The 144,179-nt window shown below is 38.4% G+C and overlaps 1 protein-coding gene across 1 annotated transcript; it reads right to left on the minus strand.

Annotated features, from left to right (window-relative positions):
- Positions 1 to 30,649: 30,649 nt before the first annotated feature.
- Positions 30,650 to 86,580, minus strand: ACTR3 (actin related protein 3). The gene is made up of 12 exons (XM_023622805.2): positions 86,157 to 86,580; positions 63,710 to 63,765; positions 59,982 to 60,106; positions 53,572 to 53,682; positions 50,466 to 50,561; positions 48,986 to 49,093; positions 43,793 to 43,936; positions 41,867 to 42,040; positions 36,601 to 36,693; positions 36,271 to 36,396; positions 33,006 to 33,089; positions 30,650 to 31,879 (listed from the first exon to the last, which is right to left on the minus strand). Exons 1-12 carry the CDS (start codon positions 86,198 to 86,200, stop codon positions 31,784 to 31,786), a joined length of 1,257 nt encoding a protein of 418 aa, XP_023478573.1. The 5' UTR covers positions 86,201 to 86,580; the 3' UTR covers positions 30,650 to 31,783.
- Between the last annotated feature and the right edge of the window lie 57,599 nt (positions 86,581 to 144,179).

The following is a 144,179-nucleotide window of genomic DNA, read 5'->3' on the forward strand; positions in this document are numbered from 1 at the left end:
GGTTTGTGAAATCGAAAGTCAGAGATCCGTTAGTGTAGAAATTCAGAATCAGACAGGGTCCATGACAGAAAAGCGGAGCAGATGCACTTCACCCTCGGGTCCCCTAGGCCTTTTTTCCCACCACCCACTGCTCCCCCTTTCTTCTCTCCCCTGTCCTGGCCAATAGCCCAGCTCACTGAAAATGTAAGTCTCTCCTTTTCCCTCCCAGGAAAACTTGCCTTCCACCTTATCACTGATTCCAGAATGCAGGTGTGTGGGGCCAGTTCAAGGGATTTCAGGATCAGCAGACAGAGAAAGAGAGGAGAGCGAAAGGCAGTAGAAAGGTGTTGAAATCCGCCCGCCTGAGGGCCTCATAGATCCCCCTCCTCCTTATTAGGGAAGCGGGAAGAGCCACACCCGGCACAGGCAGACCAGGTCCTCAGACAGACAGGCTCCAAATGTTTATTCTTCCTTCACGTTTCTGCAAGGTGACAGGTCACACCCATAAGCGCCTATGATATTCTGGTCCTGATGACAGAGACCCTTCTGTCCATTGGACCAGTGCAGCCAGGGCAGGAGACAATGCCCCAGATCATGAAGGGCCTGCTTTAGTCACAAGCTAGGAGGTGCTGTCCACAGGACATTGTGGAATACAGCAGCATTTTTAGCAATGACTACACCAAATAAATCAACAGGCCTGCCCTGAGACCTGCCACGGGAGGGGGGCGCCATGCTAACGTAGTGGGGGACACAAAGAAGTACAAGACGCAGCGGCTGCCCACAAAGATCCTCCAAAACAACTGCTAGAGTTGGAAAGGAGATGCCAACTGGTTTGGGAGACTTGAAGACGCTTCCTGAGCTGGGCCTGTGATAACAGGTGGCATTTTGACAGGAAACAAGAGAGGAAAGACCTGTTCCACAAAGATCCAGCCTAGTCCGAGGGCTCAAGCAGAAAGGATGGGGTTTCGTTTAGGGTGTAGGGCCCAATTCAGTTTGGCCAAAATATCAGGCACACAGCAGGAAAAAATGGAAGTGATAATGAAAGGCAGGGGGCTTGGCAAGCAGGCAGAGGTGGGCCTGAACCCCACCACCGCAAGGGACACTCGGTGCCCTACATTGACTCCCTAAGCCTTAGCTCCTTGACCATCAAATGTGGATAATGGTCCTTACTCTTCAGAGAATTAAATAAGACAATGGGTGTGTAATTGGTATCAATTTTAATCCACAAACCCAAGCAGTAAAAACATGTTTAAAAGTAATTTTTACTTTTTTTCTTACTCAATTTCTGTTTCAAGCCTCATTCTTCCTGATGTTGGAAATGTCATCTCATATAGTTCAGGACTCTGACTGCAGACATTCTGTGCCAAGGTGCACCCTTCCAGTGCTCAGTGGTCCTCTCTCCATGCTGGCATCTTCAGAGATTCTTCTCTCCCCACCTGCCCCTCAGGTGTGACCCACACTAACTCCTTCTCCATCATCCTCATTCCTGTCTGAATTCGTTTGCGAGGGCTGCAGAAACAAAGAACCACAAACTGGATAGCTTAAGATAACAGAAACGTATCCTCCCACAGTTCTAGAGGCTGGAAGTCTGAAATCAAGGTGTCAGCAGAGCCATGCTCCTTCCAGAAGCTCTAGAGAAAAATCCTTCCTTGCCTCTTCCCAGCTTCTGGTGTTGCCGGCAATTTGTGGAGCTCCTTGGCTTGTGGCTGCATCACTCCAGTCTCTGCCTCCATCCTCACATGACCACCTTCCCTCTGTGTGTGTGGCTCTCTCTCCAAATTTCCCTTTTCTTACAAGGACACTAAGTCACTGGATTAGGGCCCACCTCGTCCAATAAGACCTCATCATAACTTGATTACATCTGCAAAGACCCTATTTCCAAAGCAGGTCACATTGTGAGATTCCAGGTGGACATGAATCTGGAAGGGACACTGTGCAACCCAGCGTACTATCTGAGCCCACAGGTTTCCCCTGCTGCTTCTGAGCCTCTCGAAGTCGCCTGGATCTCTCTGGTCCTCTGCTCTGGGGCAAAGATACAGCCCTCTCCTCTATGAGATCACAGCCTTCCCATGCTTTCCCCAGCAAAGGGGGCTCTGGCCCTCACCCCACGATCCTACAAACCCATCCCTCCCCAGGGAGCTCGGCTAAAGGTGGATGAGAGCAAAGGCCCCTGCTCAGAGGGCCACCGGCACCCAATTTCTCACCCCCCAACCACTCTCTTCGTCTCCCCAACCTGAGAAAGTTGTGTTATTCACCACATTCTCCCAAATCTATTGGCTAAGGCCAGAACTTCTGAAACTCAAAAGCCAAGAAAAGACCCCTTTTCTCCGGAACTTTGCCTTTCCTGACATACATCTCGCTGGCTAAATGGGACAAGGAGGTCTGGTAAGCAAATGCTGGCAATAAAATGACTCACAATTTGAAAATGTTGTCCCACTCCCCCGTATCACCCAGCTCACTGAGTGTCCGTGAAGGTCTAGCATTGTCCCTGGTGTGTACATTCCAGTCAACCAGGATGACCAGCCACGCAGGTTTGCTTTGCTTTCCTGCTCAAAGCAGGAAAGTACCAGGCAAACTAGGGCAGGATAGTCTCCCCAGGTAAACACGAGTTACCTTCCCTAGTCCGGGGATACTAATCAACCTGGGGAGAAGATGGCTCAGGCCTTTGAATCCAAATTGTTGAACAAATGAGGAAGTCTCTCCAACAAAGGCTTCCTTTTATAGAGCAACTGGGTACAACTTCAGAGCACTCCAGCAGCGCTGTGCAGGCTCAAAAAGTGTTTGGCAACTAGTGAAACAACACAAAGGTGTCATTGAGGACTGTCTAACCTGGCTCTCTCAGGAGCTAACCTCACTGTCCTTCCCTCACAGGTGGCTTTCTCCATGACTCTATTCCACACACCCACAAGTGGCTCCCGCCACCACAAAAAGGACACTTCGAGTTCTGTTCCACATTCTCAAAAATAAAAATATTGCAGGCTCCCCCATCTCCCACCCAACCCGAGATTCATTCTTACCAGTTTTCTTTCCTTTGACTGTAGCCAGGGCAGACATCTGATTCTATGGCTTGTCTGTGGGGTGGAAAAGCAATTTGGATTTCCACAACCTGAAACCTAATTTCTGGTAGAAAGGTACCATCTGGTGGATATTTGGGAAACTGCTCACGTCATGTGTTTGAAAATGAGCATCTGAGGGCAGCTTGCCTAGCAGCAGGCCAATGGAAATATTACTGCAAAACAGAATGAGAGCTCAGCTTTCAAACATGGGCTGATTCCCTTAAATATTTGACTCCACTGACACACAGTTATTCTTAGAAATAATCAGAAGCACCGAGAAGAGTCTTCTCTGTTTTCTGGCCTCCTCTGTCCAGTTTACAATTAATTCAAAGAGCTACTCATTGTCTGTTCTCTTCCTCCCAAAGTATAATTCTTGCTTCTCTTTATCATGGACATTTATCTTGAGAGTTGTATATCGCGGAATCTAGTCATACCTCATTCAAAAGCCTTCTTCTCGTTGAGCCCCCCACTTCATGGACACATTCACACAATATTGTTGATCACTTATGGGGGTCCTCTCCCAGGTTCAACACAGCCCCTTCCTCTGAGACTGTATGCCTAATGGGGGTGGAGGTTTCTGCCATGTTTGTGCGACAAGTCTCCTGCCACAGTTGCTTGAACAGGGATGGCCATCTCACTCAAGCTGGACAGTCAGACTCTTACTCCGCAGGGTCTGAGACTTAGCACCAATATTCGGAAACCACAAACTAGTGCAGCTAGATCTGCGGTGAGGTGGATCCTGGTGCCAAGGGGCAGCTGCTGCTGCCACATACCCGGGAAAGGAACCCAGGCTGGCCTGCCGCCGAGAGCAGACAGCAGCTCCGAGCAGAGCGAGCTGCAGAGGTCCTTCTGCCTGTGCTCAAGAGCATCCCACGTCCCAGGCTGCATGCGGACCCTTGGACTTCACTAGTCGCACTGTTTCTAAACGTGAATTCCCCTTTCCAACTGAAGCGGGCTCTGGTGGTTACTTACGATTAGACACGGTCTGTACCTCCAGTGGCCTGAGGACTTCACAGAAACGAAAAATCCCTTCTAATCAGAATCATTCCAAGGGACTCCATACTCTATATGGTATCTGTGGTCAATGTTGAGACAAACCAACCTACTGGGACCCATTTGAAGGTTCTAGCAAGGGAAGCGGCCACATCTCTGCCCCGACTGAAGAGCAGGTTTGCTCCCAACATCTTCTGTGATGCAAATAGCTTAGGGGAGGAAGCGCCTGGTGATGGAGGAAGGAGACACTCACTCCCCATCAGAACAGTGGGTTGATGGATGAGGCAGCCAGAGAGTTTCCGTGATTGTTCCTGGATTCCCCAGGAAGCTGATTCTGAACAGTTTGGTGGGCAGGATGTGGGAGGAGAAAGATTCAGGAGTGGGTAGAGGGAGAATCGGGATGTGATGCAGCCCAAGAACAGCCTTGCCCCCCCCCCCCCCCACATGGAAGTGTAAAAGGCCTGCCAGGGCTTCCCACATGGGCCAAGAAGGCCTGGCCCTCATACCCTGACATCAGTCAGTCTTTGGCTGTGGGTGGCCTGTCAAAGGCCAGGACCTTGGACAAGGAGGGTCTCTACAGCTGAAGGCTGTCTGCTGACAGGCCTCCAGCAGCAGGGTGACAAGTCCTTCCCTGAGGGAGTTCCTGATCTGTGAAAACCAGCTGGGCTCCTGATGTCATCTTTACCCCCATGTTAAGGTCCCAGTAAGAGATGGCATCTTCTTGTTCTCTTCTTTCTCTCCCTGATTCAATGAGAAATTGACGTTGGCATTTACTCAAAGTAAATTAAGCCATCCCCAAAAGACCGGGACCTATGTAAAGAATATTGGGAAGTCATCATTACTTGTTCCACTTCTACTTTGTTCCTTTGCCCCTTCCCTTTACTATACTGTTCCTCCTCCTTTTTTTTGTTTTCTACCCTTTCTCCATTCTCTCCTTCTACAGTCAGAGTTTTTGTTTTCTAGGAGGAAAGCAACAGGACAGACTGATTCATACTGTGGAGTGAACGACTGCTAACAAATCATTCCTGGCCAATGCATCTTCTCTATTCCTGCTGTGGTCCAGATGTTCATCACAACTGTATTTAGATCATCTTTAACCTGTTCTCCCTTCTCCATTTCTCTCTAGTCCACCTTGACCACGGAAACCACACCTGTCATCTTTAAATATCACTTTTGTCACGTCACTCCCTTGTTCAGTGTCTCCTCAGCCCCTGAGATGCCCAGACTAAGGACAAGGAGCACTGGACCAGGAGTCAGAGACCTGAGGGGCCATGTAGCTCAGAAATTAACAAAACATACTCTGGAGCCCAACTGGCTGGTGTGAATCTCACCACTTAATGGCTCTGTGACTTTGGACAAGGTCCTTGGACTCTTCTGCCTCAGTTTTCCCATCTGTGGAGTGGAGGTGAAAATAGCATAACCTGCTGTGAGGATTAGATTAGTTAATATGCCTAAAGTCCTTAGAATAGTGGCTGGCACAGAGTAAGTGCTCTATAATCTTAGCTGTTAGTAGCACTGTTAGTACTCTTAGCAGTGGTATTATTAGTACTATTATTATTACTGTCATTCATTAGTACTAGTTGTACTGTTAGTACTAGTAGTAGTAGCACTATTAATCACTGAGTACCAAATAACTAAGGGACCTTGACCTTGAACAAACCACTTCATCTTGCTGAGGAGGGGCTTCAGTTTCCTCCTCTTTAAATTGGGGGGGGGCCTAGTGTCCGTTCCAGCCCCAGAATTTTGTTTCTCTCCTCCTCTTCATGTCATCGAGACCTGCCCATCAGCATACATTACCACGTGATTGTACGGTGGCTGTAATTTTCAGCTCACCCTTACAGGAGCCTTTGTTCCCCCTTCGGCCCAGTCTAGAATCGCCCATGCGCCCCTCCGTGTGTTGAGAGTCTTACTAGATATAGGGCAAAATGTCGATCTTTCAGGTCTCTATGGAGTCTAGAATAGCCTCTTCTACCCAGGTGTGCCGGAAGTGTTTACTGGCCAAACTGACGCCGAGCACCAAACGTTTTTCGCCACTCTCCAGCTATTTGTCTTCCCTGCCTCTCCCTTCTGGAATCACTCTAGCAGAGGGCCTGGAAATGCCCTGGCTTTTTCAATTGCCAGTTTAATTTGCCACCATCTGTCAGAGAGTATGGGTTCTCAGAGGCCTGGAGCTCATCTTCCAGGGGCTCAGCGCTGTGGCCCGTCCAACTCCAGGCAGAGGAGTTTACGTAGAATGAAAGACCAGGATCGTGACGGGAGAGGAGATGGAAGACAGAAGCTGGAAGGAGGCACACTGTCACAGCCTCCAGTTTCAGAACTATCCCCACCGAGAGTGCATTGGTAGAATTTTAGGAAATGATTTCTAAACATTTAGAAAAATTAGTGTCCTCTATTACAGGAATCTTCCAGAAAGATAGCCTCCTAGATATATTGCTTATTCTTTTGTATGTTAACCTATAGTACCCACCACAAGTAGTTTGAGGTTAGGTCACGGTAAGAGAAGGAACTAACAAAAAGTATTAAGATCCACAGGTATGGGAAAGGGAGCTGGGAGGCGCCATTTCTTTTTCTTTTTTTGGAGGTATCAATGACTAAATTTGTAACTTCCACCACAATGAGAATGAGTGGAGCTGCCTTGGACCAGTGTCCTCTGCCTACAACGTCAACAAATACATTTACATATGTTTGCATTCGTGTTTATTTGGGCCTGTTACACTGGCAATACTGAGAACACTTGCTAGAGTTTTCAAGAACTGCAACATCCCTTTTAAAAGGTAGCCAGATTTCTAGCAACTTCAACTCTCCAGAACACAACCAGGATCCTGGAGGTCAGGTAAAAACATCACAGCATCACTGCCTCCCTGAACCACCAACTGTTGTGCACTCAAGGAGGACAGAATCATTGTAGCCTGAGCAAACCATATGCTCACAGCATTGCATCAATTTTTGAAGCCCATTCAATCTTCTGAGAGGCCCTTTTGTGCTGCAGATAGAATCCCGAAAAGCGATGCAAACAAGAAGTGCTTTTGAGTTCAGAGTCGGGCATTTCCCAGTTTCGCCTTGCCAATCTTCCCAGCCAATGCTAATCTCAATTGCAGTTCTGTCCCAGATTAATATGATCAAAGGACTTGTGCCCAGTGTCTCTTGTTAACACATCATCATTTGGTTCCTAACCTAGGGCTTGCTGCCGTCTGCCACAAATCTGATAGAGTGGTTATAGGTTGACTCTTGGGAGGGCGATCTCAACCATCCAGCATTGAGCAGTTGGGAAAGTCCTCCTTTATAATGTTGCTTTGGAAACCAACCTCCTAAACCCTAAAGGAGACATTTCATAAATTTCACGTATTCAGAGCAAATAGAACAAAAAATCTCTTAAAGAACCATGTCATGCTGAGGACAAGTGACTAGAGCTGGAACTGCTCCATCCTCACCCGGGAATGTCTCCTCCGTCCTCTCCTCCTCTACTGCTTTCCTAGAAAAGGACCCACCCATCACTCTTTTCTGGAGCTAACCCGCCCCTCTCTCACTTTCCATCCCATCGTCTTTTACCTCTTCTGGGAATTTGAGTCAGAAACCACTCTTTCACCCCATTTCCTTCTCCCAGCCCGTGCGCATGCTCAATGCTGCCCAGGAATTAATCCTATGCAATCTATGCTCCAGCCTTTCCTTCCACCCTCTGGCTATCACTGAGCCCTTTTTTTTTTTAAAAAAAAAAAAAAAAACTGCTTCAAGTTTACATTTCTTGAAAACAGCTAATTATAATTATTGGGTCTGTCTCAGCACCCTCTCTTACTCCACAGCTCCTTGCAACCTGCTTCAATTCCCATTTCTCTTCTGAAGTTGATTCCTCAAAGGCCACCAGTGATCTTCCAGTTGGGAAATTTAATATCCTTTTATTCAGTCTTTATCTTTTTCTACTCTCTGCAGCTTTTGGCATTTCTGCCAGCTATTTCCTTAACATCCTTTGCTCTCCTGTTCCCCAGGTACTCCACTCTCCGGGATTCTCATCCTGATACTGTCACCACCCCTGCTTCCTCCTTTGATTCCTCCTCCTGCTTGAGCTCTCTGAATGCATTCTGCAAAGCCCTGTGCTTGGCTCGTTTCTCTCCTTTAACTGTCTTTCTTTTCTCAAGATTTCAGCATCCACCTCTTTGTGTATAACTCTTGGTCTTCACCTCAGTGCTGATGATGCTGTTGAGCTAGCAATCTCCATTTCCACCCGTCCAGAGGACATTTCCATGATTACCTCCCATACACCCCTCAAAATCAAAGATACCAAACTGAACTCATCGTTTTCCATCCTAAACTTGTTCTACTCCTATCTCTGCTGTTGACACCAACATCCATCCTCACCCCAATTCAGTCATCTCAGTCACCACCCAGGCTAAACTACTCAGCATCGTCCATCCTCCGCCTCTGCCCTGGTCTAATTATGTGCTGAACTCCATCATCACCACCTCTGCACTCGCTTTCTCATAACTGCTCCCTCTGCCCTGGCCTCATGCTCCACTCTAATTCAAGCACTCATTGTCTCTTCTCTGAATGGCTATGTGGCATGCTAATTTATTGAGACGTTAATTTGTGTGTTTTCGCCTTGCCTTCTCCCTCTTCTGTTCCATGAAGACAGCTGAACACTTTGTGCATCCTTGTCTCCAGTAAAGATTTTCTGGCTTTTATTGATGAAAGCACACTTACTACCTTTGAGGGAAATAAGGGGAGAGAAGGGATGCTTTTAAGGAAAGAGGAGGAAAGACAGGGAAAAACTTAAAAGAGAAAAGAAGTGACATACTATTCAACAACGACAAAGTAATACTAAGCAACAAAAAATAAATGAATATTGATATACCCAACTATATGGGTGAGTCTCACAGATACAATGTTGAGTGAAAGAAGCTGAGGATTCTATTTATAGGAAATTCTAGAACAGCCACAGTAATCTATGGGGATAGAACTCAGAAGAGTGATTGTCTTGGGATGGGGGTGATTTACTAGAAGGGGGCACAGAGAACTTTCTGGAGTTCTATATCTTGATTGGGATGTGGTTATATGGGTATTCTGTTTTTCCAGACACATCCAACTCTACACATAAGGTCTACAAATTTCACTGAATGCAAAGTTTAAAAAGAGGGCAGAGATTGGGAGAGGGGGATGGGAGCGATTACCTGAGCAATACTGATGGCAGGACCTTGAAGAGGAAACTCCTCAGACAAGATGGCTGTGTGGTCCAACCTGGACCTTGGGCTCCACGGGCCCTAGACTTAGTAAAGCTTCCCATATCCTAAGTCACAGGAGGCCACCAGGCTTTACAGCTGTCAATGGAACTATGAGGAAGTGAAGGTTAGAGGTCCTTCCCAAGCCTCCCTGGCACCTGGTAATCTTTCCAGATTCAAGAGCATCGTTAGGAAGGCAGGAGTGCCAAATAACGATTGAGGTTGAATTTCTTATCAGCCCACAGAATAAAACTGGAGACCCAACCTGAAGAAAATAAAAAATGAGCATTTTTTACATACCAGACTTGGTGGACTTCAAGAGTCATAACTCCTACAAATGTGAAGACCTCTGATTTTTCTCTCAATAAATTCTTATCATCCACTCTGATAAATTAATCTTCCTAAATCACAGTTGGGGTCACCTCTTTCTCTGGCTAAAATCTTCAATGACTTCATACTCCTTAAAGAAAACTATAGTCTATACCTCTTAGCCTGAAATTCAAGGGCCTCCTCAATCTGTCTACCCTCCCAGACTCATTAGCCACCACTCCTCAGTAAGGAGAGAGTGAGAGGGACACTACATAAGAAAAGACTATTAACATCAGTCAGAGGAACTAAGTTTTAAATGCTTGTTGTCCTGTTGCTAAGAAGTCACACTCTTCAAGATTGTAATTGCTCCACACACCATGTGGCCAATGTTCAGAGAAAGTGAAGAAATTTTAATATTTATCTAATCCAAATATAATTACAAGTGCAAATCTCTCAAAAATTTGGATTTGTTCCAGTCATGTTTTTCATAATAGCCACACACAGTAAAACCTCATACTCACATGAGTTTGGGGAATAAGTGAGCCAACCCCAGCCTTTGGGATGAGACAGACTGGGTTTGAATCCCTGCCCTGCTCTGAGCATAGCAGACATTGTTGGTTGTGGATCCAAGAATCCAACATGTGCACACACACCCCCTCCAAACAGCCAGTTTTGTTTCAGGGGGCCACCCTCTTCCACTTGGTCTCTCACTAAGCCAATAGAGTCATTGGAATCCATTCAACTTAGGATAGACACGTGTTGCAAATCTGACCATTGAGACATAAGGAGAACTATTCTGGGAGGCTTGTAGGACATTTTCCTTTCCCTTCAAAAGACCACCCAGAAAGAGATGTCTCTGCTGCTGCTGGATTTGATTATGTCTGGATATGAGGCCTGAAACAGCAACTGTTGTCTGTCACCCATGGAAGGAGAGAGCCTGAGGACAGCCTCCAGGCTGAGAATGGTACAGCCTAAAGATGGGAAAAATGGGGTCCCTGATGATGCCAGTGGATGGCTAAATTAATCAGTCCTGGGGCTACCTGCCTATAGACTGCTTCCGCTTCCGTATAGGATGACATTCTTATTCATTTAATTAACCCATTTGAATTGGATTTTTCTGTTACTAACATTCAAAAGAATGTTACCTTGGTCAAGTGCTTCACCTTTGCTAAGCTCCAATTTTCTCTTCTGTAAATGGATGCCCAATTCATGAGTTGGTTGTTGGTATTCAATGGGAAGTATCTAAAACACTGCCTGGTTCTAGCCTATTGGGTGTTCAATAGATAGTAACTATGTTTGTACTCAGCAGCCTCGTCTTCCAGGTAGCAAAAAATATACTTGTTTAAGTATTTTCTTTTATTAACCATTTTTAAGAAATTCTATTTGTTGAACAGAATTTAGTCTCTCTGAGAAAAATTACCAAAACCAGGACTTACGATCATGACTGGGAATCTCAGTTATTTTTTATTTAAGATGGCACATTCAGGCCTTACTGACATGCACAGATCCCTCCTGTCAAATATCAGAAGAGGAGCTCAAGACACAGGTTAGAACATCTCTGGCAACACATCTGGTCCCAAAAATTAGACCCACTCCTGCAGTGGACTGGGGACAGGCAGGACTTGGCACTAAGTATAGAAAGCGATCCACCCAGGAAGAACGCCATCCTGGCGACAGTCAGTTCAGCATGAGGAAATTCCATCAGGAGCCACATAAGATGGTGATCTATAAAGCAGTGATTTATAACGTCATTTAACAATAGGGGTACATTCTAAGAAAGGCATCAGGCAATTTTGTCATTGTGTGAACATCACAGATTGTACTTACACAAACCTAGATGGTACAGCCTACTACACACTTAGGCTATATGGTATAGCAGCCTATTGCTCTTAGGCTGCAAACCTGTACAGCATGTTATCGTACTGAATACTGTAGGCAATTTTAACTCAGTGGTAAGTATTCGTGTATCTAAGCATAGAAAAGGTACAATAAAAATACAGTATAAAAGATAAAAAATGGTACACTCCTAGAGGGCACTTACCACGAATGGAGCTTGTAGGACTGGAAGTGGTTCTGGGTGAGTGAGTGGTGAGTGAGTGTGAAGCCTAGGACATCCCCGTACACTGCTGTAGACTTTGTAAACACCGTACACCTAGGCTACACTAAATTTATAAAAAAATTTTCTTTCTTCAATAATAAATTAACTTTAGTTTACTGTAAACTTTTTACTTTATAAACTTTTTAATTTTTTAACTTTTTGACTCTTTTGTAAAACACAGCTTAAAACACAAACACATTGTACAGCTGTCTAATAATATTTCCTTTCTTTATATACTCATTCTATAAGCTTTTTTCTATTTTTACAATTTTTTATTGTTTTTTACTTTTTAAACTTTTTTGTTAAAAACTAAGACACAAACACACATTAGCCTAGGCCTATACAGGGTCAGGATCATCAATATCACTGTCTTCCACCTCCACATCTTCAATAACACCACGAACACAGGAATAATGCATCATGCTAGGGCATTACAACTTACAGCTATGACGTCAGTAGGCAATAGGAATCTTTCAACTCCCTATAAACTTTTTGGACCATTGTGGTATGCGCAGCCCGTCATTGACCAAAATGTCATTACCCGGTGCATGACTGTATAAAGACAGCTGGAGGGAGAGAGAGTTACTACCTCACACAATTTTTTCCTCGAGAATGTTGTTTATCTCTCTCATTCCCATGGAGAAAGGGGAATGTTCAAATTGTTCCCAAATTCTTACTCAGGTTGGGGGACTCCAAGAGACTTTTCCCCTGATGTTTGGAGATGTCTGCATCTTATCTGCCAGTTGGATGTCTGGCGAGTCTCATTGTTGGGTTCATGAAAGGTACATGAGGTGGGGGTCCGCAGCTCACCTGGGCTGCCCCTGCAGGAGTGCATCTCATGTGCCATGAGCACCTCAGAGAACTGTGGGCACGCCTCCAGGCAGAAGAGGTGGTGGACTCTCCCCAGAGCCTCACGTCAGTGGAGCCCAGGCTGGCCGCATTGTCGATGAGGCCTAACATCCCCCATCTGGCCTAATGAATCTGTAGGATTAGAAACCAGATTGACAGCAACAACTTGAAGAGGACAGCAAATTCCCCAATCTCTCACCCCTCATGGAGCAAGTACAGGGAAAGAGGACAAGGGCAGAGGTCAGTCTGTGGACCTCTCAGGCCCCAGTTGCTGGAGCAGCCCCACCCAAGTTGAGCTATCAGAATGGACAGGAGTTTTGAAATGACTTGAGACTGAAATTTTAATAAGCCAATTAGATCACAAAATCATGGATCACAATGAATTTAATAGAGCTGACTGGGATTCACTCCCTGCTGCTTCCTTCACATGTGTTAGTTGGGGAAAAATAAAACTGTTCCATGTGTGCACATCACTGAAGTGAGCTTGCTCCTCAAACCAGTTAGGGAGCCAAGGGGAGTGTGGGGACAGGCACACAGGTAAGTCCCTTGTCACCAGCTCAAAACTGAATACACTGACAATCATTTGGTACCAAATACCAGACACCAGAGCGTTCAGAACTACATGCAAGCAAGTGTGAACTGAGGGGCACCTGTGAGAAAAGAGCACAGCTAATTTGGAATGTGGACTTTTTATTAAACTCTTTCTGGTTACTCAAAAGTCTGTCTCAGGAGTGACGTCAGCATCATGATGGAGGGAGCTTCCCCAGTAATCTCTCCTCTCCAACATACAATGGACATGATATTCATACTCCAACAGAAGACATCCAAACACAACACAAAGTGTCAGAGAGATCCACACAGCCATACAATGGAGAGCAGAGAGGCTGGAGCCCCCCTCAGAGGACGTAGAATGAGGTGAGAGAAAACTTTGCTCCCTCCCCTGAAGACTGAGATCTGGGACCGTGGGAGGCCTCTGAGAGGGAAGGAACAGGAGAGGGGACATTTGTTCCCAGGAACATCAAGCATCCCTGGTGGGCCCTTGCAGCCTAGAGGGAAGCCCTTGACCGGGCCAAAAGCTTTTGTGGGGGGTGACCTTATCAGGCTAACACCCCAGGAGAGCAATAGCAAGAGCAGAGAGAGAAAACTCCAAGAGCATGCAGGAGAAAGCACCCCACCCAGCCCCACTCCACTGCCTGGGATCTCGTGGAAGGTAGAGGGCTTAGAATACATGGCTCTTGACACCCACCCAGTGTCAATAGGTGGTAACTGTGACCCAATAACACCAGGATGTGAAAAAATGGAGCCACTCTCTCTAGGATTATGAAACATCATATTCGATCTCCAGACCAGAGAGAAAATGACAAGTACCCAGAAATTAGTTCTGAGGACACAGAAATATGTAATATAAATGACAAAGAATTCAAAATAGCTGTCATCAAAAAAACTCAACAAGTTAAAAGAGAATGTAGAGAAACAATTCAACAAGTTCAGGAGCTACTTCACAAAAGAGATCGAAACTGTCAAGAATCAATCAGAAATATTAGAGATGGAAGACACAATGGAAGAAATAAAACAAAATATGGATTCCCTGAATGCTCAAGCAAACATCATAGAGGAACATATCAGCATAATCAAAGATAGACATGTTGAAATACTCCAGATGGAGGAGGAGAGAGAACTGAGAGCAAAAAGAAATAAAGATAGTCTCCAAGAAATAGCTGACTCAATTAGGAAATGCAACATAAGAATTACAGATATTCACGAAGGAGAATGAAACAGAAAGCTTGTTCAAAGAAATAGTAGCAGAGAACTTCCCAAACCTAGGGAAGGAGATGGAAATCCATGTGGAAGAGCTTATCAGATCTCCTAAATATGTCAATGTAAACAAGACCTACTGCAAGGCATATAATAGTGAGACTGGCAAAAGTGAATGACATAGAAAGAATACCAAGGGCAGCAAGGCAGAAGAAAATAGCCTACAAAGGAACCCCCATCAAGCTTTCAGCAGATTTCTCTGCAGAAACCTTATAGGCTTGGAGAGACTGGAATGACATATTCAAATCTTTGAAGTACAAAAAGTTTCAGCCAAGAATACTCTATCCAGCAAAAATATCCTTCAGATATGACGGAGAAATAAAAACTGTCCCAGACAAACATAAGCTAAGGGAGTTCGTAGCCATGAGACTCCCCCTACAAGAAATCCTCAAGAAGGCACTCATACCTAAAAAAAAGGGGGAGAAAAGGGTTAAAAAGCACAGAGTAAGGAGATAAATAAGTAGACAGAATCAGAGCAGGACAGAAAATACTCAAGGATAGAATTAAAGACAAAGGGAAGGAAAACACCAAAAACAAGATAATCTTGTCATTTTAACCACAAACTCATAACACGAGATGGAATAAGATGTGAGAAAAACAACTTAGGAGGGGAAGAGGAAAGGGATTGAATTGGTTTGGTCTAAGGAAATAAGAGGCCATCAGAAAACGGACTATCTTATTCACAAGATTTTGAATACAAACCTCATGGTAACCACTAAATAAAAAAGCAGAACAGAGACACAAATAATAAATAAGGATAAAAGAAAGAAACACAACATAAAAAACTATATAACTAGACTAGTAGACCAAAATACACAGGACGAGAAACAAAGGAAATGCAGGAGAACTAGTAAATGAGTGATCAAATGGCAGCATTAAGCCCTTATATATCGATAATCACCCTAATTGTAAATGGATTGAATTCTCCAATAAAAAGACACAGAGTGGTGAGATGGATTAAAGAACAAGACCCAACAATATGCTGCCTCCAGGAAACACATCTCAGCTCCAATGACAAACACAGGCTCAGAGTAAAGGGATGGAAGATGATACTGCAAGATAATCGTAAACAAAAGAAAGCAGGTGTTGCCAGACTTATATGAGACAAAGTAGACTTCAAGACAAGCCAGGTAAAAAGAGACAAAGAAGGGCAGTGTATAATGATCAAAGGGACAGTTCATCAAGAAGAAATAACACTTGTAAATATCTATGCACCCAACACAGGAGCACCAAAGTACATAAAGTAATTATCAACAAACCTAAAAGATATTAATAATAACACAATAATAATAGGGGACTTCAACACTCCACTCACATCAATGGATAGATCATCCAAACAGAAAATCAACAAGGAAACAGTGGAATTAAATGAAAAGCTAGATCATTTGGACTTAATAGATGTATATAGAACACGCCATCCCAAAACAGCAGAATATACATTCTTCTCAAGTGCGCATGGAACATTCTCAAGGATAGACCATATGCTGGGAAACAGGACAAGCCTCAATAAATTTAAGAAGATTGAAATGATAACAAGCATCTTTTCTGATCACAATGCTATAAAGCTAGAAATTAATTACGAGAAAAAATCTGAGAAAGGGACAACGATGTGGAGACTAAACAACAGGCTATCGAACAAGCAATGGATCATGGAAGAAATTAAAGGAGAAATCAAAAAATATCTGGAGACAAATGAAAATGAAAACATACCATACCAACTCATATGGGATGCAACAAAAGCCATATTAAGAGGGAAATTCATCACAATACAGGCTCACCTTAACAAACAAGAAAAATCCCAAATAAGAAATCTCAAACTACACCTAGTTGAATTAGAAAAAGAAGAACAGACGAAACCCAAAGTCAGCAGAAGGAGAGAAATAATAAAAATCAGAGCAGAAATAAATGCTATTGAAACAAAAAAAGGCAATAGAAAGGATCAATGAAACAAAGAGCTGGTTCTTTGAGAAGATAAATTAAATTGACAAACCGGTAGCCAGACTTACAGAGAAAAAAAGAGAGAAAGCTCAAATAAATAAAATTAGAAATGAAAGAGGAGAAATAACTGGATACCACAGAAATGCAACGGGTTATAAGAGAATACTACGAAAATATATATGACAACAAAATGGACAATCTAGAGGAAACGGATAAATTCTTAGACTCTTACAAGCTCCCAAAGCTGAATCAAGAAGAAATAGAGAATCTAAATAGACTAATCACAGGTAAAGAGATTAAAACAGTCATCAAAAGCATCCCAAAGAATAAAAGCCCAGGAACAGACGGCTTCCCTGGGGAATTCTACCAAACTTTCAGAGAGGATTTAACACCTATCCTTCTCAAGCTATTCCAAAAAAACAGGGAAGATGGAATGCTTCCTAACACATTCTACGAGGCCAACATCATGCTGATACCAAAGCCTGACAAGGACAACACAAAAAAGGAAAATTGCAGGCCAACATCACTGATGAATATAGATGCAAAAATCCTCAACAAAATACTGGCAACCCTAATACAGCAATATATCAAAAAGATCATACACCATGATCAAGTGGGATTTATACCAGGGACATAGGGATGGTTCAACATCCACAAATCAATCAATGTGATACACCACATTAACAAAATGAGTAATAAAAACCACATGATCATCTCAATAAATGCAGAGAAAGCATTTGACAAGATCCAACAGCCATTTATGATTAAAAAACCTCAACAAAATGGGGATAGAAGGAAATTACCTCAACATAATAAAGGCCATATATGACAAACCCACAGTCAACATCATACTCAATGGGGAAAAACTGAACGCCATCCCTCTGAGAACAGGAACAAGACAAGGACGCCACTCTGACCACTCTTATTCAACATAGTACTGGGGCTTTTGGCCAGAGCAATTAGGCAAGAGAAAGAAATAAAAGGAAGCCAAATAGGGAGTGAAGACATGAAACTCTCACTGTTTGCAGATGACATGATCTTATATATATAAAACCCTAAAGAATCCATCGGAAAACTATTAGAAATAATTAACAACTACAGTAAAGTTGCAAGGTACAAAATCAACTTACAAAAATTGGTTGCATTTCTGTACTCTAATAACGAACTTACAGAAAGCAAACTCAAGAACACAATTCCATTTACAATCGCAACAAAAATAATAAAATACCTAGGAATAAATTTAACTAAGGAGGTGAAGGACTTATACAATGAAAACTATAAGACATTATTGAAAGAAATAAATAATGACATAAAGAGATGGAAAGAGATTCCATGCATATAGATTAGAAGAATAAACAGAGTTAAAATGTTCATACTACCCAAAGCAATCTACAGATTCAATGCAATCCCAATCACAATCCCAATGACATTCTTCATGGAAATAGAACAAAGAATACTAAAATTCATATAGGGCAACCAAAGACCCTGAATTGCTAAAGCAATTCTGAGAAAAAAACACAAAGCTGGAGGCATCACAATGCCTGACTTCAAAATGTACTACAAAGCCATATTGATCAAAACAGCATGGTACTGGTACAAAAACAGACACACAGATCAATAGAACAGAACTGAAAGCCCAGAAATAAAACTGCACATATATGGACAGCTAATCTTCGACAAAGGTGCCAAGAAAATACAATGGAGAAAAGACAGTCTCTTCAATAAATGGTGTTGGGAAAACTGGACAGCCACATGCAAAAGAATGAATGTAGACCATTGTCACTCCATACACAAAAATAAACTCAAAATGGATCAAAGACTTGAAGATAAGTCCTGAAACCATAAAACTCCTGGAAGATAATATAGCTAGTACACTCTTTGACATCGAAGTAAAGGATCTTTTCAAATACCATGTCTTCTCAGACAAGGGAAACAAAGGAAAAAATAAACAAGTAGGAATTCATCAGACTAAAGAGCTTCTGCAAGGCAAAAGAAACTAGAATCAAAACAAAAAGACAATCCACCAATTGGGAGAAAATATGTGACAATTAAGTATCCGATAAGGGGTTAATCTCCATAGTATATAAGGAACTCACACAACTGAACGACAATAAAACAAATAGCCCCATAAAAACACGGGCAGAGGATATGAGGAGACATTTTTCCAAAGATATACAGATGGCCAATAAACACATGAAAAGAAATTCAACATCATTAATCATCAGGGAAATGCAAATCAAAACTACACTAAGATACCACCTTATGCCTGTTAAAATGGCTATAATAACTAAGACTAAAAGTAACAAATGTTGAAGAGGGTGTGGAGAAAAGGGAACCCTCATACACTGCTGGTGGGAATGCAAACTGGTGCAGCCACTATGGAAAACAGTATGGAGATTCCTCAAAAAACTAAAAATAGAAATACCACATGACCCAGCTATCTCACTCCTGGGTATCTACCCAAACAACTTGAAATCAACAATCCAAAGTAACATATGCACCCCATGTTCATTGCAGCACTATTCACAATAGCCAAGACATGGAAACAATCCAAGTGCCCATCGACTGATGATTAGATAAAGAAGATGTGGTATATATACACAATGGAATACTACTCAGCCAGAAAAAAGACAAATTCATCCCATTTGCAACAACATGGATGGACCTGGAGGGAATTATGCTTAGTGAAATAAACCAGACTGAGAAAGACAATCACCATATGATTTCACCCATATGTGGAATATAAACAAACACATAGACAAAGAAAACAGTTCAGTGGTTACCAGGGGAAGGTGGGTGAGGGGTGAACACAGGGGGTTAAAGGGAGCACTCATGTGGTGACAGACAAGAAATCAGGTACAACTGAAATTTCACAATGATGTAAACTATTATGAACTCAAGTAAAAAAATAAAAAGTCTGTCTCTATTTCTTCCTACTTCTGTTGGTTTCATGAATACTTGCATACCTAAGTCTCCAGGGAGGAAGAGTGTCACTGTAGGTATTGGTAGATCAAGACACAGATCCCTTTCTAGCCACTGAGAGCCGGAGATTTCCGTGTCTCCACCAATCCTCTACAGAGCAGGCAAAGCCCACCCTGAAGGCACTTTAGTAAACTGAGACTGCCTGTTTTTTTTCCCCCGCTTTTTCTCCCCAAATCCCCCAGTACATAGCTGTATATTTTAGTTGTGAGTCCTTCTAGTTGTGGCATGTGGGACGCCACCTCAACATGGCCTGATGAATTGTGCCATGTCCGCACTTGGGATCCCAACTGGCGAAACCCTGGGCCGCTGAAGTGGAGCGCACAAACTTCAACCTCTTGGCCACGGGGCGCCCAAGACTAAGGCCTTTTTGATATTGCTATCTCCAGATCTACTAATGTCTTCAGTGGTTTCCCTGAGCTATTGTTAATTAATGGTTTACCTCAGGTTTATTTCACTGTGACTCGACCAAAATTGTGGATGAACAAAAGAAAATACGCAGATGTTTGAAAAACAAATCGGGTTGGGGTAAAGAACTGTGCATTTACTTCTGCACATTTTCAACTGCCTATGACACTGTATTTCCTTAGGGTGGAATCTAACAGCTTATCACCTGAGTTCCTGTGTTTCTCTTTTGTCTCTAATGATACTGCTAACGGGGGGCTTATTTGCACTTACTGCACATTATGGCAAACACATCTCTCCATTGACATTTAGGTGACTGCAGACAAATGGAGCTGTAAAAAGCTTCAATTGCACAGCACCTCATTGCTAAGGGTAATTTGTACTTTATTAGGCAGAGATGGAACTGTGATGAAGAGGATACCACAAGCTGTTAGGTTTCAAACTTGGGGAAAGTCTCAAGTAAACAGCTAAGTCATAAAGCTTCTTTGAGTCAGTGTAAAAGGTATTTATTGAAGATCTACTGTATGTACAACACTAGTCAAAACCTTGAAAAAGATCAGGTGGAATTTTCAGCACAGACTCCACCCTTCAGGAAGAGATATTTGTGAACGAAAAGCATCCACACAAAACCATCAACTGTGAAGAAACAGGTTACAGGGATATATGTTTCAGGTATATATTATGTAAATATGTTACACACACACACACACATATATTTAGCGCTAAGTTGAGAATTGTCAAAATGAAAAAAAATCAATTCAGTTTACTTGCTCTCATATCTGTAATATCAAATAAACTGTTAAAAATTGACATCTAATAAATAATTATTGCAGCTGCCTTCCTGAATTGTTCCGAATGCTCAGTTAAAATCAGTTTTTCTATCCCTTTGTGCTTTACACTTGGGATGCACTTCTGTCCTAGCCCAATCAGCCTAAGACTTCCAGGAGTAAACCAAGAGTCTGACAAAGTTAAGTTTATTGACCCACTACTATGAAGGAGATGGCACATGGAGGAAATGTGAAAATTACACGATTTGGGGGAAGGGTGAAATCTAAATCAGTATCACGATAGGCTCAGAGCACAGCAGGGTGTGTGTGACGGGCTGAACATCAAGTCTGGACTGGAAAGTGGACCTAGAGGCCTGTATCCTTGGAAACTACAGAGTTAAGATAGATGTGGAATGTTGCGTCCCCAAATCCTTTATCTGAAGCTCTGCACCTTGTTTGGAAATCGAGGCTACTTCTCTGTGTCAAAGTAAATTCTGTAAAAGTGGGATGTTTCGTTCTTGGTGCTATAATTCTTAAACAGCAAAATTTCTGAGAGTCTATGACTTTAGAGAACAAAGTTTCTCACTGACTAAGAAAGCAGTAGTCACTAGAAGGGAGTTGTTATGACATGTTACAGCTGCAGCATGTCCTTGGGAGAAATATTGTTTCCTGTTAACTCTGCAGCTGCCTTTATCTGTGTCTGATGGGGGGGAAGGCAGATTTATATTTTCTCAGTCTGAGCTAATTTTACTTTCTCACCTCCTTTACAACTAATATACACACTTCCCTGGGTTCTGGTTAGTCAGTTCAGGGCTGTCTCCAAGCCAGGCTATAAATAGTGTTCTGTATCCTCACCAAGGTCTGGTACAGTGTGTCCTATGTGGTGGGTGCTCAAAAATATTTTTTGGACTGAATTTTATTACCAAAAAAAAAAGTAATATTTCAAGTTCATCAAAGAGGGAACCTCAAATCCAAGCAGAGTAAGATTAGGCGGAGTAAGTGGCAAGTTAGGCAGCTCTCCCACAACAAAAAGACACCCCCCACACTTGCAAAACTGGAGGCAGGCCATTCTTCCTCAGCTGGAAGCAGCATTACTTTAACAGGATTTCAACAGGAATCCATTCAGCAAAGTTGCGCCTACAAAGGGAACTTTCAAAGGAAATACACAGCTCTGAACACAGGTTAGCCTTCTGTGTAAATCCTGCTTACATGAACAATATGATACCTTCAAACCTGCATCTTCCGATTTTGCTCTTTATGAATGGTCATGGTAATCAGTCTTTCTGTCTTATCCTGCCCTAGGCATACAGTAACTGCTTAAAAAGGCATAGCCTATCAGGTTTTTATTGCTCAAATAATGTATGTTCAATTATCCCAGCTCAAATATGTCATCATTAAACAATCACGCCCATTATAGAGAACATAATGAAACCATTTGGAGTGGAAAACTGTTCTTAACCTCACAGTACCCCTTAAGTAAAGGGCTTTTGTGTCATAGGAACACTTTCCACTTCATCTCACCATGAGATTTTAACAGACTGCAAGGAGTTGTTTGTAAATTGGTCTGGTGGGTGTAAACCAGAGAATAGACAGTACAAAAAGCCGTTGTTCACAAGAGCTAAAGACATGACTCTAGAATGTCTCTACGCATTTAATAATTCTAGGGTAAACTTACTAGATTTGGTGAACACAAGACTTCCCATATGACATAGCAGTTCGGCCTTGCACCAAATTGCAAGCAAGAGTTCATCAGTCAACATTGAGATTACTAAATAAAAACTAAATTTAACTACTAAATGAAATCCATTCTTAAAGAACATTCCTTACTGACTGTTCTACCACAGCCTATTTATCAGCCACATCTGGGGGAACTGGCCCTCATCTCAGGGCAAACACAGAAGATGCACGTTCAGAGGCAGCAGTCATGACCGATGGACAAACAATTACATTGTTTTCATTCAATGTGTGGACCCCCTCTTGAGACCAGGAGCAACACGATACATGTACTACTGCATCTGTGTCTTAGAGCCAGGGGGCTCCTGCCTGGTGTAATCTGAAAGCTCCCTCACTCCAAAGTATCTCAAGGCTCCCTAAAATACTTATGTACTGTCAAAACAAGACTCCATCTTTCAGAACATTCGTATTTAACCTCAGGCAGCTTTGATCTCAATCTGAAGTGCCATCCCCTAAACTCACAACAGCCTTGGAGAATGGGGCGGGGGGAGACGTTAAGAGTTAGGCTTGTGCTATCCAGTCCATTTTGCAGGTTTTATGAGGGTGCTCTAGGAAAATATAACAGCACACAGACAGAAAAATGCTTGCTTGTTTGATAAAGTATAACTTTAGTTTATTTCTTTGCTTCTTAAGCTAAAATGGTCCGCGTCCACTTAGACAAGGAACTTTAATCACGTCCTCTTGCTATTGTTGATCATTTTGGAGACTCCAATGCGCCCAAGCAGGAAAGCTGCTTGGGAATAGGAAATGATCTAGCCAAGAAAGCAGGTGACCCAGAGCACACAATGCTTGGGGCTCAGAACACCATAAATTCTCAGTTCTTGTTATAAATTTATGACTTTGATCACTTAAAAAAAAGTTACTGAGATTTTCTGTGGGAAATAACTAACCAATTTAAATTACTAGAAAACAGAACAGAGGAGGGTACATCCTGAGTAAATATAGTCTGAAATATAAAGCCAAAATCACAATCCCCTCATACACTAAAGCTCAAATATTTTGGGATCAGGATGCCTACGGTTAGATCTAAAATAGTAGGAGCAACTGGCTAAACCAATCACCTAAGGCTCAGTTTGATACACATAAAACACACCACTCATGGAGTTCTAGATCACATGTTGCAAAATGGAAATCGTTTTTGAACTTTTTTCTGGGTAAAAAACCTTCATTACACTATATATATATATATAAACAACAGGAAAATGTGGGACATGAGTTTACGGGAGCCTCAAATCTGCTGATGAATTAAAGGCAATTATCATCTCTGTAAATTAAGGGAAGGAAATCGGTCTTAAACATTTCTTTGTTGACTTTGCAATTAACTTTGCATCTTTTCAATGATCTATGTCACCAAAGAGAAATCATACAAACTCTAACCTTAAAGCAACATAGAGAACACTAGAAAGTACTGTAAAACTAAACTTCAAGGATGACAAGAAGCTTAGAACGTTACCCAACCCCTTACCTTTTCTGGCTTTCCTTAACACAATATAAAGGATTTGGGTTCTGATATTGAAATTTTAATATATTTTGCTGTGGCTTGAACACCTTTTTAAAGTTCCGGGAGTCAATAACCACATCTGTTTTGCTCACTATTTTACTGAGCACCTTGAACAGTGTTTATAGTATATAGAATATTCCACACCAATAGTGCTGAAAAAATAAATTCCACTATGAATTACTGCCACAGTCTAAGATATTCTTTGATTTTACTTAAGTCATGGGTATATTGCTGAAAATGATACCCCTTAATTAAAGGGGAAAATGAAATGTGTTATTTCCATAACCAAGACCCAATTTGTTTTAGATAAAGCAAATCTAATTAAAATATATTCATTTATGGATAAGGGGAGAGAAGAGAGACATCTAGTGGGTGGATTGAAGGACTAAACTCAAAAGCCATATGTGCCACTCCTTCCACCTCTTGCTAAATGTCTTTGAAAAAGTCATTTGTCTTTTTTGAGAAATAGGTCAAAAGCAAGTAGCTACTTCCATTTCCAGAATAACTAGAATGCTAATGATTGAATGAGAAGTTGTCTACTTGGGGTTTAAGAAGTCATTCTTCCCTCCTTGGGGGCGGGGGGGGGCGGGGGCGGGAAGAGTACTTAAAACCATTTAATTCACGCTTCCAGTGTCCTAAGGAATAATGCCACAGAGTTGCAACTTTCCATTTTATAAAGGTGAAGAAAGAGAAATAGGTAGGAAGACAGTACTGCTCAGATCAAATAACCATATTCCTTTTGAGATATATCAGTGGCAGGTGAATCCACAGAAATACAACTCAAACGTAATCCGAATGTGAGATCATTAGCAAATCCTGATCTTGTTATTAAAAGACACACATTTAGGGCTGAACCACTTTTTCGCTGGACAATCTTGAAAGGGATGACTCTTTAAAGACAGCTATAAATGGATGTGTGAACAACATTTTTTAATTTGTGCCTAGTATGTGACCTATTTTAAAAATAGACATCACCCTGCATGTATTGCAAGTATTCTTTTTAATTACTGGATCAAAACAGTGATAGGATCAGAAATACCACTTCCACAAGTCCTTTTTGATCCAGATAACTTTATTCAACAAATAATTGTGCAATTGCCACATGCCAAGAATTGTGTTTCATAACATTTTCACAAACTTCACTTTCTTTTGTAGCCTGAAAATGCTTTCCCAGTCTTTAAAACCAGTTGAGGTCCTTTCTAATTCACGTAAATCCAGTTATGGCACTGGCAAGTTTAACCTTGAATATTAGTGAGATCCCAAATAAGGTACACAAATTTAGCACCAATTTGGAGATATATGACCAAAATGTGCAGGGGCTCAAATACGTTGCTTGGCTTAGATCAGGACGGTTTCAAGTTCCACTGTTTCTTCTGTATACACAGTGCCCTTTTTGTTTCTTTCTTAAGAAATCATCGCCTCATAAAGTCCAATTTAGTCTCAAATAGACTCACTGAGTTTTAGGCTCTCAACTGTGGGTATCATGTATGATTTGGTAGACTTATTTAGGTAATTTGATACCTCCCTCTGGTCAAGCAGCATTAGCACAATGGTATCAGCTCTCCCAAAAGAATGGGTCAGGGGGGCTAAGCAACGCTGCCAAAGAAATTTTGAAAAAAATATCTAATAAAACCATATGCTTTTCAGTATAAATAAAACGTAAAAAGAATCATTACCAGTAAGTTCCTATTCTGCCACTATTTATGTTGCCTTTGCCAAGTCACTTAAAATACCTGAGTGTGTTCCCTCATCTGTAAAATGTAGTTGGACTAGACCAAACTCTGCAAACTGCATGTCACTATCAGTTGTGTACGTGTATGATTTCAACCTTAACTGCGTCAATTTTAAGTTTTTCAGTCAATGTTTGAAGGTGGCAGATAGCCTCTAATCTTATCCCCCTCCTCTAACTTGCTCACAATTACAACATGCTCTGTCCACCCCCCACGCCATTACCAATTGTTACTCCTGCTGTTTTTTCCATACCTAAAACATCTTCCCCACCTACTCTCCATCTACCAAAATCTTATTCATCTTTCAAGGTCTTGGGAAAGAGAAATTAGTCTATTCCAGTAGAAACTGCCCTGTAAAGTACTTTAGTCATCTCATAAATGTACATGATATCCCAACAAAGCATTATGGCACCAAAACACAAATCTCAGATTTTCTTACTGCCAACCCTCTGAACAACAGATTCTTAAGAATTTGTTTGGGGAAGATACCATGTACTCCCAATAAGAGAAAGGATGTATAGTTCCAATTCTAATATCAACTTTCTAGTAAACCTGCAAATAAGATTAATAATCTAGTGAACTATTGAATCCTATTTATTGAAAATGGAGGAAATTTTGAATTAAGTCATCATCCCTAAATTAATTAGTTTAAAGTGGGAATTTGGACAAGAGACAATCAAAACTCACCCCTAAAAACCAGAGCTAGAAATCAGGAGTGTTTCTACTGTTGATGCTGAATGTTAACAAAACATTTCCCGGCATTTCAGTTAGCACTGTGCAATGCTCTGCTTTGGAGCACACAATCATTTACACTACAGAGATTTCACAATGATCAAAGATCTAACTAAAGAACTACTGAAGACCTACTTCAGAAAATTTATGATCACTTAATAATCCCCCACTGTTTTAGGTAGAATGTCACTTTTATTTTTAAGGCAAAAACCAGTGGAATAGAAAAATGTAATAATTCAGTCTTTTTTTGATAAATATGGCTATGTTTAAAGGAACAAAAGTTGTATACTCAAGTAATTCAAAGTTTTAATTTCAAAATGAAAAATGGATTTTATTCACTCATTTATTCATCCTTCAACACATTTACTGAACCACTACTATGTGCCAGGCAATATGTAAGGCACTAGAAATACCAAATGAATAAGACAGATCCTACTGTGGAATTACTTTCTTCAACTATTGTTGGATATAACACTTATCACGATTTTAAGTAAGAATTTCAAGTGCACAAAAGACTAATTTTAAACCATACCCATGCTTTATTTCATAACTTTCACCTTACCTAGCTGAGTTTGTTTCCTCAAAACAACCACCACCACTACTGGTTTTTTTTAGGAAGATTAGCCCTGAGCTAACACCTGCCGCCAATCCTCCTCTTGTTGCCGAGGAAGACTGGCCCTGAGCTAACATCTGTGCCCATCTTCCTCTACTTTATACATGGGATGCCTGCCACAGCATGGCTTGACAAGCAGTGCCACGTCCGCACCCCGGATCCGAACCGGTGAATCCCGGGCCGCCAAAGCGGAACGTGCGGACTTAACCGCTACGCCTCCGGGCCAGCCGCCACCACTACCTTTATGAAGAGAAATTCTAAGATTTGTAAGACATCTCTCACTCTCTGGGCAAAATATTCCTTGCTCCTCTGAGAATGTCTTTACTATTACTCTGGCATGTAAGCTCAAGACAGAATGTTTTACTCATCTTTACGCAGAGCTTGAACCACAATATGAAGTCACGAGATGCCTCTGGGATTGGAGGCCCAAACTTGATGCAGTACATAGGCAGTGTAGACGAGATGCAGTGTTTGAACAAAAGTGAAACTACTTTGACTCAGCATCTTAGTTTTAATGTAATGTATAAAAGTCACCGAAAGTGATGGAAAACTGAAACACAGTAAAGAGTAATCATTTGGTAAATTAAAATAACAGAACAATATTTTTCTTCTTTCTAATTTTTAATTGTCTTCTTTCAAGTTATTTTTAAGTTGCCATTTTTTCTAAATCATCCATTTCTATTTTTGTTCCTTTTTTATTGCTTCTATGACCACTAGAGCAGTGTTAATACAATTCTGAATTCAAATAGGTATTATTTCATTTCACCTCTCAAGTTCCAAATGCATCAGTTAAACTGGGTTATGGCCTGGAGAGTACCAAAGACAACCACAGATTTTAATTTATTTCTGTTAAGATTCTATCAAGACTAAGCAAGTTATAATTAAAAGTCTGCTACGCTGAAAAAAAATCGTGTGGAAGACGGATGAGCATTTATACACCACTTAAGAGTTATCAACAATGAATAGCAGAAATCCTTTTTCACTGAAGTATAAAAACTTTCAAGACCCTTCAGCAGATCTAAAAATTACTGCTTAAGTTTAACTCAGGTATGGTATGGACCTAATTACAAAAACAAAGTACCTATTCTCAGGATTTGCTGTGAAAGTTCCCCCTAGCTTCCCGAGAACAAGTCTCCCTTTGGCCAACTATATAGACTTAAGTGCTATTACCCTGAAATGTTCTAAGACACAAGATTCCAATCTGAGTGGGAGAATGCTTCACTCCCAGAGTTTGCACATATTTTGGTTTGTGTATATTTTAGCTAATATATTTAGTGCCCATTAACCTAAGTTGGCAATCTGGGTGCTAACAGTTAAAGAAGAGACTACAGAGGGCTATCTGAGGTACTCATGCCTAGTGATTGCACACTACAAAAGATCAGGGAGTAGGGGATCACAGGCGTCAAAGCTGGGCTGGTACAGAAACACACTGGACTTTATTATTAACAGATTAGTTCAGTACTTAGAGGAACAACAACACTCCTTACAATGGTACAAACAGACGTTTACACTACAAATAATTTCCTCAATAATGTTACAAGCATTCTTGTACTATTTTTTATGAGAGAAGAAAGTTCTTTTTTTTTTTTTTTGGAAGACTAGCCCTGAGCTAACTACTGCCAATCCTCCTCTTTTGCTGAGGAAGACTGGCCCTGAGCTAACATCCATGCCCATCTTCCCCTACCTTATATGTGGGATGCCCACCACAGCATGGCTTTTGCCAAGTGGTGCTATGTCTGCACCCGGGATCCGAACTGGTGAACCCCGGGCCGGAACGTGGGAACTTAACTGCTGTGCCACTGGGCTGGCCCCAAAGTTCCTATTTTTATAGCTAGATTCTCTAGGACTTCTCTGTAGAAATTAAGAATAAAGAACATAATAGCCTATCATCCCTATAGTTCAGATTATTATTTCTGAAGATATTTCTAGAAATGACTGCAAGAACAATTATTTCAATCTGTTAAAGTAGCTTTGAAAACAAACCAAAAAATTATATTGGGAGATCTGTATAGATAACTGCCTTCTCTCATCTCAGAAGACAGATCAGAAGAGGGTGATTACTTGCAGTGTATATCACTTAACGCCGTTTAACCCTTAAACAAGGTTTAAACTGTGAAAACTTGCTTACTAAAGAGTAGACGTCAAGTTTGATAACCTTCATCTATTTTATTTCTGCCCATTAATATTTCCCAGTTGATCAAAGCCCTGCCTATTAAAAGGGAGACATTAGATAAAATCTTTACTACCACCAATCAATCAACTGTCAAAGCTAGGTTATATTCTCACAATTTACAAAAAGTGCACTGTGTGTTAATCCAGGTAACACTCTTACCTTATATATAAGTTTAATTATATATAAGGTCCAGAAAGTTCAAAGAATTTGTCCAAGATTATACAAATATATTCTCTACGTTTTAACAAAAATCACAGTGGAATGAGTCATATTACCAATTTGTAGAACCAGAATAAAAATTTCAATCACTGGCCTCAATTTGGTGATTTTTCAATACACTATGCTCACACTGTAGCCTGACATCAAATCAGTGGTAAAGATTTTGATTCCTTTGGCCATCCTCTACACAAATACAACTAAAAGTGCTATAAACTGAAGAAATGATATACAATGACAAGAAAGATGTACACAAATAAGAGGACTGTTTCTATCATATTATAGCTCACTCCCATAAAAAGCAGAGCAAAAGAGGTATCAGAAAACCTACAGAAAAGGTTGGAGTCTTCTTGCTTCCCCAAATGAACATGAGCTTAAAAGAGAATCCTTGACCTTCACACTTTCATATCAAACAGTTAAGAATATCTTCATATAGGGGCTGGCCCCATGGCCGAGTGGTTAAGTTCGCGCGCTCCACTGCAGGCGGCCCAGTGTTTTGTTAGTTCGAATCCTGGGCGCAGAACATGGCACTGCTCATCAAACCACGCTGAGGCAGCGTCCCACATGCCACAACTAGAAGGACCCACAACGAAGAATATACAACTATGTACTGGGGGGCTTTGGGGAGAAAAAGGAAAAAAAATAAAATCTTCCAAAAAAAGAAGATCTTCATATAAGTACATATGAGATTGTAATCTGCAGCTTTGTAAACACGTCTTTTGAGCTTGTTTACTATTCAACCATCCTAGATGGAACAGATGTATTTACAACAATGCTAATAACACTTTATTGGGCCTGGAGGATGAAATCTTTAAACGTTTATCAATTTAGCTCTATATCAAAAGATCTTTGAAAAAGCAAAGTGCAAAAGAGTATATAGAGTAATCTCTTACTTGTGTAAAATAAGGAGGTATAGTCATTTCCATATTCAGAGATAATTACAAGGACACAAAAGACACTTCTAACAGTGTAATGAAGAGAAAATGAGACAGGCTAGGTTGAGAAAGAAACCTAGTTTCACCATCTATTCTTTGGTACTGTTTGAATAGTTTCTTTACAATGTTCATGAAATACTTTTTCAAGTAAAAAAACATCTTTGATACTGATACTACTACCACCACAGGGCATATAGTTTGTTCTTTATTCCCGCAAAGAATTAAGATTCACATAAATGATTCATATAATTTTCAATATCCAGATGCACTCTAAATAAAAACTAAAGTTTAGTCCCCAATTCTATCTTTACATTAAAAACAAACAACAAAAACACTTTAATTGTTCTTTAACTTTTAGATAGAGGTATACTACTCCTATGTGTTATTTTCATGGATAAGGAAGTTCAAGTGTTCACTGGTATTACTGTTTAAGTTCTGAAAAGCCCAAATTATTCCCCATTTTAGTCTTCTATAAACTGGTAACATTTCCAGTTCACAAGAAATTTTCTACCATACACATTATACAGATTCCAATGAATCCTTCTTTTCCAATAGAAACAGAAATCATATAAAATACATAAACACATGACACTGCTTCCAAAAAAAAAAACATTAGAAAAGGTAATTCAGTTTTAATTTATTTTCATCACGTTTTCTTCATGATCCAGATATTTTAAAATGCAAAGAAAATTAACTTTCCATGATATGTCAGGGACTGGCACTAAAAAAATTTCCAGACTGCAAATGAGTTATACAAATGAAAATATCAATTGGAGATCCAGTTATCAAAATGAAAGCACTCAACATATTAAAAGTTCACAATTATTTGTTTAGAGCACATAAAAAAGTCAGCTTGCTAACCAACTGTTGTGATTTTAAAGAACTATTGCAGAAGTTTGAAGAAAATAGATTTATTAGTTAACTTATAAAGAGATTAAAGAGCTTGAAACAAGTCTTAAAAAGAAATTTGTGCCTTTATTAGAATGGTGTTAGGCTTTAAACATACCAATTTTGGTAATCAAATTATTCGTTTTTAATAAGAAATGACACTACAGAACTGCAATACTGATCCAACAGTCTTGTCTTTACTTTTCCTTTAAAGCAAGAAACAGAATGCGAGTAATCAGAAAGCACTAAGCAGGCATCAGTTAATCCAAGATACTAGCTTCTTAGTTCCAAAAGCACTTGCAAAGAAAATCATTGTGGGGGTACGGGGGATAAAAGCAACTCGTAATAACTGGAATCCCATGAGTGTGTGTGTATGCCAAGTCTCATGAGGCTATTTTTTTAATTTATCCTTTACTTGGTCACTTTTTTCCCTCAAATACTAGTTTTTCTTTGACTTTTTTTCCTCAAAGTATAAAAAGTATGAAATATAAACAAGCTCTTGCATTGCCCACTTAGAAGTGTACAATTCAAGCATTATAGAGCTATCTACATACCGATAAATCCCATCAAATCTTGGATAATTCAATAATATACAAAATATCAGGGCACAGAAAGAACTAAAACCCACTTCTTTTTGTTACACATAAGATTCAAATATTTAATCTAAAAAAAAAAACAATCATTTTGGCTCTCCTCTACATTCCCATGTTGATATATTTATTAAAATATTCCTGTATAATTACGTTTGGTCTTCTTATTTCAAGTCAGGCTTAAAACTTCAAAACCAGCCATCCAGACAAAACAGGTAATCAGAAAGATTATTTCTTTCCCGCCTCCCTAACCCCCGTAACTATGAGTCAATTTTACGACATGACTCCAAACACTGGATTGTGACGACAAATGCTAGGTCCAATTTCTTCATAATCCTTTTTGGTGTGGCATACTTGGTAGAACTCAGGCTGAAAATAAAAAACATGTATTTTTATAAAGGTCAAAAATCGAGCACTTTTTGATATGCTTTAAAATAAATTTGTTAAACCTAAAATGTTTTTTATTAGTCCATCCAGGGTACTTAAATGAAGTTTGAGATTCTAGCAACCATGACTTAAAGTCAGCTAAAAATCTGTATCAGAACTGAAAAAGAGCATTTAACTCACGCCCCTTCATCCCCCTCCTCAACATGTTTCTCCTAGGATTTTGAAATTTTGAGGAGTGGAAGATTGATTCTCAAATGCCCAGACTATTCTGCTGAGGCTTTCCCACATCATATATCAAATCAATCATCTTTAAGAAGCAGCATTAATCTAATGTAAAGATAAACTACACTTAGTCATGCTACAGAAACTTCTAGATCAACTTGCTTTCCTCACTCAAGTTCTGGGATAGACAGACTATTTCATGCCCTCTCTTCTCATTTCTCAAAGGGCAAAGTTACAAACTCAACTAAGTTATATGGCACAACGGAAGACGACTAAAATTAAGGAAGAAAGTAACTTCTAGCTCTTATTTTTAAATGGTTTTAAATCCAGGTTTGTATAGTTTTCAATAATTCAGATAAAAGTTCCTTCATTTTATTCAATATTCTGTGGACTACAGGATGAAGCAGCAACATTCACTAGGCTAATGACATTATGCTATCTTTTAAAGGGGCTTTAAGATGTTTTGGTTTGGGAAGAGGGCTTAGAACAACTCCCTTTACTCAGTTTACAACATTATACTTCCTGTGCAATGAAACATAACTATTACCTTAATGCTTTTAAATATTTACACAAAAAACCAATGACCTTCTGATATCTGCATTACCACAGGGTTAAAACAATTTTCCCTACAGGTAAATTTGAAAGCTCTAAATGCTCACTCTAAAACAATGTCTAGCAAGCAAAGAAAAATACGAACATTAAATCCAAATGACTTCCACTTTTTAAAATACTATGTACATATGTATCTAATTTTAAAATTTTCCCATGCAATATTTAAATAAAATTTAAAGAAATTCCCCTTGTTCTTCTAAACTGTATAAGTACTGATAGATTCTTCTATCTAAAAAAAACCCCAAATTTTAAAAGTAAGCTTCATCTGACTCACCGTGGAAGCCAGCATCGATCCTCCAAACCAAACTGCATATCGCTGCATGTGGTGGGTAATGACTTGTACATCAATAGGTTTTGGCTAAAAAGACATGGTAAGATCAGTTCAACAGTAAATTCAAATAACAGTTTCTGTATCTTTTAATCTTAAATGTACACACATAAATATGTAATATTTCACATACTCAAACATAAATAAATAAAAATTTAATTTAAAAGATGCAAGAGGTGCATAGGACAAAACAGAATACAACAGAAACAAATTAAGCTAATTTTATTTTTTTTAAAAAGTATAACCACACTGAAGCAGGGGAAGGGAGTAAGCCAAGTAACCTGTGAACACAGCATTATGACTATGCCCTCAGGCTTAAGACAAAAACTAAGCAAATACTGAACTGTACTTCATAGGTTTATTTCTCACAGTGTATGGATTAACAATCCTGAAACTACTATATCCATATTCCAGGATTGAGCAAACACAATTGCAGATAACGGAAGCCAGGTTTCTCATTGTCAGAGGTTTCTCACTGTCATTATAAATATGGAAAGGTACAAGGCTAGAATAAACCTTCTGGAACTGGCAGTGTCAGTATGAATTCATGGTTTTTAATTTATATTGAGAACTAGACATAGATGTGTGTGTGTGCGTGCACCAAGAAGGCCTAGAAGCAGTGACTACCCAGTAGCAAGGAATATACCTAGTGTCTAAACTTAATAGAATTCTCCACTAAAAGCAACAAGGTGCCATGAAAGACAAATTGCTGATTCCAAGACTGGAGAAGAGAAAGTGCAAGATGAGCCTAGAACATCTTGCTGTGCCAGAAAGTAAGGAAGTGCTTCAAAAATAATGGGGCCACATCAAAAGGACATAAAAACCACCATGAATGGCTCCCACTGGCCAAATCTGAGACAATCTGGGCATCAAAATTAACGAAATTAATAGTATTAATGATAAACTGATACCATACTGCAATGATATTAATGATATAGCCTATAGAATAAATGAGAAATCTGGAGTTCATACAGATATTACTGAATGAATGAAAGAATAGAGAAGGGAAAATTCTTATAGTAAATTGAAAAGAAAAAACGTAGACGAAATGATGGGATTTGCAAAATACCATTTGGCAACTACCACAGTAATAACTATTTTAGGAAAGAAAAATGGATATTAAAACCAGTGGTTGAAAGTTTGATGAGAAACAGGATAGTTAGGTAGTCTGAAAGTATCTCCCCATATGAATTTTATTAAATATAAAGGAAAAAAGAACTTTTACAGTAGAGAAACCTGGCAGACACAACTTTAACCAAATAATCAGAGTTAACATATGGGACAAATCATGTCATCTGTCTAGTGATACAACGTACTAAAAAGGAGATACAACATCACTTTTGTCCTATTACTGCCAAAAGTGCGTAATCTGAACCTAATCACGAGGAAACACCAGACAACCACAAATTGAGAAACATTCTGCAAAATAAATGGACTGTAATCTTCAAAAACTGTTAAGGTTATAAAAGACAAAAAAGACTGATTACTTGATCCAGACTGAAGGGACATGATAACTAATTTAAACATGTCATCTTGGATTGGATCCTAGACCAGAAACAATACGTATTTTCTTTCCTTTTGCTATAAGGGACAATAATGGGAGAACTGGTGACATTTGAATCAGGTCTATAACTAGATAATATACTGTATCAAGGTTAATTTTGTGATTTTGATTATTTTAATGTCCTGTTTTCAGGAAAGACACAATAAAACTTTCAGGGGTAATGGGCCATCACATTTGCAACTCACTCTTAAATAGTTCAGAAAAAAACAGTTTTTGCACGTGTAGGTATGTGTGTACATTTGTGTATATACATATATTTATAGAAACAGAATAATAAAGCAAATATGATACAATGCTAATATTTGGGGAATCTAGGAATTATGAACGATATACAGGAATTCCTTCTATGAGGTTTTCCAACCTTTCTGTGAGTATGAAATTATTTCAAAACAAAAAGTTTAAAACTTGCATGTCATAAAAAGATATGGCTTTTTTTGTTGTTAGAAAAAGCTATTTGGTTGCAATTAAAAATTACAAATTGAAAGAGAATAAAGCCAGATTTAGATACAGATATATTAAGATGTTACAAAGATTTATAAAAACGACTTATCAAATAAAATAAAAGGGAAGGAAGCAGAGCCCTCTAGCATACAGGGTTTTTTGTATATAGTTAGTTATGTCAGTACAATGCTGACATCACTGGGGAAAAAAACCCCTCATTTCTTATTTAGAAATGTACAAGAAGCTTAAAAGTATGTTAAACATTTTTACTTTATTGAAACACTATACTCAAAAACAGCATTTCTTTTTTCATTTCATGAATCTGTAATGAGTCATTACAAACTAAACAACTACTTAAACATATTTTTTACTGTACTCTATGGGATAGGTTTAAGACAATCAAAATTTAAGAGCTGAAAACAGTCAGCTGTCATGTAATATTTCAACAAGCAGCAAATCCTAGAGTGTTGTATTTTACTTTTAAGTAATTTTGAATGACTGTGGTAGTCTCTGATGGAGCCCTCATTCTTGGTAATTTTCCAAGTTGAATAAAATGTGTTTTATTTAGCAATATATCCTCTGGATGAATGTTTTGTTTCAATATTCTACATTTAACAAGGATAAAACATAAAATTTATTGAAAATTTGCCTCATAAAAATAAAGCAGACATCTGAGAATTTAAAATTAATTTTGATTTTTTGATAGCAAGCCCAAAAGTCCAGGACATAACAGAAAGGTTATTTTGCTGAACCACCAATTTGATTGCAACTATGAGGCTGCTACATGGGAAGCTAGTCAGTCTGCGAAGGCAGGCTTGACCACCCAACATCAGCATCTCTCACTCAACTCTACTTTATTGTCCCTTCTACAGTATTTAAAATTTTATGGATCCATAAGGAATATTATCCCTGGAATATGAAAGGAATCTACTATATATAAGTTATCTGTATAGAGAAATACCAAAAAAATCTTTCTCACAGCTATAACTAAGGATATTTTCCAGAAATAGAGGTAATATCCAAGAGGAATCAAATGATCAAGAATATCGTGGACATAAATTTATAACATTAACCACTTTCCATGAGCATATCTAATAGGTTCCTCTTTTCTTCCTAAACAAGAGCAAAAGTTGGCAGACATTTCCCATCTCTATTACAATAATCAAGGCACCCTCAACCTTCCCACCAATAATTGAGAAAACCAACCTTTAATCTACCACCACTCAATTCCTCACTTAATTTCAGCCTGGCATCTACAGTTCTTTTCAAATCTCTTTGCAAGCGACGTCCAAAGTCCCTGAACATGGTTGAACCTCCAGACAGGACAATATTCTATATTAGAGGAGAAAAACAAATAAATAATCATATTTATTTAAAGAGAAAGAAGAAAAATTCTAAAGATACAGGAAACGGTACTAAAATTCTATTATATCCTTTTGAAGAGAGGTGTTTTTAAATTTAATATTTAACGATAGGAAGAAAATAAAGTTTTTTTAAAGTATGACCTTGAATAACAATTTTGCTGTAAAAACTGACCTTGTAGAGAGGACGCCTGACGTCAATAGGACAATTCTGAATTACTTCATCTACAACTTCTGAGATAGGTTGAGTAAAGTCCGGATTAGCAAACTGAAAAGTAAAGTTGGATATATGACAGAGATTAGATCACTACTGAGTTAAAATCACAATAAAAAATTGAAAAAGTTTTCAATTCAAAAACAAAGGACTTTTAGAAACCATAAATTCTGGTCTCTGATTCAAACTGAAGACGTTGAAATCAGTGATTTCAGAAGAAATTAAAATGATGATATATACCATTTTATAACCATCAGAATAGCAAAAATGTAAGGCCACATATACCATGAGCTGGCAAAAATCTGGGTAAATTGCAATTCTTCATACTGCTGATAAGAAGATACACTGCTGTAACCATTTTGGAGAACAACTTGGCAACATCTAATAAAATCTAAAATGTACACACTATTAACTCCACTTCTTAGAACCCCAAAGGAACTCCCATATACGTGTGCTGTTACATAAAAACTTTGTTTATAGGAGCAAAAACAACCCATAAGTCCATCAATAGAGTACAAAATAGATAAAATGTTGTACAGTCAATTCTCCTTATTCACGGATTTGGTATTTGCAAATTTGCCTACTCGCTAAAATTTTTTTGTAAGCCCAAACTCAACACTAGTAGTGTTTTCAGTCATTCATGGGTATGTGCATGTGCAGAGCTGCGAAAGTTTGAGTTGACTGACTTGCACATTCACAGCCAAGGTCAAACAAGGCAACGCTCTGCCTTCTCGTTTCAGATTTCACACTATATATGTCCTTGTGACAATTTATTTAGTGCCAGTTTTCATTTTGTGGGTGATTTTGCTGCTTTAAATGCACCCAAGCTGAAGTGTTGTCTACTGTTCCTAAACACAAGACAGCTGTGATGTGCCTGACAGAGAAAATGTATGTGTTATAAGCTTCATTCAGGCATGAGTTATAGTGCTGTTGGCCACAAGTCCAATGCTAATCAATCGACAATATAAATCAAATAACGTGTCTTTAAACAGAAACACACACAAAACAAGGTTATCTATCCAAAGGTTGACAAAAATGTTGTTACCCAAGGCTGACAGGAACCTAACCCTGTATTTCCCCTAGGAAAAATGGGTCAGTAGTTGCTAACTCAGTGTTCAAAGTAACTTTATAGAACATCTACTGCGAATAACAAAAATGAGCTGAATACTCATTCCATAGTCAAAATAAACTGTTTCCAAATAAGGTGACACTCAAAACACAAAATCCATATAATGTTTCAGGGTTTTTAAAACAGTCAAGGCATTAGGTAAGGACATCTGTAAAGAATATTCTACTTGGGGCCGGCCCTGTGGTCAAGTGGTTAAGTTCATGCCCTCTGCTTCAGTGGCCCATGGTTTTGGCAGTTCAGATGCTAGGCGCCAACATGGCACTGCTCATCAGGCCATGCTGAGGAGGTCCCACATGCCACAACTACGACCCACAACTAAAATATACAACTATGTACTGGGGAGCTTTGGGGAGAAAAAAGCAGGGGAAAAAAAAAAAAAGACTGGCAACAGTTGTTAGCTCAGGTGCCAATCTTAAAAAAAAGGAATATTCTACTCATGCTTCCTCCTTTAAAATCCAAGATATCTCCTATCTTCCATACTATTATCTATCTTGTGGTAATGATCCTATTCATCTAGGATTTGGGTTCAGGATCTTCTATAATACCTTAATTCCTGTCCTTAACTTGGGGTTTTAACATCTCTAACATTTCAACTTCAAAACAACTGATGGTTCCTTAACTTGAGTGACCTTTAATCCACTTCTACTTAAGCCACTCACATATACATGGCCCCATAAGAAAATCTGCCCTGACTTCTAGCTACATGAGGTTGCTTCTCTCTCTCTCCATCCTCTTGAATACCCACTGAAATGACAGAGGAAAGTAAAAGGAAAGGTAAATGCCAAAGGACAAAAAGAGGCGGCAAGGAAATAATGAATAAAATATTTCAATGCTGTTTGCAGGACAAAAAAGGAATGTTACATCTTAAGTACTTCCAGAGGGGCATACTGGTAAGTGAATTCACCCTGTAGAACCTTCAAAACTCCAAGAAACTGAACATAAAAGAAACCACACAAAGAAAGGCAAAACAAGACTTTAAAAAAAGAAATCATTAAAATTCTCTACATGGAATAAGTGAGACCCCCAGGTTCCCTTCCATACCTTGTATAACCAGGCAATTAATTAAAACCCCCATGAATAAATGAAAGGAAGAATAAATGAACAAAATGACACAAATGAAGAAACAAAACAAAAATATAGGAAAAAGATAAGTTTTTAGAGAAAAACTAATCACATTACACTACTGCATCAAAAGTGAACAACATTCACAGGTATAATGCTATAAATACTATATAATACTATTGATTTAGCCAGTAAGTATAACATAACATATGGACAGGCTGAGGGAAAAGAAGGTCTGGAAAAACAATCAACTACCCTAAAAGGAGGTTAGTAGACAAACTATGTACATTGATATATCAAGCAGCAGCAGAACAAGCACAGTATTTGGAAATCTGGAGGCAATCACGAAGAGTAATGGCTAAGTAAGAGCTAGTGATTGCTCTGCAGAACACAAAAGGGTGAGGGAGTGGGAGCAGGAGGTGAGGAGCTGCGGTTTTTGTTTTAAGCCTATTAGTGTTATCTGACTTCCAAAACTATGTGCATATATCCTTTTAATTAAGTTTTATTTTAAAAATTGCAAAGAAAATGTGCTGTCTAAAATCTTAAAATCTCCCATACACTTACCTGCACAATGCTTTATCCTTCTGGTGCATATTCCCAATTTATGACCATATGCCAATTCACCATGATCGCCAATACCTGCCTGCATCCCCCGCTATCTCTAAGTAACTCAGCCTTCCGGATTCCCTCTCTTCTCTATTCTGCAACACTTTAACCTCTGCCTTGTCAAAATCCTTTGCTCCTTTCCCAGAACTACCTGGGGGAAAATATAATATTGTATGACTAAAAGTTTTGGCTATCTACTTCAGTGGTGCCCCACTACTATTAATATGCATTCCCTAGTCACCCATTCAATTCTACTCTCCAGGGATTATAAAAGTCACTATTCTCTCCCAGCCCTCAACCTTACATCCAATCCCTTCCCCCAACACAACAGCTTGATGCTACTTCATGAAAAAATTAAAACTATGAACTATGATGATGAATTTCCTGAACTACCTGGCTGCCACTCTGCCGTTCCCAGCTTTTTCCCACATTTTCCTGTACCCGTACTTAACTCCTTACCTCTGTCACTGGAGTAACCTCTCTTAAAAATAAAACCTACCTCAGCATTATTCTTGCAGTTGACTTCTTACCAGTTTCCAGTAGCCACTATGTTTTTCTTTCAGAGCCACCTCACAGGATGTCCACACTGTCAATTCCCAAACCTTCACTGATTCAACAAACTGCCTCTATCACACCATTCCATTGAAATGCTCCCCTAGGACCACCAATACTCTGCATGCTAAAAACCCATGAGTACCTCTCGAGTTTCCTCTATTACCTCACTGCAGCACCTGGCACTATTTAACCTCTCCCTGAAACATTCGCTTTTCTCAACGTTAAGACCACAGTCCCCTGGCTTGCCTTCTCCCTTTCCGTGTTCAGTATTCTTTGCAGGTTTCTCTTACTCTTCATGTCCATAAAACGCACTGTTCACTGGGGCTCCATTCTTCCCCTTCTTCCCACTCCACCTCCTCTCCCTAGCCAATCTCTTCCTTTGCCCCATATATGCGGACGACTTCACATTTATTCTCACTCCAGGATACACACCTCAGTTCACAACCCTTTGAACCCAAGTGTTCATTTCTGAACCTTTTTAAAGATGCATAATCAACTCATCTCTTGTTTCTATCCCATCTATTCTTCCCCTTCAGTATTAATTTCAGTGGATGGCACATCTAGCTACTCAAGCTACAAACCTGGAAATCATTACAGATTCTTCATATTCTTACTCCCCTCACATCTAAGCAATCAGTAAGTCATGTTGATTTTAGTCTTTTTCTCTCAGCTCCTTTCTCATTCTCATTGACCTACTGACATTATTTATCCTTCCTCTGGAAAACTGCAATAAACTCACTTGTTTCCAACACAATTCACACCTCTGTTCCATTCTATCCAACTTAGTGCAGCCACAGTGGCCTTTCTAATACCATACATAAATCTATGCCACTTCCATGCTGAAGATTTCTGCCCAAGTACAGAATCCAGCAAACTCCTCTGCACAGCATATTAGTCCCTCATGATCCAGCCCACGAACACCCCCACCTGGGGATCCATCTAACTACCACTCCCTTTCTTTATACTTTTATTATCTAGCTCTTTCATATCACAGACCTCTACCAAGCTTATCTCCTCTGCCAGATATATATATTCCCCTAACATAACAGCCTGAGGAAAACACATTCATCCTTTAAGTCTCAGTTCAACTGTTATATCTTCTAAGGAGTCTCCCTGGTTCTCCTAAGCAGACTTAGACGCTCCTTGTTGTTATGCCCTCACCAAATACATGCATTCATTAGAGCAACTCTACCTGTTTACATACTCATCTCTTATTGTTTGAGCTCGATAAGAGCAAACTAATATAATTTTTCACCTTGAATAGTCAATGCTTAAACTGAGACAATGAAAACTATATTCACTATTTGCAGAGTAAAAACACAATATTAAAAAATAATTGCTCTTGATGCTAAATAGCATACGCATTTAATAAGTTCATTAAGTCAAATTTCTTATACTAAGTTACTAGAAGAATTTTTCATTATTAAAAGCACATATTTCATTAATTTAATACAGCCTGTATATTGTTAACATTTCATGGAGACAGAAGGCTATTTTGCTAATAGTTTAATATTTTGTTATGACAGTAGTCAACTGAAGGTTCTTTGCATAATCATCATTTTACACAAGGCGGGGGGAGGATGACTTTCTAGAACCTTTCCCAAAATATTTTATTTAAATGATCATAAATTTTAAAAGCTCCTCTCTTTCCATGATCCTATGTAAGCCACAAACAGGCAAAAGTCTCATTTTCTAAATTTATGAAAAATATTAACTGTTTAGCCTGTTTTAACAGTGGCATTCTTTTTCTTGAAAAATATGACTCACTACAGTATAAAACAGAAAGTTCCTGAGATTCATTCTCTTTGAATATTTTATAGCTGACTGTTATTTTCTGCTGAATATTTCAAAACAATTTCATCTAAAAATACTTACCTCTGGATGAAAAAAGATTTCAGGTCCCAAAAATCTCTCATAACCAACATCAATGGAAAATTCTTTCTTTGAGATAGCATTGATTCCAGTATACTGTTTAATCCACTTTGTTCCATCTGTATCATACTTGTTAAATTCTTTTACTAAATCAGGGCAGACATAACTATAGCGCTCCTAGAAAAAAAAGAAAAGTCACTTTCCCCTCCTGTTTTAGGAAAAGTAAAAAAGGATGGCATATTTTCAGTAAATTAGAATCAAATGAAAATACATCTTCAGAAAATAAAATTAGGAAATTAAGCTGCAAAAAATTTTATGTTAGGATATTATCATATGTGCATTACAAATAAACAGACCATCTCCTACACATAACTTCTGGCTTCATATATCACTAGAGCAAGATTTGATGAAGAGAGTTTTCTATTATTTTAATGTTATTTCATGAAAACATTCATTAATGTCATCCAACATTTTACACTGTTTCAGTAATTAATGAAGCTTGTATTCTAGAGAGGAGAGAGCATAACATATACACAGAACTGGAGAATAAATAGTTGATACAACCACACAAAATACTATAGATCTTTAATGACCTTTTTAGAACAAAAGTGATTATGGTCTAAGTAAATGAACAAATGAAAAAAGGCTGAAGATATAAAATATTAATTTTCACTATACCACCTACAAGGCTGAACTGTTGCATATTTGATTATATGCCCTAAGTAAAAGTTTCCATGAAAAATGCAGTTTAAAATGCTATGGGTTACAACATTCTACGTGCAATTTATGGACTCCTGATGGCCAGTCTCATATTGCTTTTTAAAGAAAAACATACACTTCACATATTTTTATACAATAAGGATTATATCCCAGAGACATGCAATTATAACTGATAAAAGACAAAGTGAAAGAATAGTGGAAAACAAAGGACAATCTGATTATGCTGTATTAGGTCTTCTTTATGCAAACTTTGGAAGATGGAAATGTTGATCCTTAAAAGACATTTAGACTCAGTATCAGTATTCTCAAGAACAGATTTAAATCCTTGGAGTTTCTGCTACGTTTTAAAACTCTACAGATTTCCCAAAGATGTTGAAACAATAGTGTTCATATTAATTTTTTACGTATTTAATTTTGATGCCACAAACTTGGGGTGACTCTGGCAGCCATTTATTAATTCCTTTACTTTCTAGGAAGCAATAGATTCATTTTCATTCCTAACCTTTGAAGAGCCAGGGAAAATCTATAATCATGCAAAGATAGGCAAATAAATGAAGTTACTTTTGCCAGGGCAATCTAGCTTTTACTTATTCAAAACATACGTGAGAAACCCATTGAAATTTTTTAGGTATGTTGGCAAATGATAAATTTCAAAAGCAATGCTAAGTGTTTTGATAGTTTGTAGGAATCATAATAAAGACTTATAAAGCAGACAAATTATTAAACTACCTTACACAGCCTTCACATTTTTCGTCTATTTGCCATAAGAGTTGAGCCAACCGTCATCTCTAATAGCCAAATGAATCAACTACATCAAAAAAATTTTTGTGAAAGAAAACTGTTAGTATTAAAATAAAGAATTCAGTGAAGAAATTGAGATGTGAGGACTCTCAAGTGAACTAATTATTTATTTTCACTAAAATTCGAGAATAATGACAAAAATGTATGTTAAAGTCAGTTGACATAAATGTTACCTGTTAGTTCTCTCAAATAAATGTGACATGTGGAGAGAACAGGCAAAGGATTGTTAATCTCCAATAATTTCCTTACAAGTAATATAGAGAAAACACAAATATAATTGAGTAATGTTTCATAACAGGTTACCAAGTTTTTTTTTAAGTACTGTTCTTCACTTAAGAATTTTTCACGTTAATATTATAAATTTGATTTCAATTTCTAAATGAACTACATTCTCATCATTACTTTTACCTTTACTGCCTTAGCAGTTTCCAAGGATTGCTCTGGAGGGATTCCTACTTCTCGATCTCTCAGCAACTGCTGAATAAAGTACGTTATATCTCGTCCTGCGATTGGAATGTGCTTAATACAGCTACCAATCACATACCCTTCAGCCTAGATGGAAAAAAGAAGTGTCAAATTTACTTTCAATGCTTTGAAAATTAATACAAGCTAAATAATTAACAATTAAGAAAGATCAATTTCTCAGTTTAGTGTTTTGCATTCTCTAGTATTGCTTTTTCTCAGGAGTATTCTTCTAGTCTTTATTCCTCAACTGTATTCCTCGCAGTTTACTTATCAGAAAATTCATAATACTGTACTGATATTATAAACCAGAACGACCACATACTTAGATTTATTCTACCACTCACAAGAGTATATAACCAAGACTGAAATGACTCAACAACATAGAAATAATAGATTTCAGAAATCTTAAATGTTTTAGATAGGAGACTTCAGATATTATTTTTAAATATTTTATAATTTCACTAAAAAATTTAGACTGTATTGTAGGAAATTTGATCATTAATGCACAAACTAGCTATCATTTTACCTAATAAAGTAGGTATCTATTTCACAAGCCAAAGGCATTCCAAGCACCATCATAATGCCAAATAATTAAATTCTAAAGAAAGAATTCATAAATTTACTGATATGAGTAAAGTAATGTAGCACAATTAAATTTCATTAACAAAAAATATTAGGGATAGTCTCATCAGGTCATGAGACAATATTAAGGATTGGATTTATCCTCTCACCTCAAAGAGAGAACAGGACAAATTATATGAAATAAAGGTTTTCAGACAGTAGACAACAGGCTGAGTAGGACAGTGATCCCAAAGAGAAGGGAACAAGTAAGGTGAGTGCTACAAACATCCCATCTCACTACCAGGCAGCAATAATCGGAGGGAGAACCCAAACAGAATCTGGTGGTCTCACTAAGTTGAGGCTACAGGATTTAGATTTCAGGACGGTCAAGGTGGCTACAGTTTGCAACTAAGACTACTAAAGTGGAAGGAGTTGCACAGACAGAGAGCTCTGGAGATCTGAAGAGAGTAACACCTTAGCTGTCTAGTAATCATGACATTCATGTGAGGAAAACATCAAGAACAGAGAAAGAACCTCTGGAAAAGAGTAGGCAGAACCAGCTCCAAAGCTCACACATAACTGGGAACACCTTACATTCCCATTAGCCAGAGTTGTAAGACCTCAAACACATGACATCGAGTCCTCAGAAGAGTACTGCCTCAACAGTGGGAACAAAGTCGGCTTAGAGAAAAGGTTGTTCTGGACTTGCTTAGTAATGCTTAAAAGGAGCCCCTGAAAGGATCAAACTGATTCCTAGTCACTTAACTATGTCCCAGAAAAAAGCTTAAAATATTTAAAGGAGTCCAAAAATCCAGGACATTACAACGTGAACATATAGTACCCAGTCAAAAATTATAAGCATGCAAGGGAGCAGAAAAATACAACACTTGCCCAGGAGAAAAGTCAATCAATAGAGAAAGAAACATATGCCAAAGATGATAGAATTTGCAGACAAGGACATTGAAATAGCTACTATATACTCCATATGATCAAGAAGATCAATGGAAATATGAGGAAGAGAGAAATGGAAGATATAAAAAGACCCAAACAGAACTTCTAAGAAGAAAAATATCTGAAATAAAAAATACATTAAATGCGACTACAGTAGATTAGACAATAAAGAAAAAATTGTAAACTTGAAGACAAAGAAATAAAAACTATCCAAATTGATAGAGAAAAAAGATTAAGAAAAAATGAACACAGCATCAGTGAACTATGAGACAACTTCAAGCAGCCTAATATACATGTAACTGGATTCCCCAAAGATGAAGAGGGAAAGGAGAGAGAGAAAAGTTGTGTGAATAATGGACAAAAACTTTTTAGATATGATGAAAACTACAAATCCAGAGATATAAGAAACTCCATAAACCCCAAAGAGAAGAAATAAAGAAAACCACATTTAGATACATCACAATCAAACTGCTGAAAACTAATGAACCAGGAATATATAGAGAAAATCCTGAAGACAGCCAGATAAATAGGAAATATTATATTCAAAGGAACAAACACAGGAATGACAGCAGACATTTTCAGAAACAAGGTAAGCCAGAAGACGGTAGAGTAACATCTTTAAAATACTGAAAGAAAAAATATTTTATACTTGGTATAAAATTCTATACCAAGCAAAAATATCTTTAAAAAATGAAGACAAAATAAAGGCTTTTTCAAAAGATCTACGTAAGTTGAAAGAATTCACCAGCTGACCAGCACTCTAATAAATGTTAAAAGGCGTAATTTAGGAGAAAAAAAAATGCCAGATAGAAATCTGGACCTATACAAAGGAATAAAGAGCACTGGAAATGGTATGTGAGTAACTATAAAAGAACTTTATCTCTTTTTCAAAATCTCTTTTAAAGATGACTACATGTTATGGGCTGAGTTGTGCCCCTCCCCTCTCAAAATTCCTACGTTGATGTCCTAACCCCCAATACCTCAGAATGTAACTGTATTTGGAAATAAGGTCTTTAAAGGGGTCACTAAGTTAAAATGAGGTGATCAGAGTGGGCCCTAATCCAATATGACTAATGTAAAAGAGGAGATTAGGACATAAGACACAGGGGGAAGACCATGTGAAGACACAGGGAGAATAATGAGCCATCTACAAGCCAAAGAAAGGGGCCTCAGAAAAAACCAACCCTGCCAACACCTAGATCTCAGATTAGCCTCCTTATCTGTGAAAAAATTAATTTTCTATTGTTTATGCCACTCAGTCTGTGGTACTTCGTTACAGCTGCCCTAGCAAAACTAATATATTACTGGGCCAGCCCCATGGCCAAGTGGTTAAGTTTGCGCGCTCTGCTTTGGCGGCCCAGGGTTTCACCGGTTTGGATCCTGGGCACGGACATGACACCGCTCATCAAGCCATGCTGAGGTGGCATCCCACATGCCACAACTAGAAGGACCCACAACTAAAATATACAACTATGTACTGGGGGGATTTGGGAAGAAAAAGCAGGAAAAAAAAAAAGTTTGGAAACAGTTGTCAGCTTACATGCCAATCTTTAAAAAAAAAACTATCACAACAAAACAAATTAGTAATGTACTATTGAGTTTCTAACATAGAGAAGTAAAATGAGTGACAATGATAGTACAGACTAGAGGGGAAATATACTGTTGTACAGTCCTTATTTATGAAATAGTAAAATGTTATTTGTAGACTGTGATACATTAAAGATGTTTACTATAAACCTTAGAACCACCATCAACAAAAAACAAACAAATGATAACAACAAAGTACAGTACAGCTAATAGGTCAAGAAAGAAGAGAAAATGGAATTACAAAAATATTCCATTGATTCCCTAAAAGGAAGCAGGCAAAGAAAAAAAGGAACAGGAATACCCAATTCTTAATATCCTTACTAAAATTCATTTTTTCTTTTTTATGTTAATTTCTATTTGCAAATTATCTATGCTAATATTAATTCTCAAGATACTGAAATTACTGCTTAGTTGTGTAGACGTTAAGAAAAGGTTGACATCAGAGAGAACCAGTTCAAATTCTAGCCCCACAACCTATTATTTGGTGATCTTAGGCAACTCACTTATTTGCATTTTATAACGAGTAAACTGAGGTCCTCAAAGGATAATAGAATCTACATCATAAATTTTGAGGTTTGAAAGAGAATTTTAAATGAAAATTTTAAGAATCTTTATGTACCACTAAGAAAAATATGCTGACAACTAAACTATAAAAAGCCATCAAACGCTGGATACATCTTAATTGCTAAGATATTAAAATATCCTCCAATGGCTAAATAAAATGTGTTATATCCATACAATGAAATATTATTTGGCAATAATAGGAAATGAAGTACAATACATCCTATATGGATGTACCTTGAAAATGACAGGCTAAGTAAAACATGCTAGCCACAAAAGACTACATAGTGCATGATTACAGTTATATGAAATATCCAGAACAGGCAAATTCATACAGATGGAAAGTAGATTAATGGTTGCCATGGGCTAAAGTTATTAGGGGGAGAGTGACTGCTAACGGATACAGGGTTTCTTTTCAGAATGATAAAAATGTTCTAAAATTAACTGTGGTAATGGATGTACTCTGAATATACAAAAAAAAATCACTGAACTGTACACTCTAAATAGATGAATAGTATGGCGTATAAATTATATCTCAAGAAAGCTGTTATGTAAAAAAAGGCAATTATTACTAAAACTATTATGACATCAGGAGGGTGGACTATGACATCTAATCCAAACATAGTCACTCCGAGGATGTAATCCTCAACAGAGGTTGCTTGACGCAGTAAAACTAGGCATGAGAATAATGAAGAAATAAAAGTTGAAAATAATTTAATTCCTTACATGATATTCAGTATAATATAAAAATTATTTTACAAAATAAATCTTTCTATATATACCCGTCTAATAATGATTAGTATGAATTTGAGTAGTCATTTTGAATCTACTAGGCATAATCAAAAACCTAATTTATCATTAAGAATTGGAAACACATAGGCCTTGGCAGAAAAATGCTATCTCTGACAACAATCCAATCTGATGCATTTTTCTTAACATGCTTTCACTAAATAAACTATAAAGCGCAATCATAACTGGAGTTTTTTATTCAAAAAAATAATTCCCCAAAAGTCATTAACAGACGTGCTTAAAACTAACTGCTATTTAGTTAACCTATGTACCAGTCTGAAATCTGTTAAATAAGGATAAGAGAGACTATCAACTGGCTAACACAGACACATCCAAACTGCAAAACAGAATTCCATGCTTAAGAAAAGAAAGGAATAATACAATCCCATTTCAGATACTGAAATTCATGATTTCCTCATTATGAATTAGAAACTATTTCAAATAATTTTCTAATTATCTTGTAACTGCAGTGCAAACCTATAGCAGACGAAACATTTTGGAATATATTTATAATATTTTAATAATAATTTGAACAAAATACACCTATAGCTAAACCAATGGCCAAATTACAGCAAACTTTTACAGTGTTATCTCTAAAATTCTTAAAAAGTGTTATTAATTCATAAAACTTAACTTTGCCAGATGTGTTATCTGATGCCCTGTTCAGTAATTTTAAAATATCCTTACCACAGGAATGACATGAGTGACACCGTCTCCACTGTCTATTACCGTACCAGTCAACGTTCGTTCTCCTACTTGTCTTGAGGTCCAGGATGCAGCTAAGGCAAGAACGGCCTTGAACAAAAAGAAATAAGATAGGCAAAAAATAAAAACAAAGACATAGAAAAAAAAATTATTGGAGTACTTTATTCAATTTTATATGTAATATCTTTGGAAAGAAAATACACAAAATTAATTTATATTATTCAATATTAAATTGTTCACATCCTACATTTTATTAAGACAAACTTACAGGCTTATATTTGCTTTTATGGGCATAATCATAAATTTTCCATGTTTTAATGAGGGGCATTTTTCTCCTAAAGCCAAAAAGATGTAGAAGACAAAATACTACAGTACTAAGATTGCCAGGACTTAAACTATGTTTATATGGGCAAGCTTCTTACAAACAACAAAGTCAGGTGAAAGTAAGGTAGAGAAGTACACAAACCACCCAAATTATTCAATACATAGACGGTTATAAACAAGTATCACTCATAAGATCAGCTCCAAATTTTTTAAGTGCAGTCTGCATTTAGGAATATGTAACAAGTGATTTAACCACAGAAAAAGCCAATGCACACTTCCAAATACTATGATTTAATTAGGAAACAAAGATAACATTTTTCTATGAAAAAGAATTTTTTTTAAAGGTTGAAAATTAAGAAATTAACACAACTAGTTCTTCTGTAAAAAACTAAATTTCATACAATCCAAGCCTCAAACAAGATGTATGATTAATAATTAAAAACAGAGCTAAACTGGCTTTATTTTACCTACTTACAATATAATGGCAGAAAGGGACCTAGAAAGATATCTAGGCCATCTTCCTTTTTAACGCAGTATCACACTATACTCATTGCAGGCTAACAGAACTTACAATAGTTTATATACTTACTAAGCATTTGTGATATGCCAGATATCACATTTGCTATGGGGTTAAAAAATAAGAAAGAGGTGAGCTCTGATCCAAGGGGTGGGAGAGAAGCTGTTCCATACAGATATATATATACAAATTAAGTACAATAAAATATTACAAGGATTTATGATACATGGGATACAGAGGGGCACAAAGGAAAGGGTGGTCAAAAATACCTAAAGGTAAGTCAATCAAAACAGACTATGAAAAATGGACACAATGAATATTACCAGGATAAAAGAATATGTATACAAAGTTCCTGACATGAAGTAAACACTCAATATTAGTTCCCTTATTTCTGTCTATGAAAGGCCTTGAAATATCCAAAGACCATTAACTTACTTTCTTTAACATTTCTCTTTCACTGTGTAAACAGTTTCATTTACTACAATATGATTTCTAAATTATCGATTCAGGAAAGAACTATGATATGCTTTGAGGTTATGAATAAAAAATATATTTTAGGAGTGAATTAAACTAGATGAAAATTTAAGAGTCAAGCTTACCTTGACTTATTAACTTGCTTACCTGCACAGCAATGTACAAGCCTGGAACATTGAAGGACTCAAACATTATTTCAGCAGTATATTCCCTGTTTTCTGGAGTATTCAGTGGAGGTTCAGTCTATTAAATCGAACAACATTTTAAATGTACAATATCAGATTATTTTTAAGTGAGAAATAATTCATTTCAAACAATGTACTTAAAAGTCATTAAAGTTAGAGGTACAAAGATAGACACACAGACCACAAAGAAAAACTACAGAACTCAAAGAGATCTATACACACATGAAAACAATATGGTTACTCACATGAAAAAAAAAAAGAAACAACTCCTGTCACACCACTTAGAAGGATTCAGCATTGAGAAAGGGAAGGAAGGAGGGAGAAAGGGAGAAGACCCAGTTACATGACCTTGTAAAGAAACCATGATAATGACAGGCCTCCAGGCAAACATACCAATGATATTTTCTAGTGGAAAAATCCTCATCTACGTAATGCTTTTAGCAGGATGTACCTGATTTGTCTACAATTACAGAAAATATGCCAAGATTCTACAAATTTATGGCACAGCTTCCTGGAAAATGTTATAGAAGTTATATAACTGGTAAGAGTATAAAATGGAGATGTTTACATAGTTCTCTTCAGTTTAAGTTATGTGACTGCATACATCACGAAACCTATGGGTTATGTCTGGGCCAGAACAAATCCTAGACAGGATCTAGGGAACAGCACTCACAATCATGGACTTCATGTTTTGACTGTGTCTCATGATCACCTGAATTGTTTAAATTATTACAGTTTGAAACTGGGTAAGACTTCTGGTTCTTATGATCCTTTGTGTTATTTCAAATATTTAAACACGAACGGCAAAATTTTTAAACTTAAAAAATACAGAAGAATTATTGTTTTGACCTTGAGGTAAAGAATGATTCCTTAAATTTAAAGAGCACAAATTACTAAGGGAAAGACTGATAAAACTTGAATTCATTACAAATTACATGATTTTTTAAATTCAAAAGACACTATAAAGTAAAAAAAAAACCACTAGGAGCAGACTTTTTCCATATGTAAAACCTTTAATACTTTAACTACTATTTAAATGTGTTTAAACTTATTTAGCAGAGTTTGGAACTATGTTCAAGAACTAGTGATAGGTATATACAAAATTAAGCAAACTAAAAAACCAAGGCAATTAAATTATAAACTCCAAGAAAAACAGAAGTTTTATATACAATAATCAGAGGACTTCACAAAGGAAAATATATAAGCAGCTAATAACCACATGAAAAAGTGCTCAACATCATTAGTCATCAGGAAAATGCAAATTAAAACCAAAATGAGAAATCTTATACACCCACCAGAATGGCTAAAATTAAAAAGACTGGCACACCAAATGCTGGATAGAATGTAGAGCAATTAGATCACTGACACATTCTTGGTGGGTGTGTAAAAAGGTACAACCCCTTGGAAAAAGTTCTGAAAGTTTCCTATAAAATCAATCATGCACCTACCCTATGACACAGCAATTCCATATCTAAGTATTTACACAAGAGAAATGAAAACCTGTCCACACCAAGGCCTGTATAAAAGGTTCTCAATATCCAAAATACTCATATAATAGTCAAAAACTGGAAACAGCCCAGGTGATCATCAAGAGGAAAATGAATAGTTAGGCAAATCTATACAGTGAAATACCTGTGCTGGAAAAAATCAGAACAGTGGTTGCCTCTATGACATGGGGGTAGGGACTAACTAGGAAAGGGTGTGAGAAAACTTTCCAGGCTGCCTGTAATACTCTATATCTTGATAAAGGTTTAGGTTACACAGATGTATGCATCTGTCTAAACCAGGGGATGGGCAAACTACATCATGCATCCTGTAGAGCAAATCCGGCCCACCCCTTGTTTTTGTAAATACAGTTACTGGAAAACAGCCAAACCCATTCATTTAAGTATTGTCTATGGCTGCTTTCCTGCCACATCAGCAGAGCTGAGTAGCTACAACCGAGACCATATGGCCCACAAAGCCAAAAATATTTAGAGAAGTTATGCCAACACCTGGTCAAAACCCATGGAATGGTAGGGTGAATATTTGTGTATTTTACAGAATGCAAATTTCATATAAAAGAAAAAAACTATAAACAAATAATGAACTCTAGCTGATGGTATGCATGCTAAAGTATCAAGAGGTGAGAAGACTCCATTGGCAACTCATTTTGAAGTGATTAAAAAGATAAAATGGAGTGATGGATGGATCACCAGATGGACAGATGTCATAAAGCAATTACAGTAAAATTAATTGTTGAGTCTAGGTTGTTCATTGTAAAGTTCTTTCAACTTTATGTTTATGGTCCAGCCATAAATAATATTCACAAATCACCATAATATAGAATATTGATTTAACCAAAAATTATGATATAACTCTATTGCAGGGAAGAGGAAAAGGTAGGAATTTTGTGTTAAGGGAGGGGGGATAAAAGGAAAAGAACAGAATTCTCATCTTTCCTACCAGGAAGTTAGTAGATAGTGTCTAATATTTAAAACAACAAACAACAAATAGGATAAACATGCTTACATTTATGAGATTATTATCAGGAAAAACTCTTTAAAAATTTAAAGTATTTGCCTCTAGAGAATACAAATCAAGGGTTGGGAGAGGAGAAGAAGGAGAGTGCTATATGTTTGTTTTACATCTCAAAGCATTTAATTTATTTAAGTTATGAATATGCATTGCTTTGCTAAAAGAAAAAAGTTTAAAAATTATATTACATTGTATTTTTGTTACCAAGCATTATAATGAAATATGAATAAGACTAGCTATTAAAAAAAAGTAAAGTGCCACATTTCCAACTCTCTTCTTAACCTTACTTACTGTTCCTGTCATAAAGATTACATATCAATTATGAAAAGAACTTCTTAAGTGCCTAAACTTTGGTGCTTGAACATATGACTACTCTATTGGAACCCAGTACTATATGGTCTTAAAGATGATGCAGCTTTCTAACAAAGTCTTTTAGACACACGACAATTTAAAAAACAATAAAGTATGCCTTAGTGAGTAAAGATGTGATGAAAACTTTCTCATTAAGTTTCTTCAAACATTTCCTCAGTGAAATTATAATTTATACTTACCAAAAGAAAATAATGGTCTTCAGGTTCTGCCCTTAAATATTTAAAAATCACTTGCTCCATAAATCTTTCCATCAAGTCCCAATCTTCAACTATACCATGGCGAATTGGCCACTATTAAAAGAAAAAACAAAACGCAAATTAAATCTTATTAATATCAAAAATAAATAAAACTACTAAAAAGAAAAACCCAAGGAGATCATCAGTGGATAGTAGATGAGGAAAGCATTTCTTAGGTATGATAGTAATACTGTAGATCATTCTTAGCAGCTAAATACTCATCTATGTAGAGATAAATAAAATTATTTCTACAATATATTTTCAGATGGTTCAATTAAAAAACATAATGCAAATATGCCAAAATGTTAAAAACTGTTAAATCTAGATGGCAGGTCACTGTACCAGTCTATCTGGATTTCTGAAAATTTTCTAATAATGAGAAAACTTAACCCATTAAAAGTAAGCCTATGAAAATTATAGTGTATTACAATTTCCTTGATTTTTAATTTATTAGCTCTTTCACAAATATTTGTGTTCCTAATGCATAAAACACAATTGGTAGGTATATAACGAGAATAATCATAAATGAAGTATGTAAAATTTTGTAAGAAAAGTTGTATATATTTGGAAACATGCTTCCAAAACTGAGCCCCAGGGTAATGCAGCAAATTCGCAAAGATACCGCAAAGTATTTTAAATTTTCCAGGGAAATACAGTGATACTCGAAATCAGTTCGAAACTGCACACCTCCTAGTTTAAGATAGTTCAGTTTCAATGTTAGATCATACTATCTTATTCTTTCAATAACATCACTGTTTGAGAAGCTGGGTTGCCAGCAGTTGCTAAGATAAAAGCTAAGTACCTCCCCCCAAAAACCCATGTGAAATAAGAAATGAGAGTGGTGGTGTGTAACCTGATTCCAAGTGTGAGAAACTGTGAAGTGCCTAAGAGGCACGTGCATCCTAATAGTAACTGTGATTATTTAACAATTAAACAACAATATTCTCCTTTCAAGCAAGTGTCTTATTTTTTTCAGATGGCTACTAAGTTGCTTACACCCAGTTACTTAATAAACAGAACTGTCAGATATCTCTTTTCTTCTAGGTGGCACTGTAAAAAATCTTACTGTGGGGCTGGCCCAGTGATGTAGTGGTTAAGTTCATGCGTTTCGTTTCAGTGGCCCAGGGTTCACAGGTTCGGATCACAGGCATGGACCTACACACCACTCATCAGGCCATGCTGAGGCAGTGTCCCACACATAAAATAGAGGAAGACTGGCATGCATGTCAGCTCAAGGACAATCTTCCTCAGGCAAAAAGAGGAAGATTGGCAACAGGTGCTAGCTAAGGGCCAACCTTCCTTACCAAAAAAAAATCTTACTGAGACACTAAAGGCAGTGAAAAAGTCAGTGAATCTCTGCAATCAAATATAGTTCCACAACACATACGACTAACAAAAGATTAGTATTCTGAATATAGGAAGAATTCCTTAAACAAGCAACTTAAAAATTTAGGCAAAAAACCTAAAACGTATAACAGAAAACAAACATAGTTCCACGCACAGAGTACACAGTCAATCCCTGAGGCTGAACGGATTAATGAATGAGTAAACATCCTACAGTCATTTACTCAATCATTAAACATCCTATCTATTAATCCCCCAAATCTACATTTCATCCCAGCCTTCTAGAAATCTTTTAAGGCATTATGCTTATAAATTGATTTCTACTCCTCAGTTCACTTTAGGCAAGGAAAAAATGTACTTTACTACATCATTCATTTTATAACATTACTACGAGTTTGCATATTTCAACATGCTAAGTGTCATTTATTCCTTTATTCATAAATTATTATTGTGCACTACTGTGAACTACTGGCACAAATGCTAAGGACATGAACATCCTGCCCACAAGAAGCTCAGTCTAGTGAAAGACTATTACATTATAGAAATATTACATTATAACTTTTTTAAGAAATAAAGCATGTAGGACAAGATGACCAGCTTGGCTTCTGAGGGAAAACAGGAAGACTCCTATTCCTATCTGACTGAGGAGGTCATATCTAACCTGAGTCTTAAAGGAGCAACCTTGTCAATTTTGTTTTCTTGGCAGGAGGAAGGAAGAATATGTAGAGAATAGAAAAAGATATATACAAAGACAAAAATTGCACAATACACAAACACTGCATTTACCAATAAGAAATATGTGTGTCAAAACGGTTAGGGGAAAGGGTGTAGAGAGATGGATCAGTTCTAGGTGAAGGGGACCAGCTGCTCAAAAACTATGTTTGCCTTGTATCTGGGTTTTATTCTATAAGAAAAAGGGCAATTGTAAAATTTTGAATGGGGAATGACGAGAACAGCTTTGATTTTTAGGAAGATTATTATAGCAGTTTTGGGAAAGCTGAAATGAATCTCAATTTGAGACTAAATAAGAAGTTTGGTTTGAAAAGGAGAGGAAAATAAAACAAGAGCTAAAAGGCTGAGGAAAGAGGGTAGGAATAAGGACTGAAACAAATTTTGTTGCTTAGGTTTGTCTGTAACATTTGGAAGACTTGAAAATGTGTTTAACAGAACAGAATCAGCACAGCGGAACACTGGGCTCTCAGCTCAGTGACTGCACCACCTTCAAAGATTTCTTTTCCATTCTGACCAGTTTACATCACTATCATCTCTAAATCCCTGAAATGCAAGTACATCCCTCTCTGATCACAACCTCCTATCCTTCTTGCATACTCTAGCATCTCACTATATCTCTTTTGATCACAATTAGACTTGCAGTCCACTAGCTGTTATAATTATTTCCTAGCCATCAAATCTCTCCCTCCCGCCCCCCTCCCCGGCAGTACAGACATAGACATACACACACACACACACACACACACACACACACACACACACACGGTTTAGATTTTATGCCCCATCACTTTGACTATTCCTAGTTCCCTGTGGCATTCCACCTAACAAAATCCAACACAGCATGATCCTACCCTAAACTTACCTATACCCAGAATGCTGATTATACTGAAGAAACATATATAACTGGGTTGATAAAACTAAGAATTCATAATTGCTGTTCTCAAATGGACCTAACTTTGTCTAGTATGCCTTTATTTCCCTAATGTTTTCATCTTTACTCTCCAAAACGATGATTTTAAATGTTCTCCCTATCACACAGATTTCACCTTCTCCCCTATTCCCTGGGCAGCAGAGATGATGTCACCACATATTTCACAGAGAAAGTAAAAGCCAACAGTCAGGAATCCAACTCCCCTTCACCAAATCCATAAAACTGATTCTATACTCATCCTTTTTTCTCTTTCACTTTTTTATAATGTAAGAGATCCTCCATGTATCGATTAGATCACCTGTGCTCTGGATCCCATTCCTCTAGCTTTCTCAAAGACCTGGATTATACTCCTTCTTTCCTGTTATTTTAATCTCTCTTTCTAATGGCTCTTTCATAGCATTTAAATATCTCTTTCATCTTAACTCCATTACTTGTCTTTTCATCTACCTCTTCCTCCCAATGACAGCCAAACCTGGCTGAATATTATTGTCATTTTTTCCTGGCCTACCATTCACCATTCATCCTACTTTAATCCAGCCTAACTACTCTTCTAAAACTATTTCTATTAATGTTACAAATGATATCCTTGTAGCTAAAGAGAGCAAATAATGTATAGGCTCTAGCTTACCTGTTATTTATCACTCCTTCCTATTTACCCCTCTTTCTCTAACTATGCCCACTCAGTCTCCTTTACAGGCTTTTCCTCTTCTATCCAAACCTAAATGGTGCATTGATCAGGCTCTGTCCTAGGCCTCTTCCCCACTATTCACTCCCCTAGGTAATCTCATCCGTTCTAGAAGTAACTGATACCTTCCAAATACTTGTCTCCAGTTCTGTCTTGTTTCTGAGCTCCAAGAGCCAAATATTTGTCTAACAATATATCAAATGCCTCACAGGTACCTCAAACACGTGTTCAAAACTAAAATTACTCTCTCCTCCTTACACCAACCACCCCAGTCAAATGTTTCTCCTTAAATGTTCTCAATCTCAAGAGATAAGGGGCAAGGAGACTATCCAGGAGCTGGGAATTATCCTCAATAACTATGTCCAGTTCGTCACCAATATCTTGTTAATCCTTCTGTTACTCCTTAAATATCTACTTTTGATTCTTGGCAAAAAAAAAAATCTTCCATACCTCAATCTGACTTCTAGATTTAACTACCATTTACAAAAAAGTAAATATAGAAAGTAGACAATCACGTTAGATGGCACAAGAAGGATGCAATTATCAGAATCCAGAATATGGCATATTTAACAAGACAAACAACCAAACTTTTTTTATAAATAAAGGTAAGGGGAAAAAACCACACACACACACATACACAGAAAAGAATCTATACAGAGTCTTAAGAGACTTATCAACCAAATTCATTGAGCAGACTTTATTTGAACGTTGATTCAAACAGATTAACCAATAGAGGAAATAATCAGGGAAATGTGAGCAATCACTAGATTTTAGATAATATTTCAAGAAGTTGAGTACTGTATTTAGGTGTGATATTTATATTTTGAAAAGTCTTTATTTTTTAAGAGATAAGTACTGGTAGGTAAAATAATACCTGGGATTTACTTTAAAATAATCCAGTGAACAGGGAGGGAGTACAGATAAAACAAGGTTGGTCATACGCTGACAACTGCCGAACCTCTATGATGGGCACGTGGGGGCTCATTACATTCCTTTCTCTCCTTTTGTATATGAAGTTTTCCATGATAAAAGTTAAATGTTTGCGTGTGTTTGTGTGTGTGAGAGAGATACACAAATGATTCCCATTTCTATCGGCACTGCCATCACAGTTGTCCAAGTCACTAATATTCCTTGCCTTAGCTTTTACAACAGTCTAGACTTCCAAGAATCATTCTATGCCCACAAATAATAAAAACAATCAATATATACTGAGAATTCATTATGTTCAAAGCACCATAATAATTGCTTTATATGCATTATCTCATTAAACTCCCCCATAATCCTGAAGTATTAATAATACCTCCATTTTTACAGATGAAGAAACTGAAACTCAGAAAGGTTAAGTCACTGAATGATATCACAAAGCTAGAAAGTGGCATAGCCAGAATTCTAGCCCAAGCAGACAGACTTCAATATTTGTGCTTTTAATCACTAATATTATTCCTTTAGTTAAACCCATTAATGTTACCTATAGGACAGAGTTCAAATTCTTTAACATGGCCTAACAACACTTTCAACCATCTTGTCCTGGTCTATCTGTCCACCCTCCTCACTTCTTTCCACCTCATTCTCTATGCTTCAGGCAAATAGGTCATTCAGTTCCAGGCTGCCTCATACCTTAAAGTCTTCCTGAATATTGGAGCCTTTGCTAAAACAAACTTGCCTACACAATTCACCCAGCTAACTCATATTTTATTCTTCAAGTTTCAGCTTGAAAGATTTACTCCTCAAAGACTTTCCTGAATTCACAAACTAGGTTAGCTACTCCTAATATATATTCCCAGAGCATCCTGTACTTTCCTTTTTCTAACTCCCATAACACTTGTAATTATTTCTTCAATGTCTCCCTTTCCACCACATTATAATAACCTTGAAGTCAAGAAAGTCATTTTTCTTATTTACCATTGTATTCTCAGCACTCAAGCTTTTTACACACGGTAGTTGTTCATTAATGAATAAATTATGAAAAGGAAAGAAAAGAGGTACAAAAGAGGAAATCTGCAATTTAGGCAAAGTCAATGTCTAAAATTAAGATTAAAAAGGTCACAACACTGTTTACCTTTTGGTTTGGGTAGAAGTAGTAACTGTGGGAGTAGGCACAGGAAATCATCTGGGTTACTAGATTTGCTCTATATCCTGAACTTTTATGATTATAGTCACAAAAATTTTTAAACTGTATAATTAAGACTTACCTATTTTGCCATATATAAATATACCTCAGCTAAAAGGGAGAGGGAGGAAGAAGGGTACAGAATGAGAAAGGAAAAAGAGAAAAATGGGAAAAGAGAGCAGCAATTCCAGATGACATAAGCTTCAAAAAAGAGAGAAATGGTATTGGTCTGAATAAAGATGAGAGGGAGATGTCTCAAAGGGGGTCAATGTGGAGGTAAGAGAAAGCCAACCACTTTGACCGTTCTCAGGTCTAGCAGGTACGGAAAAGCAAATACTGTTCATTTTATTGGGCTAAAATTTTACTCTTGGGCAAAAAAAAAAACAGCGTTACAGCAAGATTAGGAGGGACCACAGGGAAGAAAGAATTTCTACTGTGAGGAGATTGAAGGTATTAGGCCTGTAATTGAGTGAAATACTAGATGGCACAGTCATTGAACAAACTAACTTTTTGAAAGAAAATGTTATCTATAACAAATCATAAAAATATACCTTTGTTGCATATGTAGGTTTTTCTATTGCTTCATCACCAATGAAGAAGTCTAGGTCATCAACACCTTTCATCACCCTCCTTTGAGCTTGATCACCCACTTTTGCTGACTCCTTAATAGCAATACCTTTAAAATAAAAGTTATTTATACATGTCAAAAAATTTTTTTCAAGTGAGACAAATTTTAAACTTATACTTCTTCCATTATAAAGTGTTATTAACAAACCATGATCTAGTATATTTAAATTATCAAACTAAAGCACAAAAGTCATTAAAACCAATGACAAAATTCATTTAACACAATGAAAGCTCAACTTCCACCCAGAGACAAGTCTTCAAATGCAAAAAGCCAAAAAAAGAAGTACTACTATGGGAATGTTTCAGTTATATTTTTAAAAACTATGTAAGATCTATTTTGATTTGAGTAAAATTTTTTTTTCCTTGCATGCTTCTTGTTGAGGAAGATTGGCCCTGAGCTAACATCTGTTGCCAATCTTCATTTTTTTTTCCTCCCCAAAGCCCTAATAATACATAGTTGTATATCCTAGTTGTAGGTCATTCTAGTTTTTCTATGTAGGATGCTGCCACAGAATGGCTTGATGAGCGGTGCTAGGTTCACCCCCAGGATCCGAACCAGCAAACCCCAGGCTGCCAAAGTGGCGTGTACAAATTTAACCACTACACCACTGGGCTGGCACCCTAATATAAGTAAAATTTTAATCCCACCAAGTCAACATATGTTTGATGGACAATCAGAAAGAAAAAATTTAAAAACACTAACAAACAAAAATAGGAAAATTTCAAGGGGAATTTTTTTAAAAAAGCTTTCTCCATATTTTTACCCTATTTGCACTAACTATTATGGGCTAGTAATTTAAGTATAACAATGGCATAGGGATCTGTTAAACCTTGATCACATTCACAAAAGGCAATTTCAAACTATTTAGGTAAAATCCACAACAATACCCTTACATAATTCCAAAAATGCAGCATATAGTTCTAGATCTAAAACTTATTATATATTTCTTAATTAAATTGTAAGTTTCTGAATCCTTCCAATTATTCAGTCCTTCATTCAAAATAATGATCTAAATGCTCTTAAGTTGATCTGGCATTTCAACTGTTACACTTTCATTTAATGACAATTATATCTTTAATAAGGCAGGTAGAAAATACTAAAAGAGATTCCAATCCAGTCTACTCCTTCTATATGTTAGACAGCTGCTCTAGCAATTTATTTATAATGTACATAGACATCCAGATGGCTCATAAATTTCCTAGAAAACAAAGATATATGAAAATAACTTTGAACCATATCTACAGGCTTTCCAGGTCAAATATCCATGCTAATTAGTGGCAATGACTGTATCTGCTGATTATAAACACTGCACTTGCAGCACTAAAACAGGCTGAGTGAAAAAAACTCCAAAATCAAAACTCTTCTTTAGTAGGCAAATGAATTTTTAACATGATCCAACTTCTCATAAGACTGACAACAGAAACTAAAACTGCATATTTTGGCAAAGAGATGAAATAGAGAAGGGGTACAATGGTGATGAGATCTTAAGGTTCAAAAGATCAAGATTACATGGGTCTCCAACAAAAACACAGCTACTTAAGAAGATAAGCAAAATCAAATTTTGCAAAACTGAGAGTTAACGCATCAGTAACCTCCTAAAATAAACATTTTATCACAGCATTATGCCTTATAAATGATTACAAATTAAGAGATTACAAAATCAGCCTTTTATGGCTTGGATTGTGCCCCTCCAAAAGATACACTGAAGTCTTAACCCTTAGTACCTCAGAATACGACCCTATTTGGAAATAGGGTCTTCCAAGTTAAAATGAGGTTATTGGTGTGGGTCCTAACCCAGTAAAACTCGTGTACTATAAAAAGCAGAAATATGGACATAGACAGCCATGCACAGAAGGAAGACAATGTGAAAACACATAGGCAGAAGACAGCCACGTGACTGGAGTGATGCATATAAAAGCCAAGGAGAGCCAAGGATTGTCAGCAAACACCGGAAGCTGGAAGACACAAGGAAGGTTTCTCCCCTAGAGCTGTCAGCAAAATCATGGCCCTGCCGACACCTTGATTTTGGACCTAGCCTCCATCAGAACTGTAAGTTTCTGTTCTTTTAAGGCATCCAGTTTTTGGTACTTTGTTTCAGCAACCTTAGGAAACTAATACAAGCATACACAATCATCTAACACTAAACTCAAATACAACTGAAGTCAAGTACCAGTCCACAAAAGTACTTCTATGTTAGCAACAGAGCCAATACTTGTCATCAAATACTTAAACTTAACAAACTATCAATATACTAATACATAAGGGTGGGGAAAAAGTAAAGAAAAGCAAACCTGTCCTTTAGCATAGACAACAAACATGCATGAATAAAACTTAAAGAAAAAGACAATACTACCACCAAACTAAGACTACTATACTCACATGAATGAGCTATTTCATCAGTGTCACCTAAAACCCATTTTAGGTATTAAAGAATCAGATTTATGTGGTAGCCTATGTTCTTATATAATCAATTCCTTAAAAAGTATACCAAAAATATATCAGAAGTGCAAAAATCAAAAAATGGAAAAAATATATAAAAGCTTCCCTTTTAAGTACAATTTTGACAATGTTATTTCTCATATCTCACACATTTAATTTTGTTCTTGCTTACAAATGACAAAACAAGTGACCTGTTCATGTCCAATGAGTGCCCAACTGAGACTAAAGATCTACAGTTTTTGGCGAGCCTAATAATTTCTACCTTGTTCTCAACTTCACTAATTTTGAGTCCTAAGCTGCTTTCACTACTCTCTGCGTGTTTATTTTTCCATTTCCTTATATTCATAAATCAATAAGAAGATAATACACAAAAATATTCAAACAATAGCGTAACTACTGCTGTGCAAAACTAATGACACTCCCAAAAATTAAACCGTCTAGGAGTTAGACCACCAAGCAACAGCTCAAAAGGCTTGTCATCTGATATGCTAAAGTCTTATCTTGGAATTAATACAAGTAGGTCAGAGGTGTTACTGTATAACGTACAAATGGTGAACTGTTTGAAAGTCAAAAGTACAAAAGTATGTCCATTAAGGACCAGATACATAACCCATGCTAACAAACAAGAAAACTAACAAACCAAGAGTGAGAGTATTTTTTAAAAACTCATGAAAAACAAACTACTGAAAGTTGATGGTCAGCAAAAGCGAAGTTAACAAAAATAGAACAAAAACACTGTAAGCATGGTTATAAGATCTTAGAAAACAGCTGAAGTCAACATCTCCTAAGATGAGATGCTGTCCTTATTTTGAAACATGGGCTCTCATCAGGGATGTCAACAAGGACAGGCCCTGTCAACAATAATCACATCCACAAACCAAAAGATAGTATTCATAGGTGTGTGATGGGGGTGCACTACTTAATAGTTACACCCACAGATCGTTAACAGCAATATCCTCAAAGCAGAAAATTGTTTAATTATCAGCTCATTCATTTTTGTCCTTAAAAAGAGATATCTGGTAGATTTGGTAAATGAAGAACTAAACAGAAAGCTGAAATGAACATTCAGAGGCGTGAAAATGACGCCACACTAGGCAAACTGTTTTTCAAGGACTAAATCTTACAGAGTGTGAGAAATGACTCTCTTTTACTTTAATTATTAAGCAAAAGATCCTTAAATCAGCTTATTTGTGGCTTAAAAGAAATACTTACAGGAAGGGATGATAAACTGTGGTTCTGTATTTCCAGCATATCCTAGTTTTGTATACCTGCAATACAAAAAGAATTATATAAGGATTTTACTAATATCTTAAAATTATAAATTTAATTCTTAGCTTTCCATTTGTTATGAAGTGAGAGTCCATTGTGGGTAAATAATATACAAAATTCTGTAGCTTCAATTCATTTAAACATCTCTACTTTCAAAGTTATATCAAAATTATAAATACCCACAGCTTTTAACAAGAAATTCCACCTGTAGAAAGTGATCCTACAAGGATATCCATACATGTATGAAATAACATATAATGAGGCCATTTGCTACAGTCTTGCTTATAAGAGCAAAAGGCTGGAAATAACCTAAATAACCATCTAATGAGAAACTAGTCAAATATGTAAATTTATACTATGGAATATTATGCAGTTATTAAGAGAGACTGAAGAAGCTCTTTATGTACTGATACGAGACAATCCTCAAAATGTATTGTTAACTGAACAAAGCAAGGGGTAAAAACATATAAAATATATTTGATTATATAGGTTAACAGAATATCTCTGGAAGAGTATAAAGAAATCAGTAATTTTGATTGTCTCCAGGGAAGGGAACTGGGTGGGTGATGGGCAGGGGTAAGAAGGAGTTTTTTTTTAATTGCATATCATTTCATACCATTTTAATGCATTACTATTCAAAAATAACTATAATTTTTTAAATGTTTTGCCACAGTGGATTCAGCCTATACCGTCACAATAACAAAGTAACAACAATGATGATAAGAAACTGTAAAAGCTGAGCTTTGATAAGCAGCATATTGGGGGCTATATAGCTGGATACCTTTTGGCTATGTGGGAAAACCTACATTATTATTAACTATGAGCAGGCTTTAAAGAGAAAGTAACAATATTTTACATTATTCCATATTCAAACCCACTAAATAGCAGGCAGGTAAAATGCTGTCACCTTCTTGGATTCTAACAATATCAGCAGAAATTTTTTTTTAATATAAAAGGGTTTAAATCTCTCTTTGCGGGATATTTTAGCCCCCAAACCAAGTTCAAGAACTGAGAGTGCCAAATAGACTAAATCATTAAAAATAAGGGGAAAACATAAATGGTTCAAAATGTGATAATGCTCTTCTGACTAAATCCCCCTTCAAAGATTCTCCAAAGTCCATGTTTAAAAAATAAATAAACAAAACTTCTTTGCAAGGCATACAAAAGAGCCCTTTTAGTATTCGGCTCCTGACAACCTCTCCCAGTGACCCGAATACCACACCAGACGCCCCAGCCACAAAAACTGCTGACAGTCTCTGAACAGACCAACTCATTTCGTGCCACGGAGCCACTATTAACACTGTGCCAACTACAAGAGATGCTCTCCTTTCAACGCTGGATGCAACTGCTAAACTCTTACTCATCCTGCAAAATTCAGGTTAAGTATGACTGCCTCTATATGAAAACTCTCATAACCTCCCAGAAAGCTAATTATTTCTGCCCTTGTGAGTACAAGTATTATTTAATAATAATTCCTAAGTCTTGATTCCCTCATCTGTAAAACAAGGAGAAGTAACTCAAGATTGTTCAGAGTATTAAATAAGAGAACACGATAAAGCATTAAGCACAGCACCTGGCACAGAATACACACTCAATACATGTCAATTCTAATTACTCTTTTCATTCATTCTCTCCAAATTTTCCATTCCTCCAATAATCAGCTAAAGGTCATGAAGATACCTGAACTTTGAAACGCTTATAGTAATGATACAAATTATCCCTTTATCCAGGAACCAAAGTCAGTCTGTAGAAGATTTTCAGATTATGGCTTATATCTGAGATACTTTTATCACCTTTCCACTGCCAAATTTTTTTTATTCTTCCAAATCCAAGTCTCTTATTAATGCAAAACTTTTAAGTCTGGTAGAACAGAACTCCTGGAACAGATGGAGGTCAGCATGATTGAATAGCTCACACTCCCCTGGTCTGGGGACAGAAAAATCAGAACTAATTACTCAAATGCACAAAAACCACCATCAACTGATATGAATAATCTATTCCTATTGAATTCATTGAAACTAACTGTAACCTAGTTGAAACAAGAGTGCAGAATCATTTAAAACAGCACCTGAAAAAGGAGAGGCTATAGTGGCACTGAGAGGAAGAAGGCCCAGTATACTTCACTGCATCCCACAGTGGACAAATGGAACTGAATATGTCTTACCAAAACACTTATTTAAAACAAGGCAGTCTAAATCTGTCTGAGTCGCAATACCCTAAAAGTCTACCGTCTGACCAACACTTAGTGTAAGGACTAATACCTAGTTATTCCTTCTCTAGTCCTCCACTTTTATTCTCATTTGTCACCACAGCAGTTCAAGGCATTATACACGACAATACCCTAACAGAATGCCTGGCTTCTAATTCTATGACTCCTACAGGGGAGAACAGAATAATCTCCCTAAAAATTACTGTCTAATTCAAAAACAAGCCTTCAAGTGAGGCTCTGTTGCCTATATGATTAAGTACAAACTTGTTTCCATTTCTATAAAATGATTCGTTGTAAATAGTTCCTAAAGTCCCTTTCAGATAAAAAAAATTATGATTCTGATTCCTTCCGCTGAATATTAAGGTTCTCTATAATAAGCCCCAATTTAACTTTGTAAGTGTCTCCCATTGTTTGCTTCCATAACCCCAGCTCTAAGCACACTGTGCTTGCTACTCACTTTTGCCTACATGACTTGCACACTTCCCCTTCACATATTATCTGTGCTTACACTGCATCCTCTCAAAAAGCTCTCACCATAACTTAAGACTCCTCCATGAAATCTTTCCTGAAATTTTAACTATCAGTCACTCCTTCCTTCAATAAGCTCTTTACCTCAACCACTCCTGAACATGCATACAAGCCTACATTGTTACTTTTGTGTGTGTAAATACTATCTCCCAAATACAATAGTAAGATATTTAAAGTAGAAACTACATTACAGTGGAAACTCTCTTAAGAAACCTTCATTTAATAAGTTCACCAGATTAATCAATACTGCATTCCTGGTCAAAATCAAATTCCCTAAGTTGAGCATATTCAGCAATAAATTACCTTCAAAACAAACACCAGAAGGAGGCTGTAATGAACTTAACACAAAATAGTCAATACATAATCAAAACAATGATGCTCCTCCCCCAAACACAAAAATAACTACATACAGAATATCAACTGTATGAATAAATCATAACATTTAATCATTTCTACTATATTTAAAATACCATAGGAAAATAATTTGCTAAATTTTGGGGGTCAACAGCCAAATATATTACTATGCTCTACCGCCTTGGATTTAAAACTTAAATAATATCCCAAAAGAACAAAACCATGTAAAGTCTAGACATACTGGATATAGACCACTAAATTATAGTATTTGACAATTAATCACAGAGGACAATATTTTCATCAATTTTTAAGAAACACGAGGGGAAATAGTTTACTTAACTTTAAAAGTTGTTTAGCCTTAATTTGGTTCTCAGCTTAAAGAAAAATGTTCGCGGTATAGAACACAATCTAAAAATGTTATATCCTAAAATCTGGAAAAGACTTTCTAAGTTAGGCTAAATCCTCAAAAAGTCACATTTTCTCTTATAGAGAGAGAGCAAAGTACTAGATGACATTAAGAATCTGACTCTTTCAAATCACTCTTTATGCCATTAGCAAACAAAAAGTTGTTTTTGAAAATACTCAAAAAAATTCACAAGAGTCAAAGTTCAGAAAGTATATAAAAAAATGTTGCAAGAAAAAAAATCAGAATAGGACTGTAGAACTCTGACTTAAAAAAGACATTTTAACACTCATATAAAAAACATTTTAATGCTCATATAAGAGCAGAGAAAAAAGCATTTAAGTAGGAAGAGAAGGAGAGATGAGAGGAAAATCGAGTCTAGGAAGGAGATCTGAAGGAACTGTGGAGCTGAGTCTAAAAGGATGAGCTGGAACAGTAATACATTTCCAACCCTTTACATATCAATGCACACAAAATATGGTAATATTTGAAGAACATATTCAAATAAACTGGAGGGGATTTGGGTATAGCTATAAGAGGTTTGCTTGAAAACTTCACTTAAATTTTCTTTCTATAAGAAAAAGAAACTATAAATTATTAGGAAAGATATTAAATACTAAATTTGTTTAAAACTTCCAAATAAAAACTTCTCAAACATAAACTAGCTGCCATTAATCTAACTTAATTCTATCAGGTTTTACACATAAAATGGCTAATTTGATTAAGACATTTTTACAATGAACTTCTCAAATTCTTTTCTTTCTTTTTTTCTTTTTTTGCTGAGGAAGACTCGCCCTGAGCTAACATCTGTGCCCAATCTTCCTCTATTTTGTATCTGAGCTGCCACCAAGGCATGGCCATTGACAGTGGTGTAGGTCCACACTTGGGAACCAAACCCGGGCTGCTGAAGCAAAGCGTGCTGAACTTAACCACTAGGCCACCTGGGCTGGCCTCCAAATTCTTGATAGTCATCATAGAGAAGAAACTGTACAAGTAGACAGCAGAAGAGTTTCTCTCACTTTCTCTCTGACTAAAAGAAACTCCTTTCTCACAGTTAATTGGCATTTGATAACTTGAACTCTTTAAATTGTAACTTAAGGATGTGATCACTTCATTTAAACTAAAAGCTCGTGGTTTTCACTGACACATGCAAAGTTCAAATTTTTTGTAATAATGAAAATAGATTTCAAATCAACCAAGCTTTTTCATATTAAGAATTTCTCTAAGCACACATACATGTTCCTCTCCTACTTATAACAACGTTCTTTAGAATTAAAACTAATATACTGACCAAAGCGCACAGTGAACCATTTTTATCCTACTTTTCCAAAGTGAATTTTTGTTTTGAATTAATAAATTCTGTCAGTACATTTTAATTTATTTTTCCACAACCCTTGCAATTTCTATTAAGCTCTTTTGGGTGTTCAAAGTCATTTATATAATTAAGCAACTTCAGAATACAATAGTTAATCAGATTATACAACAAACCTGCCAAGAAGCATTCACACACCCTAAAATCTTTCCAAGTTGCCTTCAGCACAAACTCTTCCTTCAGAAAGCTCAGCAGATACTTTGATAACATTTCCTCCCATTAAGCTTTAAACACAAAACTAAATGGCTTAGATTTTTCTTATATTTGCCACTTTGATAACACCATTTAGTGTAGGATCCAGACTTGGAACAAATTTTCACATTTGCAAGATATTTACCCAAATCGATCTAGAGATTCATGTAATTCCTATCAAAATTCCAATAAATGCGTTTTGCAGAAACAGAAAAATCTACCCTAAAATTCATACGGAATCTCAAGGGACCATAAATAGCCAAAACAATCTTGAAAAACAACAAAGTTGGAAGTCTCACACTTCCTAATTTCAAAACTTACGACAAAGCTGCAGTAACTGAAACAGTGTGGCACTGACATGTAGACAGACATATAGACTAGTGGGAGAGAAGAGAGGCCGGAAACAGACTCTCCTATACAAATAAAATCAAAAAATGATTTTTGACAAGGGTGCCATAACCATTCAAAATGGGGAAAGGGTAGGCTTTTCAACAAATGGTGATGGGAAAATTGGATATCCACGTGCAAATGAATTAAGTTGGACCTTTAGCTTATACCACATACAAAATTTAACTCAAAATGGATCAAAGACCTACAATAGGAGCTAAAACTACAAAACTCAAAAGGAAATATAGGAAAAAAGCTTTATGACTGGATTTAGCAATGATTTCCTGGAAGTAACACTAAAAGCACAGCTAACAACAAAAAAAAATAAAGTGGACACCATGAAAATCAGTAACTTTTGTGCACCAAAGGAAACTATCAGTAGAGTGTAAAGGCAACCCACAGAATGGGAGAAAATACTTGCAAATCAGAAGAGGTTAACATCCAGAATATATAAAGAACTCCTAAAACTCAACAACAAAACAAACAACCCAATTAAAAAACAGGCAAAGCACCAGAGTAAACATTTCTCCAATGAGATACCACTTCACAACCATTAGGATGGCCATTGGCAAAAAAAAAAAAAAAAAAACCCAGAAAATAACAAATGTAGGTGAGGATGTGGAGAAATTGGAACCCTTGCACATTACTGGTAGGAATGTTAAATAGTGCAGCTGCTGTGGAAGACAATATGGCAATTCCTCAAAAAATTAAACGGAATTACCACATGATCCAGCAGCAATACTATTTTGGGTATATACCAAAAAGAATTGAAAGCAGGGACTTGAACAGATATTTGTCTACCAATGTTCACAGCAACATTATGCATAACAGCCAAAAGGTGGAAGAAACTCAAGTGTCCATTGACAGATGAATGGATAAACAAATGTGATACATATATACAATCGAATACTATCCTTAAAAAGGAAGGAAATTCTAATACACGCTACAACATGGTGGAACCTTGACGACATAATGCTAAGTGAAATAAGCTCATCACAAAAGGTCACACATTATTATGATTCCACTTACATAAGGTACCTAGAATAGTTAAATTCTAGAGCTAGAAAGTAGGATGGTGGTTACCAGAGATGGGGGTGTGGTGGAGGTTACTGTTTGATGAGTACAGAGTTTCAGTTTGGTGGTGATAGTTGCATTAACAATGTGAACGTAACGAATGCCACTACACTGTACACTTAAAAAAGTTAAAATAGTCAATTTTATGTTGTGTGTATTTCACCACAATAAAAAAACAACCTATTTAAACTTGGGAGCCAAAAGAAAAATGACCAACAGAGCAAAATTTTTACACCAAAAATTACCTAGAAGGTGATGACAACAAGGGAAGGAAATAAAAAGGAAAGAAGTGAGGAAAGGAAGAAGGAAAGGCAAAAGACATTAACCATTCAAAGAAAAAGAGAAAGAAATGGCTATAAATAAAAAGATGCTCTACTTCATGGGATTAAAAAAACGAAAATTAAAAGTACACTAAGGCAACTTTCACACATTCCTAGTTGGAACACAAAATGATACAGCCACTTTGGAAACCACCTAAACATTCACTTTCCATATGATCCAGCAATTCTACTTCTAGGTATACACCCAAGAAAAATAAAAACGTGTTCACACAACAGCACTGTTCATAATGGCCCCAAAGTGGATGTAAAACAAATGTTCATCAACAACAGACTAAATAAACAAGAGTGGTATATTCATACAAACCAAAATTATTCCACATATGAAGAATCAGGAAAATGTAACCCATTCTCCAAGGAAAAGACATTCAACAGAAGAGAAAATGACCCAAATGATGGAATTATCAGATAAAGACTTGAAAGCAACTGCCACTATCTCAATGAAGAAAAATACACTGGTAATGACTAATAACATAGCAAGTATCACCAAAAACTCTAAAACTATAAAGAGAACAAATAGAAATTCTAGAACTGAAAAATGCAATAACATATAAAAAAATCACTGGATGAGGTAAACAGCAGAATAGAGGTGACAGAGGAAATAATCAGTGAACTTGAAGGCAGCTCAGTAGAAACTATCCAATCTGAAAAGAGAGAGGAAAAAACTTTAAAAAGAGACACAAAGAGAAAAGAATAGAGCTTCAGAGACTTGGGAGACAATATGAAAAAGGTGACATATTGAAGTCCCAGAAGAAGAGAGGGTAGTAAAAATCTTTTCTGAAGGAATAATGACCGAAAACTTTCCCAATTTAGTGAAAGACAGAAATTTATGGATTAAAGAGGCCAAGAAAACCCAATGAGAATAAATACGAAGAAAACCATACCTAAGCACCTTATAATCAAACTACTGAAAATCAAAGATAAAGAAAAAAATCTTGAAAGAAGCCAGAGAAAAATGGCTCATTAACAGGAAACAGAAATTCAAATTACTACCACCTTCTCATGAGAAACTAGAGGCCAGAAGACAGTGGAATAACATTTTTAAAATCTGAAGGAACAAAAATATCCTTCAACAATAAAAGTGAAATAAAGACATTTTTCAGATTAAAAAAAACTTACTGCCATCAAACCTGCATCAAGCCTAAAGAAAGTTCTTCAGGCTGAGAGGAAACGATATCAGAGAGAAACTGAGGTATTAATGAAGAACATCAGAAATGGTAAACAGCTAGGTAAATGTAAAAGACTTTTTTCTACTTAATTTTTAACCTACTTATGACTATATAAAGCAAAAGTCATATTATCGTGTAAGGTTATAATGTATGCAGATGTAATAGCTATGACAACTATAGCATAAAAGGACAGTGAGGTGGGGAGAGCAGGAAAGAGAGTTAATAGATCTACAGAGACGCAAGGTTTCTACTCTTCACATAAAGTTTTAAATTATTAACTCAAAGTAAACGGTGAGTAGTAACTTTTCTTAAAGACGTATACTGTAATCCCTAAAGCAATCACTAAAAAAATACAGAGGTACACTTAAAAGGCCAAAAGGTAAATTAAAATGGAATTCTAAAAAAATATTCAAATAATGCAAAAGATAGAAAGAGAAGAACAAAGAGAACACATTTTTAAAAATAAATAACAAATGCTAACCATATTCAATGAATCAAAGAAGAAATCAGATGTGAAATTAGAAAATACTTCAAGTTGATTAAAAGTGAAAATAAAAAGCTTCAAAATTTGTGGGATGAAGCTAAAGCAGTGCTTAGAGATATTTACAACTTTAAGTGCTTATGTCACAAAAAAATAGAAAGGTCTAAAACGAATGCCCTAATATTCCACTTAAGAAGCTAGAAAAAGGAAACCAAAGTAAGCCCAAACTAAATAGAAGAAAGTAAATGGTAAACAGAAGAGCAGAAATCAGGTTAATAGAAAACAAACAGAGAAAATTAACAAGCTAAAATTTTAGCTGGTTCTTTCAAAAGGTCAGCTATGCCAATCAAAGAAAATAGTACAGAAACAGCCAATAGAAGGACTTCATCTAGCTATTTCTTTTTGGGGTGATGAATATGTCATAAGTTGATTATGGATATGGTTGTACAACCTTGAGAATATACTAAAAATCTGTCAATTGTACAGTTTAAAAGGGTAAATTTTATTATATGTGAATGATATCTCAAGCGCTGTCTAAAATAGAATAAAATAAAATAAAATACTACAAACTAACACTGCGTAAATTTAACTTTTATCAATCTTCTGCTTAATGAGCTACACAATCTACTGCCCATCAAATCAACTCCTAACCATTGCGCACCATTTAAAGTCCTTCTGAGGGGCTGGCCCCGTGGCCGAGTGATTAACCTCGCGCGCTCCGCTGCAGGCGGCCCAGTGTTTCGTTGGTTCGAATCCTGGGCACAGACACGGCACTGCTCATCGAACCACACTAAGGCAGTGTCCCACATGCCACAACTAGAAGGACCCACAACCAAGAATATACAACTATGTACGGGGGGGCTTTGGGGAGAAAAAAGAAAAAATAAAATCTTTAAAAAATAAATAAATAAAAAATAAAGTCCTTCTGGAATAAGGCAGGATATAAATAAATAAAAGAAACTACTTGCTGTCCCACAGCTCCCAATAGAATACCTCAATTCCAGGTAGGGCAACTCCTAACTGATCCCTCCCTCAAATATTTCTAAACTCCTTCCTACCTTCCCTTCATCAATAAAATATTTACCACAGATTATTAAATACTATGCGTATTTAATACGAGGGTGTAACTTGGAGAGAGAATGAACAAAAAAGACATCCTGCCATCAAAGAGCTTTCAATTCAGCTGACATATATTACATTGACAAAGTCTTCCCTCCCTTCCATCTATTATATCCTATTTATGCTTTTGCAAGGATTTAATCAAGTTCAGCTTCTTCATAAACCATCCTCCAGCTACTACAGCCTTTATTAATCTCCCAAAACAATTAAACACTAACGTGCCACCTTTATCACACGTATATTAGTTTCATCTCTGGAACTTAACTGTAACCCTGAAGTATAAAACCACGTCCTAGCTTTCTGTACATACCATAGTGTTCAGCATAGAATTGAGAACATTGCAACAGTGAAATAAGTGATTGATTACTTTCAATACTCTTATATAATAACTACAGCTGCCATTAATTGTTTATTTTGTTACTGTTACCGCCGTCAAGTCAATTCCGACTCCCAGCAACTCTGTGTACAACCCAGAACAGAACCCTGCTCCGTCTTTCTGTACCATCTTCTCACCTCCCAGTGCTATATCAGACAATGCTCTGCTGCTATTCATAGGGTTTTGATGGCAATTTTTTCAGGAAGTGGGTGGCCAGGTCCTTCTTCCTAATCCATCATAGTCTGGAAGCTTCACTGAAACCTGTCTACCATAGTTGACTCCGCTAGAATTTGAAATACCAGTGGCATAGCTTTCAGCATCAGAGCAATAGGCAGCCGCTACAGTATGACAATGGAGAGATGGGTGATATGGTTCCCTGACTGGAAACAAACCCGGACCATGGTGGTGAGAGTGCCAAATCTTAACCACTAGACCATCAGGGCTGGCTAAGTGTTTATTATAGTCAATTATTTTGCTACGCACTTTATATGCTCTCCAACCTTTATTGTAACCCTACAAAATGGATGTTCTATCTCTGTTTAAATATTCAGAAACTACAGCTCAGAGAAGAAACCACTTCAAAGAAATAGTAAATCTAGAACTCCCGTATCTACCAGCCTCCAAAGTCAATGTTCTGTTGTAACTTAACTGGTGAGTGGTTATATCCAAAATAAAACCAGAGAATGAACTAACAGTATAGTTTATCATGCTAGCTATGTGATCTTTGGCAAGTAATTTACACTTTCTGTGTCACAATTTCATCTGTAAAAGAGTAACAGTACCTATCTCATAAGGTTAGGTATCAAGGGAATTAATAGATATAAAGCAATTAGAACAGTGCTTGGCACATAGTATCTACTATAGAACTGTTGGCTATTACTTTTAGCATCACAAATCACCATAATGAAGTCATCAAACATACTTTCTACTCTCATAAGCCTGGTTTATGATAGATTATGGCTTCATACTACCTAAAACATAAATACCAAAGTTAGCGCAGAATTCAAGGAGTTCCAAACCTCCATAATCCAGCTACAACATATCTTTTTAATTTACTTCAACTCAAGAAGCACTTACAGAGTACCCACCATCTATCAGACACTTTCTCTACTCCCTTGTACCATATCAAACATTTCACTACTCTCTCCCAATTAAACATCATACTTCCTGGTAACACATCATACCTAACAAATTCAAATTCCACCTTTACTTTCCTCACCTCACTTTGTTTCCTCCCACTGTTCTCTCACATTGTACGCTAGTCTTATTTCTGCCTATCGATACTTTACCCATCCTTAGAGGCCTATTTCAGGTATTATCTCTACCAGGAAGTCTTTCTTCATTTTCCCTCGAAAACGTAAATTTTCCTTTACCTATGATTCATAAAAGTTTCATTTATACCTGTCTAAGCATTTAGCATACTGTCATAATTATTTGTGTACATAGAAGCTTGCTAAAAGCAGGCACCATTTTATGTTTATCTTTATATTCCTCACAAGTATTGCACATCCATTTGCACAGATGATGCTTACTAATATTTACTGAAGACCAATTTCTTCAACGATAAGCAAACTGGGTGCATAAGCTATCTCCTCCCTTCCTAGTTTTTTTATTCATATATATGGCCCAGTATCTTCTGGAAAAAAAAAAAAAAGAGTGCAGCTCGAATTCTTTAAATTATAATTCTGGTTTACAAAAAAAATCCTTAAAGAAAGAGCCACTGCATTATCAAGTATGTCCTATTTTTCCAAAATATTTTAATCCCACAATTACTAGACTATTATACTTCTGTTCTAATGAAAAATCCCATATTATTCACACCATCATCAATTATTCTTTAAAAAAAAAAACCTGCTGTTTCACATGTTTAGATTCAACACTGCGTGAAACTCACAAGTTTTTGCCCTTCGGAAAAGAATGCGTTATTCAAACTGCTAGCTAGTAACGGATCAAGCAGTTATCAACACGAAATAAGGAATTTAAGGCAACATAAACAAAAAGGGGCAACATACTTTCCCATCCCCATCTTTTCCCACACAGTGGACACTCATTTGTTCTGCCAGAATCAAATCTCTATTCCTATTCTGAGAGTCCCACCAATGATTAAGTCTTGGCAGGAGGCAAAATTCCACATCACCTTACACAAGGTGAGTACACTGACCCATCCCACTCCTGTGAGCTACTATACATCACACGATCTAGGTCTAGCCATTTTGAACTTAGGTCAGAACTTTGAATCTTGACTTAATAACTACAAGATGAAGTGGTGGCTTAGAATTCATATTGCTTGTGTCTAGTTGCAGGCTCCTGCAGACTTCCTGCAGCATGACTTTAGTGACAGACTTGCTACCCGGCCTCCCTGTTTCTTTGCTTTTCTGAGCCTGGTTCTCCAGCCTTCCTGTTAATTTTGTGATCTACACAAATTTTGCTTATATCAGCTAGAATTATTCTGTTGTGTGCACCCAAGATTTCTCACTGATATAGCCACAAGTTACATGTCTCTCATTGCTACTTCTCACAGTCTTCATAGCACTTTTAAATCCTACTGCACATTTTTTTAAAAAGTCAAGTTTTGCTTTGTTTTTTAAATAACTTTCCTAACAGCAAGACAACTTGAAACAAGCAAGGGAGGTCCCTTTGAAAGGCATTTTGGAAGCAATAAAATTCTCAACTAGTCTTTTATACAAATCACAAATTAACTAAGAAAAGACAGAAAAAAAGCCGAAAAAAGTCTTTTTCCTTTGCTCTGTTACCTCGACCTTTGTAGATTATTACGAAGCAAAATTTTAAAATAAACACTTTCAAACAGAAAACATGCAAGCTTTTACTAACACTCTGTGTGCTTTTTTAGATAAAATTCATCCAAATTCATCATATACTCCAGAGATAATCTCTTTAATTCTACGTTAGAAAAAAAAAAAAAAAACTACTTTCTGGTGACCCATATGCTTCCCTTAATCTATTTGTTATGTTCAGAGTCAAATACCAAATATTAACTCCTCTGAACCTAACGTAAAAATTTCTTTTTTATAGTCCTATATTCCTAAGTTCTTCTTATTCTTAAATTCAAGAGTTTACACAACTAGAAGGACCCACAACTAAAAATACACAACTATGCACCGGGGAGCTTTGGGGAAAAAAACGAAAAAAATTAAAAATTAAAATTAAAAAATTAAAAATTAAAAAAAGTTCAAGAGTTTCATTTCTGTGTTTTATGCAGTCATTAATGAGAAATTACTTTTTTAATGCATCAATTATTAATTCTGAAGTTGCAGCTTCAGAAATACGTATACCTTCATTTTCAAGTTATATGTAATTAAACATCATTTCCTTAATTGAGTTGTCCTGAATTAACCAGCAACTATCAGCTTTACCACGTTAGATACAATATATGTCCTTGCAATATGCAAATGGATAATAAATAATCCTCTCATTTAACTTGCATATGTTTCAGGTTAATCAGCTCAATGAACTGATCACTAAGACCTCCCTATGTATTTCATAATTGTACTAAAAATTAGTGGTTCTAAAAATAGATTTTTTAAATATGTATATGTAAATTTGAATACTACAAAAACTGGGTTGACAGTTTAACCACCCTTGTTGAATATAACCCAACTGGGGGCTTTATACAGTGGGCTCTGGAATTAAGAGTGTCTCAGGGCTCAAATTCTACATCTACTAACTTAACTGTATCCACTGTAAGCAAGTTACTTAAGCTCTCTATACCTCAGTTTCCTCATCTTTAAAATGGTAATTATACAACAGTAACCACTTGACAGGGTTTCTGAAAAGGTTATAAATAATTATCTCAAAAACAAAACTCTTTTAGAGTGCCTTGAAATGGGTTGTACACATCCCATGTAATAAGTCTTTGACTGAAATTCAGTAACTAAAATATATCTAAGATTTAAATCTCTGAAACAATAAAAAAAGTATATTTCTTCAAAAAGAGCATTTTATGCAAATAGTTTCTGAACTTGGTTTAAAATGTCATGTTGGAGAACATAAAATTACAGTTTTTCATTTGTGCCATATAGCATGCATTTGTATTACAAGAGAAACACTAAAGAATTCTGATGCATGTGTTGCACCAGGCCTCAACCAACACTACTTTAACATAAATAACATACATTATGTTATTTCAACTACTATAACTCATAAATGTGAACTCCTAAGAAAACTTAAGAGAATTCAAGAATGCTATCAATTAATAACTAGGAATACTCCTGAAAGACATTTCTCAACTCTGGACTTCTGTTTTATTTGTGAGTAAACAGCAGATCAAATTATTTCTTAAAGTCTTTTTCAGCTCCATAATTCTGTGAGTCATTAGCCATCTCCCTTAATTTACTAACTTAAGTTTCACAAGTACACATTACATGCTATTTTTGTAGCCTTGAAGTAACCAAATTTTTTAAATGCTTATAGCAGAGGAAAAGCGCACTGTATCTAATTATATTAAGCTCTAAAACTTTAAGTAAGCAAATGTGTTTTGTCAGGTTAATACTAAAAATAGTTTATATTTTTACATATTTTCAAAACCAACACTAAACTGTAAGGTGTTTTGCACCATAATTTGCCTTTTTAAGACTTTTATCCTCTTTGTACCAACCCTTCATTCATACTAAATATTGTAACTGAAAAAGTCTTAAAGATACCCTTCTCAAAAACACTGCATTTCCACAAAGGGCAAGAAGCCTTAAAGGAGAGAATGTTTAAAGATGGAATGTTCAGTATCAGAAGAGATAAAGAAGATATTCTTTTGAGGTGGGTTTTATCGGTAGAAAGGACAGAGGAGTAGAAGGGAAAAAGAATACATATGACACACAAATTCAAGACTGTTCCTTTCCTGTTTGCAAGGAGTATGTAAGAATGACTTGAGTTTAAATCAATAGTCTGGAACGGTTTTGAAAAAAATTTTGAAAGAAAATTACTAAAATTCCACGAAATGGTCCTTTGGAAAAAGGAGGACGTTATTTACCCTTTTGCTCTGGTTTAAATAAGTTATGTACATATCTTTTATATATTTTATAACATAAAGGCTCACATAAAGATATAAAACAACTAGCACACAAAGTAATCATTATCCTATTTTGACAAACCAAATTTAAAACATTAATCCAATAACATCACCTTATCTTGCACCGTTACTTAATAATTCATTAATTTATAAGTGCTCGGTAAGCTATAAAGCATGTTAATGTAGTGTTATTATTACTTAACTGCTTTGCTCTTGCCTCTTTATGCCAGTGGCTACTACAGATCAGTAGTGTCATAAAAGAGGCTACAAGTTGCAATAGAATTACAGGTAAGCATTCAAATGCCTTTATTATAGGGGAATTTTGCTTCAGAAAACATACTGCTTGAAGCTACATTTTAACCATTCTACACTTCTGCCCCTAGTCCAAGCAGTTAGTTGTTTCCACATGTTGGAGGGGAGGAGGAGCATGCTGGACCAGAAGGAATACTGTGGAGGGAAATTTAGCCCTACCTCTCCTACAGATTTTCTCTTAAAGAAGTGGGATGAGACAGGAGATTGGCTGTCAGCATAGCTGACCACTCACCACTTCAAGCCACGTGATGCTCAAGAATCCAGATCACATATCCAAGACTTTTTTAAACAAGGAACATTAATATTCAATCTTTTTGTTTTCTCTTTAAATTGTCATTTTATTAGCTTCAATTTGTAAATTATAATGATGATTGCCAAATTTCCACTTTCATTCCTACACTTCCTGTATTTTTAACTTCCTCTAGAACATTTCCAATTACAGATCATCATTCCATATTCAATAACAAACTTCAATTCTACTCAGCTTCTTAAAACCAACTCCCTTACCATCCCACTCAAACTCACAATCTTGAAATCTTCATTGATGCCTATTTACAATCCACTAGAATCAATTGCCAAGTCCTAACTATACCTCCAACTCTTAAATCAGCAAAAAACACTTTGTGCAAAGAACTGTGGTAGGCAAAGCACTGCAGGAGATAAGAAAATAAGCCTAAGACACTGTGTTCCTTCCCCTAAGAACTTCAATTCAATAAAAAATGGAGCTAACTGACAATTATAATAATTACAATGTACTGAGCTCTTACTATGTGCCAAGTACTGTGCTGAACCATTTTCACGCATCATCTGAAACAAAACACTCATAAGGTAGTTACTATGATCTCCAAATGGCAGATGGGAAAAATAAGACAGGCAGAGTTTGAAATGTACGCGGTCATACAGCTAATAAATGGTACAGCTTGAAATCAAAAACATCTCTGACTATAAAGCTTTTGCTGACCATAAATAAACAATAAAAACAATGTAATTGCCAGAAGAAAGGTACAAACAAAACAAAAGAAGCAACCATTCCCAAATTTATGTCTTCTGCTCCATTCCCACTGCCAATACTGTATTTCAGAATTTCCGCAAAGGGTGCCGAGAGGGCTGCTTAATCGTCTAGGAAGCCCATTTAAATGACTATTCCCAGGCCCAACCCTTGAGATTCTGAGTCACTGGGTACAGAGTGTTTCTGATGTAGTTTTTTTAAACCACACCCCTAATTCCTGTTTGTTAATTCATTCATTCATTCAACAAAGATCTGGGTTTTTACTACACTCCAGGTCCCATTACTTCATCCCAAACACCTCTTCTACATTTGATCCTACACCAAGTACTGTCTGCAAGTATTCTAAAAGTCCTATTTTCAACACTTCACTCCTCTACTAGAGGATTTTTATTCTCTATCAAGTAAAATTATTGTGGATCAAAGCTTTGGTGACATATAATGAACACCTGGTACACAGTAAGTGCTCAATAAATGTCAGTTCCTTTTCACATTACATAACCTGGATCTGCATTATGTTATTAGCTAGTCCTCCATTCATAAGGTAGAGAGTGGTGCAACACATACTAAGAGGGCTAAACACAAGACTCAGCTACCCCCTTTCTGCTGGATATGCTTTTCCTTCCCCTGCTCTACCCAAATCCTTAAAAGGAGACCTCATAGCCTACCTTCACTAAAACTTCCTCAGCTCTTCCTGACCACAATCATCTTTCTTTCCTTACAACCTACAGAACTGCTATGACTGGAGGAAAAGCACATATCTTAACATTTGATTAAATGCAGTCTTCTATCATCTTAATTTTTTTTTTTTTTTCAGGAAGATTAGCCCTGAGCTAACTGCCACCAATCCTCCTCTTTTTGCTGAGGAAGGCTGGCCCTGAGTTAACACCCATGCCCCTCTTCCTCTACTTTATATGTGGGACACCTGCCACAGCATGGCTTGCCAAGCGGTGCCATGTCCTCACCCGGGATCCGAACCGGCAAACCCCAGGCCGCCAAAGCAGAACATGTGCAGTTAACTGGTGAGCCACTGGGCTGGCCCACACTCTCTTAATTTTTTTTAATGATTTTTAGCTCATCTCACTAAGATTCTTGAGAGCAGATTGTATTATACATTTTCATTATAACTCCAAGTGCACCTGGCCTGCTGCTAAGTATACGGTAAGCCTTGATTTGACACTACTGCTTATTTTACCTGTGCAACTAATCCTTAAGTTACTAACACCTCTTTCTGCCTTTATAACATCATATATGAATTCTCTCAAAAATATCTAAATGATTCAAAATTGTAAAAGGCTGAGGCTGGCCTGGTGGCATAGTGGTTAAGTTTGCACACTCTGCTTCGGTGGCCTGGTGTTCACAGATTTGGATCCCAGGCACGGACATATACACCACTCATCAAGCCATGCTGTGGAAACGTCCTACACACAAAACAGAGGAAGACTTGCAGAAATGTTAGCTCAAGGACAATCTTCTTCAAGCAAAAAAAAAGAGGAAGACTGGCAGAGAGGTTAGCTCATGGCCATTCTTCTTCACCAAAAAAAAAAAAAAAAAAAGTTAAATGCTCATTCTTTATGTAGGGAGACTACTTATTATATAGTGTAGTGGCTCGACCACACTTACTTGCTACAATACCTTAGGCAGGTAGTTTAACTTCTCTAAACCTAAATTTTCCTGTCTCAAAATGGACATAATACTTCTCGGGTTGATATGAAAAGTAAATGAGATATTATAAACCATTTAGCATAGAGCCTGACACATAATTCTTGAGAAACGTTAGCTGTTAGTATTTCCTAATAAACAAACTCTAGAGAGTAAATGTTTTCTAGAGATTAAATTTAAGCATAGTGACAAGGAAATAAGACTAGGAATTCACATATCTAGAAAAAAAATTTAAATCAAATCAGAAAGATCTGCACAGAAAAGTGTCTCTAAATAATTAAATTAAATGCATAAGCCTAGAATTTTTCAATAAGATTACTTTAAACAAGAATAAACAGCATTAACCTTATTAATAAAAATAAAGCAACATCCATAGTTCTGAAAAGGGGTTCAGGACTCCGCATGATGCAACAGAAAAAACATAGTGTTTTTGTATTTAGAAAAACTTAAGTCCAAATAGCAATTCTCATCATCTGCTAACTACATGACATTAAAAAAGTAATTTAAATTCTCTAATCCTGTTTTCTCACTTGTAAAATGAGGTAAAAATAGCTGTCACCAGATCAAACAAGATAAGGTGGTAAAAACCCTGGCCAACAGGTCCTCCACTAATGGATCTTTCCCTTCGGTGCTTAAAAATAAAATTTCTGAACTGTGTTTTACAATAAGGCTGGAAAGTTTATTAGATAAAATATATAGGCAATCCAAAGTCAACATTTCAACACAAAATTGGCAGGCAGGAAAAGAGATTGGCAGGAAGGAAAGGAGAGAGAGATTTTAGGTAAGTCTAAGAATCTGACTTCTCGACAGGACCATGTGTGTTACACTTACTTCAAACAGTAGGCAAAATGTGACCCATGAAGGAATGAGAATTTTAATAAATGGTTTTGGTAACAACAACATACTGTGAATGTTTCTGCCCTTGGAGATGGCCAAAAAAATAGCATTATTAAATATTATATATAGAATTCCTGTAAGAAACATGAACTTCCCACTTACGTTTTCCACCACCCACTCAGCTCTTCCCCACTGCTCTCAAACAAGATCATCCTATCTGTACTAATTGCTAGAATGTGGCCACTGGATGAAGAAAATAAGCTCCTCATCCACTGACTCCAACAAAATATTTATGTTTACATTTTAAGACTGCTAATAAGTTTAAGTCAATTAGAGAAATTCCTTAATTTATTCTAGATCTGAAGATATCCAAGAATTCTACAATAAAGCTATTAATCTCTGCTAACATATCAGTGGAAATAACTTACCAATGCAGTATTTATGAGGGGGGAAAAAGACGTAAAGAAAAAGGAAATTTCACAATGCAAAGCTCTGTAACCAAGCTACAACATAATAAAAGTAAAAATGAGGAGTTCCTTTATCTGGTTTGAATGTTGAAGAAATCTGAGTGAAAACATGCAGAAAATAACAGGATAATCTTAACTTTGCAAGTGTCAGAATGTTTTAAAAAATGCTTCTTTAAAAAATTGTTTTCCTCACCGCTGGTAGCAGGTTTGAGTTGATAATTTAGTTCTTAAGCAACCAGCTCCATCAATGAGAATCTCTGTGTCAAATTTTATTCTACAGTACTATTCCAATACAGACCAAAAAAGCGTGTAGATATGGTATCAATATGAAAAAAGTATTTCTTTCTAAATTCTTTTCAAAAGGAGTTACTTTTTTATGATCTGAGCTTAGGTGATTCTTTATCTCCTGTTGAGATAAAGGATCTTTGCGGGAGGATCTCTAATTTTACGTTAAGCTTCATGTTTCCTAACACTTACAGCTTTTCTTATCTAAGACTAACAAGTTTCACAGATGGCCACTTTTTTCAGTCACCTCTCCCTAACTTAAATAATGAAATGCAATAAGCAACCTGATTCAGGTGATAATTTTTCACTTACATTAAGTGGGTAATTGTAATTAGACTGAAGAGACAATGCATTCTCTAAAGCACAAAGGAACACACAAATTATAGGTGCAGTTTGCATATGGGGACCACAGTATTCTGGAACATAAAACTCCCTATTAACGCCTTACTTAGAGATGCTTGTCAAAGGCCCAATTTCAATGAGCTATCCTCTATGTGCTAGCAAAGCTGAAGGTGTAACTTTTCAGGAGTGGCATTAATAGGCAACAAGAAAGACCAAAAAGCCTTTTGAAGACCAAAAAATGGATCTCTACAGGTGGAATTTCAGATTGTGACAGATGGTAAAAGAAAGTGAGGGAGGCAATGGGGAATCCTAATCAGTTCCATGCAAATCAGAATGAGTGTCCAGTTAACAACCTCTCTGTGAAATAAAACTACTGTAATAATGTAAAATGTAGTAACTGAAATATCAAAACAACAATATCCTAAGTATAGACAGAACCCTCTCCCCACACCTCCTGATCACTCAGCATGTGTTTTAAATTCAAGGTTGCCCTATCGAAGAGGTCACTTAAGGACAGTTAACCTCAATGAAATGTCTAGTATACTAACTCAAAAATAATCAAAACTGTATTTCAAAAGGGGAAAAATGAAAAGAGAAAAAGTAACGTCCTGCTTAAGATGTTACTATGCTATTTATTAGAGCAAGAATTATCTACACTAATTTTATTGAAACCCAGTAATTTCTAAAGCATAAATATTAATTATGCAGCAGTATTTTTCACTTTAACAAAACACACTTGAAAATTCCTTCTCAAGCCAAATCTAACTTAAAAACTCACTCTAAACATAAAACTACTCATCAGTTAAACTAAGAAGGAAGAGGGGAAAAAAAATACCAGTTCAGAGAAATGAGACTGGTTCAAGAAAAAAATAACTTTAATGAGCTGTCCATCAAAAAAAACAAAAAAAATCAAAGTTCCAATGCTAAAGTAGGCTGGTGTTTTCCAAGGTAAAATATTAATAAATCGGTTGCTTCCCTAAACATGGCTGGGATTTTAGAAACTGCCACACTAGGATAAAGTTATGAGAATGAAGATTAGGGAAATTTCACAGAGAGCAAATAGAGTGAAGAGCATACCATCCTTTAAGTAACAACAGTTTGCTGAATAACTTTAAAAGAGGGGAAAAAATGGCTGGCAATCCAGCTGTCACAATCATCCCCTGCCCCCCAAAATTGGAGTATTTTGTATGTAATTAGAGATGTAATAATGTATCAGCACACGACACAGACACACAAAACACTTCCAATGTTGTAACATAAAGCAGCCATTCTACATTAAAATATCCATAGTATTTTCTACTTAAGTACAAAGTGTAACTCCCTAAAATGCCTATTAATACAAAAGGAACAAGCACTTTAACGCCATTCTACTTTTTACCCTACAGATCTATGATAAACAACAACTTGAAAAGCAAGCACATCCCCTTCTAACTCTATACCTTCCTTCTCGCGGTAAGATACCGTCAGAGAATGAACGTGTACAACTTACATTCGTTTATTATCCTGGCTGCTTCCCTCCCTCCCTCCCTCCCTGTGGAACACAAATAAGCATTTTTAAGTTCACTTAAATTGATACCCAGCCCCAGTAACTCAGTCTATTTGAAATCTGCTTAATTTTGAAAGTTCTAATAAGAAGTGTTCAGGTTGGAAACGAAAAACTACCTTATAAGGGTATAAAAGACTGAAAGCAGGAAGCGGCTTTGACAAAACTAAGGAAGTTGCAGCGCGCTTGCTCACTGGGGGACTTTTTTGAGGCAGGAGAACTAACACATGACATCTTTCTCTCTCAAACTAAAATGTGACTTGTTTCACCGGTAAAAACGCAGTGGGAGCTGGAAAACACCGGGAGTCAGAAAGGAAGAGGAGGTGGGTGGTCAGTCGCAAGCCCCGACCTAGGTTCCCATTTTCGGAGTCCGAGTCTCCCCTTTCCCCACCCACACCCTGGGCAGAGTGTTGTCACAGCAATCTTGCAAAGCCTACAAGGAGAGAGCGCTTCTCTTTTCTCGTTCCTCTGCCAGGCCCGTCCCTGAGCGCGCGATGCCCCCAGTCCCCAAACCCAGGGGCAGGAAGGGGCGCGGAGGAAAAGGAGAGCCGGGTGCCCCGGCCGCCGTGACCACCCCAGCGTGCCCGCCGGCCCCCGGCAGGCGACCGTCCCCGCATCTCCTGGGGAGGCGCAGCCCACCGCGGGGGTAAGGGCCCGGAGGGCCCGGGGAGAAGGCGCTCCCAGGGGGTTCTCAGCCCCGCGCCCCCCTCCCCGGCCCCACAGGAGAAGCAAGAGGACAAGGGAGGCCCTGGGTCCGGGCCCCACCCCTCGCAACCCGGCCAGACGAGGAATGACACCGGCAGCGGCGGCGGCGGCACCGAGCCGCACCATTCATCTCCCGGCCTCTTCCCTTCCCCACCATTTTCCCACCTCCGCCTCAGTTTCCCCACCCCCGCCCGGCGCCCCCTTACCCCGTGCCACAGTCCACCACACAGGCCGGCAGCCGTCCCGCCATCTTCCTCCTCGCCTGCTGCTGCCGCTGCCGCCGTCTGCTCCGTGCTGCTTGGGGCCAGGGATTGGCGGCGGGAGGCAGGCGCTATCTGACCATCCACGGCCGGGCCGCCCTCTCCGTCCGGGGGGGAGCCGGGACGCCGAAGCAGCAGAGAGAAAGCAGCAGGCTCGGTCAGCCGCTACCACTTCCGCAACCCAGGCGGGCAGGCAGTCCCCGCCCTGCCCCGCCGCGGCCTCCTCCCCTCAGTTCTCCCCTCCTCCTCACTCCTGCCCCCACCCTACAACTTCTTCCCCTCACGCCGCCTTTCCCAAGGAAGCCAAGATGGCCGCCGGTGCCGACGCCCCGGCCAGGCCCGGGCCGCCAGCGCTCCCGCTTCCGCCTCCGAGCGGGAGGGGCGCGAGAGCATGCGCAGCGAGGAGCGGCTGGCGGCGCCGCTCCCCTCCCGACGCGCCAGGACTCCACTTCGGGTCTTCCCAGAGGTAGGGGCGGGGAAGTCAGCCCCGGCCTCCCATTCTCCTTTGGAAGGTGGAAAGGGCTTTTAGTTTCAATTACTTGGATGCTAGGTTGAGAAAGGGTTGGAACCGCGTCCCGCAGCCACAAATATCTTCTCCAGTGCCCCAGGGAAAACGGCCTAAGTGAAAAGGTTGTCAGCGGCACACAATCATTCTTATAACCTGCGTTGCTGCTTTTCTGTGTGGAAAAGAGCGATTATCAGGCCGAGGGTGAGCAGTCGGGGACGGATGGACAAAGGCTTGCACCGTGGCTCTTCCTCCTTTGTGCCGTGGTTTTATTCAGTTATACTTGTGCGTTGTTAAAACGTTGTTTAGATTGTAGGCCCCCCAAAAGGCAGGGCTGTGCCCACAAGGAAGGCAAACCGGGGACTATATTCTACGTAGTATACTCTACACAAACAGGCCTTTATTCAAGGCTTTTGGATGATGACAAAGAATTCCCTCCGAAGTAGTTGAAGATTCTACTATTCTGCTAGCAGGATCATACCAAGGATTAAGGACCAAAGAATTTAATTAAAAAAAGAAAAAGGTTAAAAACTGGAAAGCCTAGAGGAATGGTTTTCAGACTTAAGCGTACATCAGAATTTGTGGAAGGCTTGTTAAAACAGAGATTGCTGAGGGGCTGGCCCCGTGGCCGAGTGGTTGGGTTCGCGCGCTCCGCTGCAGGCGGCCCAGTGTTTCCTCGGTTCGAATCCTGGGCGCGGACATGGCGCTGCTCATCGGGCCTCGCTGAGGCAGCGTCCGACATGCCACAACTACAGGGACCCACAGCGAAGAATATACAACTGTGTACTGGGGGGCTTTGGGGAGAAAAAATAAAATAAAATCTTTAAAAAAAAAATTTAAAAAAAAACAGATTGCTGAGCCACACCCCTAGAGTTCTCTGATTAGGTGCTCTGGAGTGGAGCCTGGTAATTTTCGTTTCTACCAAGTTCCCAGGTCGTGATCTGGGACCCGACACGGGGAAACGAGAAGGTTAATAGCTTTCCTCTCCACCAGGCTTATCTTCTGATAAACCTCATGGATTTGCTTATATGAGGCTGAAAATAAAAATATTTTTCCTAACCAAGGATGTCTAATTCACTCCAGAAGATCACCTAGTGTGGTGTTAGGTCTACCTGGGGGATGGACTATGGGTTTTCCATTCATTTGACAGGTAAGTATTGCTCACCTGCTCTATTATGGCAGAGACTAAGCTGACCCTGAATATTCAGTAGGCACAAAATAGATAAGGTCTCTACTCTCATACAGTTTACAGTTTAGTGGAGAAACATACAAATTGTGTGAAGAGCAATGGAAAGCAGAGAGCTATGAGAAATGGGGATTACGGGTGGGAGAATGGGAGGGAGGCGGAAGATAGAGCAACCTTCTGTGACAAAGTGGCGTTCAACAGCGGAGGACTAAAGGATATAGCAAATAGGGGAAAGGGTGAGGAAGAAGGGCAGGCCTCCAGGAGGAGAGAACAGCAAGCGTCAAGACCCTGAGGTGAAGAAGAACTTGGCCTGTTCCACAAATGGAAAGAAGACCCAAGTGGTCAGAGTGAAGTAAGCCAGGGAAGAGGCAGTGGGAAGTGAAGCTGGAGAGAGAAGGAAGAATCAGACAGTGCAAGGATTTGCACACTTCTCTCAGCATCTTAAAGTTTAGCCTGAAAAACAGCTTGGAAGCCGTCAAAGAGATTTAAGCAAGGAAATGTTGTGGCTGCTTTGTAGGGAATGGATCCCACAAAGTAAACAGTGAAGCAAATGGTTTTATCACGCATTGTGTGCTGTAGTTTAGGGATAGAACTATGTGAGGAATAGCATCCAGAAGGCATCAGATATCTGTGGAGGAGACTCACTTCAGGGAATCATCATCATCGATTAGTGCCTAGCACATCCACAGCTACTCACAGGAAATAAATAAATAATCCTTGGGGAAGGCTTTCCTCAGGGATGGTCTTCCAAGAAGTCAAACAGAAGTGGTTCTTCGTTCAGATGCATAGTTTTTTTTCCCCTACATGTTAGAAGATGCTGAATGGGCATTCTTTGCTGCCTTTTCCACCCTCAGGTATTTAAGGTCATTTGGGAGGGCATTTGCCTGAAGATTGGTTCTGACAGAAAAGGGAGATGTGGCTTGGTTGGGGTAAAGTAAATGGTTGTTTCCAGCCTTTCAGGTGGTAAGGCAGGAAGGAAGGGATCCTACCAAAGGGGTCCCAAGGACAGGTGAGGTTAGGAACTTGAACAGGTCATTCAGGGAAGCCCACACTGGTCCATCCTCAAGATGGCTGCCCACACACTGGCCTTGGGTGGGTTGCCATGGAAGTTACCTCAGGGTCAGAAACTGGAATGCCCCCAGGGTCCAGGCAGGTGACGTTACAAGTGAAGAGGGCCATCAGGGAGGTATGACAATGTGGCAAGCCCACGTCCCAGCAGATGACAGTAGGAAACTGTTGCTATGCGGGAATGCAGGCCCAGGGTTGCCAGAGCCTCCCTTTTTTCGAGTATAGTTGGAAATCTGTGTTTTTATCTGTTGGTAACTAATTCTTTGAAGGTTGTATCTGACCTGTGGGCTGCCAGTTTTCAACTTTTGATTTGAAAGGCTGTTTAGCATTTACTTGTGTGTTGCATTCAAATATGAAGCTCATGTCGGCACTAGGTACTATATCTCACTTTCATGGGCATGAAGAAACCTTCAACCATAGTCTCTTTTGCATAGTCAAGATTGTCTTTGTCTGTAAAGGCTGTGACTGTTAGAAGCGTTTAGAAGCTTCTGACACTTGTTAGAAGTGTCATTTGTGCTTGTTCCTCATAATATGTCTACCCACACACTTTGCTTGCTTAAGACCTTTTCCACTTCCTGCTTGCTACATGCCAAATTGGTCAGCATCTGTACTGCTGCGGTGGCTCAGCCTTCCTCAACTGTGCAGAGCCTTCAGATGCACATCCGGCCAAAGCCTTTTTGACCACCCTGTTTGCATATGCACCCTTCCTGCTCACCCTCCTCCAAATGCAGAGAAGCTGAGGATGTCAGAGCTAGGAAAGCCTCTTAGAGATTGTCTTGTTTGATATGAAAAGGAAAGCAGTGGTGGATGAGTGTGTTTTGTTTGATTGCCCTATATCCATCCTCCCTAATAGCACCCTGATCTCCTTTTAGTTCAGGTCAACCAGGTGCTTGGTTCTTGTCAATTTCCAAGCTGGTCCCCAAACTTTCAAGCATTTGGGAGTCTTGCACTATCCTTCCAATAAATCCCCTTTTGCTTAAGTTAGTAGTTATCAGTTTCTATTACTTGCATCAAATTTAAGAACCCTAAGTGATACAGAAGCCCAGAAAAAATGTTTGTGATATTCCCACTACCTTAGAATAACCACGGAACACAGTGCAGACCAAAACCCAATTCTGACCCCTTTTCAGGACCCTTTAGCTGTAATGCCACAAACATTGTTTAATCTTGACTGATATACTAGTTACCAGTTACCATGAGATTTCCTGGATCATTCCTGTGCTTTAAGACCATTTTGGCAAATGCTCTGAATCTTAAAATGTCCAAGAAATTCACATGTCACTTAATCGCCATTATTTTAAAATGGAGAACATTATTATTTTTTAAAAAATTAACTTAGGTGCTTGCTGCAGGATGACTATTTGCAAATTAGCAGACCAATCAGTTCCACGGAGGACACTGATTAAGGCAGATAGATAAATGGTCAAAATGTCCACATAGCCTTGTGATCCGAGGGGGTGGCTGTGAACTCGGGCTTCTCCCTTCTCAAGTTGTATGATCTTAGACAACTAACTTGGTATGTAAACCGTGAACTGAATGTGGAATCAAGAGACTTGAGTATGAGCTCTTTAAATCTGTTTCTTCATCTATAAAATTGGCAGGAATAACTAACCTATAGGGTTGTTATGAAGCTTGAATTTTTTAAAAGCATATTATAAATTACAGAATGATCTTACAGACAGATCAAGAGGAATATGGTTTAGTTATAAAGCAATGACTCTTTTACTTATTACTTATACAGACTAAAATATCCAAACACTTGTCTTCCTCTTCACAGAAGTTATCTTGGGGCCTGCGTGCTTACTCTTTTAATGCTGCTATTGTGCAAAATATCTTTAGAAGGTCTCCTTCAGACTTGCCTTCAGAGCCCATGGCACATTCCTTTAAATATCTTCGTTGACCAATCTCAGCACTTTTTGGGTAGATTTGATTTTTAGAATTGGCCAAAAGCCATTTTTTCAGAGCCAAGCCAAATGAATAAAATGGCTGATCAACTAAGGCTATGTTTCATGATCAAAAGCTTTGTTGTCACTATGAAATAATATAACTAGTTTTCATAGATGACTTATGAACTGCTTCTGACCATGGTTCTAGAAAGGAAGTTCTAAGAAGATTTTGTTCAATGCCCACATGCCAGGGAAAAAATATTAGACTCATATATTTAATTTCAGTGGAAAATATATTCATATAGTGATAATATCTGTACAGTGTTTGAAACGAGGTGCAATTCTATGGGCTATCACCCTTGTCCCCCACACTGCCTGCAAAAAATGAATAAACTATTAATAGAAACATATTTATTTAAAGTTTTATATAAATTTTAATATAATTTTTATTTATTCACATAAATATAAATATTATATTTGTGTATAAACTTATATAAATATAACTCTCAATTTGAAAGAAAATAAAAGTTAGACTTCTTCTCACACATACATATCATATTACATATAAAAACAAATTCCAGATGGACTACAAATCTTCAGTGTGGAATAAAATCCAGACTACTTGTCATGGCCTGCTAAGCCTGCCTGGTTCCTTCCTTCCTCTCCAGCTTGTCTCTTCCCCTCCCCGACAAATTAGCCACATCAGCCTTCTTGCTCTTCTTCATACACACCAAGGCCATTCCCACCTTCATCTTCTCCCTGGACTTCCCGTCTAATTATTAGTTATTCATGAATCAGTTTAAATATTGCCTCCTCAGAGAAGCTTTTCCTACCCACCCAATCTGAAATAGCCTGCCTCACTCTACCATGTCACCATGTTTTAATTATCTAGTGAAATACCTCATTTATATATTGGTTTATTTGATTATTGTCTGTCTTTCCTAGCTAGAAAACATCCCCACTAGAATTTGAAGAGGGCCTGGCACATAATAAGTACTTAACAAATATTAGTTGAATGAATAAGTGAACTAATAAAAACAAGACTATAAATATTTTAGAAGAAAATTTAGGAAAATATTTGTATTATCTCAAGGTGGGGGAGACTTTCTTAAGTAGGAGTAGAAACCCATAGCCATTAATGGAAAGATTTTACTACATAAACAATTAAATTTCCATTGGCTAAAGACTTTTTTAGAAATTATAGATTAGGGCCAGCCCAGTGGCATAGCGGTTGAATTGGCGTGCTCCATTTGGCAGCCTGGGGTTCACAGGTTCAGATCCTGGGTGCAGAACTATGCACTGCTCATCAAGCTATGCTGTGGCAGGGATCCCACATATAAAGTAGAGGAAGATGGGCACAGATGTGAGTTCAGGGCCAACCTTCCTCAGCAAAAAGAAGAGAGATTGGTGGTGAATGTTAGCTCAGGGCTAATCTTCCTCAAAAAAAAAAAAAAAGAGAAATTATAGATTAGAAGAAAATATTTGCATCACCTATCACAAAGGTTAATATCTCCAGTAGTTAAAAATGATGATAAAAAGGCAAATAATCCAACAGAAACATTGGCAATGGGTATTAACACAAACTCCCTACAGAGGAAATTTAAATGGCCAATTAACATAGGAAAAGAGGCTTTTCATCACTGCTAGTAAAGGAACTACAAATTAAACATGACAGATACCATTTTTCACCCATCATTCACAACATTTAAAAGGAGAAAAGATATCCAGTGCTGATAAGTGTATAGGAAAATGGACATGCACTAAACCCTGTTCCTAAGAATGTGAATTGCTACAACCTCCTACAAAGTTAACCATCAATATCTGTTAAAACTTAAAATTTGTATATATTAGTCTTAGGAATCCCATTTTGGTGAATCCTAAAAAAATAAAAATAGTGATGTTGGAGAGAGAGAAGATTATGATCATGAAGAGTTATTTAAAAGTTTGAAGATTTAGAAATTATCCTTCATTTCAAGTTCCTTTGTGACCGGGTAAATGTCAAGTTTCTTTTAACTTAGAAGAAGGAGAGCCTGGATCTTGAGGGACGCTTGCCATCTCTTCCATGTATCTTTATTGACCTGCAGGGATTTGTAACAGAGATTGATATTTATGCTTTCTCCTTAATAACAGTACCTGGATTTTATTCAGGTGCCTATGTGCCTAGACACAAGACTGCATTTCTCAGTCTCATTTGCAGCTGAGTCCACACCAGCTGTGTGATTAAGTTAGCATCAATGAGATATAAAAGGAAGTAGCTGAGTGAAACTTCTGGAAAATATCTTTAAAGAAGACTGACTCAGTTAGGAGGAGCACCATTTTGGTTTTTGCCCTACACTTTTCTTACTGCCTGAAACACAGATAAAGTGACTAGAGCTCCTCGGCCATTGTGGATGATTAACTGATCTTGAGACTAGAAGCCAAATCCTAGGGAAGGTGGAGCAGAAAAATAGAAGGATCTCACATCACTTATGACCCTGAAGTGCCATGTAAGCCCTGGACCACCTACTTCCTGACTTATTTTACATGAGAGTAAAACACTTAGTGTTTAAGCCACTGTAATTTGACATTTCAATTATACACAGATAAATCTAACTCTAATTGATAATACCATGATATAATGTTAAATACAAAAAGCAAGTTCCTAAGTAATATCAGAAGGCTGTAAGCTCAAATGCTTATAGATGGTAAACCAGTAATACAAAAAGGTGGATTAGAAAGGTATACATAATAGGGAATGAAGAGGACCGTGTTAAATTGCAAAACCCATACTGCATCAATAATATCATTACCATGTAGGCAAGTGAATCCAGATTTTCCAGTTTTTCATGTTAAATTTCCCCGGTGTTTTGCAAACAAAACATTTTCCCCACTATATCTAGACTGCGGGCCACTAGTTTGTGACATTTGATTTGTAGTGTGATCTAATATTTGGGAAAACACCAAAAAAGGAGTAAGAGAGGGAGACAGGAAAGAAGAGTGGGCTCGTATGTATGTATATTTATATGTGGTGTAAACAGAGAGAGTATATGGAAGATTGCACGTGAAACAATGGAGACCTATAAGAAGGATGAGATTCAAGGGGGAGATTAATTTTTGTGTTAGAACTCTGTATTTTCTGTCTTGTTACAATGAATATACATTAATTTTGTTATTTAAAAAAATCTGATAAGGTAGGAAGAAAATTACTGAGAAGATACCCAAACTGGAAATCCTGTGCAAATGCCACAACATAATCATAGAAAGCTTTTAGGATAATTCAATCTGAGTGAGTTCAGTCTGTCACAGGAGCAGGTCATTAATTTAAATATTAATACCTAAAACTAGAAAATGCAGATTTGAGAGGGAAAACCCAAACTTTTTGTGGGTTGCAGTGATTTCTGTTAGGTGTTGATGACCCGGAAGTCATTTACAAACATATGCACCTGCCAGTTGAAGAAAAAGATGTTTCAGGAAATGGTACCTTGATTATTTTTTAAATAAAAGATAAAAAGAAGTACATTCTTAGTTCTTTGAAATTACAATGTGGTTCAATACATACATTGCATTTAGGTTAACATCATGGTTTTTTTTTATTAAAATTGATTCTAGTTTTAGAGCAGCTCCAATTTTTAAATATTCATTGCTTTTTTCTACTTCTTTCTCAGTCGTTACCATCCTCTTCAAAACACATATTTGAAAAATGTTCAGGCTTCTCATCTCAATCTAAAACTGTGCATTCGGTTACAGTTTGATGAAAAGAAACTGGATTGTGAATACATTTTTTTCTGACACATCTATTTTTACCCTTTGGTAAATTTGACAACCTGTGACAATTCTCGCCTCTCTGGAACAAGTCTCCCAATTATAGAAGAAGCTAACAATGATAATATGATAAATAATAAATTATTTGACTGTTTTGAGTTTGTCCAAAATGAAGTTTATCAAACTTTTTCCTCCTGCCTTCTCTCCCCACCCCCAGCCCTGACACACACCAAGCACCATCGCAGCATTTATGCCCTAGGGAATTATGGTGCTTAAATAGCAGTCAATTCCTCTAAGGTAGTGTCAGTGTTTTCTCCACAGAATAATAATTTTGTGAAACGGACTTAGTATAACTCCCTAGTTTAGCAAATGAGGAAACTGGGATACAGAGAGTTAAGAGACTTATTTAAGGTCTCACAACAAACTAGTAGAGTACTTCTACTTAAATACATCTCCAGAGATTCATAGAAGATAAAGTCTATATTGAAAATCCACACAATTCTTGTGTAATATAACAAATTCAATGCTGCTTTAAAATCCGGCATAATGGCTTATGGTCCAGACACTTGACGGCAATAAATGAGAGAAACCAAACTCCAACCAGCTTAAGAATAAAAACGAATTTTTTCTTTAGAGTGAGTGGAGCTCAAATAGGTGTAAATTCCAAGGGTTAAGCCCCAGTGTAAATTCCTAATTGGGTTCAGGCATTGCTGCATGCAAAGGCTCAAAAATATCAGAATCTGCCTCTCCTCCTCTTTAGGCTTTGCTTGCCACTGTGTAGGCTTCATTCTCAGGCAGCTTTACTCACACAGTGGCAAAAATGGCTTATGTTCTAACAGTTTATCAACCCCGGTGCAGAGAGTCCATCTTTCTCAGTGGTCTCAGTCTCATTGGCTGGCTTGGATCAGGTGTCCTTCCTGAGCACTTCGCTGTGACTCCAGTTGGCCAAGCCTAGGTCACATGCCACCTTCCATTAGTCCCCCTAAAAGAACCACATGGACAGAAAGTGAAGAAGGAGTGATCACAAAGGGAAAAATAAGTGTTTATTACTCAAGAAGAGGTAATGAATGTAAGGCAATCAAACACAAAATCCATTAAAAATCCCATTTATATTTACACTGAATTATAAACTGACACAACTATTAATTTCTTGCTTGGTAGTTGGGGGTTCATGATATGTTCATTAAAAAAAATAAAAATTAACAAAACTAAAGAAGAGAATACCATAAAAGCGGAAAAAATAGAAATACACTGAAAAATATTGACTTTGCCAAGAAAAAAAAGATGCATTGCATGTGTGTGTTTATATTGTCAGCCCATAAATGAACACAAAAGCAAATGAAAAACAAAAACGTTGGATATCTGCCAAACGTTACATTAATCTAAATGTTTAATGATTCCCTCAATCCTGCACTGAGAAAGCAATCATTATATCTTTGCAGTAGCATGTGTTTATTTTGGTTTCCATTTCATCTCAAACGATGATGAGCTTGTGCTAGCTTTACTTAATACTTCTATTGGAAAGTTTATGATTATTCAGTTCATAAAGAGAATGGCCTATACCCGGCCAATTTTTATCATTGTGTAACTAGAATTCTGCTCATTCGTTTGTCTATTCGTTCATTTATTTATGTTATGTGCCAGTTATGAATCAGAAACAAGGCTGGACACTAAGATTAAAAAGATGAGTAATCCACAGCCCCACCCCTTGAAGAAGTCAAAGTGCAGTAAGGGAAACAGTCAAGTGAAAACTACCGTACAGCATGAGAAGGGATTTGCACAGGACTTTAGAAGCAGAGGAAGACTCATAGCTCATTCAGCTGAGAGAACAAGGAAGCCTTCAGAGAAAGCTTAGGGAGTGCTTTCCAAGGTGAAGAAGGATGTGAAAGGCAATTCTGCAAAGAATAATATGTGCAGTGACACACAGCCTTAAAAGAACTGTGGGAGTTTCCAAAGTGGCTTACCACTATGGCTGTGGTATGGGGTGTGTACAAGAGAAGAGTCAGTGTGAGTGTCTTCGTGTGCTAAGTTTGGACTTTATCTTGCAGTTCTAAAACCCTGGTCCCCCAACTAGAACCAGGCTGACAGTAAAGAGCCATCTGGAGAACGTGCTAAAAATAGAGATTTCCCAGGCTCCACTTCTGGAAATTTTGGTTCGAGAGGAATCTGTTTTAAAAAAAAGTTCCCTACGTGAGTCTGGAGCACATCCAAGTCTGAGAACCACTGTGTGTGGGCAATGGGGATGCATCAGAGGTTCTGGGAAAGAGAATAACCCTGTTTTGGAAAGATAGCTCTTTTGCCAATGGAAAGATGTTGTAAAGCAGGTCAAACAGGAGTTGGAGGAACCGATAGGAGACCGTTGTGATAAAACAAATTAAGACAAGGCGAGCAGCTGCTCTGTAGCAGAGGCAATGGGGGTGCAGAGGAGGTGAATCTTCAGAGATGTTTCTGAGAAATGTAATCCGCAGGACTAGATGATCTGTTTGATGTGGGAAGTGAAGTGTGTGGAGGGGGGCAGAGGGGGGTGGGCTGGAATTCTGGTTTGTAAAGGGTGCCCTTGAGAACTGGGAGTGAGAGGTAAGCAGCAGCAGCCGTGGCTGTGTGTACAGCAGTGTGATGTTAGCTCAAGGTGGGAGACCAGGATGGAGCTTGCCATGGGCAGGAGGCCAAGGCTTGGGACTGGGCTATCCAAGATGCAGAGGCTCAGATCTTCGAACCCGGAAGTTGAAAACTTGCTGATGACTCCTTGCCTGGGGACATCTCCTATCTTTGTGCCACCTGTGGTCCCTGCCTGATGTCATCTCTCATAGCCCCTGTAGTAGCCCTTAGGCTTTCTCTCTAGCTTACAAACTTCCTGAAGCTAGGAATTATGTGTGTCCTTATGTTCTCAGAGCCTAGCCTTGTGCCTGCACATATTTGATGCTCACATTTCTAGGTGAATGAATTTTATTAATTACTCAGATAATTCCAGCTACAACAGCCTCATTATATCAGTATGGGCTTTGTGCCTCATTTGTGTGTGTGTGTGATTATATAAACTTGTATTTCTGTAATTCTATATGCTTCTTTTATTTCTTTCCAAAACACACATTTTTATGATGAATAAGAGTATGCAAAATACATTGCTTTCTTCCAAACATTAATTATTGCAAGATGCCTATGTAATGAGTGAACCAGCCATCTCCTACAGATATTAATTTGTATTCCACCAAAAAGAGCTTGATTAATAAAAAATTATTTTTCAGGGCTGGCCCCCTGGCATGGTGGTTAAGTTTGGCACCCTTCACTTTGGCAGCCCAGGTGCATGGGTTCAGATCCAGGATGTGGACCTACCACTTGTCAGCTGTGCTGAGGTTGTGACCCACATGTAAAAAAGAGGAGGATTGGCACAGATGTTAGCTCAGGGTGAATCCTGCTCAAGCAAAAAAAAGAGGAAGATTGGCGGCAGATGTTAGGGCAAATCTTCCTCACCAAAAAAAAAAATATATATTTTAAGAACTTTCAATCTAATTAGTTAAAGATAAGGAATAATTTTCAGTTCAGTTATCTAGATAAGCATATATGGATGCATAGAGGTTATTTTTCCAGAGAGTAGTATGATCACTTTAAAGTATCTGTTTATCTTTTTCTCATATGATGCTACATCAAATAAATAAGAGAGGCTTTTCTGAAGTCCCAAAGGAGTCACTTCCATGAAAGATAAACAAATATTGTAAGGACAGAAAGTGTAAGACTAACTTGAAAGTTACATTACTCTTGATGTATAAGCTTTTATTCTGTTCATTGATTGGATGATTCCTTTTTTGTTTATTCTTCATTATCCTTGCCTTCATTGCAGATAAGTACCGAAGTACCTTAGGTACTTTAGGTGCTCTGAGTACCTAACAGAAACTTCCTACTTAAAGAGTTTGAAAACAACAGAAAACTCAAATACATAGTTGCAACTTTTCTTTATAACCTACTCTCATGATAAAGAGCAATGACAAGTAGGCAAGCTAATATCAGAGATTCCAAAGTATAGTTACCAAGCAGATATTAAATTCAGATAACCAAAAATGTAAAATAGCAATGATATTGGCAAAAACTCTTAGTTTTTTCAAAAAAAGTATATTTTGGATTCTAATGCCATTTCACCCTGGTTATTTGGAATGAATTCTTACATCTAGATAATGAATTGCACCTCTCTAAGCGTATTTGACCCCTTGTTACTCCCCTGTGTGTGTTGATGTTCTAGCCCCTTGGTATGTCCTAATTATTGTGAAATTCTATAACTCTCTGTTTCCCCAATCTCCAGGAGACTGTTTTATGCCTCTCTCCTTATAACTTATGATGTGTATGTGCTAGTCCCCTAAATTGACTCAACTCCTTTTTATGACCCTGTATTCTATATGCAATTTCCATCATACCTCACTGGCTTTACCCAGTCTCTGGTTTTGGCTTCTCTGATCTGCTTTGACCTTTTGCTACCCAAACCCAATGCAAATACTGCACTAGCCTTAATGTGCTGGTCATTTGTCTACTTGGTCTCAAATCCATTCATTCCTTGCCCTTCTTTTACTCTGTATGGAAGGAAGCTGATTCCTGCCAACTCCATTTCCTACACTCACTTGCCTATGCCCAAAAGGATTTAGGACAATGAAAGATAAAAAGATAAAGTAGCAACACTGGCAGAAGAAGAGGAGAAGCCAAGATATTAAGATATTTCTCCCCATCTCTGATTCAAGGAGCTTCTGCCACAGTGGCTGCTTCTCCTGTATGATTCTCATTCTTGGTCCAGCCAGGGACAGTGGCTCCAGGGCTCTGTTAACCCAGCTCCTCTGTTGGTCTGTCCAACCCTAGGGATAGAAGATAGAGGCTTCTTGCTCTTGCTCCTCTCTAGGGTGCCCCTCCTTCCCCAGTTTGGCTTTCTGGCCCTTCCACACCTTTGTGACTAGTTCCTGGTATTAAATTCCCTCAACTGAACTACCTGCCTTGGGCTCTGATTTCTGACTGGACCCCATATCACACACTCAGGTGACAATACCTGGCAGATTGTAATTGTCATCATTGCAGAAGAACTCATGTAGGTATTGCAAGGCTCACATCCCAAAATGTCTAGCAGAGATATAAAATAACTAAGAAATTTGTTGAAAATATATAATACAGTGGAGACAAAGTCATTTAATTTTTTTAAAAGCCACTTTCATTTAGTTCTTATCTTCATTCATTAGTAATCTCCCATCAATAGGGAAACCGTGAGGAATGGAGCAGAGTGAACAAAGAATCAGGCCCACGCTGAACCCAAAATAGTTCCAAGTAGATTTGCCTGCACAAAAGAAAGAAAGATGTAATGAGCACCCAGAGTAGGTGACAAAACACATTTAGCACTGTTAATGTTAAATAACAACGAAGACCCCTGCTGCTCTCCCCAACAAACTCTCTCTTGCATTAATTTGACCTTCCAACGACACGAAAGCAGTCATACTCATTGCATGCAGGAGTCCAGGACAGTGTCAGTGGCCTAATGGCCTAGGAGTGACCCATCCTTTGAGATAGGTTTCCAGATCAGACTTTTGCACTCCATGAAAGGTTGAGACTGTGGTTTCATGACCTTGGGTAGGATGCAGTTCATCATCATGTCTAGCTTCTAAGTAAATCTTTTTCTGATTTTATTGAAATGGAGCAGAACTAAAAGCTACAAGGGGGGCTAGTTTTATTCTTTAACCAGTTTCCTGGCAATGCTGCAATGAAGTACTAGAAACTGCGTGGCTTAAACAACAGAAATTTATTTTCTCACAGTTCTGGAGGCTAGAAGTCTGAGAGCAAGGTGTTGGCAGGATTGCTTCCTTCTGAGAGCTATGAGGGAAGGATCCATTCTAGGCCTCTCACGTGGTTTCTAGGGTTTGCTTGCAATCTTCGGTGTTCCTTGGCTTGCAGAAGCATCATCCTGATGTCTGCCTTCATCTTCACAGGTGGTCTCCGTATGTGTGTGTGCGTGTGTGTGTGAGTGTGTCTGAATCCAAATTTTCCCTTTTCATAAGGACGCCAATCATATTGAATTAATGCCCCTCCTAATGATCTCATTTTAACTTGATTACCTCTGTAAAGACCCTATCTCCAAATAAAGTCACATTCTGAGGTACTGGGGGTTAGGACTCCAACATATCTTTTTGAGAAGGACACAGTTCAACCCATAAGAGGTCATTTATGCAGATTAGCTCACCTTCTCTTGCTGAACTCTCCTTTCCACACCCACATTCCCATTTCTCTCCACCAAAGCCTTCTGGCAGACCTGTGGTCAGGAAAACATCTGGTAAACTCATTCACACTGAGGTCTAATTGGCCAAAATTTCTTTGTCTGTTTATAAAGTACAACAGTCCAAAAGGATATAAAGCAATGATAAGAAACCGATAAGGTTTAGTGTATTGTCCCTCCTGGAAATATCTACACTTTAACAAATCACAAGGAATTATACCCATTCCTCACTATAACATAAATGGTAGCAACGCTTGGGCTTATGAGAAAAATTTGCTAAGCAACCTTTGATTTTCATTGTAATGAACATAAAAACTGCATTTTTTATTAATGGCAAATAAGGTTGAATTCCATGCATTGATACAAGTGTACGCACTCATAATTCCCTACTGAAGATTACTATAAATTTCTTCTTTAACACTAATAAAAAATATAAACACTCCTAAAGAACTGCAAACTTGATAGCTATTGCCACATTATCGATTTCATAAGTGGTTCAAAGGCAATGAAATCAGCAAGATATTTGGACCACTTGAACCAATAATGACTTTCTTTTAAGTCCATCTCCTCTAAAATTGCTTTTAAGAGTCATGTTTGCACCCCATAAAAATTTTTTTTGACTCAAGAATATGGGCTATGCTAGCACAGCTATCATATTTAAGAAAAACTTATATAAGCTGACACTAAGAACTATAAAGTAAGATAGGGAAACTTGACTTTATGTTTTGTACTCTAAAATATAGTTGATTCTTATTGTTTGCAATAGTTATAATCTATAAAGTTACTGTGAACACTGAATTAGCAAATACTGAATCAATGCTCCTACCGGAAATACAGGATTAGGTTCCTGTCAGCCTCTGGTCCCAACATTCTTGTCAACTGAACTCATAACCTTGGTTTACGTGTGTTTCTGTTTAAAGACACTTTATTTAATATATATTGATGATTCATTAACATTGAAATCACAGCCAACAGCACTATAACTCATGCCTGAATGAAGCTTATCTAACACTTTTTTCGTCAAAAGGTGTATGACAGCCTTCTTGTGCTTAGAAACACTAGACAGCACTTTAGCACTATGCATGCAGGACATTTTAAAGTAGCAAAGTCAACAACAAAAAGCGTAGAAATGCAAATAATATAGCATTAAATAGACCACAAAAAGGACACATTTACAATATGAGAGCTGAAACAGAAAGGCACAATGTCACCTTGTTCAACCTCAGTTGTGAACATGAGCAATCAACAGCTCAAATTTCAATTTGAAAATACCTAATATCTGCAATGCACAATACACAAGATATGCCTGTACACTCTCTAAGCCTTTAGTCCCTTCAAGGTATTGGGTTTGAGATTTCAAAAGCTTCATCTTTTGCCTTGAACGGACTCTTCTCTTAAACTCTTCCCTGCTTACGGTTTCAAAGTTTATTTTGAAATGCAAAAAGTCCAGAATCAACTCTGTGTTTTCTTTCATTCTTTTCTTAAGGCAATAAAGGCAAGATAATTAGTAGCCTGAAGAGTAAGTGAGGGGAGGGATAGAGATAACAGGAAAGAACATGGGAAAAGAAGAAAACATCAGTTAGTGTTCAAAATACTGTCCTGCCACATAAATTTTCTTTTCTCCACCCAGCTTCTCAGGTCATTCTCAAACTTTCACTGTCCAGGAGAATGGCACAGACCCCACTTCATTTGAAGAATACCACTCCGGACCAATGGAAAAGGTTAACCCCTGTGATTACATTAATTATCATTTGTGAACACATTCAGATTGAAATAAGAGCTTGCAGTCTTGCAAAATATAAGGGGATCTTTTAGACAAATAAAACTGAAATTTATTTTTCAACCAAGAGTTGAATAGCAACTTGGCACTGTTTGAATAGCATAGCTCATTGTGACTACAGCTCTGTGGCCCTTTTGCTTTGCCTGTGAAGCAGTTCTTTTAAACAATGGGGTGCTGGGCCATTATTTAGGCAAGACTCACATAAGATAGAAATCCATCAAAATGACTTGACAAATCAGAGAGAAAAGTCAAGCAAACTGTACTGCTATGCTGCGTCTAAATTGCAAAGGAGAGGAGGGAGGGGGAAAACAGTGTAATTAGAGGCCATTTAAGCTCTCACATAGGAAGAACAGCACAATAGTCTATATTTGAAATTGTAGTGGGAATTCGAAGTTCTAAGGTGGTAGGGATAGGGCTGAGGAAACAAAGAGAAGGGAAGAATGAAAAGAAGAAGGCACAATATGTACTCACACTCGCAGAGAAAGTATTGGATTAGACACCTCCAAGAATCAGAAACAGCTCTAGGAGAAAGGAATAGTCAAATAGCATTTCTCCTAAGTACAATAAGAGATGTCAGGCTGGAGAGAAGAATGAGAGATGGTAGAGGAGGGTGTGACAAGGCAGAAAGCACTGAAATGGAAGCAGATGGAATATTTACAAGGGATAGAATAAAAATTGGTGTTTTAAGTAAAAATATTTCACTAGTGTAAAGTCCCTAGGCATGCCATTAATGTTTAATTTAGATTACACAGCTTTATCCTGCTCACTATGTATTTTTCTAAAAATAACTTTAAAAAGTGCTGCCCAACATTCTTGGCCACTCTTTAGGGTGTGATTATGGAGCCTCATATAGACCCAGAGAGTTTTTTCTGAAGGCTAATTTCGTTCTCTACCTTTGATCCTGCCAAATGGAGAAAACAAACGTGAACTGTTTCTTCTGCAAGGAACAACTCTCGAAACTGCTCCAGTTCTTAAAGGAGAGGCAAAAATACTAATGTCTCAAGTTTCTCACGTAAAAGCTTTCTCGTACAAACATTCCCTCACAGTTGTATAACACTTCATGCTTTTGAAGCACTTTCAGGTGCATTACCTCATTTGAATTTCAGTGAATTCTATCATAAAAGGCATTTTCTTTATCATGTGTTTTGCATACTGCTTTTTCCGCTACCAAAACCAATAAAACATTAGACATGGTGAGTTAGTTTTTTTACACCCTCAATACTCTCAACCTTTTACTGTTTTCACTTTTTCTTTCCTGCAGCCTAGAGAGTGTTTTATGCTGCTGCTCAGTTCTCTTGACTCTCCAAATTTCTAATCTTTCATTTAGCAAAGTAACATGAGACCTAGAAAAAGTCCTGTTTGGTATAAATATTTGGCCCCCTGTGTCACAGCCAACTGCCCACATCATTCACTGGCAATAGGAGAGCCTCTGTGGCCTATTGAGGTTGTTGAAGAGCGTCAGGGGCTCTTAACCAAAGTTTTAAAGCCAGACTAGACCTGGCTTTGAACCCTGGGGTTACCACTTAGCAGCTGTGTGGTGTCCTCATAAAGTGGTGATACCCACTGAATGTCATTTGTAAAGTTTCTAAATGCAGCAAAGTTCCTGCCCATTTGGTAGGCATTGAATGAATGTTTATTTCTCTCCCTTAACTCATAGAGGGAAGACTATCGAAGAGTCACCCACAGCTTACATGACAAGGGCTGGGGTTTGATCTTCTTCACAGACGTAGAAATGGGAAGCCTACCCTCAAACCCCAGGATAATTGTGTGCACTGCTAGACTCTGACCGGCCCACCAAGTCTTCTGAAACCAGGCAGTCTGCTGACACCCAATCAGGCACATCATGTTATTATCTCCAAATAGCCCAAGTGCATGCCATAGTTCTGAAGAAGACCATCTCAATCAGTTTCATAATTATGCAACAACAAACACAGATATCTACAGCCAACCAACATTGTTCAGATCTTTTACTTTGCTAATATGGGACAGAAACAGTTTAAGTGTTTTGTTTTTGTTTTTGTTTTTGTTTTGAGGAAGATTAGCCCTGAGCTAACTGCTGCCAGTCCTCCTCTTTTTGCTGAGGAAGACTGGCCCTGAGCTAACATCCATGCCCATCTTCCTCTACTTTATACGTGGGACGCCTACCACATCATGGCTTTTGCCAAGCGGTGCCTCGTCTGCACCCAGGATCTGAACTGGCTAACCCCAGGCCGCCAAAGTGGAACGTGCGCACTTAACCACTGCGCCACCGGCTGGCCCCTAAGTGTTTTGACTTTAAAAGATCTAGCCCCTTTCTCCTCTCCTAAATCTCATCCATGAGGGACTCCTAGTCCTATGCCTCTGTCTGGGTCAGGTTCCCTGCTTTTCCACTCAGCAATCTATCCTAGGTTCTAATAGTCTTCATTTTTTCTTTTACAGCACATAGGAAGGATCAGTGCCTTAGCCTCTGTGGAAAAGTCTTGGCCTCTACTGCTTATGGAAGAAAGGAAAGACAGCCCCTATGAAGACAACATGGTAGATGTTAATTTTCTGCATTAAGGAGAGAACAAAGCTGGGAGAACTGGACTGGAAGGTAGGAAGAAGTTGCTTCAAACAGAACAACTGATCTCTCTGTGACAGACAGTGGCTCGGTTTCAACAAGGACATGCTGAGCATATATATTGGCCAAATACTGCATTAGAGGCAGACATATGAAGATGAGTAGAACATGGTCCTTCTCCTAAGGACTTCAAAGCCTAGGAGAGATGGACAAAGGAAACACACAGTGCAACACATCGTGATTGTGATTGATGCTAAAAGAGACTCAAAATGAAAAGTACTCTGGGGTCATAAAGGAGGAATGGTCAACTCTAATGGGAGTAAGAGAAGGCGTCACACAAGGGGTAGTCTGATGCTAATTAGGATCTCCATGTGGTTCTAACCAGCAGCTATTTTGTGAAAATGAAATAAATTATGGAGTTTATTAACATTTCTGGTCTGTCCTAATTCTTTTGTATTTTCTTAATGATCTTTTCAATTTATATGTAAATTTATATTTTACAAATATATGTATGTGTGTGCATAAATACATGTCTGTATGTATATGTATATACGTGTATGTACATATATATATTAGAAATATTGTGGTTTCTTTTGTGACTCCTGCTTTTGCTTCTCTAGAGTATGTTCAAGTGTTTAAATATGCTGGAAGCTATGCTTCTATATTATACATATAAATGGTGAGTTCTTCTAAATAAGCTGAAACTGGGGTCAGTATGCATTAATCTTTTGACATTAATGCCAAAAAAACCTTCCTCTCTTCCTTTCTAAGACTTCCATCTTTATTTTCTGCTCTGTATTGTCTTCACCATGTTTTCCGTATAGTTTGCCAGCATCGTGCAGCATGTAACCCAGCACATGCCCCAGGATTCCTTTAAAAAAACACCTGAAGAGGCCCAGTATTGTGGTCTTAGTGTGCAGCCCCTGGTCTAACTTTCAAAGCCCCATGCAATTCTGCAACTTCCAAATAGGTTTGCACTTTGGAAAGTGCTGCTGTCTTTATTGCAAGGAGATGCTCTATGCCCTGCACTGATTTCCTGATACCCTTCAGGAATATTTTCTGTTCATGGTATATCTGCTGGAGCTCTCAGCTTCAGCTTGCCTAAAGCTTTCTCTCCTTGAGATGTCTCTGAATCATAATGATCCAAGGAGAAGAGATTTATCCTGCTCATGTTTTAAGAGGAAGAGAGCTTGAAGTAGTGTAATCTGATAAAGATTCCTTAACTGGACCGAAGACTCTACTTTTTGGGCAGTCCCAGTAAGTGCCCTCCCCAGTTGCTGCTACTTTATCATCCCATACCCCCTCTGGGGAGTGGGGCAGCCTTGGTTGAAGCTTCCCTCACATCCCTCTATTATATAGGCCGCAAAAGCACTTTGCAAACTGCAATGCATTATACAAACATAGAGTATGTTGCAATTATGCTAGAAACAGCAACCCATTAAAGAATCAAGTCTTTCTGCATAGATCACGTCCATCCCTCATTGCTTTCTCACCACTTACATGAACTACTTTGGGACTAAGTTGCCCTGTTGTTCCTGGAGTCTTTAAGAGGCTACCCACGCGACTGTAGAAGGGTCCAAAGGAGACTTCAACCTTTCAGGAATATTATTTTATTAAAAAATATATATATGTTAAACATTAATTCTGAGTACATGTGTATTTTTGTTATCACCTATGGTTTTTTCTGCATTTGTACGTGTCTTCAAATTAAAAAATTAAGGGACCGGCCCGTGGCGGAGTGGTTGGGTTCGCATGCTCCAATTCGGCAGCCCAGGGTTTTTCTGGTTCACATCCTGGGCGCAGACAGGGTACCGCTCATCAAGCCATGCTGAGGCAGCGTCCCACATGCCACAGCCAGAAGGACCCACAACTAAAAATATACAACTATGTACCAGGGGGCTTTGGGGAGAAAAAGGAAAAAATAAAATCTTAAAAAAAAAAACAACTGTTTTTAAATCTCCCTGAGCAGAGCTTCATACCTGCTAAAACATACATAATTAATGGATAAGAAACAGAGACCCAATTCTGCTGAATCAACTGGTTACCAAAGGGAAACTTCTAAATCTCCCCCACTTACCTTTTTTATTTTAAAAAATGTTTATTTTCTAATTTTCCTTAGCATCCCTTCCCCTATTTATGCTAAGAATCCCCACTGTGATTAGAGGAGCATATTTACAATAGTAAGCAACTGGAAACAATGGGTCCTACATGCAGACATTGAGGATGGTAAGTCTAATAACAGAAATTGTGTCAATGTAAATGTTCAATTTTAAAAGTGGCATATTGAATTGTATGTATACTATCATTAAAATTAGGCAAATGGGGCCAGCCCAGTGGCGCAGCAGTTAAGTGCGCACGTTCCGCTTCTCGGTGGCCCGGGGTTCGCCGGTTTGGATCCCGGGTGCGGACATGGCACCACTTGGCAAGCCATGCTGTGGTAGACGTCCCACATATAAAGTAGAGGAAGATGGGCACAGATGTTAGCTCAGGGCCAGGCTTCCTCAGCAAAAAAGAGGAGGATTGCCAGCAGTTAGCTCAGAGCTCATCTTCCTAAAAAAAAAAAAACTAGGCAAATATTGTATCCATATTGTGTGTGTGTGTGTGTGCATTTATGTGTGTAGAGGGGTCTGGATAAAATTGGAAAGGAATATGAGGAAACAAAACATTACCGTATAGTCATATGGGAATTATGGGTGACTTTAAAAAAATCCCTTGTAACGATTTAAAGTCTATTTAGTAATTAAAAAAAAAAAAAAAAAATGAACGTCCTTACATTTCTCTCTTCATGCAGTGGAGCTTTCCTTTGTCTCCCATTCTTTTCACTTTGTACTTTCTTTTGTGACTCTGGCTTCTGCTTCTCTGGCACACGCTCAAGTGTTTCAGTGCTAGGTGCTACGCTTCTACTGTTATACATTCTAGCTATAAATGGCGATTTCTTCTGCATACGCTGAAAATGGGGTCAGTGCACAAATCTCGGTCCCTTGAATTTCATTTCTCTGAAGTTTGACCTGTACTGTTCAGCCCTGTAAGGATCAGCCTGCCTCCTGTTCCTGTTATACCCTCTTTACCCACTCTGGGAGGGCAGTGAGGAGACTCTGTGAGCGAATGTCCCCTTCAATTTCAGCCCTTTATTTCCTTGTACGGATGGCCCAATCTTAAATCTGTCTTGGTGCAAAACTGAAAATCACCTTCTTGTTTCTCTCCTTTGATGTATCCCATAATTCCTCTTTAGCCACCAACCTATTATTTTTTACCCTTTTATGGTATACTTTGTGCCTTGTGAGTCATGTTCCTGGAACTTTTTGCTTGCTTTGCAATAAGGTTTGCCCCAAAATCGGAGAGTTTAGAGTAATAGTGCTTCCCAATTCCCAGAAGCTTTCATTTTACTTTTGAAAATGTCATTGTTAATATGTAATCTATATGCATATATATATAATATATATGGATGCCAAAGTATGTGACAAAAATATAAAATGATGTGTTAGAATGATAAACACTGAGTTAATGAGCAAGGTTTTGATATAATAATAAACACTTGGATGGAGGAGAAACAGAGTCAGTTACTAGTATAGGGGCCCTCAATGGATTGGGAATACTTTTGTTTTTGAAAAAGGGAAGCAATTATGTTACAATGTTATGATTTGATAAAGCTGATGGTGGATGTCTGTGTGTTCCTCTTTTATTCTCTATTATTGTCTGTGTGCATGAACTATTTCACAAGTTTTTAAATTGTCATTGTTAAAACTTCTTATCCCATTGTGCTAGTCATTTGAACATTTTTGTTGAAATCTTACAGAAAATAGCAGTGAGAGAATTTTTGAAGTGAAAGGGGAGGGGGCCCAAATAAAATGGGGAGTTGAGAAATACAGGTTATGGTTGATGGAATAGGAAACAGAAGTACATATATTAAGAAAGTTACAAAGAGGAACCAAAGTAAGTGCATTACGTAAAATTACAATAGAGGAATTAAAAATAGACATTCATACTGAGAGGGGAGGCTGTAAGTGAATTAAGCTCTCGTCGATCAGAGTGGGAAGGAAGTCCACAGATAAAGTCTGTCTGATAAATAAAGAAGTGGCATTGTGACTGTATTATTGAGCTGTAGGGAAGTAACCATCCAGAAGAACTTAAAGACTGAAGTTGGTAGAAAGTTAAACTTGCTTGTTTCTCAAGTGTGGGCCTAGGCTTTGGGTGGAAAGCAGAGGGATGGAGCAGGGCTGGGATGGAGCGGCAAAGCATTCTTACCTTTTGCAATAAGCTCTTCAGCACCATTCCTTTTTCTGTAAATTTGCACATGTACAAGTTTTTTGATTAAAAACTTTTTTTAAAGATAACGCAATAGTGAAACCATCAGACCCAAGAAAATGTCTCTGTCTTCAATAATCTGATCAAGTTAATATTCACTTCTTAAACTATGTTGCCAGCTTGCTCATAAATTGTTTACATCTTCATCCTTTAATTGGTATCCTAGAATTATCCTTTATTTGTTTTTCTTTCTCTGTTTCTTTTCTTTCTTTTAATTTTTACCTTCTGCAAACATTTTAGAAATGGTTTCTGTATGCAAAAATTTGAAAACTATTTATCCATGGATGGAAACTTTGTTTCGGATAGAGTATTAAGTGAAACAAGGAAGGTTCCCACAATTCAATTGGTTGAAAATATGCCTATGACAAATACATAGAGATGGAAAGTAGAGCCAAGATCTGGAGCGATGGGGAATAGAAAGTAACTGCTAATGAGATTTTGAGGGGTGGGGAGGGATGAAAATATTTCAGGCTTAGAGAGTGGTGATGGTTGGACATCTTTGTAAATATACTGAAATGACTGAATCATACACTTTAAAGGAGTGAATTTTATGATAAGTGAAATATATCTCAATAAAACAGTATGCTTATGAAAATTACTGCAGGGGAATAAACTAAAACGCTAGTCATTGTGTTATACTTGGGGAGTATTTTTCCTATCTTCTACTTCCCTAAAGTTTTGGTAATGTGATTTTACTTTCATAATTTCAGAAATATCTTAAAGTAACATCATTAACCTCAGTGTGTAGTACCATCTTCATGTGTCTAATTTTTTCTCCTAATTCCATAACACTTTTTGTTTTCCCATGTGCTCTGGAATGCATAATTGTTCACATTTTAATCTGTTTCTTTACAGTCTTGCATTTGGTGTTTCTCTCACTCTGGTTTGACTTTTTCTTTTTCTTTTCATTGTCTTGATGCTGCCAAATCTTTATTTATAGTTTGCTCTTTCTGCTCTGTTTTCGTCACTCATTGTAACACTGCTTTGCTGATTTCCTTAAGAGCTTTCTCTGAAATATACATAAATGCTTTAACCAAATTGTGACGTCCAGAGAGAGGAGCTGGACTTTCCTGCCTTGAATCATTCCTCAGTCTAATCTGCACATGCGTTTCCTCAATCCTTCCTCAAGCCTGGGAGGCACTATTGCCCTCTTCTTTTCAATGTAGTCTCTGTGGCTCAGATAGGTTAAACAACTTGCTCAAGGTCACACAGCTGGTAAATAGCAGAGGCAAGTGTCAAACCCAGTTCTAACTTCAAAACCGGTAGTCTCTCCTCTACACCTTCAGTTTTAGTTAGGTCAATTCTATTAGAGATATTGCCAAGAAGGCCTCCAAAAGGTTATATTGACTTGTACTAATGATTAGTGAATTTTCATATTTATTGGCCATTTGTTTATTTACCATTAGTAGGTTTTCCTATGTGTATTAGCCCTTTATATAATTTCTTCTCTGAATTTCCTTGCTTGTTCTCCTTTCCTGTTCTCTTATGTATTATATGTTGTTTACAATTCTTTTTTTTTTTTTTGAGGACGATTAGCCCTGAGCTAACTACTGCCAGTCCTCCTCTTTTTTGCTGAGGAAGCCTGGCCCTGAGCTAACATCCGTGCCCATCTTCCTCTACTTTTTATATGTGGGATGCCTACCACAGCATGGCGTTCCAAGGGGTGCCATGTCTGCACCCAGGATCTGAACCGGCGAACCCTAGGCCACCGAGAAGCAGAACGTGAACACTTAACTGCCGCACCACCAGGCCGGCCCCTTGTTTACAATTCTTACTGATTTGTAGTACCCTGTCTATATCATGGCTAATGATTCGTTCTTTTTTATGTTGTAATTATGATTTCCTATATTGCATTCACCTCCCAACTTTTAAATGTAAAACAATTCTAATTGTTCACATTTTAATCTGTCTTCTTTATAGTTATGGTTTAGCGTCCCTCAAAGAAATGATTTTACCACCCTGAGGTTGTAAAAATATTTCTGTGAATTTTGTTCCTAGTAGTTTTGTTTCTTTTTTTAAAGTCTTTGTTTTTCCTTTTTCTCCCCAAAGCCCCCGGGTACATAGTTGTGTATTTTTAGTTGTGAGTCCTTCTAGTTGTGGCATGTGGGATGCCACCTCAGCATGGCTTGATGAGTGGTGCCGTGTCCGCACCCAGGATCCGAACCAGTGAAACCCTGGGCTGCCCAAGCAGAGTGCGAGAACTTAACCACTCGGCCATGGGGTTGGCCACTGTTCCTAGTAATTTTATAATTTTCTTTTTTATTAAAAGATGTTCAAGTCCTTGATCTATCTGGAATTTAGCTTAGAATATGGTGTAAGAGAGAATAATATTATTCTTTCTCTTAAACAATAACCTGTTATCCCAAACCAATTCATTCTATTTCTATGCTGACTTGTATGCTACCTTTGTGGAATGCTAAATATATACACACAGACACATATATATATGAAATTGAGATACACACATACAGACACACACAAGAATCTGTTTCTAAATTTTGTAGTCTGTTCTATTGACTTATCACCTATTGCTTAGCCAGTACCATGCTGTTTATTTTGATATTTGGTAGGACAAATCCCATCTTCTTGCAATATCTTTAAAAAAATAAATAAATTCTCACAAAAATAAATAAAACTTGCACTCAAAGACGCTAAATGACTTGCTCAAATTCATGAATCATTTAGGGACCGAATTCAGAGAATAATATTAGCGTCTTGAATTTGGGTCATTTATTCACTTTATTTAACAGATTTTCACTGAGCACCTGCTATACGCTGGAAGTTGATCTAGCTTCTGAGACTCCGTCAGTGAAGGAAACGAAATATCCAGGCCTGCATGGAGCTAACACATATTCGACATTGTTATTCATTTTCCAATAGATGTATCCTCCCTATACCTCTGCTAAATTTCCCAATTTTTGAGAAATAAACCTTAGTTATTACTTCAGCATAGTTGAAAGAGTTAGAATCTTGCACTTTATACTCCACAGCCTCTTTTTCTTCCATGTAAGTTTTTTAAACACTACAGTTTCATTTCCTTTTTTTAATGCAAAGTAGCCTGTCATCTATATCCAAGTTTGATTTCTAAATCCTCCTTGTAGAGAATTCATTGTTAAAGAGCTTAAGACTTTGTGAGGAAAATCAAGGTCACAATTAAACTGGAAAAAAACATGTTTTCCTTAAACATTCTATTAAAATAAAACAATACAGCTAGCTCATATTATGCATGTAAAATTAGTAATTAATTTTCCATCACCATTTCTTCCTTTGGGGGAACTTTTCAGAACTTCTCTTTTATGCAGTTTCAGCAAGAGGCATGATTATTTTATTTTATAGCGCGTATTACTTGTGATGAATCTTTTTTCCCTATTAGTGCTAATCGCTACTTTTCAAATTTTGTGACTTGAAGTAGTTGACTTCCACTATCCAGTCCCAAAATGAGAGTAACTTGACAGGAGTTAAATATAATTATATGTTTGGCCTCTGAATTTGTGCAGATCTGGATTCAGAACCAGCTCTGCCACAGAATCACTGTGTGACCTTGAGCAAGTGAAGTAACCTCTCTTAAGTTAGGTTTCTTCATCCATAAATTGGTGAGAATAATAATAATGCTTCATGGATTATTGAGAAAATTAAATAGGCTAGGACAGGTAAAGTGAACAGCCCAGCACTTGTCACATAATGCATATTAAATAAATGTTAGCCAATGTTATTATTGAGATGTTTGTCAATATCCTCTCACCACAAAGAACGAGGGTTCATTTAGGGGACGGAAGTAGGGGCATTGTGAGGATATTCGTGGAAGTAAGGACTTTAAGAACCTCCTAGGAATTCTGGAAAAGCTAGAGTCAGGCCTCATTGGCATGGGCAGTCATTCAGGAACTAGAGGCATCCAGGCAAGAGACACTCATCTGAGTCATCTTGTTGCCGGGGCGAGTTCTGGGATCCTGTAATTGCAGTGACTCAGCATCCTTCCATCTGCATTGCACCATTCCTATTTCTACTCTCCTAGAAATATTTTTTGATTTCGGCTTACCGTGACTTCTGCTTGTTCATAACTGCTTTCTAATCTTTTCTGCTAACTCAAAGCTTCAATTTATTCACAATTTGTCAGTTCCATGTCAAATTTCTGGGAGATAGTGTCTTCTTGACCGGACAGTACCCTGTTTGAACAGAGGTTCTATGCCAAACCACCACATAGGCCACAAACCCATCTAAAAATTGGTTGCTTTGGGGTTACATGCTTCTTCCTAGTTCCAGTCGACTGAGGTGGAAAAACTGAGTATTGAGGGATTAGAGAAGGGTAAGAGAGGTCACATGGTGTGGAACATGGCTACCTCTGAGGAGGAGCCACGGGCTTTGTGGTTTCCGCAAAAGAGGCCATATGGTGAAGGACTTCTCCATAAGCTACATCCTGGGTAAATTATATCTAATCTATTCAACATAGCCAAGAAGGAACGTATCATTCCTCTTCCCTCTATTTGCAGTCATTTTATTATTTTGGTTGGTTTCAAACTTGGTGCAAAATGGGGAAATTATTGGCTCAGAGGATCCAGGAAGGGATTAAAAAGTAGATGCCCAAACTTAGTCTTTCGTCTCATATTACTTTATTTCTTGTTTTCAAATTATACCCTATTTCTGTCTTGTCTGATCCCCATAAACTGCGACTCTAACCTCCAGTGATCTAATGCTATCTCAATGACCTGTTTTTGGTTTACATAACACTTGGCCCATATGTGTATGGTTTATTTTTAGCTCCTTGAACCTTCCTTTGAACTCCTTTTACTTCTTTAGATTCTTAATGCTTTACTCCCTTTAATCTCAGGACTCACTGTACTTCTAGTTCCCATGTTCTGCTGTCTTCAATAGTTTAAGCACCCTCCATGGTGCTTCTCATTTCCTTTGGGATTTACCTCCACGGATTTCCGTGGAAGTCCGTTCCTCTCACTTCTTCTCGGCCTCTGTGTCATTGAGTTCATGATGTTTTCTCCGCCATTGACTCAAAACAAGGGTATCTCTGCTGGAGTAAGTAATCATGTTACTCTTTCCTCAACAAAGGTTCATCTTGGCAATCACTGTCCACTTTTTCATATTCATTTATTTTTATCTCCACCATTTTGTGAAATTCATCTTCTTGTTTCTATTCAGTCTCTTCTATTGCTCCCTTTATCTCATTCTTCTCTTATAAAATCACTTAATTCTCCTGCATTCAAAGTGCAAATGCTACCAGATACTGCCTATGTTAATTTGCTAGAGCTGCTATAATGAAGCACCATGACTAGATGGCTTAAACGACAGAAATTTATGTGCTTACAGTCTGGAGGTTGGAAGCCCAAGAGCAGGATGTCAGCAGGATCGGTTTCTTTTGAGGCTTCTCTTTAGCCTGTAGATGGCTATCTTCTCCCTGTGTCCTCTCATGGTCTTCCGTCTGTGCGTCTGTGTCCTAATTTGCTCTTCTTATGGGGACACCAGTTGTATTAGATTAGGGCCCACCCTACTGACTTCATTTGAAATTAATTATCTCTTCAGAGACCCTATCTCCAAATATAATCACATTCTGAGGTACTGGCTTTAGGACTTCAACATCTAAATTTTGGGGGTATGCAATTCAGCCCTTAATACTACCTACACTTTAAAATACAGATAAAAGTATTTTTCTCCTCCATGATGATTTCTGAATCAAAAAGCCTACAGTGATAAGGTCCTTCTAGAACTTGTGTGGAAGTTCTTATCCCTACCATCCATCTGGTAATCAGTCCTGTGCTTTCTTGTAACATTCTCGTTTTGCCGTATTAGGGTATTATGTATGATTTGTGCTGTTAATTTCTTATGTTCTATTTCCCAAATAGAGTGGATGAAGATGAACAATACCTCCCACTCTCTGAATCTCTATAGCATCTGGTCCAGCGCTTTGCACGCCATTTGTTCTCAATAAATCAGTTTGACAATTTAGTCAATATACCCCCACTTTAGATTCTCCTAAGTTCAAACCATCTTAAAGGTTGCCACCAATTAATTGTTTTCAGTCAATTCCTAAAAGTCTATTTTCTTTGAGAAACGGTCCTGTTCAGTCAGATTAAGAACCCAATCAGGTAGGACCAGAGCAGTGATGGAACATGTTTGAGGTTGACTCTACAAGGGTTAAAACCAACTGAGATTACTGGTAAGGTTTGGATGGGGTCAGTTCAGGCTGAGGTCCTTAGTAAGACAGTGGTCAGAGAGTAGGTGATGAGGTCCATTTGATTGGCAAGGTGAGCATTAAGCAAAGGACACTCCCAAGTGGAAAGTCAGACTCTTGTTGGGGGAGCAAGAAGAGAGCATTACTAAGAGGACAGGACCCTGGGTGAGTCTGAGGGAGAAATTCTGCATCAATACGCAGCTGGTCAAGAAGGCCCTTTTACTGAATGCTTCACTGTCTAGGTCCACAGTTGGTACATGACCCATGTACAAGATTTCATCTTCCTCACTGGGAAAAAACACTCTTCCTAGCCCAATGAGTGTGGACTTGCAGAGATCCTCAGGTTCCACCTCACCAGAGACTTCTTCCACAGGTGCCTCTTTCAAAAGTTGGACCAACCAGTTGTAGTGTCAATATGATTACAAACTCCAGACCAAGCTAAACATGTTCAGGAAAATTGGTCCAGGACGAGTCTTGCTTTCTAACACAGAGGTTCTCAAAACTGAGTACATCAGAATCACCTGAGGGCTTCTTAAAGTACAAATCGCTGAGCCCCATCCCCAGACTTTGTGTTCAGTAGGTCTGTAGTGGGGGCTGAGAAATTGCATTCATAACAACTTCCCAGGTGATGCTGATGCTGCTGGTCTGAACACACTGAGAATCACTATTCTAGAGGGAAGAACCAATAGGCAGAAAGTATAGGATAGCTGATTTTAGGTAAAGATCTGGAGGAATCTTTTTTTAAGCTGTTATTACTCTCCAACCACGTACAAGTTCTTTCATGAAGAGAGCTTTCCATGACTAGAAATAAGCAGACGTTGGATGGTTGCTCATTGGGGATATTGTAGAACTGATTGTTGCAATAAGTGTTGTGTCCTGGGTCCAATCCATGAAGTCAGGAGTGATCTAGGGGGACTGGGAGGGCAGAGGGAGGGGGACATGAGATTTTGCCAGGTCTAAGCCGTAAGATAGAGAAGCCTAGGTACAGAATCAAATAGTCTTGGTATTATGTGGAAGAGGGTTTTAAATTTCATAAACAAGTGAGAAATTAAAGTGGTAACTAGGAAGCAAAGATTAGACTGGGGCTAGGAATAATCGGACTGACACCATTCTAGAAAGGATTATATCGCTCATAACCTAAGGGTAGGTAGAAATGAAAAATCAAAGCAGAGAAGGGAAAGCAAGGCATTTCGGGATGGTTATCCACAAATGCTGCACATTCCACAAAGGGACCCTGTTGTACAAGTCTGGTCAAATATTTCCAGATGGGGACAATGGGTGGAAGATCAGATGGTAAAGAAGGATCACTAAACCGAACAGAGTTGTGCTGGAATTGCTTCTCAAACCTAGCTGATCCCATCAGTCACCAAGGGGGAGCTTTTAGTAACTCCATATCTCAGAGGCCCAGTAAGTTTAGGGTTAGCAGTGGAGGGTCACAAGTAGTGGGAGAGCGACAGGAATCTGTGATACCCAGGCACTTTCAGGTTTGATTCATCACCAGCCCTGATCATCTCTATCAATGTTTATGTTTGGTAATTGTCTCTAAAGCTTTTTGACAACAGGAGACTTGGGCCTTTGAGGTATCAATCCCTAAGCAATTCTATCCACTCCTCTTGATGGAAACAAATTTACTTTTATGGGTAAGCCACTGAATGAACCAAAGCTCTTTCACTTTTATCTTTTTCTGCATTGAGCTACGATGTGATAATTTTATCTTATTTTCATTAAACACATTTAAGAAGTCTTCTGCTTTTAAAATAATTGATTTGAAAACAATTGGGGAGTAATGGAAGAAGGTGAGTCAACCTTTGAAGACCTACAGACAAGAATTTGAATCCCAGCACTACCACTTATGTCACAGTAACCTTGGGGAGTTGCTTAATCTTTGTCTTGCTTTCCTTATCAGTTTATGGTAGAAAATGATGCCAAGCTTGGAGGTGGTTCTGAACTCTTTGAGGTCACTGTTGTGCTCCTAGTCCTTGGCACTTAGTAATTACTCACAAAACATTTGCTGAATGAGCTAATAATTTATATGTCAACAGTTCAGCACAGGACCTGCTTAATCAAAGGAAGTTAGTGTTATTATTACTGAAAGCTTTTTCTTTTTTTGCATCATGCTCAAATGTCACATGTGCTTGCATTTCAAATTTTAGAAAAATATGAGTTAAGGAGATGTTGGGATTTGACAGGGGACAATTGAGAAGTGGCCAAAGGGACCTTTCTTTTGATCTGTAACTTTTATAATTTTTGCGAGGAAAATATATTTATGTATTATTTGTTCAATTAGGAAAAAATAGAAAAATTTAAAAAGTAAACTAAAAACATTGCTCATATCACCTCCTGAATGCTCTGCCAGCCAGCTTAGGGGTTCTTCTTTGATTTTTTTCACTTATAATTCTGCACACATACACATACACACACACACACGCACTCCAGACACTCAACTTTCCATCTGAGTAACATATTTTCCTTTCCATTGAACAAGCTGCCTTGAACTGCATAACCCTTTTCTGCTGGAGAAATACATACATCTCTTCTTACTCAGCAGTTGCCTCACCCTCTGTCGTCTAAACCCCTTATCTTATGTTCAGAACAATTCTGATTAATTTATGTAAGCCTTTTATCTTATCTCATGAAGGACTCTGGTTACCACATTCTTTTTCTCCATGGTGCACACAGAATGTGGTGGTGTATGTAACCTGGGTATAAAGTAGCCTCTTAACCCTCTGCTCCCCCAAGGGTCCCCATCTGAATCCATCAGTCCAAAATTCTCTGCCTGGCTGGCAGGACCCTCCCGGTTGGGCCTCACTTGAGCTAGCTTTCCTCCCAGCCATGGGGAGACTCCGCAGATCCACTAGTGGATGATAAACTCCTTGGGGTGCAGCCTGAGCCTTCAAACTGTCTTTGTCTCTTTCACCCAACAGTGCCTTGGTCGTATCAGAAATCTTCCTGTTGGATGAATGAAACTGGAGTTTTGATCTCGTATTTAAAAATAAAATCATTTAGTCTCTGCTTTTTATCTACAATAAATAGAAGCTGTGGCCAAGAAGCAACTTCCCGTTTTTGTAACAAGTGATTTCCAATTGTCTACTATTTTTCAAGGTTATGTCTAACTTCTGATCAAGTTTTTAAAATGTGACTGTTTTAACTTCTCTTGGCCATGGACTTAAACCTGCCCTGAGTTCTGCTCTGAATGCCCTTTGTTTTTCCCCCTCTATTAATCTGGCTAAAGATATCTTTAACTTCTGCTTTTGCAGAATATGCTGATTTTATAGTTTATTTTCAGTAACAACTGAGTTACTGGATGGGAACATTTTATTGGAGTAATTTCGACATCTTCTCACCCAGAGTTTTTGTTTTCTGGTATTGTTTAGTAAAACCCACTGGCTTTGGGAAGACCTGGGTTTGAATCCTGGATCTGCCATTTAATAGTGATGTAGTTGTGGACTACTTATTTCACTTTTCTAAGGTTTATTTTCTCATTTATAATATTAAAAGACAAAACTGCCCATATATAATTATTGTGAGGATTAAATGAGAAAGTGATGGTAAGGACTTAGCTCAGTGGCCAGCCCACAGGTAGTGCTTAATAAATAGCATCTCTGATATTTATCAAGGTATATATTATAAAGATATATTGAACATACATCTGTGTGTGTGTGCATGCATGCATGCATGTGCGAGTGTGTGCACTTCTTTTACTATCTCTATATACTTAACTATGCATAGTGATATAAGTTATAAGTACCAGCAGTATCCATGCTCTTTAAAAAATATTTTAATTTTTTTTTCACTTTTCCTTCTCCCCAAAGCCCCTCAGTACATAGTTGTGTGTTTTAGTTGTGGGTCCTTCTAGTTGTGGATGTGGGATGCACGCCTCAGCATGGCCTGATGAACGGTGTCATGTCTGCACTCAGGATCCGAACTGATAAAACCCTGGGCCACCAAAGCGGAGCCCGAGAACTTAACCACTCCGCCACTGGCTGGTCCCTGTCCATACTTTTTTATGTTAATCACTTAACCAACAAGTCTTTGTCAAACATTCTCAATACTTGATATTCTCAGGAACTCAGAAGTACTGTACACAAAGCAGTCCTTAGAAGGAGTTTCTATGGGGCCGTAGATGCATATGTGACAAACAAGGGTACAAAATTGTGGACTGCAGATCAGTGGTTCTCAGCCTGCTCTCAACCTGGACACACCCCAGGGACTGTGATTCACGGGGACACACTTGACTCTCCAGTTAATCATGGTTGTGCCAACACCTACTCGGTCCCCTGCTACCCTCACTCAATGGGATTGAAGGCGTAAGTGTGTCTTTAAGATAGGGATATTGGGTGCTGCGGCCGGCAGGGAAGGTGTTCCCATCTTCAGATCCTGGGGTGAGGGGGGTTTGCATGTTCAGATTCTGGGTGCAAATCTATACCACTCATCAAGCCAGGCTATGGCAGCGACCCATTTACTAAATAGAGGAAGATTGGAACAGATGTTAGCTCAGGGACAATCTTCTTCACCAAAAAAATTTTTTAAAAAGATAGAGATAGCTCTGATTTCATCTTCTGTTGTTGTTAAGATGATTATTAGCACATTTCAGCACTCTCACTGCTATCAGTTACAAATGATTTGGCTGACGTTGGGAAATAGAGTCAGAAAATGGTCACCAACTGAAATGCCTGCAGGGAGTGAGGCGAGCTGAATCTGAGAACCCGCAGGAAGCCCTCCAGAAACCTGGATCAGTGCACAGGAAGGTGCACGGCATCGCACCTTCTGACCAGGGCTGTGCGCACGCAGCTCTAATGAATCACAGGCCCAGCATTGCCAGCAACTCTCGGGTCTCCAAAAACCCCCCAGATGTCTGGAATTTTATGTGAAATCTCTGGATTTTAATGTTGAGTCAAACAATTTCAAAACATGATACAAATCCGACATGTCTGCTGTTTATAGGACCTAGAGGCTGTCAGTTTGTGCCCAAACTTACAGACCAAACTTTTTTGATTTCAGACCCTGGTCAGTAAAAAAAAAATGTTGAACATTCAATCCAGAATATAATTTATAAATTATATATGGGTACTCAAAATCCATGAATTCAGTGTTCATAAGGCCTTCTTTCTTTCAGGAGAAAAGCAAATCTAAATAGATGTTGCCACGTTTCCCTCGTCCACCCTAGTGCACAGCCTGGGCATGCGGGGCTGTGGAGCTGGCTGCCTGGACTCCGGGCGCTGCGTGAATCTGAAGGCCGTGGGACCTGGGGAAGCGAGAAGGAAGTCCCTCTTACTGTCACCCTGACACCACATTCACAGTTCCCTTCCCCAAAGCAACTGCTATAAATAGTTGGGGTTTCTTCTCTGTGTATACTTTTTACTTGTTTATTAATTCATTCAAAGGAAATTTATTAATAGTGACTATGCCCCAAGCCCTCTTTTAAGCACTTGGGTATAAATGCAATAAACAAAACAGACAAATACGGCTTTCCTCAAGGGACTTTACCTTCCATGGGGGTAGACAGCTCATAAACAAGTAAATATCATATAGAGAATTAAATGGTAAGTGGTGATAAGTGCTATGAAGAAAAATAAATCCGGGTGAGGTGACAGACAAAGACAGGTAGGTGGGTGTGGGGAGGGAGGGTGCAGAGAGCCGGGCTGGGAAAGCTCTCTGGGAGAAGATGCCATCTGAGCAGAGATCTGAGGGGCCAGCCTCACAGTATCCAGGAGAAGCATTCTCAACACAGGGGCTGTGAGTTATGAAGACCCTGAGGTAAGAATGAACTGGAACAAGATGAGCATGAGGTCAGAACCAGGTCACATGAGGCTGTGGAGCCCTGGTGAGGAGTCTGGTTTTGTTCGACATGTTGAAAAACCCTTGAGGGTCTTGAATGGGGGAGGGGGGTGGTTGGCGATGTGATTTAATTTTTCTTTCTTTCTTTTTCTTTCTTTTCTTTTTTTTTTTTGCGAGGAGGATTGGCCCTGAGCTAGCATCTGTTGCCAAGCTTCCTCTTTTCGCTTGAGGAAGATTGTCGCTGAGCTAACACCTGTGCCCATTTTCCCCTGTTTTATATGTGGGATGCCACCAAATCATGGCTGGATGAGTGGTGTGTAGGCCCACTCCTGGGATCCAAACCTGCAAACCCTGGGCCGCTGAGATGGAGCATGTGACCTTAACCGTTACACCACTGGCCGCGCCCTGATTTAATTTTCCTTCTAACTGGATTGCTTGGGCTGCTGTGTGGAGACTAGACTGCAGGGTGGAAACAGGGAGGCCAGTGAAGCAGTGAGGAGGCCGCTGACCTAGTGCGGGCAAGAGGTGACGGCTCTCTAAGGATGAGAGCGACGGAGGAGTGAGAGATGGCTGGAATCAGGGTTTCTCCTGCAGGTAGACTCATCAGAGCTCACTGATGCCTTATTCTATGCATGCACAAGCAGATATCTATATTTGCCACTCCTTCCATTTTTAAAACACAAAGCATAGTATACAAACACTTCTGCATCTCCCTTTTTGTCACTTGATGTTAGACAGAGATTATTGCATATTAGTCTGGATTAAAGATGCTGATCACTTCTTTTTCTTTTGTTTTTAATTTGTATTTAAGTTAATAAGCACATAATTTTGAAGACCAATTGTTCAGTAAGACTTATTGTGAAACAGGAGGCCCTCATCCCCTCCCTTATCTATTTCTGTTTCCCAGAGACACTAGTTCCAACTCTTTTTATCTGATTATTTTGGTATTTGTGTCCATTTTTCTAGATAACGCTTTTGCATTGTTACTTCTTGACTTTCTTGCTTTAGATATGATCTCTCAATTTTCCATCAGGAAGGAGTGTGGAAGATGACTCAGCTCTCTTTTACCATTCCTGGCCCACTATCTCTAACCACTGTTTGTACCACATCTTTCTTTTAATATTGCCAAATTGTAATTTTGATTAGTTCAATATTCAGTGTTAACTGGCTGATTTATGACTAAGTAAACACTAATTACCACTAAATCTGTTGCAAACTATGGTTATTTTTATTTGCTAAACAATGTTCTGTTATCTTCAGAGTTCATAATTGCCTATTTTTTTCTTTGCTCAGTTATCTTTACATTTATCATGTATTCTACATTTAATTCTTTGACAGTTGCCAAAACCTTCTCACAACATGTTCAGACACATTAGGTACCTTTCATGAATTTCATCTTGTTAAAGAATTTTCTCCTGGAAGCTTCTGATGAGCTCTGTAGTAGAATGCTAACAAATATGGCCAATTCCCTTTCCTGTATCCATGCTCCCTTGCTCTGTAACTTTGAGTGAACTCTCCACTGGATTCTTAGCTTGACCATGTAATTTGCATTGGCCAATTAAATGTTAGCAATGATGACACAGTAGAAACTTGAAAAGTCCTTGTGCCTTGGGCTCTTGGGATCCTGCTGCCATGCACTTGCTGAATGAGGAGAAAAGCATAGCCCAGTCACCCCCATGACCCCAGCCACCACCAAGCCAACTGTCAGACATATATGAGGTCAGCTGGAACCAACCTACCCCAGCTGAACTGCCAACTGATCACAGATGCATGAGTCATGCTAGCTAAGTTCAGCCAGAAGAACTGCCTGGCAAAATTGTGAGCTAAAGAGTTAATTGATGGTTATTTTAAGACGTTGCATTTTGGATTGACTTGTCGTGCAGCAGTAGATAACTGATACAAAACAAACTACAATGTGGTCTAGTTTGCACAAACTACAATGTGGTCTAGTTTGCTCTGGGGTCTAGCTACCATCCTGGGACTCTCTTCACCATTGTCCTGGAGCTGTCTTTTTGCTTTTTTCCTATATTGGATCTCCCGTTCGAAGTAACTTACATCTTCCTGTTGCTTGGTTTCCTCCTGTGACTTCCCAAGAAAGAGTATATGAGAAGTAAATTGTTTACAATCTTACACATCTGAAAGTATCTTTTTTCTATTCTCATATTTAAATGATAGCTTAGGTTGGGTGTGTAATTCTAAGTGGTTAATCACTTTCCTTTAGAATTTGGACAACCTTTCTCCACTGCTTTGTAGGTTCCAACGCTCCTGTTTAGAAGTTAAAAATCAATTTATGTCAAAGGATGATGAGAACACCACTTAATAGCCAAAAAGAAAAGGACAAAGCTGAATTTACTGCTTGCTGTGGAAAGAGAGAGAGATGGTGGTCAGGCACAGTCTCTTCCAGCAGAGCACACTACTGAGCATGTCTAAGGATTTTGGGAAGCAAGGAATTCAGGGACTGTAGACTTTCAGAGGCTTCAGTAGGTTGCCATCATCTGTAGGAGGGCAGTTCCTTGAGTGTTTATTGGAGAGAGTCCGTCCTGACTGGCTCAAGTTCAGAAGTGAGGGACTGATGCTGATTGGTTGGCTAGCAAAGGCGTGTTCGTTGCGGGGAGTTGCCTTCCATCAATTAAATGAGTTTAAAACCAGTGTTAGTGGTCACTTGTTACACTACAGAACAATCTCCTTTGCCTAAGTTTCTAGGAATATTTTTATTCTCACTAACTGCTGATCCTATGTATATGACTTGGATATTTTTTTCCTATTTAAAATCTTGCAGGATCTTCTCTTTGCCTTCAATGCTTGAAATTTCACAGTGTGTTGCATTGGTCTGAGTCTGTTTTCACTTGATCTCCTATCTCCTATCTTTACGTAGAATTTGCTTTTCATCTTCTGTTTATGTGAAATGTGTTAATGGCTTTATAATTGAATCTAGCTTATAATTTATATGTGATAGATGTAAAATTAGTTTATGAAAGATGGCTCCAATTACAATAAGCTTAAAGTAATGCTTTCCTCCTTAAATCTTTCAATCTGGAAACTCAGATCCTTGACTATACCTTCCTCTCTATTTTCTCTCTCTCTCTCTTTTTTTGGTTGCTAATACTTCTTGACCAAATTTCTAATTGTCTTAGGTTTTTTTTATCCTATTTTCCATCTCCTTGTCTTTTTGCTGGGAAAATTCCTCAACTTTATATTCCAACATGCCTGTTGGAAATTTTCATTTCTGCTATTACATTTAATTTCCAGGAACTTCTTTATATTTTTGGGATGTTTCATTTATTTATTTGTTTGTCTGTTTATTTTGGGGTAGAATCTTGTTATCTCATGGTTAGAGTAACTTTGTGAGGTTTTTGACATTTATTTTATCTTTATTTCTTCAACATTACTCTCTTTTCTCTATTTTATTTTCTACCTTCCAAGTTAAAGGTTTTCCTCAAACATCTCGTAGTCTTTTTATCTGATAATATTTAAGAGTGGGAAACTAAAACACTGGCTGGAAGCTCTGCGGATATAGAGATGGGACGGTCTGGTGGGAGCTTTACTGTGGGAACATCAGAGTGGGCTGTTTAATGGGGAAACTTCTGGCGTCAGTATCTTTCCAATGTCATGCCTTTCATCATGGATTAGCCATATTTTCCAGAAAAGACTCTTTCAACGTCCTCCTAGGTGGGTGAAGGTCTAGCTTTCAGTGTCCTGGACTCAGAGCACAGAAAGACGGGTGTGGCGTGTTATGTCTCCGAAGCTGACATGAAGGCATTTATTTAATCCCTTACTGTTAGTACTGTTCCCTCACCCTCAGCTGCATTGGTATTTTTCCAGTGCAGAACCATCTATTTTACTCCATTCTGAAAATAAACCATCACTCTTTGCCCGTCAAGGAAGCAGCAGGTTCTGGGATGCTGCGCAGGTCTGGGGATGAGTATAGAGATCCAATTCCTTCTAAAACAGGCTTCAATTCTTCTTATTGAGTCTATACCCCTTTCACCCTCTCTTCCACAAACACCTGCTGCTATTAGTTTTTAAAGTCTTTGGATATTCTGTAATTCAGATTAGTTCTTAGTTTTCTCTACTGCTTGATTGGATTCAGTTTTCTCAGCTCTGCTTATTCTATCACTATGTATTCATCTGCTTTCCAGCTTCCAAAATGATCTCTTTTCCAGCTCTCTCTGTTTATTGGGTTTAAGCCTTAAAATATTCCTTCACTGGTTGCGTTAGTGGGGTTTCAGCAAGGCAAGAAGGTAGAAGGGTGTCTTAAATCTCCTATCTTTACATAGAACTTCTTTTCATCTTCTATTTGTGTGAAGTGTGTTAATGGCTTTATAATTGAATCTCACTTATAATTTATTTGTGATAGATGTAAAATTAGTTTATGAAAGATGGCTCCAATTACAATAAGCTTAAAGCAATGCTTTCCTCCTTAACAATTCAGAAAAGGAAAAGTAATTCAGCACTAACCTAGAGACAAGGGACACCTAATTATAAATCAAGATTAATATGTCTGGGAATATTCTTTCCATGCATTTGCATGCTCTTGCTAAAATGCAGATTGCGTAACAACCTTAATAAGAAAATTCCTAAGCCTGTGCAAACTTGTGGGAGAGATGTAGTCGTGCATAATCTCACACCAAAATCTGCCAAGGCAATGCATACTATGGAATTCATAATTTCAATTTTCATTCCACACAGAGCTCAAAGCTGGAAGCATATGTGCTCATGAATCTCTGTCAAGTTAATCATTTTTCCCTGTTGCACCAAAAGTTTAATACAGGCTCCGTAATAACCTGTCACTAGAGGAATCTGTTTTCTAATCATATGATAAATCACACACAAGGTAAGTTAATATTGTTCTGCAAGTTAATGTTGCTCTGTTAATTGCAGTCATTTTTTCCAGAGCTCTGCTTTTTGGTAGCCTTTTGGGATGACTGACTTCCTTACCCAGAATCAAGCCAGACAACAACACACTGTAACACCGCAAAACAAAAAACAAACAAAAAACTGGAAAGTACATGTAGGTAGTTATTCCATCTTCCTCTGAAATGGCTCCTATTGTCGACCCGAAACTACGACCCACTCTCTCCATCCTCAGAAAATCTCCCCCTGATTCTGCCACCTCTTGAAAGTTGCCTTTGACCTTCCAGTGGTCTTTCCTCACTTCCATCCTCTTTCATCTTTTCGCAGTATTTGCTGAGATGACTCAGACCCTCTTTATTGAAAAATAACTCAAACATTATGATCCTCCATAGAAAAGCTTTCACCTCAAATCCAAACTTTCCCTCCTTTAACCATATCCTACTGGTAATGATAAAAGCTTGTATTGAATAGTTATTTAGATGTTGTGCTAAGTACTCTACATACATTGACTTTTCACTGTCACAAATACGCTGTGAAGTATAATCTATTATTATACCCATTTCTATAAATTAAGAAACTGAGTCTGGAGAATTTATGTAATTTGCTCAAGGAAAGACACCGTTGAGTGGCAGTCCATGTATGTGAATGGTTCCACCATCCATCCAGTTACCCAGCCCAGAAACCTAGGACTCAACATTAATTCGCTCTTTGTCTTTCTCTCCACAGTCTTACCATCTTAGGCCAAGCTACCATCATTTCTCACTTGTACCAGCCTTCCAACTATTTGCATTCATGTTTTTTATAAACTATTTTCCCTATAGCCAACATGCGAATTTGAAAAATCTATAATCGTAACGAGAGATTTTTAACAATCTTCTTTCAAAAACTGACTTTGTGTCTTCAAAATAGTCATATGAATAAAGATGTATCTTTATTGTCTGGATAACACAACTAATGAACCAAATCTGATGGACGTATGTGCATGTTGCACACACATACAAAAGATAGAGAATATACATTCTTTTCAGCAACACTTGGAATATTTACAGCTTGACTATGTCCTAGGCCACAAAGTGAGTCTCTACAAACAGCAAATAATTATTATCATATAGACTACAATCTTTGATCTGTAGATTAGTAACGGAGAGATAGTCAACTCCACTGTGCTGTTTTTCCCTTACTCTTCCCCCTGTACAAGGGAACTACAATTCCCAGGCTCCCTTGGGCTCTGGCATCCTGGTAGGCTCTGCCAACGGGAGACACTGGTAGTACTGACCTTAGATTGGGAGACTGAAGGGGAAAGGGTATGTTTCCTGCTTCCTATTGATTGCCACTCTTGGCTCCCAGTTTCTGTTGGGCAGTCTCCATTTTGGCTCTAATTCACTTCAGTTGGCTCCAGCTTACTGGAGGAGTAAGCTGGAGGAGGAGTAAAGCCATCTCCTTCCATTATCCCTCCAGACCTAGAAGTGGTAATGGCTTCCTGCTGTTGCTAATTTCTGGATTGCTTCAGTGTCTCCAGTTGTCTTCTCAATCCACAGCCACCATGGAATCAATTCTCTGTACTAAATTCCCCTCTAGTTGAATCTATCTATCTATCTATCTATCATGATGTATATAATTTACAAATTGCATCTAAATAATTTATGTGCTAATATTTAGAGATGAGCAACAACACAAACTACTTATCGACATTTTGGAATATAGGTAAAATACTCCTGAGAAGGAAATTTCTATCTCAAAAAGTAAGATCTAATGTTGACCTTCCTCCTACTTTGGCTGACTTGTTTGTGCTATACTTACCTGTCTGTTTGTTTCAACTTGTCATTTCCTTCACCAATTTTCTATAATTCCTTGACTTTTGAAGCATCTGTAGCTCTGTCAAAACCTCCACTCATACTACCCTATTAGCCTCGGAAATGACACTTTCATTGCCCGTGTTTGCTTCTGGCATTAACTTTATGCTGATTGGTATACTCTAAAATTTACATCTCTCGCTATGACTTCTCTCCTGAGCTCCATTCCCATGTTTACAATTGTGTACTGGACATTTCCACTCTACATTTTCAGAACAACAAATTTAACATGGCTGTAACTAAATTTATTATCCTGCTCCCCATCCTCTAGAATCTGCTGTTCTTAATCCTCCACCTGATCCTGTTGCTTTTCCAAATATCCATCCTTGAAAACTCAGATACCTTCAGGGAAGGGACAACGTTTCTTTCATAGTAATGGCTTTTGTTCCAAGCACAGAGCCTGACACACATGGGTATGCAGTAAATATTTTTTTAATTATTGAAAGACTCCCCACTCTTTCTGATTCCATACCCCTTTCTATTTTCTATAGCTCTGTAATGCCCTCTCAAATCCATTCTCTTCCTTCTATTTCCATTGTGACTAGTTCTCTTGACTACTCGCCTGGAGAGGCAGCAGAGCAGGCTGAAACTCTTAGAGTTAAATTATAACTAATCTCATAATAATGTTTAACAAAAACCATGTTAAAGGTAAGATGCTTTCTAGTCAGCAAGAAGAGTGAGACCTGACTGCAAGGTTCTTAATGCTGTTAACATAATTGAGAAAGAATGTGTTGATCAGATGGGGAGTGATATGCAGAACCCCCTGCAAAGGCTAATAATGCCAGCAGAGCCTAATCTAGCTCTGCCCGAGGTTGCCTCCCTGTCCCAGGGATTCAGCTTCCTCTGGTGTTGGACGTAGCCTGGTTGTTGCACCTTTTTTTTTTATTTTTGAATTTATCTTCTCTAGAACCAAACCTAACCAACCCCTAAATCTCTGGCAATCCCACAACTATACCTTCAATTATCAAGGCTCAGGATGTAAAAATTATCAGACTCTTTTTTCCCTCTATTCCTCATACCTTCCTGATCAATCCTTTTTGATTCTTACTCTTTTTTCTCTTTCTTTTTTTGCTCCTCCCTTCTCCTTCCTAACCATAATTTTTTAGGTGCTCATTAAAGCACACTTAGATTAGTCCTTTAATTAAATCTTTTTGCCTCTTTCTGCCTCTCCAGAGAGTTCTGCCCACAGCACCGGATTCCTCATCCTGGTGTTGCTTTCATTACAGAATGATGTAAGACCCAGAAGGTGCAAAGACTCCCAGCAGGCTTCCAGTGCTGGTATTTATGATAGCCACTACCTTCCTCAGCAAACCCCACGCTTCCCCTCTCACCAGCATCGCTGCAGGCTTTAGTCAAGTGGAGTTCTCTGCCCTCCCCTGAACACATTATGCTCATACTTGCCCCCCAGGCTTTGCACTCAGGGTGCCCAAATCAGAGCCAGACTTCCAAGTCCCATTTCCTTCTTAAAACCTTTGCAGATAGACCTGGCTTACACTAATTCCTTTCTTCTCTGGTCTTTAGGCCAAAAGACATTTAGGCAAGGTGGTTTACCATGAAGCTAATGAGACTTACATTTGAGGGCCCCCTACTTGGACAGCCCCCTTCAAGCCTGTGTGCCTTGGAGGCCGGCCTGCTGGCACAGTGGTTAAAGTTCCTGTGCTCCACTTCAGCAACCTGGGGTTCACCAGTTCAGATCCTGGCTGCCAACCTACACAGCACTCATCAAGCCATGCTGTGGCGGCATCCCACATAGAAGAACTAGTAGGACTTACAACTAGGATATAGAATTATGCACTGGGACTTTGGGGAGAAAAAAAAAAAGGAAGATTGGCAACAGATGTAAGCTCAGGGCCAATCTTCCTCACCAAACAAACAAACAAACAAACAAAAGCCTGAGTACCTAATTTTTATTTATAATTTTGTATTTTTTTCTTAAAAAAAATCCTCTGAGTTGTAAAAGCCTTGGGTCCCACATAATCTGGATCTACCCCTGCATTTAAGCATTTAATTATATTCTTTCCTCAAAGTATTTTCTAACTGGTTGATGTATGGAAAACTTGTTTTCTCAACTTAGTATGAGCTTCTTGTTGTATAATGTTATTTGGTGCATAGCGTGATGGGTAAAAGGGACATTGGTGGAGTCCCACAGACCTGTATCCAAAAATCACCTCTGCCATTTCCTAGCTGTGAGGCAAGTTTTATTTCCAAAGTTTATTGAGCCTCATTTTCATCTGTTAAGTGCGAATGATTATGGTGAGGACCACATTATGACTTTCGGAGGCCTAATGCACTTTTGTCCTCACGGACCCCTTACTCCATAAAAAAATATTACAAATCATATTTTATGACTGGGTTGGTTTAAAGACTAGTATAACCGACAAAGGATTATAATATTTTTAAAGATTATTATGAGGAATAGATGAGATAATGCATATAAAGCATTTCACACTTTGCCTAGCATGAATTCAGTGTTCAGTAAATGTTAGCTGTTATCACCAGATAGAGTCGAACTCAGAACCTGATGTGTAGTAAGTGTTCAAAAAATGGGATGTAGTCAGAAAAACAAACAAAAATGGTAAATATTCTTACCAGCTATATTTTAAACATTTATTTTGCTTATTCTTTTTTATGCCTGACAAGTTTTCCTGTTTTTTTGCTTTATTTGCAGTTGGTTCTTTGTTTTAAAAACAAGATAGACCCAAATTGAAGGACATTCTTCAAAACAGCTGGCTTAAACTCTTCAAAAGTGTTAGCGTCATAAAAACAGAAAGATTAAGAAACTATTAATGCTAAATTCCTGATATTGCTAATTCAGTATTCATTAGTTTGAAATTATGTTAAAATAATTAGTTACCGAATACATGTAGATAATGTAGAAACACTGTGATCCATTGTTAGTGGAATGTAAATTGATACAGCTTCCCTGAAGGAATTTGGCAATACCTTTCAAAAGCAGAAATGCACATCCCCTTTGACCCTGAAAGTCCACTTCTAAGTAATTATCCTACAGAGATAGCTCCATGTGTGTGAAATGATTCAAATAAAATGGAATATTCATTGCAGGTATTCATTGTGAGAAGAAAGTTTGAAGACAACATACATGACCATCTCAAGATGCTTGACGAGATGCTTAAGTAAATTATGACATACTCATACAATAGAGTAAAATGACACAATAGACTTCTCGAAATATACTTTTCTGGAAAGAGCTCCAAGAGAAGGAAAGTTACAAGAATAAAGTGTAACACATTGGGCAGAAGGTGCCTCCATTTATGTGTGGGGGAAATGTATATGAGTATGCATGTATATACATCGATTTTTGTACACATCTATTTATCTTATATGTACATATATATCTGTATAATTCTATATATGTTTATACGAGTATTTTTTTAATACAGTGATATATGTGTATATTTGTAAATGCATAGACTAGCTCTGTAATGACGCCTAAGAAAGTTGTGAAACGTTGGCTCTGGAGAGAGGATTGCGTTGCTCCGAGACAGAGGGTGAAAGAGACTTGTTTATCAACATATATCGTTTTGTGTTTTTTGTGTTTTGTGCAATTTACGGGTATTACGTATCAAAAAAAATTAAAGAATAAAGACAATGCAGAGTGTTGGGGAGCCAATCTGAAATCAATTGAAAGGGGTGAACATTTGTTAATAACTTGAGTGCGAGCAGATGGAGAGGGAGCTTGTACTGAACAATTCTCCAAATATAGGAATAATCTACTGGAGAGTCAGGCAAACATGGCATGTCCAAAAATCTGTTTCCAGATTAAAGGTTATCTTTTTATGGAGTGAGAATTATCATGACTCTTTTTTTTTTTTTGCAAAACTAAGGTAAAATGGTTAACTTTATTAACCATTAGCCATTCATTGAATTAAACTTCAATTTAAAAAATTGGTTAATTTTTAAGAAGTTAACGGTGATTACACATCCATACTGATGCTGTCCCTGATATGGGGTCCCCTACATTAAACATATATGGGGTTAAAACCAAAGCACTCATTTCCTGCTTACTCCCTGACTCCCTGGCTCCAGAATCCACTATCCACCATGGAGACAAACGGCCAAGGTCACCCACCTGAATTCCTTGTTATCTCCTCCTCCTCTCTGAAAACAGTCCCAAGGCTGAACGCCGGCCAGTGGGAAAACTCCGACCAGCAAGGCCACTGACTCCCCCTGCCCTTCTCTACTAGCAGCCACATTCCTCACAAACCTTTAAAACCCCTGCCTCCCCCTTTTTCGGGGAGATGAGATGAAACAAGACAAATCTGAGGACTCACTCTCATCTCCCTGCTGATATAACACAAATTAAAAACCCTTTCCTTGCCATAAGCGTAGTGTTCCAGCTTTTATTTAGCCTCTCTTGTGTGGCGGGTAAAGAACCTATGTTTGTAGACTGTAACAATACCATAGAATACTACTCAGCAATAAAAAGAAAGGAAGTATTGATACATGCAAGAACTTGGATGAATCATGAAGGCATTGTCTAATCAAAAAAATTCAGTCTTAAGAGGTTATGTGTTGTAAGATTCCTTTCATGTGACAGTCTCAAAGACAGAACTGTAGGGAGGAAGAACAGATAAGTGGTTTTCAAGGGTGAGGCATGAATGACTCTAAAGGGATAACAGGATAGAGTTTTGGGGGTGATGGAATTGTTCTGTACCCTGATCATGATGATGGTTACATGAAATTATGCATGTGTTAAAATTCATAGAACTTTAGGTGCTGGCCCCGTGGCCGAGTGGTTAAGTTCGCGCACTCCGCAGCAGGCGGCCCAGTGTTTCGTTGGTTCGAATACTGGGTGCGGACATGGCACTGCTCATCAAACCATGCTGAGACAGCGTCCCACATGCCACAACTAGAAAGGACCCACAACAAAGAATACACAACTATGTACTGGGGGGCTTTGGGGAGAAAAAGGAAAAAATAAAATCTTTAAAAAAAAAAAATTCATAGAACTTTACATCAAAAGAAAAAAATCAAATTTTAAATAGTTAAAAGAACACACACCAAGGTCTGGGGCTCTTGTGAGAACGTAACCCCGAAGTGGAGTGCATAATTTTAGCATTTAAATTTTGCTTCTATACCAAGAGTTGACAAGGTTTTGCTGGTGATTTGATTTTGTGGCCATAATTGTCTTGTTCTCTTTCACCATGATAGCCCTAACCCTCCTTGTGCTTCTTTCAGAAAGACCAGGAGTAATTCCAGGCTCATCTTTACAGAAACAGCAGCTACGTACAGTAATTGCGCTCCCATGTGAATGAGCCTGGTGGCGGACACGGGTGGACAGTCATGACACACCCAGTAACACCCTTTTACAATTGGTTGTTGCAACACCCCCTAGGTGCTGGTAAGAGGATGATTCAAGAAAACCGAAGGATCGGGATTCTCGGGCAGTGTCAGACCTGGAAATGCAATTCCAGCACAAGTTCCTTTCCCCACAGCAGCTTAGCAACCTCACGTCTCTCCAAGGTAGAGAGGAAAATCAAGTGGAACGGGCCTTCCTGAAAACGAGGTGTGAAATACCAGATGCTGTTCCTGGTGATCACACAAGATAACTATTTGTCCATATGAACTATGACACATTCTCCACACACCTCACCTCAGCGTTCAAAAGTTAGCTATTTTCTTGGAGACGCAGGTAGAACAAAACACCTACCTCTCAATCATTTATTTCCCCTGCTGGTATTCTTGTATAGCCTAATTATTGCACACATTTGTCCCAGATTTCACCCCAAATAACCCTAGAAAGAGCCACTTGAGACAGAGCAACATAGGCTGCTCGTTCCAATCATCCCTCCACTGAGGAAGAAACTTTCCTGAAGAGATGGCCATATAACGTACTTCTAGGTTGAAAGGGAGGGTCCTGGAGTCAGAAGTCTTGAATTTGAATCCCAATTCTGAAATGCATCAGCTGTGTGACCTTAAGTAAGTAACTGAACTTCTCTGGCCTCTTTCTCCTCTCTGTTATTTGTAGGTGCTAAAAGAACTCATCGAACTGGCGATGAGATTAAATGCGATAATACATATAATGCACCTATACAAGTCTGATGATAATGTGTATTCAGGAAGCATGAGCTGTTTGCATATGCTAGGTCATTAATGTCATTTTCATGTATGTAAACATGAAAGGGTGGGAGCTTCCAGGAAGGTGTTTAAACCCCTGTTGGTGCCCAATTCTTTTACTCTGCTTGAGGTGACCCATTACATTTCCTGGGCCACCTGCCTGCTTCCTTGACAGGCTGGTGTCCATTCCCTCATGTCCTTTGCTTATCTGCCAATCAATCTGGTAAACTAACCGTCACTGAGATGTAGGTGACTTGATTTGACTTTTTGACTTAGAGACGTGGCTTAAAAACTGTTCTTCAGGCTAGGAGCAGCTGGGGCCTTTCAGCTGCCATCAGGTAACACCTCTTTCCACACAGGTCAGCCTTGAACCTGGCTGTGGTCTGTGTGTGAGTTGACCACCTTGCACTAGTGGCTGGTGGGGTTGGTGGGTGAGGCCACCCTTTTCATGCTCCAGGGTCCTCGTGCACATTTATGACACCCATTTTTCTGCTTCCCTTCCTTTCCTCTCACTTCCCTCCCAGATCAGAATGGAATAGGGCTCATTAAACCTTTAGAGGGACAGTGCCAATAGAGAGCTCCAGGAGCTGGGCTTGGTCTGGACAAGAATCACTATAAAGATTGACAGCATGCTCCGAGAGCCTTTAGACGGCCACTCCTTCCATTGGTGTTTCATATTTATTGCTTTCTCAGAATTCTCAACTTGCTGTTTGTTAATTTTGGGAAGACTGGGGAAAAAATCCTGTAAATGTTTATTTTCTACCACATAATATGTTTACTATTTGGCTTGAAAGTTTGAGTTATGTGTTTCTTATATAAATTATAAATAAAAAATAAAAATCATGACTACTGTCTTCTGCCAAACATATGTTATTGTGCAACAATGTATTATGTACAAGAACATCACACAAATAGGAGAGGTTAGTCCTAGTAGAAGTGGACACAGCACAATAATGACACACTATTAAAAATGGAACTGTAAATGAAAAAAGAATCCATAAGTCCCCGGAACCTGTGAACATATTATGGTATATGACAAGGGGGAATTAAAGTTGCAGATGGAATTGAATTTGCCAGTGGGTTGACTTTAAGATACTGAGATAAGCTGGATTATCTGGGTGGGCCCAATGTGCTCACAAAGTAGAAGAGAGAGGCAGAAAAGGAAGTGAGAGAGAAATTTGAAGATGCTATGCAGAAAAAGCCCTCTACTCCGTCTATCTCCAGTGACTATTGTTCTCTCTCCCTTCGGAGCTTAACTTATTGAAAGGATAGTCTATGTTCTCTGCCCAGACTTTCTCACTTCTTATTCATGACTTAACTTCTGATGCCTGACTTTGTCTTCATGTTCTATTGAAACTGTATTCCCCAAGGTCACCGGTTACCTCCTTGTAGCTAAATCCAGTGACCATGTTTCAGTTCTTCTCTTCTGGCCCTCTGAGAACCCATCTGTCCTGAGACACTTTCACCCACCCCTGATTTGGTGGTCCCACACTCTGCCGCTTCTTCTCCCACCTCTCTGGCTGTTCCTTTTCAGTCTCATCTGAGACCAACGCATCCTCTGCCTGTTCCCTAAATAATATTTATTATCATGGACTCTTCTTTTCTTCTACATACTCTTTCGAAAATCATCTGCATCCACAACCTCGATGAGAAAGCATATATTGATGACTCCCAAGTTGATGCCTCCAGCCCAAACTTTGCTCCTGAGCTCGAGACCTTCATATCCATTCTGGAACCTCCTCATGGTTGTTTCACAAACACCTGCGTCTTAGGCTCCAATACTCCAGTTTGGGTACAAATAGTTTATTTTGGAGGGAAGTGATCCCAGCAGGCATTCTAAGGGAATGAGAAATGAGACAAGCAAAGAAGAAAAGCCAACAGAGAGTATGTTAATGAGCAGATTATTACTGTTGGTAACTGGGGTTCAGTCTCACCGGGGACCCTCTGAGACACTGGGTGGAAGATGCCTTGGAACTGATGCATAGAGGGACGAGAAAGCTGAGGCTTTTATGCATCAGTTCCTGTCCCTCACTGTTTATGGTCACTCCTGGGATATTAACTCCCTGGAAATTCTGGTCTGACTACATATGCTCTGCAGCAAAGCTCACTCTAGTGGCCAAAGAGTAACTTCAGTCAGAGAGATGCAGAAGCTGCCTTCATGTGTAGGAGCCACCCACAGGCAACTTGAATGGTAGACCAAGGAGATATGAGTGGGTCACCAACAGTGTCTACAATACTCCTCAAATCAACACGTCCCAGATAGAGTTCAACGTCTTCACCTCCAAGTCTGCTCTTCCTCTTGGGTTTCCTATTTCAATAAATGACCCCACTATCAACCTAGCGATAAAGCCAGAGAGTAGAGCAATCTCAATGTCATGCTGGATTTTCCCCTTTCCTATACCATCCATATCACATCGGTCACCAAGTCCTGTCAATTCTACCTTCTAAAGTTTTCTAAAATCTGACCATCTTGTGCATTCCAAGCCAACATATAGTCTCAGATGACCATAATGTCTTACCTGGATGCCTACATAGCGCCTGCACTGGTCTTTCTATCTCCTATCTCTGGACTTTGTCTCTACCAATCCATTTTCAACATAGCGATCAGAGTGGCCTCTAGAAACAAATCCAATCATGCCACCAGTAAATGACTATTTCCGTGGAAATAGAGGCCACACTTCCTAACATATTTTGCCAGACTTTTCATGATCTTGCATTTCCTTAACCCTTTAACCTCATGCCTCATTCCTTTCCTATTCAATTATTCCCTAAAAAACATATATCTCTCTCCCTCACCTGCACATGTACTTTCTCTCAATCCTTCAAATATATCATTTTCTCTCCAACCTTAGGGCCCTTGCCCGTGATCACAATTACACAATTACAAGTTGCTTTTTTCAGGAAGTCTTCTCTGATCTCCTCTGCTGTGAGATTACAATAACACCCTGTGTGTCTTCATCATGGTATTTCTCACAGTGAATTGTAGGCTGTTTATCCGTATAGATCTACCTTCCTTTCCCAAGACTGACAGCTTTATTAGGTAGGGACGAAGTGAGTTTTGATCATTGTTGTGTCATCAGCACATAGCACTATCGAGATCTGTTGAAAAAAGCTCTCTCTATCCTGTGGCAAAAACAATAAATATGTAAAGTTGGCTGGCTGTTGACTCTTCCAAATGCCTGAGATCTGAGAGGTCAAAGCAGTTTTTATATTTGAATATCACATAGCAAAGAAAGACCTCTCTTTGAAGTCAGGGGGCCAGGAGAAAGTGTGATATCAACAGACCTACCTCCCACCTGCTGCTGGAGGAATTTGTCACAACTCTGAAGAGTATCCAAGAAGATATGTTTCCCGGAAAAATCAAACCAATGATCTTTCCAGAGCCCCTGTTTTTAGTAACCCAGTACAATTGGTCCATTCATCTTTCTGGTAATGATTTTTTTCTTCTCAAAGCACTCAATTCATTTTCCATCGCTGACATGTAATCCAGAAATAATAGAGGTCGGTCTAGTATAACTCATATCCGAAAAGGGAAAGTGCCAACACTCTGAAAGAAAAGCTCTGAATTAAGTATTCCCAAAAATAATTCTCAGCAAATTGGGGGATGTGAAAAGGCCTATTCAGCTGTAGATGATATTTCTTTTTGTTGTTTTTTACAAATATGGCTCCCCAATAGAAAGAATTAAGTTTGAAAACATCACTCTGGCACAGTCTTTATAATTACATCCCAGTGTTTAAATCTGAATATTTTTTCTAATTCTATTTTCTAATAAAGTCTTGCTCAGAGGCGCTAAAATTTGAGGCTGTTTTTAAAAACCCTGAACTCCCACTTTGTGGCATGTGCAATCAAAGCAGATGAACAGAGCCTGAGTGGACATGCAAGGTGAGCAAGAAATAAACCTTGGTTATGTTAGCCACTAGGATTTGGGGGTTCTTTGTTTCTGTAGAAGAAGTGATAACTTCCTGTCAAGCCTCTGAGTTCAAAACAAGTTGAGAAGTGGACACAAGAATTAGACAGTTAGGGGCCAGCCTGGTGGCACAGCAGTTAAGTTTGCACATTCTGCTTCTTGGCAGCCTGGGGTTCATCAGTTCCGATCCCAGGTGTGGACATGGTACCGCTTTGCAAAAACCATGCTGTGGTAGGTGCCCCACATATAAAGTAGAGGAAGATGGACATGGATGTTAGCTCAGGGCCAGTCTTCCTCAGCAAAAACAAGAGGATTGGCAGCAGTTAGCTCAGGGCTAATCTTCCTCAAAAAAAAAAAATAGAATTAGACAGTTAGGTGCCAGCCCCATGGGCAAGTCGTTAGGTTCATGCACTCCGCTTTGGCGGCGCAGGGTTTCACCAGTTCGGATCCTGGGTGTGGACCTAGCACCGCTCATCAAGCTGTGCTGAAGCAGCGTCCTGCATAGCACAACCAGAAGGACCTACGACTAGAGTATCCAACTATATACTGGGGGGCTTTGGGGAGAAGAAGAAGGAGAAAAAGAAAAGCAGATTGGCAACAGATGTTAGCTCAGGTGCCAATCTTTAAAGAAAAAAAAAGAATCAAACAGTTGGAGAATAAAATACTTAGGCCTATTACTCAAAGGGCCTGTTTGGAGAAAGGAGCATAAATATTAGCCAAAATCAGGCTCCCTAATAACTTCCCCTCTGAATTGACCCTGCCCAGCCCAAACTTCAAGTCTCTCCGTTACAAGGCCAGATCCTGACATAGAAAATCTGTCTCATGGAGAAAGAGAATGAGAGATTCTTGAGGAGAGGGAGGAAAGAGAAACTAAACAATTAAGCACGGGGACTAAGCTGGGCATGCGCACTTCCTTCTCTCCTGTCTCTAGTAGTATAAGGCGTCCCTCCAAGGGAAGTATTCCCATACTTTCTCTTCCTGAGGAGAGAAACTTCTTCTCCCTGGGTGGAAAAACCCACAGCTGAAATAATGGAACATTGATCCAATTAAGCCCAACAGTGAAAGCTAAAGGGTCTTACAGGAATTTATTTCACTTCAAATTAGTTTTGAAAATGACCAGCCTTGTAGATACTAAATTTATACAATGTGGCATCTGTCCTTGGAGACAGAGTGTGCAGGGCCATCTGTCTTCAGGGTCCCGTTCCGTTCCTGGGATTGTGGTCAAAATAAACCATATCTGGGTGATAATAGGTTGATCTGAGCTCTAAGACCAGATCTGAAGGAGAAAAAGTCCTAAAGGACAGCCTGGATAGAGGAATGTGAAAGAAAATGAGACAGTCCTATTATTTTGACTTAATAGACAAGGAGGGCTCTGGGCCTGATTATAGTCATATCAGCCTCAAGGATTGTGGTGGCTGATGACAGAAGCACGTCATGCACCCAGTTTGCCTTCCTCAACTGCTACTTCTCTCATTTACCAAATGAATGATGTTTGCAACTATTCATTTAAGTCTGGGATTTTATTGTAGTTTCATTTTAGAAGTAGTAAGGAATTTGGCTTTATGTTCATGACAAAGAAGTGTATTGCTGAGGAAATGGGACATCACTGAAGCTGAGCAGTTTTAAGCTAGAGGAGAAGCATGATGTGGTGACAGCTTGGAAAAAACAACCAACTAATCCTATGATTGTCATGTGGGATTTATCAATTGAGTAACAAACACGTGTTTGACTTCCATGGAAACAAAATGCCTTTGGCCTCTGCCAAGTTGTGAAACACACACACACACACACACACACACACACACTTATTGAAAGTCAAAATAGTTGATAGATAGATAGTTAGAAGGATAGAAAGAAAGAAGGAAGAAAGAAAGAGGGAATGTTTTTCCTCCATTTAACAAATTTATAAACTATATAACAAATTGGGGCATTTTTGGTCAAATGCCTTTTTTATGTGTAACAGCTAAGAAACCACAAGGGCATCATGTGGAAAGGAAGAGTCTGGCATTACATCTTAAATGTTTATTTTCTTCGCATAAATATTAGAGAAAAGGTTTTTGTATCAGTTTATTTTTGTAAAACAGTCTGCTTCAACTGATGCTAAGACGTCACTTGGATGAATTACACAGAAGCTAAGAAACTGTCCGAGTAGGCCTACATCATTGCTATTGCTATTGACACTTTTTCTTTTGTAGAAAACTTTTCTACTGTTTATTCATTTCCTTCACAGTTTCTTGTTTAGTACATAGGAGTCTGAATAAAATTCCCGGGAAAGTATACTTCAGACCTATTTTCAGATAGCTGTTTTTTTGTTTTCCTGAGGTTTCATAAATTCTAAACATTAATGTTTCTCATTGCAAAAGAAACTATGTTTTCTTAAGTGTGGGTAGCTGATTATGAATAGACGTTATTTCTTCCCTGGAGAATACAAGTAGTTTAGTTTTGATAAATAAAATGACAACCTCTAGTGTTATCTTGCTTCATTCTAATACGTCAGGTTTTAGTTTGGATACAGTTAACAAATTTTATTAAATAGGTGTTTCTGAGAGCTGTGATTAGCTTCGAGAAAGTTTTAGCCAGAGAAGCACATAGCAGCTTGAAAGACTCCCTCATTAATGAATACCTTTTATTGATAGTTTTAACTTCAGTTTAGATTTATGATTTATTTGGTTTCTGCTTGTTGGCAAGCACTCTATTTACTCTACAAATTTTTTTGTGAATTTCCAGGGTGGCTCTGATATGTGAGTCAGATAGAATCCTGCCAGTGAGATGTGTTTCCTGGTGCTTTTCAACCTGCATTATGATTCCCTGTCTTGGATTGTTTCTGAATTCTGGTCATTCTTCCAAGGCGGGTAAGAATAGCAGGGGTCCCAGGACCCCAGGGGAAAAGATGAGAGTCCATTTTCTCTAGCAAAAGAGATTGTAATAATTTCTGCTCACTATGGCCTGTTGAGCACAAGAATAAATACAGACAGCTGCTCTCCTTGGGCCACTTGCTCTGTCTGGTGGTCCTAAGTTGGTTGATCATCCCAATTTGCCTGGCACTAAGGGGGTTACCAGAATGTGGGACTTTCAATGTCAAAACTGGTAAAGTGCTCAGTAAACCAGGACAAGTTGATCATTGTAGGTAGTCACAAATTCAGAGGTCTGACTACCATAAGGGAAGTGTTATGGATGTGCAAATACAGCTCAATGGCTCCAGATTTGCCTTAAAATGACAAAGTGAGATGTGTCTGCTGATGGCCCATAGAGGCTCAAGGTCTCCTCTCAACAGTGCAACTTTCTTCTCTTAAGTGCTGCTGCCATACTGGTACTAAGGGATTTGTTCTTAACATTAGAAGCGGGCTCTGGAGACCATGGCATTGCTTTTTCCTCTTTAAGGTTTTGATGGGTTTGCTGAAGTTAAAAAATAACATTCTCAGCCATGTATTATTTAAATAAAAGCTGTCTTTCAAAAAATTTTTTAACAGCTTTATTGAGACATAACTCACTACCATACAATTTGCTCATTTAAAGAGTACAAATCAGCAGTTTTTAGTGTATTCCCAGAATTTTGCAACTGTCACCATAATCTAAGATTAGAACAATTTCATTACCCCAAAAGAAACTCTTTTCCCATTAGCAGTCACTCCCCACACCTCTCTCCCTCCAGCGCCTGGCAACTACTGATCTAGTTTCTGTCTCTAGAGACTTGCCTATTCTGCACATTTCATATAAATGGAATCATACAATATGCAGTCTTTTGAGTCTGGCTTCTTTCAATTAGTATAAGTTTACAAGGCTCATTCATGCATTAGTATTTCATCCCTTTTTATAGCTGAATAATATTCCATTGTATGCACATACCATGTTTTGTTTATCCATTCATCCATTGATCAACATGACAAATAGAAATGGCAAGCAGTAGGATATATTGGAGCATATGAGGAAGCCATTTGGTGTAAACCCAATTCAGCCTGACTTTGTTTTTCCAAAAGGCCCTGACATGGCCATTGAGCATGCATTGTATATCTGCTTTAAACATTTGCTATGGTAAGAACAAATGCCCTTAAGATAAAGGTGCAACTTTTCCCCACATTGCCGTTTCCTTAAGGATAAGCACCTTTCCTTAGGCTAGGAACTGATTGCTGTGCTCACATGTGACCACTCAGCTTGGGACAACAGAAATGCCACCCTGCTGTGTCCACTGAGACAACAGACCTACTACCTGGTGTGTCCATCAATCACTGTGCCAACAGAGCAGTCTCGTGACTATTGTAAAAGGGACATTTCAATCATATGTGAACCATCCTCTTTGGGGGTATATAACCAACCCTGTACATTCCATATCTTTGGTGCCCTTTCTTCCTTTGGGAAGAAAGGCCCTGAGCCATGCTCCTCACATTTTAGCTCAGAATAAACTTACTCATATTTTCATTTATAGACTTTCTTCGACAAATGTTTTTGTTGTTTCCACTTTTTGGCTATTATGAGTAATGGTGCTATGAGCATTCGTGTAAAATTTTTTGTGTGAACACATGTTTTCAATTCTTTTAAGTACGTATTTGTGAGTAGAATTGCTGAGTCATATGATAACTCTATATTTAACCTTTTAAGGAACTTTCAGACTAGTTTTCAATGTAGCTTCAACATCTTACATTCCTACCAGCAATGTATGAGGGTTCCAATTCCTCAACATCCTCACCAAGAGGATGTTGTTTTCTCCATTTTTCATTTTAGGAGTCCTAGTGGGTGTAAAGTGGTACCTCATTATGGTTTTGATTTGCATTTCCCTGATGACTAATGATTTTGAGCATCCTTTCACGTGCTTATTGGTCGTTTGTATATCTTCCTTGGGAAAATTTCTATTCAAGCTGTCTTCTACGTAGCTAAATCGAATCAAACAAAAACAAAACAAAACAAAATAAAAGTACAAGTAAGGTGCACTAAGTCTCCAGATGCAGGTTGGATAGACTTTTAGGTTCCCTGAGCATCCCCTTTTTCTGTTACTTCTGAGATAAATTAATCTTCTGACAACAGCACAGTTGTCACGGGACTTATTTCTGGCCCACATGCTCTATAGTGAGGTGATAAACAGATCCAAAATCCTCTACCAAGGAACTCCACTCAACTTTTGTGATATGTTAGATTTTATGTTAGACTTAGAGTTCCTGCAGAACTAATAGGATGAAAATCAATCTGGCCCTTGACCCCTCACTCATTGGTCAGTCCAAGCATGCAGTACAATTATTCCTCCCATGGGAAGTCAGCAAGAAAGGACTGGTGAGGTCAGCTATGGGATGGACATTAGAAAGCAGAAGAAGCCTGTTATCCATCATTGCAATCTTAGTTTGTTGCATTTGGAACTCGTAGGAATGTGGACAGCTGTATTACCTGGGGAAAGGCAATTCTTTAAGCCATTCTTGTCCATCAGTTCCTGTGGTTTAGTGTATCAATTTAGTTGGAAAGCATTACAGAATTCTAAGCAAAAAAGCTTGGATGTGTAGTGAGGATGTAAGAAAAGTCCTGGAATATTCTGGTGGATGAGGCCTAACGGGGAAAAAATTAGGGTACCCTGAGGTGGGATAAAAGTACTGGGCACATATCAAGAGAGACCGGGGATGCAGGGGAATTGTATCCATTGTTGATTCTGTCACTTGTCCAGACTGTAGACTAATAGGAGTCTTGTCAGATGATCCCTTACCATTCTGCCTTAGCTCAAAAAAAGGTAGAGTAGGAAGAAGCTGCTTTTATAGGGAGGGGAATTGTGGGATTGATACATCAATAGTAGACAAAGCTTCCTGCGGGGCACATCAATCCAAGAGACCTTCAGTGTGCAGCAGACTGGAGGTTAGCAGATGAGAATCCTCTAAGAACTTCCCCTGGAGCTGAATTCCTCTGAACCTGAATTGCTCTGGACCAAGAAAGCCTGAGCCTTGGGGCAACTCAGCAAGCTCTTGGCAGAGATGGCTGAACTTTCAGTCATCAGTATTTGTTTCCCTGCTCTTACATACAGAGTGCAAGAGTGTACCCTGAAGACACAAAACTCTCTAACTGTAACAATAATAATAACAATCGGCTGAAAGCTTACAACAT

This window comes from Equus caballus, chromosome 18 (assembly GCF_041296265.1).
Source record: "Equus caballus isolate H_3958 breed thoroughbred chromosome 18, TB-T2T, whole genome shotgun sequence".
NCBI classification, from domain to species: domain Eukaryota; kingdom Metazoa; phylum Chordata; class Mammalia; order Perissodactyla; family Equidae; genus Equus; species Equus caballus.

Bases quoted from the DNA above. Each gene is read 5' to 3' on its own strand.
- ACTR3 (XM_023622805.2), bottom strand. From the start codon at position 86,200: ATGGCGGGACGGCTGCCGGCCTGTGTGGTGGACTGTGGCACGGG. The intron at 42,041-43,792 runs GTAAAAGTAATG...TTTTTTTTCTAG, and splicing joins AAACTGCTAAGGCAGTAAAG to GAGCGCTATAGTTATGTCTG. The intron at 31,880-33,005 runs GTGAGTCAGATG...TTTTATTTTCAG, and splicing joins GATCGATGCTGGCTTCCACG to CCTGAGTTCTACCAAGTATG.